This window comes from Amphiura filiformis, chromosome 8, assembly GCF_039555335.1.
Source record: "Amphiura filiformis chromosome 8, Afil_fr2py, whole genome shotgun sequence".
NCBI classification, from domain to species: Eukaryota; Metazoa; Echinodermata; class Ophiuroidea; order Amphilepidida; family Amphiuridae; genus Amphiura; species Amphiura filiformis.
The window spans coordinates 69584298-69728476 of NC_092635.1; the positions used below are offsets into that span (position 1 = coordinate 69584298).

Below are 144179 nucleotides of genomic sequence, written 5' to 3' on the forward strand. Positions count from 1 at the left end.
ACAGCCGAGTCCGCCTATTTTCTCAGAGACTAGGGGTCGCACGTTCCTCAAACTTGGTGGGTGGGTGCAGCTTGGTATGAGGAAGAACGAGTTTATATTTTTTAAGGTCAAAGGTCAAGGCCGGGGTCAAGTTCAATTGAAGTCTAATTTCAAACACTTTAAATGGCAAATCTAGCCATGCCAATGTGTTGACCTTGGACTCGCAAACAAAAGTTTCCACGGTGACCTTTTCCTCAGACCTACGGTTAAGAGGTCAAAGGTCAAGAAAGGTAAAAACTTCAAATTGCCCCTATAGAGCTCAAACTTGGTGGGTGGGTGGACCTTGGACAAACAAATAAAAGTTTCCACGGTGACCTTTGTGGCAGGCGTACAGTTAAGAGGTCATAGGTCAAAAATGTAAAAATTTCAAATTGCTCCTATGAAGCTCAAACTTGGTGGGTGGGTGGACCATGCACTAACAAATAAAAGTTTCCACAGTGACCTTTTCGACAGACCTACGGTTAAGAGGTCATAGGTCAAGATAGGTAAAAACTTCAAATTGCCCCTATGGAGCTCAAACTTGGTGGGTGGGTGGACCTTGGACTAACGAGCAAAAGTTTCCACGGTGACCTTTTCTTTAGACCTACGGTGAAGAGGTCATAGGTCAAAAAGGTAAAAATTTCAAATTGCCCAAAGGTCAAGGCCGGGGTCAAGTTCAATTGAAGTCTAATTTCAAACACTTTAAATGGCAAATCTAGCCATGCCAATGTGTTGACCTTGGACTCGCAAACAAAAGTTTCCACGGTGACCTTTTCCTCAGACCTACGGTTAAGAGGTCAAAGGTCAAGAAAGGTAAAAACTTCAAATTGCCCCTATAGAGCTCAAACTTGGTGGGTGGGTGGACCTTGGACAAACAAATAAAAGTTTCCACGGTGACCTTTTTGTCAGACGTACAGTTAAGAGGTCATAGGTCAAAAAATGTAAAAATTTCAAATTGCTCCTATGAAGCTCAAACTTGGTGGGTGGGTGAACCTTGCACTAACAAATAAAAGTTTCCACAGTGACCTTTTCGACAGACCTACGGTTAAGAGGTCATAGGTCAAGATAGGTAAAAACTTCAAATTGCCCCTATGGAGCTCAAACTTGGTGGGTGGGTGGACCTTGGACTAACAAACAAAAGTTTCCACGGTGACCTTTTCTTTAGACATACGGTGAAGAGGTCATAGGTCAAAAAGGTAAAAATTTCAAATTGCCCCTATGGAGCTCAAATGTGGTGGGTGGGTGGACCTTGGACTAACAAACAAAAGTTTCCACGGTGACCTTTTCGACAGACCTACGGTTAAGAGGTCATAGGTCAAGATAGGTAAAAACTTCAAATTGCCCCTATAGAGCTCAAACTTGGTGGGTGGGTGGACCTTGGACTAACAAACAAAAGTTTCCACGACGACCTTTTTGTCAGTTCAGAGGTCATAGGTCAAAAAACATAAAAATTTCAAATTGCTCATGAAACTTGGTGGGTGGGTGTAACTTTGGCCAAGGAAGCTCAGATTTGAGAGCGAAAGTCGGGTCAAATTGCAAAAAGCTGCAATTGAGCTCATCTGTGAGGACAGTGATCCCAGCCAAAGGACATACCCTAATTTTAAGATCTGCAAAAGCCAATAACCATGACAGCCGTGAACCGCGAAATACGGGTACCGCCTAGTATCTAATATTTTGAACAAATCAAAATGCCATTTTATGGTATTTTATGCGTTATAACGCTGAGAAAATATAAACACTTTTAATTATTGTTATAACCTACCCTTTAAAAAAAAATCGTGACATTTGCGCTGACAAAAACGAAGCGTGACTGCATTGCGTGGGCGTGTGCGTTGCCGTAACTTTTAGTGTATAAAACGCGCATGTGCGCAGAAGTCATTGTAGCATGTATCAGTGTGTTCCAGGGTCATTGTGAGTTATTAATGACCGTGCAATAAGTGCACGGTCAAGCAATCAATTTCCTTTGATACACAGTTTTCACGTATATTCATGAAGGTATGAATGGTATTTTATGACTTTTGATCATATGATTATTTTCATACATAAATCAACTCTTCAGAAAGGGCTTTTAGACAAAATTAAGCTTAAAAGCTTCATGTTGATTTTGAATAAGATTTGATCATGTTTCAGCAAAGATTGTCTTTGAAGACAATTTTAACAAGTTTTAACAAAGCTCTATATCTTTGAAAAAGATCTGAACAAGTTATCCCAGGTCATCTCTGCTAAATTTATCTAAATCAGTAGCATACTGTGGCGCTCCTGCCCGGGGGCTGAAGAAAATTCAATTTTGCCGCCCTGCCTCAACAGCCCGAAAAGGTTGACCCAATTTTTTTTCGTTGGTATGAAAAAGTGAAAAGCAAAAAAAAGGGATTATAGGTGCTAGCGCCCTAAAAGCAACACATTTTGATGTATAGTATTATTTTTCACAATTTTTATTCTTTTACAAATATTTTCCGCCCCTTTTTTCTATACAAATTCTTTTTCCCGCCCCTTCTTCTTCCGCCGCCCCTTTCGTTTTGGCCGTCGCCCTGCTTTTACCGGGGGGCTCACGCCCACAAAGCCCCCCCAAAAAAATATGCGCATGTAAATATATGTGTTTGTAAGAAATCCTTGATTGAACTGTGAAATGATCTTTTCTTTTATACCTCTAAGCTGTGTTTCTGTATTTTGTCTTAAAGCAGCGTTATCCCATTTCCAGTGTACTGTGATATTATTGTTAAGTGCTTTTGGTCATTTTATGATAGCTAATGTGATATGAAATATTTGGCTAATGGGAGCTTAGGCGATTAAAAATAACTTGCTTATAATGATGGATGGACTTGACAAATAGGGTCTGTATGGGGAGAGGCTGGATGACCCTCAGTGGTGTAGCAAGGGGGCAAGGGAGCATGTGACCTGGGCGCCACAATTAGGGGTGGCGACGGTATAAAAAAAAGGGGTTGACGAATGGAAGAACGCAACATGAAAAAATAAAATAGCCCTTTTTACAGTGTGTTTTTGCACATTGCGTGGCTGTTTTCTGATGACAACATATCGGTATCTATGTTTAGATACTTTTTAGATTCTTGAGCTCTGACTAAAAAAAAAAGATCAACAATTAATAATTTCTCCAGTTGGGATGCCTCCATTTTGTATCTTTGCCCTGGATGCTGCAACCCCTAGCTACGTCACTGATGACCCAGAGAAATCGGCACACTTTTTGCAAACATATTTGGAAAAAGTTTTGAATTTTTTCAAACAATATCAGTCAAAATCAATCCACTTTGGCCAAAAATCCAGCTGTTTTTAAAAAAACAAACAACGACAAAATCCAAAAAATGCAAAATCTGGGTCAGTTGGGCCTAGAAAAGGTTTTGTTTTTGTTTTTGTTTTTTCGTCATCTAAAGAATATACTAATGCTTTGTCTCAACACAGTGGCGTGTGCAAAGGGGGTGGCATTCGGGCTTTTGTTGGTCATTCGGGAGAATTTGTAAAAATGTCAACATTTGCCCCCTCAAAATAGGATTCCTTGGCCTTTTAAAACACTAAAACCCCAGAGCTTGAGCTGCCACCTGGACCCCCACCAGGGGGCTTTGCCCCTGGAACCCACCAGGGGCCCTAAGGCCTGTGAGGGGCTTCGCGGCAAGCACCTCGCAGTGCGGGCTATGCTCGCACCTTACACTCCTAATCAGACTCCATTTGGGGTAACTGAACAACCTGGCCCTGCCACTTTCAATGTGCTGCGCACACCACTGTCTCAACACGTCGGCATTAGCAATATATCCATCATTAAACATTTTGAAGTTTATTTTTTCCCTCACAAAAGAAATGCAAGTATTTGTAAAATGGCTGTGCAGTGACTAAAGCATAAAAACACTAGTGATATTTCATATAATAAATAACATTAGTCTTGGCATTTACATGTGTTGAAATGTCTGCAATACAAGTTCAATGGTAAAAAAAGGCATATGTACTGCATCAAATTTTCAACATCAGAAGAGATTTGAGACAAATGATTCATCTTTATGGCGTTGTCTACCTAACACTGACCTTGCCAATCATACAATACAATTCAAAAATTAATAAATTATAATACTGTAATTACCAATGTTTTTCACTCTTTATTTTTTATTAGTAAATAATAAATTATTAGTCAAATTCTACAGTCAGTGTGTCTTAGAGAGGCTTTGGCAATTGAGAATTTTTCAAATATTATATTAAATTATGCAAAAAATATTTGTGACATAAATAATATGGCTTTCAGAAGGTTTATAATGCCTTATAAGGTACTTAAATAAGGCAAAAAAATGTTTGGTTGCCCTCAGCGACCGACCCAAAAAAATCTTGGGTCTGGGTTTTTTTGTTTTTGTTTTTTTTCAAACACTTTTTTAGAAGAAACCTTAAATTTGGACAGTGTCAAGGACATTTTATACTTGTTATTCACTCATTTTATTTATTAAATGCATATTTGATTCAAAACAGGCAGTATTTCCATTTAAATTCACTCCAAAATCGCACAATTTTTTCCCATAAAATGATCAAGCATTTGTCAATGCTTGCCTTTTCAAAATGGAGGAAAAATGAAGGAAGAGCCCATGAAAAAAAAAAAAAAATGATCGACCTACCGACCCTCCAATTTTTTGTCTTGGAAGGGCAACCAAACATTTTTTTTTGGCCTAATAATAATAATAATATAGTAATGATAATAATAATAATATATACTTATAATAATATAGTACTTAAGGGCTGGGGTATGAACGTTTGGACAGTATTTATTTTGGGACATTAGAGCACATCAGACATATCGAATCGCATTCTGAATACGAAGAATGTCATTCTGATATCAAATAATTTTGATTTTTTGAAATTCGCAATTTAATACACATTTTATGGCAAATCATTAACAATTTATATTTTGATATTTAACAGTACTAAAGTAAACTTTATAAATCTGATGATTTATACTTAAAGTGTATGTAGGTGGGATGAAAAGCCGACGATCAATTGAAAATTTTGACCTTTCGTATTGAAGATATGGATTTTTTTCCAAAAACACCAAAAAAATAGGTCTTTTGGGAAAAAATTCCATATCTTCAATATGAAAGGTCAAAATTTTCAATTGATCGTCGGCTTTTTCCTCCCTGCTACATACACTTTAAGAATATATCATTAGATTTATATAATTTACCGAGGACTGTTATATATCAAAATTTGAAAAATATCAAATTTTTATAATTTGTCATAAAATTTGTATTATATTGTGATTTTCAAAAATGAAAATTATTTGATATCAGAAAGACATGCTTCAGTATTCAGAATGCAATTCGATAGGTCTGAGGTGCTGTCATGTTCCATAAAAAATACTGTCGAAACGCAATAAACGCTCATTTTAGATCCCTTAAGGTACTTAAATTTCTAATTGATATGCTTGAGTAATGAAGACTGATAATTCAACGTTAGGACTGTTAAATATTTACACGGGGGGAGTTTTAAGGGTGGAATCCAAATTTTGTGGGTGGGTCTTGAGGGGGAACCTGAATTTTTTACTTGAACCATAGGAAGTTTTAAATGAAGACAAAGAGGTAAACAGGGGGAATCTGAATATTATGAGGGGATGTGGGGGTGCAATTTATTTGTCATAATATCCCACTCTCACCCAGTGTAAATAATGAATGGTCCCTTAAGGATTGCAAATTGATGGTTAATTTTAAGATCTTGAATTCAAGATCCTAATTATGGTAATATGTGACATGATCAAGGGGAATGAGTCACATGTCGGCCCTGGTCGAAAATGAGTTTTACACATGTTTCTAAAGAGGACATTTCAGAAACTGAAAACCCCATGTTGATACGACTTTTCTTTCTGAAGTTACGCCAATTTATCAATCGCTGAAAACAATATAAAACAAAAGAATTTTAACACTTTCTTTGCCAATATCTCAAAATCAATATTAGCGACATCGTGTCACATATGTGTTTTAATAGATGTAATCGACCTTCACACATAAGTAATTTCCATTAACCAAACCGAACTGAAACTCACTAAATCCACTATGAAAAGCACTGTGCATGCATGGATTCCATGTGATGCGATGACGCATTCAGCCCAAGTCATATATACACAGGGAATCGCTGGGTACAGGCCGGTGATCTTGTGCGTGGCATGCGAGGGGTCGGAGGGTTGAATCCCGGGGGTGTCAAACTGCCAAGTGACTTATTTGTTCTTCATACACTCCTAGATAGTGAGAACCAATCAGAGCAAACGTTAGTAAAATACTAGCTGTGCATTAATGTTGTACAATTGCATGGGTTGCCCTCCGCATAATATGCGCAGTGCTTTCGGACGCGTTAATTTTTCTTGCGGGTGGATTCATTTTATATTTGCTTGTATTTTCCATTTTTAGTGACAATTTTGTTATAAAAATAGCCAAAATAATAGGATTTTTTTTGTCGTGTATGAAATAGGTTAATAAATGCATATCACATGTTGCTCAAGAAATTGTACAAAATAATGCACTTGTACTGAGTTGTTGATGTGTCTAATGCACTCTCCCTTCGGAGCTTGTGCATTAGATGCATCAATATCTCAGTATGTGTGCATTATTTTATACAATTTCACTCCCAACAAATGATACTCATTTATTAACCTATAAATCTTCTCTCTTTTTTGTTTGTTCTTTCAAAAAAATCTAAAGATAATAATTTTCTTCTTTCCTGCTTCAGAAATGACTGTCTCTTATGCTGCTTTGTACAAACCAGTGGGTTGGCATAACATTAACAAGGTGGCAAGAATGTAAATCTAGCTAGCCACATACATAATACACGTTAAAGGTGAGTTGTTGTTGATTTAAAAAAAAACATTATGTAATGCTGGTTTCATACTTTCCTGCCGCTTTGCGGCTCTGAAGAGGATTTTGCTTCACTGCGCAGTCTCACCAAAAACGCTAGCGGTGACCAGCGGCAAGCCGATATATTGATCACTCCACCGCTTTGCCCAAGCGGCAGCATCGCTGGGAGTTGAATTCAAGTCAACTCGGAGCGATTTTGCAGCGGTGCTGAGTGGCAACAGTGGCTTTCATAGTCATGCCGCTGCCACTCGGCGGTGTGCCACTCCGCTTGCAGAAAAGTACAAGCGGCAAGATGAAGCGTCACGCCGCTCAGCGGCAAGCGGCAGAAAGTATGAAACCAGCATAAGTTTAAGAACACATGTGACATGATCTGGTTCATGGAGCCAAAGGCGACAAATTTGAAATTGAGATAATGGCATAAATATGGCGTAAACAAACCATAAATTTGATAGGAAAATCGACATCATAAAACTTCAAACTATAGAATCAAGTATACTAGACCTTTGGTCTTTTCAGCATAGGATAGCCTAATGTTTGTATAAGGTAATATATTTAGTAACTCAATTTTCAGAAATGCCTCCTTTGGTCTCCATGGACCAGATCGTGTCACATATCATATAGTCAATCGCAAGGAGCACATTTTTTTTGTGACATAAGTTCTGTCGCTTTTTAGAAAAGCGCAGTGCTGTACGGTGCGACCATTTTAGGCGCATTGGCGACTAGATTTTTTCTGATGGCGACTAAATATTCAATCCCTGGCGCCAATGGCGACCAACTATTGAAGCTTTTAATCGCCAGCAAATGCAAAACATGTATGTAATGTAGCATTCAAGAGTATGAATGTATGCTATGAATATATGCATTTATCATGTCTCAATGGGGACTTCCTGGAAAACATATAGGCCTAATTAATACACACTGTATGCTGTATGGAGTATGTAGCGTTCAATGGGAATATGTAGATTGAGTACAGCAGCTATGAACATTCAACGCACATGGCTGTTCAATTGGCACCTCAGATTTTTTACCTGAGAGCAAAATTTGGGCGCCTAAATTTATAAAGTTAGGAGCCATTGGCTCCTCAATCAGGTTTTGCACCGTACAGCACTGGTCAAAAGCGACTACTGATTTTTGATCAATAAGTCACTTATATAGCTCAATGCCATCAATCGCAAGCAGCTGACTTGCAGGCATCTTTGTCCCTTTGTTGCTAGCCACGCTGGTAGCTATTGTGAAAGCGCTACCAGCACTTGATTACTAGCAATCTTTAAATCGCACTCTGTGACTGATGGTATGAAATGCTGTTTCATGCAAATATTTTGGGGCTTCGGGAGCCCCCCGGGTAAAATCAGGGGGCAGCAAAAAAGCAGGGGCGGCGGAAGAAGAAGGGGCAGCAAAAAGAATTATTAAGGAAAAAGGAGGAAGAATTATGAAAACGGTTTTAAAACTTTGAAAAAATACAGCCTTTTTGGACTGTTGAAGGGGACGGCAAAATTTACCTTTTCTTCAGCCCCTCCCCCGGGAGAAGCGGCCACGGTAGGTACGCCACTGTGTTTAGATGAGGGACAAGCATTGCATCTAGTGCAAAATTCAGTACAGTTGCATACCATCATAGGAGTACCGAGGCATATGTCTCCCCCACCCCACCCATCGATTTGAAAATTTAGAAAATCCTATAGGAAAACTGCTGAAAAACAGGTTGGAGGGAAGCATGGCTAGCAGTGTTTGCCCACAAATATTGAGACAAATAAAAGCTGACACATAAGAGGAATGGTATTGTTCTATAAAGGAGATCCCACTTACAAATGTATGCCCCATGTCCATGATTTTTTTTGTGGGGGCAGCTTTCTTATTGCTCTCAACTCAAAGAACCACAAATTTGTGTGAAATATAACTTATTATAAGATGACTTTTTCCGTAAAATGGAGAAACACAAAATATTTTCATTTAAGAAACTGGAGAAATCAAGGAAATACACAAGTGCCCGCACAAGAGTTGAACAAATAAGGGCAAACAAAATATGTTGAAAATAGAGCTTTTAGATCTCTGTGCACTTTTTGACCTGAATCCTCTTCAGCCTTACCAGTTACCATAGGGTATTAAATAAAAGGCACTAAATTTAATGCCCACATGACCCATGGGCGCCGCCATACCAAGACCACCAAGTGATCAGTAGATGTGCTATAATGCGAAGAGATTTTTTCAGACAAATATCATCAAAATTGCTGAAAATTTAATAGGCAACTTAATTATACATACGGGGATTCTGCTTTTTTTAGTATGTTTTCAAGAACTAAATTTTGAAAGTTTTGGTCAACGGAAAAAAAAAGTTATTGACAGAAACTCTTACAATAATACTACAAAGTTGTAAAAAAATGACAAATTTGCTAGAAAATTTGGACATGCATCCAGCATTTCCAATTGAAATACACAGGAAGACCACATGCTGTCTAGACGCTGTAATGTCAGCGCCCATCTGGTCACGTGGGCATTAAATGAAGTGCCTTTATTTAAATGCCCTAAGACGACTGCTTACTGACTATTCTTACCATATCTGTGATTGGCTCAAAACATGATGTAGGGCTCTTTGTAAACCAATGAAAATGGTTCTTTGTCTCAGTAGGTGGTGCCCATGGAGGCATGAACTGATTAAGATTAAGAGTATTCACTTGGTTGGACATCCAGGAACATTGTCCCCTTTGTCCCCTTTGCACAAGCGCGCGCATAGCAACCAGCTCGAGAAAGAGGAACTGCACATGCGCACAATGGTTTTACAAGGCTATTTCCCCTTTGTGACGTCAGCCCAACCAAGAGAATATGTTTTGGGATAAGGAGTTTATTTTGTACGGTGAAGACATTAGGGCAGAAACCTAGCATAAGTCATTTCAGAGGTACCTGCCATTTGTCTGCAATTTTTAGTGGCTTTTTTCTAAATTTACACAGGAGGAGGGGTACATGACACTATGCTGCTGTGCCACTGGATAAGGGTGAGGGTTAGGGTTATAAATAATATAATAAATAAATTTTGGATTTATATAGCGCCTTTTTCCAGGTAGATCTTGAAGGATTCAAAGTGCTGCAATTTTGCTGCCATGGTGAATCATCACAATCAGATCGCATCATCTAGGCCATTTGCAGCCGAACCTGGCGCAGACCTATCGGCACTTAGATTGTAACATCCACCAATTATCTGTACAGCTCCCCAAATTCCATTGGGTGAAGGAAGTTTTTGATAACCAAACAACTAATCACCGATTTTTTGAAAGCAGGAGGAAACCGGAGATAACCTGCGAGAGCGAGCATGGAATCGGGATAAACCAAATGCACATACAGTCCTTGGGCACAGCCGGGGCTTGAACCCGGGACCTCAGTGGTACAAGGTGAGGGAACTACCACTGCACCAACTCTCCCTCCCTTAGGAGTGACAACCACCTTAGGAGTGACAACCATTATCCAAAAGTTGTTTCATCTTGATTGTTAACAAACCCATATAAAAATATTGCTGTTACATCGCTGCTGACTAGGGTTGTTGGCGACAATATTGTCGACAAAGCAATTTTTCCCATTTTTCCTGATTGTCGACAAGCATGGGCTAATTATTGACAAAGACTAGTCATTAAAAATATTAGAGATAAGCTTAAGATTACAATTATTGACCATGAAATAACTTCTAGGTATATAAAAAGAAAGTACTATAATTGAGTAACATTACAATGATAGGGTGGATCAATAGACTTCATTTTGTAATGGCGAGTTCTGATATGATCATGTGTATTTGACAGTAATATTTTGATGTAAATAACGCATAATGTGATCTCTGAACTTAATATTTGGACTTTATTGATGTATATTGAAAAGAAAATGAGCAAGGTACACCAACTTGATGTGGGGAAACATGTAAAATACAGACTAGACAATATGCAGGGGGGGCAAAACCAGCAAATGTAGGCATAGGAAGTAGGCAAAGTTCGATAGCCTAAAATTACCAGTTCCAAGGCTCACAAAACTGCTAAACCTGCAAAAACAACAAGGATCAATGATGTATATCACTGTGCACACTCGGTAAACCAAACAACCAATGTAGGTACCAAAACAGGCAAAGTTCGATGGCCAAAAATTACCAATTTCAGAGCCCACAGAAGTATCAGTAAAACAGTACAAAATAACCTGGAGCAGACAAACAAAACCAAACAGACAAAAAACAACCGACGTTTCGAGCAGATAAACTGCTCTTCTTCAGGGACAGACAACAAAATATAAAAGCAAACAACGAAAACTACATGCTGTGTGTAGTTTAAAAGCAAATTCAAGTCAAAAAATTAAGGCAAGTTCAAATAGAACTCAGTAGCAAACAAGATAAGCTCAGAGCAAAATAAGCATGTCTTACTTCAATGAAGCACAGTTTACTACCGATGTATATTGCTTTGTTGACAACTTGCCAGTCGGATCTTGAGATTTGATGATTGTCAACCCTACTGCTGACAGTTTATCATACTACTTTGACACAGGTTGACTAAAGCAGTATTCAGACTTTTTATTGTACGTACAATATTGTATGCAACATATCTACGTTGTTTAATCTATTGCCATTCTATTTCCAGTAATGTTTAAGTTCTAACGAATGTTTGATGACGAAAAATCGATAATATATTTCTACTAGATATTACATGTAACATATTATCGATTTTTCGTCATCAAACATTCGTTAGAACTTAAACATTACTGGAAATAGAATGGCAATAGATAAAATAACGTAGATATGTTGCATACAATATTGTACGTACAATACTCGGAGTCTGAAGCTAGCTTTAGTGATGTTTGCGGCTATTAGTGTGTGTCCAATACAGGATGTTTGTAAAGGTTTGAATTGGATTGTAAGGCTTAGGACTCAATTCATCTGTGACCAAAATTCAACTTGAAAAGTGCAAGACCAAATAATGACAATTGACAGGGATTAGGAACTAGGTTGTGTGACGTCAGCGGGAAAAGGTCTGGTCACCCAAGCTGGTGACCATAAAGCGCTCCACAGACTCCGAGTATTAGATGTACAATATTGAATGTAACATATCTACGTTATTTAATCTATTGCCATTCTATTTCCAGTAATGTTTAAGTTCTAATGAATGTTTGATGACGAAAAATCGATAATATGTTACATATAATATCTAGCAGAAAGATATTATCGATTTTACGTCATCAAACATTCGTTAGAACTTAAACATTACTGGAAATAGAATGGCAATAGATTAAACAACATAGATATGTTACATACAATATTTTACGTACAATAAAAAGTCTGAATACTGCTTAAAAGGGACATGTGATTTTGGACACAATTAATTTCGCACTCCCATACACTTATAACCTATATAAACTGTTGGACAGTGTATAACCAAAATGTTTAGCAGGTCTCTTTAATTAGGAGCAAGCTATAGAGTTCTGCTTCCTCTCTATTGGGATGATGCTGAAAACAAAGATCACTTGCCATGCAGAACTTAAGGTATACATATAACCACTGTAACCAGCCCCCCCTCCCCCAAATAAGCTGATCAGAAAAAAGATTCAGATTTTTCTTTTAAAAAATGTTGAAAATTTATAGCCCTTTTTGGAAGAAAAATTCACAAAAGATCTGTTTTTTTCTGTAAACATGTTGAATAAAAATTCCTTTAAAAAAGGAATGGGGCGCCCAATGGAGCTTTGATGTAATGTGCTGCAATGTAACCGTTTGGATACTTTTTTCCCTTTAAAACAATAATGTAATATTAGCATAGAAAACAAAGACAGATTTGGAAATGTAAAGCATATTTATAGCAGTGGGAGAGGTGTAAAATCGTTTGCATGGAATGTAATAGGATTGGTTTCAAATAGAAAGGAATATAAAGCTCAGGTTACCATTTCGGTTACTATTGTTAAGAAATGGTAGATCATGTGTGGGGTGGTTGTTGGAGCAAAATTATTTAATTCAGAATATAGGTCTACATATTTAATTCTTATGGATTGTTGTAAAACAGGTTTTATTTCTTATGATTGACTGCATCAGGTTACCATTTGTTAGGAAATGGTTTATGATGGGGGGGGGGGTAATTGTGGAGCAGAATTATTTTATTCAGAATATAGGTTTGTGTCGACATACAACAGCCATACAAAATGCACATTTCGTCGGGCTGTATTCCATAGTATATAGTGATTTTTGGTCATTTTTTGAAAATTGGCACATATGTTTTTAATGATGTTCTCTTTCATTTTTCTAAGTCTCATCAGTCATAATTAGCTAATTAATTAGTAATTAATTAATTAAATGTGGCGATATAGTTACAAAGTGACATTTTTGTATTCCATAGTGGCGTATCGACCATACGCCACTTTTTATACACATTTTATAATTATGAAATATCGGCAAAAATGAAAAACATCGTATGTCATAGTGGCGTACACGTATCGGACCTATACGCCACTATGGAATACGAATGACGAAAAGTAACGCCATAGGGATTACACGGCAACTGAGGTGGCGTACGGTTAACGTTAGGTTAGGGTATTGCGTTTTGTTTGTTTTCCATAGTGACGTATAGTTTTATTTTCAGTTTGCCAGCAATAGTATGTATTTATTTCTTTTGAAAAATATATAACAATAAAATCTATTTAGTTTACTACAGAAATTTTACATCATTTACAAAATATAATGAATGTCTGATTTACACAACTCGATTTTAAATTGGCATTTCTTCAAACCCGATTTTCTCGAAAAGTTGTTTATTCAAGCGGCGCCCACTATACGCCACTATGGAATACGGACGACGATTTGTCATCTAGATTTGGTAGTCTTCTCCGCAGCCAGTTTAATTCCACTCAATGTGTGGAGTGAGCAGAAGAAAATTGCCGACAGAGGAGACTAGCTTCGATTGGATGCTGTGTAGCCATCAAGCATATGTACATCAACACCAGTGGCGTGGCAGCACCAGACATTTTTTCTGGGGGTAATGGAGGGGCAGTAAAATGGGGGAGGGGGAAAATCGGGAAAATTGAATAATTTTCGCCAAAATTGGGCAATTCCCGTATTTTTTTGATAATTGTTTAAACTATCAGGATTTTTTTTTTGACCCAAGTATTACAACATATGAATAATATCATGTAGGAATGTGCCACTCACTGCCTACTTTAAAGCATTATTATGTTTTGATGGATCCAAGTTGTGATAATATTGGATCCAAAACATAATAATGATAAAATTGGATGCTTTACGCCCAATATTTATTGGTCTCGCTATGAGTTGTAAAATATTGGACTCGACTACGTCTCGTCCAATATTTTAAAACTCATAGCTCGACCAATAAATATGGGCTCAACCGATCCAATACTGACGAGCACAAATTGAATGGACCAACTTTCCCATAATGTATCTCAAGTTTCCAAAGCACTATACATTAGCTGTCAAAAAATGACAGACTAAAAATATCTGAAAACTCTTTCAAACATCAGTTTACATCACCATCTGTGGAATGTGCTCCTGGGTATGTGCTATAAAGCTATTGTTTTACGAAGCATAAGGTCAATGATATGAAATAAAAAAGGCAGACAAGAAAATATGTAAGTGCATGATGTGTCTGGTAGATTGGTAATGTAACGAAGCTGTCACAATGTGATTGGTGGATGAGTCCATCAAGCATGGGTGGTAGGAGCATGCTGCATTAATGTTAACTTAATTGGATATGTTTGCGGTAGAGTAATTTTCATGCTTCTAACGCTCTTCTAAGCATTCCTATATAACACCTTTTCTGAACGAATTACACTGGCTCAAAAATAATTAATTCATCATGTTCAAAATTGCTATACATGGATGTGTACAATGCATTGATAACCATGGCTTATCATTTTCTCTCTGATTTCTTGTCATCTCTTTCACTGACTCTGGGGATGTGCCTAGAAACTTTCAACCCCTGGGGTTTGGAAACATTTGGGTGGGGCTAAGTGGCTTTTACGTGCATTTTAAAAAATGCACCCCAAAGTGGCAGATTTTTCATGTTTTTAGTATAAGCCGTTGGGAGAGGGGGCACTCCCATGGGGACCCACCTGGACTGCCAACATAGGTTAGGATCCTCCTCTACTCTACTTATCACATTTAAGATACAAGGGAAATCAAAACATAAATAAAAACAGGCAAAGTCTTTTTAAAAACATTATTGTATGAACAATAAATTGCATGAAAACTGCCAGTGTTACAGCACCAGTCAGTAAGGGGAAATGAACCGTAAGGAGTTAGCAAACCATGCGTCACACAATCATGTTCACTTACCTGATGATGATTGAGGAAAATGTATTGAAAATTGATTTGGGGGATTCCGCCAAAACGTACAAACAGTTTCTGGAATTTGTTGCTGCTTAAGCTGCAATATAAATATTAATTGGTTAGACTCAAGTGATTTCATTATGATAGTGGGTTTTAGCGCAACTGTATCATTTACAAAATGCAATTTAACAGTCATAGCCACAAATTCAATATGGCCGACATCCTACTCATTTTTGCATGACAGCATCAGAATGGCATTATCCAAATTTAGCATCAGAAAAGACAGCTTAATGTATTTTGTGCAATGCTTGCAACAAATTGAATGTTGATATGTTTGAATGTTCATAATGTTCAAGAACATTCTTAGTCAGTGACTGTGGTTAAGCTTGTGTTAAGTGCTGAATTTCATTGGTTTCTGCATGCCGTCTATATACCAGTCCCAAAATGTTAAATATTTCTAGCCTCTTTTTAATTTAACATCCTTTCATTGTCAAAAGGAATCAATTAGGCGGGCAATTAGGCCTATGTTTCTAACAATCAGAAAAATTGCAGGACTAAAACTAACATGTTTTTCCCTTCAAATTTTAAATGTATGCCAAATTTGATATTTATGTTGTGATCCACAAATTTACCAAATCTTACTAAATGGTCCCCTCCTTTTAGAAACTTATTACCTTACTCTTTCTGGTGTCAAATCTGTCACCAAAAGACCCCCGGAGAAGAGGTTCTTCCTGGTTGAAGGTATTCACCAGCGAAGTGTTACGTTATGTGTAATCCGATTATCACCATGTCAACTGGATCACGCTTTTGAGTTGTGCGCCATGATCGAAATGACCGAAACACAAAGTCTATGGCATGTACTACTAATTCCAAAAGGTGTGTGATCCAGTTACCAAGGAGTTATGTAACCACTTCGCTGGCGAATACATGGATGTGCCATGCTTTAGGGGGTACCTTTTCAGTGATTTGGGTGTTCAGTGAAGACTTTTTGGCTAAAATGCCCTATATGAGATATTTTGGTGCTATTTGGATGTTTTTTGTGAAAAAAATTCATGTATTCTGATGGGTGCAAAAACAACATCCGAAAGCCTGCGTGACACATCCCCGTACAAATATTTCTTGAAGGCCCCCTCCATGGGAAAAGACATCTAATTTGAAATTGCTTGCAGGCTGTATCTATATCCATGTTTACACCGGCAAATGGGTCTTAATAGTCCAACTATGTCCTGGACATAGTCCCACCCCCACAATAGCCAGTGTCCTTATTGAAGGACTAGACCAGGCCTTCTCAACTAGTTTATTTAAAGTGCCAACTGGAAAATTTCAGTGATCGTGAAGAGAGCCATCATGTTAAGGGGGCCTTAGTTCGAGCCTGAGTGCATAGTGGGTACGGTGCAGTGGTGTCGCCTTACCAGGGGTCCAGGGGCAGCGCCCCCGGGAGCTCCTGGATTTTAAGGTTTTTAAAAGGCCCAGATTGAGTATTTCACCCCTTTTGTTTAATTTATGTGAAAAAATTATTAAAATTACCATGCGCCACTTTGTGCGCCACCTCGACTGACTCCAAGTGGTGTGCGCGCCCCAGTTGAGAAGGCCTGGACTAGTCTATAATGACATTATGTCTTGGCTCTTAATCAGATCCCTCATGGTATCATACAAGCCCTGAGACTGTCCCTACTGAGGAGTCATCTGGACTCAGAAGCTGAGATATTATTGTCCAACATGCACTTTTCACGTACCAAACACCCACTATTTCAGGGCTTTAGGGCAAGAAAGCCCTATTTGCTATAGTTGCCGTATGTCATCATTTTAGATTGTGTTCAATATTGAATACAGAAATTCTCAAATGTCTGTAGAGCAGCTATTGGAGATAGAGCCTTTTGGCACTACTAACACCTGGATTTGCTTGATACAGACAAAGAAAAAAAAAGATGAACAAGTAGTTTACATAAACGAGATAAAGCCACTTCTTGTAAAACAAACAGTCCTTTAAAAATCAACACATCATTACAATATAATTCAATTTTAGTAGTACTTGTATTAGTATGGTGAAGGAATATGTATATACACATTTTAAAAATCAATATCCTGTGTTAATCGTCTTGTACATCCCAAAAGAGCACTTGGAACTACTTGGAGAACTGTTTTGGTTTTCAAATTTTGCATTATATAAACACAGCAAAAGAGAAAGCGCCCACTACTCTTGGGTCCAGAAAAATAAAATACAGCACTAAATTTTTTGAATTCAAAATATTATCTTTCTGTCAAATGAAACATAGCTACATCCTAATCCTTTAGTTAACTGGCAATAAAAGTCACTGAATGTGAAAGTGTAAACAAATTAAAATTGTGTATAAATTGTTTAAAAGTGAAGGATACATAATTAAAATTGTCATTAGGTATTTTGGAAATTAAAAATTAGCCAAAAAAACAAGGAAAACAGCAGTATTGACAAAGTTGAAGCCCCATTCAAAATACATATATCTGATTTCTCTACTTAAAGCCATATTGTAACATTTGCTGATTAGAACACCCACAATATGTTTCAAAATTCTGTTTTTCACATAATTGTAATGTACTTTAATAAACTAAGATACCCTACAAAAATCAAGACTTTAGGTGCTGTAGTTTTGTCAAAATCTGAGATTTTGAATAAACCATCTGAACAAGACGGTTTATTATTACTATGGAAATATAGTCAAACCCGTATGCAATGTTCATAATACATACGTACATGGTGTAAGGGGTGTTCATGCACAAGCGTGAAAGGATCGTGCAGTAGCAGCATTGGTACTGTGTAGGTACTCAGTGTGTAAAAGTCAGGTATCTTGGCAACGGTGTACCTGTGTAGACGGCCCCAATAGGAATCTTGTAGTGTACTTATAAAGACCTGCTAACGAGGACCTACAACTTTTTTTTTTAATTGAGGACTTTTCACACCCAAAGCTCCTCAGATGTTGAAAATAGAATGTGGAATGCAGTTTTTATTGGTTCCCCGCTGGTCAGTTGGGACAGATTTTCCCTGTTTTATAGTTTTTATTTAACAATTTATTTTCATATTAGATAATGTTGTAATCATTGTAGACATCACTTCAAAAAAACTCTTTACCAAATGCATTTGCACCGACATTCAATATTTATAAGTGTATGTATATTGTATGCTTTAAGCCACAGTAAATTGAAAATATATATTTTGAATTTTTGAATATTTTGAATGCTGAAATTTTTTGTCTAATTTATGTATGGACTAACAAACGAGACCTGGTTGTATATGCATTTTTACATTGTTTGAAATTTTTACGTTGGTGTGCCGCCTCGTTTGCAGATTAACAGATGTACATCCACCCCCTCCAACACACACACCATGGCAATTACAGTAGTCTATGAGCGTGTTTATAGTGGGAGCAGATGTGCGGTACATTGCGGTACAATTTCTACCCGGTTAGAGATTATCCGGATACTTGCCCACTATAAACACTAGCAGTATATGTATGTACGGTACATCGATATCCTTCTCAACCGAAGGATATTGTGGCGAGATATTCCCACTATAAACACACCAGTATAAAGTGTGTGCGGTATTACCGGAAGTAGGAGCTTCTTCATGATGCGTAGGATGCGCGCAGGACATTCGGAACGATTCGCACCCCAAGAGTTATCAAAACAGAAGCTACATGTTCACCGCCATGATCATATTGTTGAATGGGCTGTTTATATCTCGCGCCACAATATTTACACATTCCCCGTGTGACCTCAGGGTCATTGCAAATGTACGATAATGTTAGTTGGTATATAATTTGTGCGGTAACTGTGTCCCACTATAAACAGCAAGAGTATCGGTACATATACAAGGATTATCGTGTACGGTATACTCAAAATGCGATATATTCACTATAAACACGCTCATTGTCAATTACAAAATCTGCTTACACAATAGGAGCTGCCATGACATTGGGCTGTTCCATTTAAAATCCACACTACCCTTGTGGAAGATTTTGGAAATATCTTCCATAGAGGGAGTATGTTTCTCAAATGTAACTGATCAGGGTTAGTCATTTTGAAACCCATACTCCCCCTGTGTTATGGGATTACTATATGTGATATGATCAAGGGGAATGAGTCACATGTCGATCCTGGTCGAAAATGAGTTTTACATTTGTTTCTAAAGAGGACATTTAAAGCTTTCAGAAACTGAAAACCTCTTTGCGAAGTTACGTCAATTTATCAATCACTGAAAACAATATAAAACAAAAGAATTTTAACACTTTCTTTGCCAATATCTCAAAATCAATATTAGTAACATCCGACTCATTTCCCTTGATCATGTCACATATATCTTCCTATACTGGAGTGAGTGAGTGAGTGAGTATTTCAAACAGAAGTTTATATCTAATTGTCTATTCTATTCAAAACTCATATTCCCTCTGTATATGACTTTAGCTCAATCTTCCACAGGGGTAGTGTGGATTTTAAATAGAATAGCCAATTTGTAACTTAGGAGAAGGAATCTAGCAGTAAACATTTGCTGGTTTTTTGTGTGAATGTGAAATGTTATGTATGAAATTCTAGTAAATGTGTTTTCTTCCAGGGGCTCTATAGCCTCATTAGATATTGTAGCTCATTGTCTCTAGCCTATTTGAATGAAGAATATATGCCAATGATCATGTACAATAAAGATGCTCCAGAATCCATTTAACATGTTTAAGGGTAATCACTTAAGGGCTGGGGTATGAGCGTTTGGACAGTATTTATTTTGGGACATCAGAGCACATCAGACATATCAATTGCATTCAGAATCTGAAGAATGTCATTCTGATATCAAATAATTTTGATTTTTTGAAATTGCAATTTAATACACATTTTATGGCAAATCATTAAAAATTGATATTTTTGATATTTAACAGTACTTGAAGTAAACTTTATAAATCTGATGATTTATACTTAAAGTGTATGTAGGTGGGATGAAAAGCCGACGATCAATTGAAAATTTTGACCTTTCAGTATTGAAGATATGGATTTTTTTCCCAAAACACCAAAAAAAAATAGGTCTTTCTGCGAAAAAAATTCATATCTTCAATATGAAAGGTCCAAATTTTTAATTGACCGTCGGCTTTCCCTCCCTGCTACATACACTTTAAGAATATATCATTAGATTTATATAATTTCTTTCGAGGACTGTTATATATCAAAAATTTGAAAAATATCAAATTTTTATAATTTGTCATAAAATTGGTATTATATTGTGATTTTCAAAAATGAAAATTATTTGATATCAGAAAGACATGCTTCAGATTCAGAATGCAATTCGATAGGTCCGAGGTGCTCTCATGTCCCACAAAAAATACTGTCGAAACGCAATAAACGCTCATTTTAGATCCCTTAATAGCATCATGTCTTTTTTGATGTATTCACTATTCAGCTATATCAAATTGGGTCAGTATACGTGGTATAGAGTAAAAGGAATTTGACTTCCCAGCATGCCCTATTCATTCTAGTGTTTCTATAAACTAACGCCTCATTTTGTTGTTGAAAAAGCAAGACAGTTGCTTTAACTGGGGTTTGAGATCAAGTTTGTTGGACTTATAATTGGTGACACCCCCAATGAAATTGAAACCATACACTATAGGCCTATACAATAAGAAAATTAAATGAACGCTATCGCCAATGAAATTAATTGTTTGTAATTCCTCAGAAAGTTTACCTTTCTTGTCCTTATACAATCATGTGATATCGATGTCTACCCCATCATGTGATAATGATGTCCACCCCATCAATGACAAGAAAGTGCCAAAGTGTGACTTAGTATAGTTCCAGTGATGCATCATGGGAAGGCATGTTAATCTACTGTGCATGCTTGTAATAAATGTGTCTCTAGTTTACTATAGTTTGATCAGCTCATAATCGGTGGGCCTTATAACATTGCGGATTAATATCTATATATTTTATTTCAAGAATTGTCTTGTGACATCACACCAGATTCAGATACAGATTAAATTTATTTCAAATTCGTGGCCCGTAGGCCAAATTACATGAAATATTACATTTGCATTGTTTACATTAAAAGACATAAAAAACAACATATAAATTATACATAAAAACACCATAAAATTACTCAAAGAAATTAATTGCACTTGTTGAGGCAAAATCTCACACTCATACAGCTCACACACCCCTATATATCGACACACACACACCCCACATACACACACCCCAAACTATCAGCCTTCCATATACACACATCCACACACACCCCAGATGCTCTAAAGAATTTAATTTTATAAAGCAGTAATTAATAAATAACATAACAAAATATTGCGCATAAATTGGACCAGCCAAATTATAAGGGACAAATTGAATACATCAAGATAAAAATGCTGTCATAAAATCAGAGTTAAAACACACCAGCTGAATATGAACATGATGAGATGCATTAATTAAGTAGATGAGTGAGATAGGGTATTGAGCTGTTTCCATATCTTTTTGTTTTGATTCTGGGGACCTGATACTTATTGCACTGTGCATATTGTGGGTCCTCATATTGTGAGTACCTATCAGATTCGACACATTTTTGAGCAAACTGTGTACAGAGATGTAGTCTTCTATCATTCAAGGTTTGGAGCATCACAAATTATTCATTGAAACACGCTAATTATGAGCACAGCCAGTGAGTGTTGATCTGTTACACTGTAATGAGCCAATAACAAAAGCCGGTGGGAATCGCCCTGAAGGAAGAAATATCCCGAATGTGTCACTTTTGAAATGCTCTCATTTTCCAATCAAATTGGTATAACTTTAAGGAATAAAGTCACATTGTGTCAAATGAGGTTCAAGGTACACAGAATAGTATTATCCATCTATCGATTACTTAATTTGATAATTTAGGTTAGTGTTTATAAGATATTGCTTTTGTTTTAAGGTTATTAACTATTTCAAACTGTTGCAATTTGGTAGTTCACAGCATCTTGCAAATGGTAGTGAGCTTTGACAAAAACTGCATTGCTCATTTCATAGCGAGCGTATAGAAGAATTCAAATATCACAGATATACTTTTGTAGGTTTCTGTGGTTCTTGAGTTATGTTGTAAAGAGGGCTGAAACAACAACACTTTTGTAAAACGTACACAACTCGATAACAACAATAAATTAAGCAAGTTTGCAAAGAATAGTATTTGTAGAATGAACTTTTGCAAAACATCAAGGTGTTATTTGTCAATAATATATTGATCTAGATATAAATGAAAATTGATTTTTATTTTGGTTGCTTCGATCAACAACACCTCGTCTACCCTTTAAGTGTACTTTTGTGTGTAGTATATAATGTAAACATATATGCTACTACCTAGACAGTGATTCACTGAATGCCATCTGGTGATGCATCAGGTTCATAATGTTGGTATAGTCGACTCTGATTAAATCCATACTAATTTCAGTCAAATTTTAATTTTGTTATTCTTTGCCAAAAATTATGAAATAATGTAAGTGTCAGAAAGGTTTTTTAGTAATTTTAAGCAGAAATAATGAAATAAAAGGAAAAAAAACACCGACTGTGACTATTTTAAATTTTAAATACTACTGTTGAGTTTTATGGGGGATTTAATATATTTTATTTATTTATATTTTAATGTTTAATTGTACTTCTAAGTATGTTAATGTTTAATTGTACTTATTTGTTTTTCATGTCTGCGCCTTGGAATAGTTCTACTAGATTGATGGTGCATTACAAATGCTTATTATTATTATTATTATTATTTTTATTATTTAAGACATTAATTCAAAATTGCTCTGTTGTCCTATAAATGCAACAAATTTGGCTGATTCTAATTAAGGGCTGGGGTATGAACGTTTGGACAGTATTTATTTTGGGACATTAGAGCACATCAGACATATCGAATTGCATTCTGAATACTGAAGAATGTCATTCTGATATCAAATAATTTTGATTTTTGAAATTCGCAATTTAATACACATTTTATGGCAAATCATTAAAATTGATATTTTTGATATTTAACAGTACTTGAAGTAAACTTTATAAATCTGATGATTTATACTTAAAGTGTATGTAGGTGGGATAAAAAGCCGACGATCAATTGAAAATTTTGACCTTTCGTATTGAAGATATGGATTTTTTTTCCCAAAACACCAAAAAAATTAGGTCTTTTTGGGAAAAATCCATATCTTCAATATGAAAGGTCAAAATTTTCAATTGACCGTCGGCTTTTCCTCCCTGCTACATACACTTTAAGAATATATCATTAGATTTATATAATTTACCGAGGACTGTTATATATCAAAATTTTGAAAAATATCAAATTTTTATAATTTGTCATAAAATTTTATTATATTGTGATTTTCAAAAATGAAAATTATTTGATATCAGAAAGACATGCTTCAGATTCAGAATGCAATCTGATAGGTCCGAGGTGCTCTCATGTCCCACAAAAAATACTGTCAAACGCATAATAAACGCTCATTTTAGATCCCTTAAGGATAAGTTGGGACATGTACAAACATTACAAATAATATGCCAAAAAATCAGGTTTGAAAAAAATTAATCAAATTCATTATAAAAAATTGCACCGTAGGCTTGTTCAAAGTAGAAATGTATATCACAGTAGCCAATAGAATAGTAAAGGTTGTATACCCCATGTATGCCTCCATGGGGATGATTATTTACTACATTATCGTAGTTAGTTACTCATTGTCTCAATTAATGGCTACATTATCTTTACCATATGAATTAATGTAGTTATAAGCAGATGAATACAGTGTACATCGTAGGCAATAATGACATGTATTCAATGCTCAGGTTGCAGGCCAAGCTTATTTGGTGACAACTATAATCTATAAGTTTTTCCTTTTCCTAATTGGATATGATTTAACATCTTATTTTAAGAAAGAAATGTGCACTTTTCGGTGTGAAAAGTCCAAATATTAATGATGTTTAGTAAAAATTATCCATTAATATGTATACCACACACTCTTCTTAGTTTTAAGTGGCATATTGTGACTTTTGTCAGGGAGGACATGTTAGGTGGTCCAATTTGGTTCCCAAAGCAAAAGTCTGAGAGATCAGAGAGCGCCACCAAATTTGAATGGGAGCATTATTCTTATATCGAGGGTTGAGAGCCAGAAAGCCTTAATTCACAATCACTTGCTCTCCAAAAATGAGCATAAAGTTGCCAGGACACTATAGATGATACAGTCCATTAATCATGAAAAAAGAAATAAGGACCAAAAGCAAGGAAGCATCCTAACATATTTAGTATGAAGTTAAAGGGTAGAAAATAAGGATTTCAAATCTAGAATATCCAGGGTTCGCAGGTTTTTGCCACAGGTGGAAAAACCGCGGTTTTAACCGCTTGGCAAAAACAGTTTTTGCCGGCAAAAATAAAAAAACTGATTTATAGTTCAATTTTTCAATTCATCTCAACACAAATTATTGAGTGTAACAAGGGCAGATTTTGTAATTATAAGTAACATATTAAGAAATTAAAGGCATGCATGTTCATTGCTCAAGTGCATTTAACTAAAATGTGGCATACATCAGATTCAAAACTTTTTCATTTTAAGGACTTGATGAGACAAAAATTATGTTGAATCATTCATTAAAAGTTGTGTGCTGCTGTTTATGAGCTTTCTGTGTTATTTTTTGATATTTGAGTGACTATATGTGAGTTTTTGCCAGTTTTTGCCATTTTTGCCGGTTTAAACCAGGCAAAAACTGGCAAAAACAGGTTTTTGCCAGTTTTTGCCACTGGCAACGGCAAAAACAAGTTTTTAGAGAAGCTGACAAGACCACCAGATGGTTGAAAGAAGCCATCTGGATTCGCCGAAAAGGAAAAGACACTCTAAACAAGGACGAGGGGGCCTACTCACTCAACAACATCTTTGACCAACTCATCACGCCCTCTATAGCGGTTCCTGTTGCCTATAAAAGGAAGCAGTCAGATGTGATGAGTTGCCAGGCAAAAACCGAACCCTGAGAATATCTCAAAAAGTTATTTTGCCAATTCATTTTGAGAGAGCTGGTGAGTATCGGCTTTCTGGTTCTGAACCCTCGATATGTTGTTGCAAGCTGATTCTGATCTGCAGTCTAAACCATGCAAGCTCAGTAAAAACAAAGAAAAAGTTACAATTAACATGATAATTCCCAGAACATTAGAACATTATAAAAGACCACAATATTATGTGATGTGTCACTTTTTATCTTATTTAAAAAAAAGATATGTATGCAGAAAATTAACAGAAAATTTGTAAAAATAAATATTTTAACTCAAAATCAGTAAATGGTCCTGACTTAGTTGCTCTGCAAGACAGTCATCATGTCATGTATTAGTATACAAATATTGAATGTTTATGAGTTCAATGGTAAGAATATTTTCATGAGTTGAAATATGGACTGTTCCATTCAACAAGGCTTTTTTGTTTTATATAATAAGTTCCCTTGCATCCACTTAATTTTATAAATCATCAGGAAAACAAAATAAATTAAAAGATATCTAAATGCATTAGTATTTTAGAAGCAACACCCGCACCTATTGGCGAGTTGAGGTGGAAACCTTGCGCTATAGGCTCGCGTCAATGTTGCTATAGTAGCTCCACGTCCGTGCAATAGAAAAATGACTATTGTACGGACGCGGAGAGCAATAGTCCTTTTGCAGCTCAGGCCGCTAAAAATAGCAAAAATAATCAATAGTAGTTGGCCAATCAAATTACATGAAACTTTGCAGGAGTTATATAATCATATATATTATATATATATTGATTTTGGATCTGCACAGTTATTTATATTTTTGACCATGGATATAACCTTTAATGACTCCCTCAAACAGTCATGCTTCAGTAATGTTTTTGCAATTAGTGTTTAGTCACCGTAGTATATTGGAATCGAACATTTATTTGAAGTGAAATCAGTCTTGAACTCTAATGACATGTATGGTTCCTTATCATATTTATGTAAGGCCTGCTGTATACCTTTTATTCAATACAGGGTCCATGGAAGGTTTTTGAAAGTTGGGTGGGGGGGGGGGAATTGGCGCATAAGTGGAGCGGGGTGTTTGAGGGGTGTGCCCCCTGAGTAGCTGGAAAATTTTTCAAATGGGATTTGTGCAATTTGGTGCTTGAATGTTTTGAATAACAAATACTTGTTGAACATTTGATTTGAGAAACAGGTTCTCATTGTTGGCACCCAAAGTGGACCAATATGGTTCAGGATCAGATTTGAGAAACAGCTCCTCATTGTTGCCACACAAAGTGGACCAATATACTGTTGACATATTTCTTTTTGTACAAATCCAATAAAAATGAAGATGTTAAACTCACATTTTAGTGACGTTTCACCACTACACTAGTGGTTTCATCAGACTGGCAACTCATCACATCTGACTGCTTCCTTTTATAGGCAACAGGAACCGCTATAGAGGCGTGATGAGTTGGTCAAAGATGTTGTTGAGTGGGTAGGCCCCCTCGTCCTTGTTTAGAGTGTCTTTTCCTTTTCGGCGAATCCAGATGGCTTCTTTCAACCATCTGGTGGTCTTGTCAGCTTCTCTATCGATGACTTTTGAGTCCTCCCAATTGATGGTATGGTTTGTCGAGGCAACGTGATCAGTGATAGCTGACTTGTGAATGTCTGTAATTGATGACTTGCGGCTGGCTCGTGTGTAGGGCTTAGTTTCAAATTTCTCCACCTCTTTTTGGTGTTCTTTGAGGCGAACACCGAAAGGACGGCCGGTTTCTCCGATGTAAGTGCCAGTACAGTCCCCGCAGGGGATTTCATAGATCGCCTCTGCTTTTTGTTGCGGGAGGAGTTTGTCCTTCGGGTGAACAAGCATACTGAGGATGGTACGGTGGGGTTTCATAGCAGTAGAAAACCATGTTTTTGAAAACTCTAGAAACTTCGCTCAGATAGTCCCTCTATGTAGGGAACTACCACCATGCCTTTCGACTTTTCACTGTCATCGTTATTCTTTGAGTTAGACTTTGTTTTTGGAGTGGCTCTATTTTGTTTGACTTTTTTAATTGACCAATCTGGATAACCGCAGCCAGATAACCCTTCTCGGATATTGGACGCCTCTTTCTGTCTGTCCACTTCCTCAGTGACTAACGCCTCACTCCTGTCAAGTAGGGTTCTGACGACACCTAATTTTTGATGGAGGGGGTGGTGGGAGGAGAACTGAAGGTACTGATCAGTGTGTGTTTTCTTCCTGTATATACTGAATTTGACTGACCCGTCAGGTTTTCTTGTGATCAGAGTGTCAAGGAAGGGAATAGAACCATCTTGCTCTTGCTCATAAGTAAATTTGACGCTGCCGGTAGGATCAATGGTGTTTAAATGATCAGTTAGATTGTCAACTTGTCCTTTATGCGTCACGATCTCTAACACGTCATCGACGTATCTCTTCCAGAGCGTGGGCGACAGCTTTCGGGGCTGTAGAGATAGCTTTCTGCTCAAGCCACTCCATGAAGATATTGCAAGCAAGGGGCTGAGGGGGCTACCCATGGCCATGCCGAAACATTGTCGATAAATCTGACCTGAATAGCTGAAATGCATAACCGTGAGCGAGACAAAATTTAGTAAGTTCTATTATGTCATCAGTAGTGAGGAGAGTTCTATTTTTGAGATCTTTGTCCTCGTTAAGTCTTTCTTTGAGTATGTGAAGGGTGAGATCAATGGGGTACTGGTAAAAAGCGCCACCACATCATGTGAATTAAGGATCTCATCATCCTCCAGGGTGACATCTTTCAGGTCTTCCGCAAGACTTTTAGAGTTTAGAACATGGTGTTCAGATTGGCCAACGATAGGGCTTAAAATATCCGCAAGAGATTTGGCCACGTTATAACCTATGGAACCTGTAAAGTCCACTATAGGGCTAAGCGGCGTGCATCGTCCTTATGAATTTTGGGACTCCCATAAATTCGAGGAACATTTTCCGAGGTGGGATATAGAAATTGTTTGTCCGCTTTCTTGATTTTTTTTTTTTTCTCTAGCCTTTGCAAGATTGAAACCAGCTCTCTTTTGTGTTTTGGAGTGGGGTCTCGATCTAATTTCTCATAAGTCTTTGAGTCGCTGAGGAGGGTGGACATTTTTTGTTGGAATTTTGTTTTGTCCATGACAACCGTTGCCCGTCCTTTGTCAGCCCCCAGGACCATGATGGACTCCTCTTTTTGGAGCCGGTTAACCGCTACTCGCTCATCTTTACCGATATTTGAGGGTGGTAATTTCATGGATTTTAAAGTTCCTACAATCTCAGCACGTAACTGTGCTGCTTCAGGTTTGGGAAGTTTCCAACACGCTCTCTCACATGCAACGATATGCTCATCAACAATGGACGAGTGAGTTAGATTATCTGGACTTACCCAGTATCCAAGGCCGCGAGCAAGCACTCTATTTTGAGCATCTGACAGTTTGTATTTGGACAGGTTTTTGACCCATCGCTTAAGTTGAGTGCCACTCAAGTCCGGTTCCGCTTGAGAATTGTTCTTATTTGCATTATTATTAGCTGATTTGTCCTGTTTTTCCGCTAGCTCTTTCAACTTCCGGGTTTGGCGCGACATATTGGAATTCGTTCGCGAGAGTTTTCAACATGGCGCGAGATTTGAATTGACAATTCTTTGTTTACATCGCGGGACTTTAAATCGGTGTTCAGTCGGGTTTTTTCATCTTTGACCAACTCATCACGCCCTCTATAGCGGTTCCTGTTGCCTATAAAAGGAAGCAGTCAGATGTGATGAGTTGCCAGTCTGATGAAACCACTAGTGTAGTGGTGAAACGTCACTAAAATGTGAGTTTAACATCTTCATTTTTATTGGATTTGTACAAAAAGAAATATGTCAACAGTGAAATCTAACAATCCAAATGAACTTGTTCAAAGATTTGGACCAATATAGTTCAGGATCTGATATGAGATATAGGTTCTAATTTGTTGTCTCCCAAGAGGACCAATATGGTTTAGGATTTGAGAAACAGGTTCTCAATGTTGTCACACAAAGTGGGCCAATATGGTTCAGGATCAGATATGAGAAACAGGTTCTCAATGTTGTCACACAAAGTGGACCAATATGGTTCAGGATCAGATTTGAGATACAGGTTCTCAATGTTGTCACACAAAGTGGACCAATATGGTTCAGGATCAGATTTGAGATACAGGTTCTCATTGTTGTCACACAAAGTGGACCAATATGGTTCAGGATCAGATTTGAGAAACAGGTTCTCAATGTTGTCACACAAAGTGGGCCAATATGGTTCAGGATCAGATTTGAGAAACAGGTTCTCAATGTTGTCACACAAAGTGGACCAATATGGTTCAGGATCAGATATGAGATACAGGTTCTCAATGTTGTCACACAAAGTGGACCAATATGGTTCAGGATCAGATATGAGATACAGGTTCTCATTGTTGTCACACAAAGTGGACCAATATGGTTCAGGATCAGATATGAGATACAGGTTCTCAATGTTGTCACACAAAGTGGACCAATATGGTTCAGGATCAGATTTGAGAAACAGGTTCTCATTGTTGTCACACAAAGTGGACCAATATGGTTCAGGATCAGATATGAGATACAGGTTCTCAATGTTGTCACACAAAGTGGACAAAAATATGGTTCAGGATCAGATTTGAGAAACAGGTTCTCAATGTTGTCACACAAAGTGGACCAATATGGTTCAGGATCAGATATGAGATACAGGTTCTCAATGTTGTCACACAAAGTGGACAAAAATATGGTTCAGGATCAGATTTGAGAAACAGGTTCTCATTGTTGTCACACAAAGTGGACCAATATGGTTCAGGATCAGATATGAGAAATGGCTTCTCATTGTTGTTACACAAAGTGGACCAATATGGTTCAGGATCAGATTTGAGAAACAGGTTCTCATTGTTAGCACCCAAAGTGGACAAAAATATGGTTCAGGATCAGATTTGAGAAACAGGTTCTCATTGTTGTTATACAAAGTGGACCAATATGGTTCAGGATCAGATTTGAGAAATAGGTTCTCATTGTTGTTACACAAAGTGGACCAATATGGTTCAGGATCAGATTTGAGATACAGGTTCTCAATGTTGTCACACAAAGTGGACCAATATGGTTCAGGATCAGATTTGAGAAACAGGTTCTCATTGTTGTCACACAAAGTGGACCAATATGGTTCAGGATCAGATATGAGATACAGGTTCTCAATGTTGTCACACAAAGTGGACAAAAATATGGTTCAGGATCAGATTTGAGAAACAGGTTCTCAATGTTGTCACACAAAGTGGACCAATATGGTTCAGGATCAGATTTGAGAAACAGGTTCTCATTGTTGTCACACAAAGTGGACAAAAATATGGTTCAGGATCAGATTTGAGATACAGGTTCTCAATGTTGTCACACAAAGTGGACCAATATGGTTCAGGATCAGATTTGAGAAACAGGTTCTCATTGTTGTCACACAAAGTGGACAAAAATATGGTTCAGGATCAGATTTGAGAAACAGGTTCTCAATGTTGTCACACAAAGTGGACCAATATGGTTCAGGATCAGATTTGAGAAACAGGTTCTCATTGTTGTCACACAAAGTGGACAAAAATATGGTTCAGGATCAGATTTGAGAAACAGGTTCTCAATGTTGTCACACAAAGTGGACCAATATGGTTCAGGATCAGATTTGAGATACAGGTTCTCAATGTTGTCACACAAAGTGGGCCAATATGGTTCAGGATCAGATTTGAGATACAGGTTCTCAATGTTGTCACACAAAGTGGACCAATATGGTTCAGGATCAGATTTGAGATACAGGTTCTCAATGTTGTCACACAAAGTGGACCAATATGGTTCAGGATCAGATATGAGAAACAGGTTCTCAATGTTGTCACACAAAGTGGACCAATATGGTTCAGGATCAGATTTGAGATACAGGTTCTCAATGTTGTCACACAAAGTGGACCAATATGGTTCAGGATCAGATTTGAGAAACAGCTCCTCATTGTTGCCACACAAAGTGGACCAATATGGTTCAGGATCAGATATGAGAAACAGGTTCTCAATGTTGTCACACAAAGTGGACCAATATGGTTCAGGATCAGATTTGAGATACAGGTTCTCAATGTTGTCACACAAAGTGGACCAATATGGTTCAGGATCAGATTTGAGATACAGGTTCTCAATGTTGTCACACAAAGTGGGCCAATATGGTTCAGGATCAGATTTGAGATACAGGTTCTCAATGTTGTCACACAAAGTGGACCAATATGGTTCAGGATCAGATTTGAGATACAGGTTCTCAATGTTGTCACACAAAGTGGACCAATATGGTTCAGGATCAGATATGAGAAACAGGTTCTCAATGTTGTCACACAAAGTGGACCAATATGGTTCAGGATCAGATTTGAGATACAGGTTCTCAATGTTGTCACACAAAGTGGACCAATATGGTTCAGGATCAGATTTGAGAAACAGCTCCTCATTGTTGCCACACAAAGTGGACCAATATGGTTCAGGATCAGATATGAGAAACAGGTTCTCAATGTTGTCACACAAAGTGGACCAATATGGTTCAGGATCAGATTTGAGAAACAGGTTCTCAATGTTGTCACACAAAGTGGACCAATATGGTTCAGGATCAGATTTGAGATACAGGTTCTCAATGTTGTCAGACAAAGTGGACCAATATGGTTCAGGATCAGATTTGAGATACAGGTTCTCAATGTTGTCACACAAAGTGGACCAATATGGTTCAGGATCAGATATGAGAAACAGGTTCTCAATGTTGTCACACAAAGTGGACCAATATGGTTCAGGATCAGATTTGAGATACAGGTTCTCAATGTTGTCACACAAAGTGGGCCAATATGGTTCAGGATCAGATATGAGATACAGGTTCTCAATGTTGTCACACAAAGTGGACCAATATGGTTCAGGATCAGATTTGAGATACAGGTTCTCAATGTTGTCACACAAAGTGGGCCAATATGGTTCAGGATCAGATATGAGATACAGCTCCTCATTGTTGCCACACAAAGTGGACCAATATGGTTCAGGATCAGATTTGAGAAACAGGTTCTCATTGTTGTCACACAAAGTGGACCAATATGGTTCAGGATCAGATTTGAGATACAGGTTCTCAATGTTGTCACACAAAGTGGGCCAATATGGTTCAGGATCAGATTTGAGAAACAGCTCCTCATTGTTGCCACACAAAGTGGACCAATATGGTTCAGGATCAGATATGAGAAACAGGTTCTCAATGTTGTCACACAAAGTGGACCAATATGGTTCAGGATCAGATTTGAGATACAGGTTCTCAATGTTGTCACACAAAGTGGACCAATATGGTTCAGGATCAGATTTGAGAAACAGGTTGGCCGTGTGTCCTGAACTCGCCACCCTTAGCGTTACGTGACAAATATTATGAATTTTTACACCAACCGGGTTTCTAATTAGATTATCTCGACAACCATCAACCCTAAACTAGCAAAAGTATACATTTTTGGAAAGCTGAAGGCATAATGCATTGCTTATTACCAACTTACAGTAATAAACTGGAAGTAAACAACATTCATTTGGTTAGAGGATATGGAGAGCCAACTGACTTGGGAAGAAACCAAAATCACAGCTGTTTGGTAATCTAGGAATATAGGGTGTCCCAACGTATGTTAGATTTTTTTACAATTCAACATATTTTGAACCTAAACATTTTCCCCCTAACCCAAACAGAAAAAATATGTCCATATTTAGATTCCTCGTCAAATTTCCCTTCAGAAAATTTATACTTTGACTATGATAGGATAAGTAATTAAAATTTTACAGCAACTTTTAGATTTTGAAGACATCTGCATTACTTACTACAGTGTTTAATATGACAACGGGTAGTTTTGTATGGAAAAGTTTGTATTTTCTAGACTAAACCAATCATAAACTATTCAAAACAATTAGTAGAATTGTTTAGCTGTAAGGTCATGAGTGTTGTAGATGCTAAATAGAGTCCAAATCCAATTTACAGCCTTTACAGAAGCAGATTACGCACTAAAAATACCAATCCCATAGAGTTTGTGTGTACCACATCCCCCACCACCACATCCCCCACCACCGCCACCCTGCCCATTCTGAATTCTATGAAGCACAGTGTCAGTATTAAAAAGGTTCCACTATTTCTTTTTACAGGGCTGAAAGTGCATTTTATTTAGCAATAAAATGAGACCACAAGCATGACAATACCTTCTTGCTTGACAGAGATATCATCATTTGTTTTGAGTCGACTTGGGCAAAATGTAACGTCGCCACCTTTTTTTGGTGGCGAGCTCAAGACACACGACCGGTTCTCATTGTTGTCACACAAAGTGGACCAATATGGTTCAGGATCAGATATGAGAAACAGGTTCTCATTGTTGTCACACAAAGTGGGCCAATATGGTTCAGGATCAGATTTGAGAAATAGGTTCTCAATGTTGTCACACAAAGTGGACCAATATGGTTCAGGATCAGATATGAGAAACAGGTTCTCAATGTTGTCACACAAAGTGGACCAATATGGTTCAGGATCAGATATGAGAAACAGGTTCTCAATGTTGTCACACAAAGTGGACCAATATGGTTCAGGATCTGATTTGAGAAACAGGTTCTCAATGTTGTCACACAAAATGGACCAATATGGTTCAGGGTCACATTTGAGAAACAGATTCTCACTAATGTCATCCAAAGTGGACCAATATGGTTCAGGATCAGATATGAGATATGGGTCCCGAATTGAGATCAATAGTAGATTATTTACATATGGAAGTACTGGTGGTAGAACTTAATTTGTGGTCATGTGATTCCCTTTTAACCAATAAAGATGGTATATTATGGTTTTGACAGAATCATTTATCACCTAACATGTCAATTCATGTCACAATAAGCTATGCAGACGCTTTAAAATTATATAAATTCTGTCTGTTACGCTTCTTTGATCGTTAACCATTTTGCTATACATAAGTAAGATTCTGTCAGACTTGGTCATGTGCCCACAGTTCAAGTTCACCCTTACTGATTTCAATTGCTATGGCAATAAGTTGTAACATGGCTCAATATGTCATTAATTCAATTGATAGAAATGTTGAACAAATCAGTACTGCCAAGAAGCTTTTGGTACAATTTTGCAGGAACTTGCACCAAGGACAATAGTGCAATTTGTGATTGAATGAGTTCATAGCACTGGGTATTTCAATAGCAGACACAGTACTTTATGGCTTTGTGTGAATTAAACTTGCATTTGTTTGTTGCATTACTCCCAATTCCAGAAAAATACAGTAATGTTTTTGGGTTTAAAAAACATCATCCTGTTTGGCCAAATGAAACATAACTTTATTCTTATCCTTTAGTTAGAGCTAATTGGCAATAAAAGTCAAATATAAGTATTTGACTAAGTTTTGGAGATAAGGGCCCAAAACATGCGTTTTTTGTTTGTTATGACAATTAAGCCTAAAGACTTGTGCAAAGACTAATGTTTAGAAAACACTTTTTCCAAGGGACTGTGCATTAATTCTGAGCCCCTCAAGCAAAATGTCCAAATGGTGTGCCAAAAACTGCTTGCCCCCCACCCCCACTCTCGGCCTGCCAAAAATTTGCCTTCCCTGCATATGCCAAATTTTTGTGATCCCAATTTGCGAACCAGATCTACATTGCTAGCACAGCGAGCAGGAATAACTTAACCCCAACGCCTTAGTTGCTTTTTGGCAAGGGGGAAGGAAAGAAAGGAAGGAAGAAAGAAAGATGCACGTGCCTACCTTGCCACGGGAGTATAGCTTTGCTGGCCAAGCTTTCCATGACCATATGACTGTTCACATGATGATGCAATCGCATCACGTGGGATACCTGCCCGACAGTGCCCGTGCATATGCTTTGTGCATTGAGGTGTTTTGGTGTTTGGAGCAGTTAGGGTTAATTAAAGGATATACTACAGCTTACATGCAAATTAGAAATACCACCCCTCCCCTTCAAAAAAAAACAAGTTAGTTGTGGCTGCGTCGGTTGTGTGTGTATATATATATATATATATATATAGTAGAAAATTAACTGCGTCGACATTTGATGAAGGAAGCGAAGAATAATTAAAATGTCGTAATTGAATATTTTATTACACGAATTTTCGGGCCTCGCCCTTCGTCAGGTGACAAAAATAGTGTTGTGAGGCCTACACAAGAGAAACATTCAAAATATAGAAATGCAAAGAATGCACACAAAATGCATAATAAGGGTCGGTTCATAGTGAATATTCAAGGCTAATATTCGCTTCAATACGTTTTAAGCGCCAAAATATATGCGGCTCGAATATAAAACTATGAACCGGAGAAAGATATATTTCTACAATTCACAGCGTTGCCCTACTGTTAAACATTTGCCCGTTGACCAAGGTAAGCAAAATTTAGAGAATTTCCTTAACTAAGTAAATAAAATCATAATAGGTAAACTCCATTGAACTATTGTCATGATTTAATGTCTATATAAATGGGTCTAAATAGGAGCAGTGGGCGTAATCAGTGGGAGCCGGGGATGCAAGCTGCCCCGGAAAAAAACCCTGGAAGAGTAAAAAATTGGGAAGGGGAAAAGGGGAAAGAGAGAAAAGAGGAAGGGAAGAGAAAGGGAAAGAAGAGAAAAAGGGGAAGGGAGAAAAAAAAAAAGGGAAAGAAAGAGGGAAGAGAAAGGGGAAAGAAGAAAAAAAAAGAGGGGAAAAAGGGGAAGGGAGAAGAGAAAAAGGGAAGGGAGAAGAGAAAAGGGAAAGAAAGAGAAAGAGATCTATAGGAATTTGAAATTTGTACTCTGAAACACTGATATTTTCTAATATGTCTAAAACCAGGAGCTTCATGGCGCTCAGCCCCTTGACCCCGCCTGGGCTTTGCCCCTGGACCCCGTAGTAGACCCCACCGACTCCACCCGTTTAACGCCAGGGCATTTACGACCTGCCTGTAACAGGCGCGGAGGTTGACCCATACCTTCTTGTATGTTTCAACTGCAAAGCAAATCAAGAAATTAATGAGTCAATAGATATAAATAAATAAAAATAAATAAATAAGTCAATAAATACATAAATAATTAAATAAATAAATAATTAAATAAATAAATAAATAAATAAATAAATAAATAAATAAATAAATAAATAAATAAATAAATAAATAAATAAATAAATAAATAAATAAATAAATAAATAAATATAAATAAATAAATAAATATATCAATATCATAAGATATGATTGAAGCGACGACAAATATGACAGCCCTCACAAGTGTTATATATGAGACCACCCACGGTGACCAACCAAATATATATCTGTCGAGTTCAACAAAATTCAACTCCTACAAATATATTTCAGGTGAATACTTTTTTCATTGGCTGATATCCACTTGAGATCGGTATCATCAAAGTAGTATTGCCGCTCATTTCATGATTCATTGAGCAATCAATTTTGGCATTTGACCGAAATACGCGTCAAAAGATAAAAGGTCTCGTTCCGAACTTGTGTAGGCCTACATTGCCAGGGCCTAAATGTGTTTTAATGCCTGATTCACAAATTATAGAAATAAACAAGAATTTATTTTAAAAGAACACGCAATGATATGGTACCAACGCTCGTGGTTTTGGTTGTTCTGCATAGTTTATGAAGATATTCATTGCAAAGCGCTATATATCCATTCCTACATATTACTTATTTTGGCCTCTTAATTATTAATTATAATTATGAATTTGACTGATAACAACGCATTACATCTTTATTCCGCCCAAAATAACATCGTTTATAGGTGCCAAAAACGTCAAGAATTCCGCTAGTGCGGAAAAGATGACAAAAATGGGTGAACCTCCATGGCAAATGCATTTTATATCAATAACCAATGATTTACCACCCCAGACCCTCACACATCCTCTGCCAGGGACAGATGCATATGGGGACCTAGAACTGGGGCCAAACATTATTTATGTAAAACCGGGTGGAGGCATAAATCTGAATTTGGAGTTAGACTTTTTTTTTTTTTTTTTCGATTTAAATGGAGCTACGTTAGTATGGAAACATTCACTTGTACATTTAGGTTATGTTTGTAAGCCTAAATATCATATTATTTGCATAAAACATTACTTACCATCACTACAGCATTGGAATGCTATTGCCTGCCAGGCATTTTCCTTTATTTTCATATCATATAAAAATGGGTATGCTTGTACTGCACTAATAAGGGGCACACCACTAAATCAATGCGCCATGTGTGTAACCCTAATGAGGTCCGGTAAAATACAGAAACTATTTGAGGCTTTAGACTTATTAATCAGAAAGAGTGGCGAATTATAGCTTAAATAAAAGTGGAAAGCCTATACATAAATTTGAGTCACCAAAAAAGTCGCATTTTTATCATTATTGAGAAAATAGGTCCGCAAATTAAAAAATGGCAGAATCGGGTTTGCAGTCTTGAGAGCATGTCAAAACACCAAAAAAAATTACGTCTTTTTGAGAAAAAAATTCCATATCTTCAATATGAAAGGGCAACATTTTCAATTGATCGTCGGCTTTTCCTCCCAGCTACATACACTTTAAGAAAATATCATTAGATTTATAATATTTACTTCGAGGACTGTTATATATCAATATGTGAAAATATCAAATTTTAATAATTTGTCATGAAATTTGTATTATATCGTGAATTTCAAAAAATGAAAATTATTTGATATCAGAAAGACATTCTTCGTATTCATAATGTAATTCGATATGTCTGATGTGCTCTCATGTCCCACAAAAATACTGTCGAAACGCTCAAAACGCTCATTCCAGATGCCTTAATTTTCATTGGGGATTTTTGAAATCATCGTTCGTTGAACGATATTCACGTGACCTCGAGCCTTTCATATAAATCAATAGTATCTCACTATCAGTTGCGCGATATTTAATCCGGTTCAACTCGGCGTGTCATCATATTTTATTCGTTGCCGTATATATTTTGACGTCACAAAAAGTATTCGAAGCCGAATATTCGCCTTCGAATATTCACTTTGAACCAGCCTTAATACTGGAATACTCCTGTTATAATTTGGAATACAACAGGTCAGGTAGTGGCATGATTTTTTTCTGAAAAAGTAATAGAAAGGTTTTGGTTGGGGATTATTTTCTTTAAAAAAAAGTCAACCACAATGAATGGGTTATTTTGATCCATATTGTTGTGATATAACAAAGAAGATGAACCCTCTTGCAATCAATCATAATAATAATACCAGCTGAAATATTTCCTGTAAATGGACCTTTACCCAACTTAATTATTTCTGAAGGTTAATGCCCAAAGTATATAAAGCTACTAGTATACATTTTTTGGAATGGAAATGAGTCGAGGAATCCTATTTGTGAGATTTTAACAAAAATTTTCAGATTTTGACAAAAAAATTGAGGGCACAATGTCCGCTTCACACCCCCCTTGCCTCAGGGCTTCTTTTTAACCGACTGAAATAGTTAATTCTGAGGGTTAGGGTTAGGGTTAGGGTTTGGGTTAGGGTTAGGCTGACAAGAAAATACCGAGGTTACCTGGCATCCCGTAGCCGCTTGTGTGCCCATGGTGTTGAGTCAGGTCAGAAGTATGGAATCGAAGCATTCACTCAGAAAGAGGGAAATAAGAAACAAACAAAGCTATCATAATGGTTGCAGTTGGACTGGCCTGGGAATTCATTGGGCTGTGACGTCCAGGGCCTACGTACCCATGCAACAAGAAAAAAAGAGGGAAGAAAGAAAAAAATAAAGAAATGTTGCTTTTAAAATACTAGTAGGTGTATAGTTTGAAAAAACATGGATCCACCAACTTTGCCGATCAAAGCAAGACAGATTTTTGTTGTTTTTTGATTGGAGGAAAACATGTGTTGCCGGCTGGGGGGGGGTCACTTTTACTGTTTCAGGGCCAGTTTAAGGGTACAGCTTATAGGAATAAACACAAAACAAACATGTTTATGCCATCATATTGTAGTCTTTCAACCCTTTCACATATCAGCTCTGTAACTTACAAAAATTCCTACTAAAAAGTGCAAGTGGTTCTTTTAATTTAAGAAAATGGCTAAAGCATTGCCAAAATATCAACCTCTTTATATAACAATGCGATGTTCTGCAATATTCAATATTGAGAGGGCCTATGCCTACTATGTATTTTTGGTGTAGTTTAACATTTTGACAATGACCCAGCTTTTCTAATGCTATTTTTGGTTTCAGTTAAGTGTAGGGAACTAATGCCCGGTGGGTTCAGTTTGTATTTAAAGGTAGGACGTATGACCGTTCCAGGATTTGAAAATGACCCCTATTTCACGGGGAATCGAGGACATTTGCAGCAATTTTACCCCCTATTTTTGCGCTAAATCAAGGAAAATTTGCCACCCAAAACCTCCCTTATTTTTATCATTTTGAGGACACATTTTCATTTCACCCCCTTATCACGAGGAATCTAGGACATTTTTCCGAAATAAATACCCCTATTTTTACCATTTCAAGGACGCTTTTGAATTTTCCCCCTATTTCATGGGGAAATGAGGACAATTTTTATCCGAAAAAATACCCTATCAATTTTTGTGTGGAACTACTAAAAAACGGACAGAAAAAATACAAAAAATGCAGACGAAAGTCCTAGAAATACACCCTATTTTTCATTTCAAGGACAATTTTGCTCCAAAACACCCCTAATTTGGACAATCGCGAACAATTTTGTCCTCGAAAATTCCGCGGACATTTCTTGAAAAGTACCCCTAATTGGAACCATCATGCGTACACATTGTTAGTGAAGACTGAACCCACCAGCAACTAATGCGTCTAGTTTTATACTGATCAAAATATCGGGATTAATGCAGGTAGCTGCAGGTGACCCTTATGGCAAGTAAAATGTGACCCGTTCTGACAAAACCAAGAACAAGTCGCATTTTTGACATTTCATGATTTGCATACAAATGTAAGCATGAGACAATTAGCTTTAAAATGATACCAACATTATATACACAGCATCAATACTTTTCAAGATATGGATAATTTTGTAAATGATACCTTGATATTTTTCCTAAATTGATATTCCGAGTAATGCGCTAACTAGTTCCCTGCTTTACACAGGATTGAATAGGGATTATCATAGTTCAACTGTCAATTATTGATTAAATAAACCTCTTTTCAATAAGTACTTGTCAGGATTTGAAAGTCCACTTAGTCCCCAAGGTCAAATAGCATGAAATTACAAATTCAAAAATTTGATTTTTTTTTTATGGGAATGTCATCTTTAAAGGCCTATAATTCAAAAACATGCCTGGCGACTTGTTCCGGATTTTGTTGGAGCTGGTCACAAATATGTTGTAAATTGTCAGATGAAAGAGCTTATAAATTAAAATCATGGATAGTAAGATCTACAATAGCCTCTACATTCCAAGCGGAAATGCTTTTCAAAAACATGTCACCTTTTTTTCAGCACTTGCTGAAACCTATCACGTTCCAGGCAATCTGTAAAAAAGATTGTGAGCTTAAATGACTATGAACTTGAGTCACTGAACAAATGTTCACATTGGTGTCAGAACAATATAATTATACGATAATTACCCCCCCACCCCATGATGGCTTTCATTTTAACGTTATTTGTTTAACTGATATTTTTATTTTTTGAGAAATGAACGAATTTATCCAAAAAAAATTTCGCTACTTTAATTCTCCCAGCCCTTAAAAAGCCAGTTTGCGCCTGAATAAGCTGGTTATAAATCAAACAATTGCATGATAAATGAGGGTATCAAATTTGATGCCTTGATATATCAAAACAATGGCCATTCAGATATATTTTTGTCTATTTTTTTAATGGGTTTCTAAAAGAAGCAGCTAAGCATGAAAAGATTTTAGTTATTGGTTCAATGCTCCCATTCAACCAACCAACTTTTATTTCGACTGTATTGTTATTATTTCACAGATTATTATCTGGTATGTGGGATATGGGAAATTTGTTAAGGATGTCCCAGTCCATTGCAGCCTGATAAGTATTGCCTTGTAATGCATAAAAAACATACAATAAGGCTATTTTCAAACCAAGAATGGTGTTGCATGGAGGGCCGCAGATGCTGGTCCCAGATGGGGGCGCACAGGCTGGTCATTGACTAGAGTTATCTAGATCTAGTTCTAGTTCCTCGAGAGGGAGTGTGCATGGCCGTGAAGCAAGTAAATGAGGTGCCGAAGGTCTTGTGGATTTTGTTATGTCAGAGAGGGGTTGTCATAGTCCCATATAGGCACTGAACAAGTGCTAGGTTTATCATGCTGACCAAAGATTCGCGTAAAAGGGTCTTAACTTCACAATCAGGCATTGTATGTGTACGTAGTCGTATTGTGGGAACAAAAACATGGAAATCTGAGAAAAAGGGTATCTTTTACACTAGGTTAGAAGGAATTCTAGGTTTTATGGCTAAAAGTTATGTTTGCACATTTTGACATCCAAGTTCCGAATCGCACACAGTGAATGGGAGTAAATGGAACCATATTTTGTTAAGGTTGTATTTGCCAAGGGGGTATAAAGGTGCCACTGCTTGTTCAGCATAGGGAATTACACTTATACTTTTTTACCCTTTTGCATTTTGTTTCACAAAGTTTTCAGTTGAAAATGCCCCCTTTTTTACTATTTCACAAATTGTTTTTGACTTCAATAAAATGCCTTAACCGCTCGGCCACGCTCCTCTCTTAGGCTCGGCCTCTCTTAGGCTTAGGCTCTGCATAGTGAATCAATTTAAGTTTATGATAAGACAATACAACCTCCCTCAACTTCAACGCAGCAAAACTTTTGCGTCTGAAGCAAAGTTGTAGCTGTGGGATACAACATCACACCCTCAAAAATATGCCAATCTAAAAAAAATATCCACTTTCTTCTGTGTAAAACATAGAAATTCAGCCCTTTTTAAAGCAAAAATGACAAAAGGTCCACTTTTTTGGTAAAAACATTAAAATCTGCCCTTTTTGAATGAAATGTTCTCAAAAGGTCAACTTTTATCCCCCACCCCCACTCCCCCATACATCCTAGCTTCTACAAGCCGGGCCCAAAGTGAACGCGAGTATGAATTGGGCTTAAAAACCATGGTGTTAGCTGCACTGTAGGTGTGAATGATAGTGGCAACACTGGCCTGATATGGGTAGGAATATATAAAGGGAATCAGTCAGCTGTGAGCTACTTGGTACTAAAGGCTGATAGCTGAACAGACTACCATGAATTGTAAGCTTACCCGAGAATCTCTAAATACAGGAGTTAGCTCAGGACATATTCTAACACGAGGTAAACTTTGTTTACGATAAATGTTTGTACAGGTATGTCTCTATCTGATCAATTAATATTTTTGATAAAGTGCATTTTAAGGAAGTAATATTTATGTAATGTTTACTATTTGCTTTTGCATAACAAGTTTAATGGCCTTGCACTGTGAAGTTTTTAATGGTCGAGTTACTTGATGGGATATGGATATTTAATAGTTTTCAATATAAATAACACTATTGACTAACCATTTATTGTTAGGTCGTCTGAAGGACAAGACCTTACAGCATCACGAGTTGTGTGTCAGTGGATGACTGGATGTGCATATGTGTCCGCATGTGTGTGTCTGTCAGTCAGTGTGTCAGTCAAGAATTATGTATGAACAGTTTACAACCAATTGCATATCAAATTTGAACCAAATCTGCATTATGGAAGCTTTAATGTAATAGTGGTGTTCAAAGTCACATACTGAGGTCAAAGGTCATCGAGGTCAACTTGTAAATTGCAACCAACTTGAGCAAAAACTGCATTATAGGAGCTTCCATGTAATGGTGGTGTTCAAGGTCACATGCTGAGGTCAAGTCAAAGGTCTTTTGAGGTCAAAAGGTCATTTGAGGTCAACTTGTCAAAATGGCTGAAAATGAAAAACAAGTTTCACCAAAATGCACAAATGATGTTTTCACATAATATATAAAACTATATCGTCAGCCTGCTATGCTAATTGCCCAAGTCATTTTTTGTAATTTTGAGAACAAAGTACAAAATATGGTTCAAACATTTCTTTTTGACATGGGGGGATAGGGTTTGAAAAAAATTAAGAATTCCAAAATTTGATTTCTTTATGGGAATGTCATCTTTTAAAGGCCTCTAACTCAAAAACATGTCTGGCAGCTTGTTCCGGGGTTTTGTTGGAGCTAGTCACATATCGTCAGCCTGCTACGCTAATTGCCCCAGTCATTTTTTGTAATTTTGAGAACAAAGAACAAAATGTGGTTCAAGCATGCATTAGTTACGTAATCACCCTAATTATTTCGGATTATTCTTTCCATTTGTATCATTATCATTTGTTCTTGTGCTAAGATTGGTGAATAAATATCCTTAAATGCATGTTTGAACCATATTCTGTACTTTCTTCTCAAATTTACAAAAAATGACTTAGGCAATTAGCGTAGCAGGCTGACGATATGTATAATAATGTTTTATGTGATATACTTGCATTTTTAAGGAAGTGATATTTGTAAGTAATTTACTATTTGCTTTTGCATTTATAAAAGTTTGAGTGTATAGTGGCCTTGCACTCAGAAGTATTTAATGGCCTTGCACCGTGAAGTATTTAATGGTGGAGTTACTTGATGTGATGTTAGTTTTCAATATATATATATTACATCATTTAATGACACATGATTATTGTTTTTTAAATTTTATCAATAAAAGTGATCGTGGGTGTTAGTAGCTTTTCGCCAGCCCATAGGGCTGGTACCTAATTCTGAGATGGGGTCTGTGTACACTAAAGATTAGCTAAGCCTTCTTCTATTGGTATGAATTATTTTTTTTACTTCTCGTGGTGGAAATGTTTTTGATGTCTGCTAATTCGATTTGCAAGGAAAAGAAAGTATGTTTTGCCGTTTCAACGAATGATAACGATTGAGTATTGCCAAAGTTATGTTTGAATTAATTATGACTTAAAAAGTTATCATAGGTTAGGCCTACACATATAAACATAAACTTGTTCAGCAATCAGCATATCAAAAAAATGACATGGTCAAAGCATGGACTGTTTCTACAGTCCATGGTCAAAGCGGGGAATGATCACAAGGTCATATCAGTGGACTACTGAGCATAGCATGATGTTTGGTTGCCTGTGAGTGCATAATTGATATGTTGATAACAGATCTAATAATGTTGTAGAATCAAAATCTTCATTATATGGACCACATTGAAGTCAAAGTAATTATCTATCCTATCCTGTATCGTTTTATGGATAAAATTGACTCAAAATGTTATTGATGATATTATTGCTATCTTTAACATCAGTTTTGTCTTTTCAACGGGAAAAATCCGATTGAAAATAAAGTTTTTAGGGGCTAGCTATAATATTGAACAATATATCCCATATTTTGACATGCACTTATGGAAAATAAATAAATTATTGTCTTACTTTATAAATTATAAAATACTGTAAAATGACACATAACTAAAGTGAGGCCAATTTCTATCTTTTTATTTGATTCATAAAATTACATTCAACAAAATGATTGAAGACTGAGAAAACACACAATGCAGACTATTACAGAATGGAGTAGGTAAGATGTCATGTCCATAGCTTTGCAGGAGTTTGGACTAACAATCAACACATTCAAAAATACAGTTTAAAAGTGAAGATTGTAGTGAATGATCAGTCCTTTATCATGTGCTTGCCACTATCTACTTTATAGTAAACTATACATTATGAAATAATATAAAATTATTTTAAAATAAAATGTGCATGTAAGTTGAGTTAACATAGCGAATTAACTAACAACTGCAGTGTATTTCTTGATTTTAATAATAAGCATGGGTAAAAAGCAGTAAAAAAAATTAAAAACAATTTGGAGTAATGAATTAAAGAGTTGACAGGAGTTATAGGAGTTAATGTTTTTTGCTGTTTCAGTGTGCATGTTCTCACCATTGATGGTTTGGTGAACTGTCATGTAACATGGATGTAAGCGTGATCCTAAAAAATGCCTTTCACGGTGACCCAAACTATTTACAAGACCTCTTCTGCATTGAGGCTGGCCTTCCCTTTTAAAGGGAATTTTTATATACACTTAGAGTAAATTGTTCTACGTCTAAGCTTATCTGTTTTTAACAGGCATTATATGAGATTTATATATAGAAGTTTGAATGAAAGGATTTTATTTTACTTTAAATATGTCAAGATACACGCCAATTCTGTCGAAAAGCGGGGCAAAGTTAGTTCAATTAGATCAAGAGCGCATGCATTCCAAGAGATGCAAATCTCTATTATGTAGATTCTGTGGACTCAACACTCTACTATTTAAAGCCATAATGTGTGATTTGCTTCACAGCGACGCCCTCAATTTTACTCGGATTTCTACGTATTTCTCGGATGCCCAGTAGTATACTAAAAAGTAAAATACCACGCAAAAGACTAAGCCTGAAGTGCTTTAATAACAGTAAAATTTAACTTTTTATATTAAAACCGGGTCGACCCAGTTTTATTCAGCGTTCAACGATCGAGTACTTGCTAACATGTACCATGGATGTCAGCTTGTATGCACACACATCGATCGCGATGCTCCGTGCAGTTACATATAATACGATCGGTGAGCGTAGTACACGCATTATAGGCGTAGGAATGAATCGCAATTTTCTTTGTTATACCTCATTTGTTTGGCTCAAAATTAAAAGGGGATAATGTGATCAGTGAAAACAAATATTTAAATAAGAATCTATTCTTTATGCAAATCACACACTATTGCTTTAATTCTTGATCACTTAAATGAACAGATGTGGTAAATTGGAATGATGGACATCAAAGTCTTTTATTCTATTTTGTCCCACAATTTCCAAAACACAAAGTTCTAGTTGAAATACAGTAAGAAAATGTCAGATTGTAAATGTAAACCTGTAATTTCAGACAGAGTATCTCGATCTAGGGGTGGGTCTTTTAAATTCTACAGGCCTGAAATAACCAATGATACTTTTACCAATATCAATACAAATCATGTAGAAAAATGTGAATATGTAAAATCATTTAATGACATTATGTGGCTGGCATCCCTTTAAATTGCATGCAACATGTATCTCACAGATGCCTTGTTATCCTCAACTCTGACATAGAAATGGGAAAATATTTAAGTTATATTTTTGGCATGCAGGGGTAAAGGCTTTGACTTATAATTACATATGAGATAGCTTGAGGTCATGAGTTTGAATCCCTGCTGCCCTGTTGCGTGGATATATGTGATGCGATCAAGGGAAATGAGTCGGATGTCGCTAATATTGATTATGAGATATTGGCAAAGAAAGTGTTAAAATTCCTTTGTTTTATATTGTTTTCAGCGATTGATAAATTGATGTAACTTCACAAAGAAAAGTCATATCCACATGGGGTTTTCAGTTTCTGAAAGCTCTAAGTATCCTCTTTAGAAACATGTGTAAAACTCATTTTCGACCAGGGCCGACATGTGACTCATTCCCGTTGATCATGTCACATATTAGGTACTTGGAGAAATGTAAAGATGTAAAATCATTTAAAGACAAATCATGGCCGGAACTGGTAAGGAGACACAAAAGTATCAGTTGAAATTGAAAATGGCGCTGTTCAGTGGTTCGTATCTCTGAAGTTTGTCTAACTTGTGCCAAGAAATCAAATTGAAATAAAGTTTAATCTTTATTTAAGACATTGGTTCGATCAAAATATTGTTACATGGGGTTGAAAAACAAATTTACTTTCTTGTATTTTCATATTATATATTATGCATTTCAATGGGACGATTATTTAGTTGTGTGTGCCCCAAAGGCTTTGACTCATAACAAAAAAGTTTGAGAAAATGAGTTAGCCACAGTCTGTGGCCCTCACAGACACAGACTTTGCCGAGGTGAACTGCTGATGCAACCTCTCTGGATAGTATACTAAAGCAACAGAACCCAAAAGTGGTACTAACCTTGAGTTTGAATCCCTGCTGCATCAATGTTTTGTACACTTGGGTAATGCACTTTCCCTCACTTGACTCACATTGCCCAGGTGTAAAAGGGAGCTGTTGGGGGATAATTCAATCCAAGTGTTGTTAACAATCATTTGCATCATTGTTGAAGCAAGATCATGCCAATGTGTCATGCTCTCCGGTCTCTCAATGGTGGCAGAATAAATTATTGGAAATATGCTGGTACCATACTGGGAAATGCATGTTATAAACCACCAACATTTATTTGATTATTATAAAACATATTACATTTGACACATTTTTTGCTCAAAGTTCAATCCTTTTAAACTTAGAGCCATAATTTATGATTTCAGTCCCAATTTTAATCTGGCTATTCTTTGCTAAAATGTTTAAAAGTAATAACCGCCATGAAGATTTTCTGATCATTTTAGGCCAAAATAATGAGGGTGAGATCCCGGGGTCACTCCCATTGTGGCCTGTACACCATCCGCGATAATGAAAAGCGTAAAAGGGTCGTTTTTGTGGGTAGGCACGATACGCGTGTATCGCGTTTAGGGTGTCAAAAACATGAAAAATTGGAAAAAGGGTAGCAAAATTGCAATTTCTAAATCGCTGAAATGAAATTTAGGGTATGAAATTTGATGTTAGGAATGAAATCCCTGTTTAGGGTGTCGTTTTAGCCAAGGGTTAAATCCTTGTTTAGGGTGCTTTTCAAAAGTTGATTATCGCTATGGCAAGCCACATCATTCATAAATGCGAGTTTTGCCCGCTATACTGGTCGAGGAGCCCGCTATACTGGTCGAGGAGCACGCTATACTGGTCGAGGAGCACGCTATACTGGTCGAGGAGCCCGCTATACTGGTCGAGGAGCCCGCTATACTGGTCGAGCAGCACGCTATACTGGTCGAGCAGCACGCTATATTGGTCGAGTTTCACAACGCCGAACGGCGAAGTTTTAACCACGCTTGAGCAACGGCGTAGTTTTTCTGACGTCGATCTAAAATATTCACGTAGTATAATAATAATAGGCCTACACGTAGTATAATAATGTTTAAAAACAATTTTGCAATATGAAGGCAATATCGTGTTTTACAACCCACTGTTTTTGGCTCCAAAGTTGGACTCACTAGCTTACTGAAAATTGGTCGCTCTCTGAAAAATGACAGGCCCTACATGTATATATCAGGTGTTGCCCTTTGAAGTTCTGTTTAATGTGTAAAAATGGAAAATAAATTGGAAATATCATAAAGGAAAATTGTGCTGTGTTTTATTTTAAAGGTTCTGATCTCTTTTCTTTTTCGTATTAGGCCTATTTTTTAACGTAAAAATGTTCCCGCCCTTTTCTAGTTACCGGTAGGGGAGAGCGGGGAGTGTTCGCCCTATATTTTTCTGACCAGCCTAGCGATGTCAATTTTAAGGTTAGGGATGACCTGCTTAGCCCATGTGAAAGCCCTATGTCTTAGCTATATACGGCCACAATCCCAGAACTATAGGCCTTACAATAGCAACAGGATAGAGCAAACAAAAAAGTTTTGCAAAGTGGCGAACTTGCCCCATATTGGGGCAGGTTCGCCCATATGGTGGGGTAAGTTCACCCTAATCACAAAAAAGGTTTAAACATTGCATAACAATAACATATTAAATGCAAACATTTAGCAAGAGTATATGGGGCATTCATTCTCTTCTGGGGAGTCACTAAATTTGTTGCAGGGGTCGGGTCAGGGTAAAATGTAGGTGTCCAAAGTGAGCTTAAACATATCATGTTTACAACTTCGGGGAGATTATGGATTAAGACATAAACGGTGGTATGAGTAATACTGATACCACTTAACTTAAAAAAACATGCTTTTCAGTAGTTTTACCTTGTTTAATGGTATAATTATAAATATTTTGCATAATACGCTGATGGGGCAGGTCCGCCCTCCAGTTTGGGGGTAAGTCCGCCCGGGAAGATATAGGGCGAACATGCCCCATCCTCAAAAGGGCGAACGTGCCCCTTGTGCACATTTTTGTATTTTCTTCAGGGTATGCAAAATACAAATCGAATAAGGAGTTTATAATTGCATTAAATCTTTGACAAATCCCATATGTTCCCATACAGATTTCAATTAAAACCATCTGTATTTATGTATCAATGATAATACAACAATATTAATGCAAGAAAAATTTACGTTTTGGTGTAATTTTTTTTGTTTTGGCTGCAGCTCGATGAACACGTCCCTATATGTCGCGTAGCTAATATGAGAAGTTTTTAATGACCTATGTCACCTAATTTTGCCATCACCAAATTCCTCGATAGCCGTAGTGCTGAGAAACAAGGGGTGGGCGAACCTGCCCCTAGGGCGAACACTCCCCGCTCTCCCCTATTCCTCTTATCATTCTTGACCAGATAGCTCGTGATTTTTATTTATGTGGCCCTTTAAGTATTTCTTTATTTTGGTTTTAAGTGTAGGCCTATATAACATCATATAATATAATCATATACATTTCACTTTTTTATGATTTTTCATTATTTTATTTTTAATTCTTAATTGTGGCATCCTCTCTGATATGGTCTAAATGTTTCTTACACAATAAAAAGTGCTTGTCAGGAATGTGCTTTGAATTATTGAAGGAAAACAAATTTTTTGGGAAAACTGGATTTTTCTTTTTTTAATTTTTGGATTAAAAAAAATAGGCGTAATAGGCCTACATATAGGCCTATTATGGGTCGGCCCTGCACATTAGGATCGGTCGGTGGAGTAGGCCCTACAAGTAGCCTACAACCAAACATTTTTGTGGTCTTTGAATGCGGCTTTCCTTGTAATGCTGCTGTACTATCCGGGGTAATAAAGTAGGAAAATATATGAGACTAAAACCCGATGAGAGAGACTAAAACCAGGGGCGGCACATCCCGGTATACGTGTGAGTACCCGAGGGGGTGGGGGTGGGGTGGTGTTTAAAGGACAAAAGAGTGCGCACGAAAAATGAACAAATTTCAGAGAATACCGGTTGACAACCGGTTGGAAACCCGATCTGAATTTGCAACTAACATTGAATTAGGGGTTCATTCATAGGATTTCGGGCATGATCGCTAAACACTCGTGATAAATCAACGATCATGCCCGAAATCCTACTAATGAACCCGTTCATACAACATTCTGAACATTGTTCAAGTAGCAATACAAATAATACGTGCCCCGGCGCCACCCTTAGGGCCTATCATTTTTCCGTTTACGCACCGGTATAGAGCGACCAATTTTTAGTAAGCTAGGGAGTCCAACTTTGGCGCCAAAAACAGTGGGTTGTTACAATATTGCAGACAAGTTTACCAAAATTGTTTTTAAACATTATAATCCTACATGTAGCCTAGTATTTTAGATCGACGTCAGAAAAACTCGCCGTTCAAGCGTTAGGAAAAACTTCGCCGTTCAAGGTGTAGGAAACTTCGCCGTTCGGCGTGGGAAACTTCGCCGTTCGGCGTTGTGAAACTTCGCCGTTCGGGCGTGGTGAAACTCGATCAGTATAGCGTGCTGCTCGACCAGTATAGCGTGCTGCTCGACCAGTATAGCGTGCTCCTCGACCAGTATAGCGTGCTCCTCGACCAGTATAGCGGGCTCTCGACCAGTATAGCGGGCAAAACTCGCATTTATGAATGATGTGGCTTGCCATATATCGCGGATGGTGTACAGGCCACAATGGGAGTGACCCCCCCGGGGGTGAGATGAAGGCCTGTGTTGGCCACTAATTACTGTAGAGCTCTATGATGTGGATTTAATATTATGCTCTGTTGTGCTACAAACACAACAAATTTGGCTAATTCCTAATATTAAATTTATCTCGAGGACATAAACATTAAAATAGAATGACAAGTCTGGTTAACCAAATCCATGTAAAAAGATTGTACATTATTATGGGTTTTGTGTGTACTCATGCATAAGGTGTAATCATAATATCAAAATTAATCATAGACATCGGAAACCTTTGACACTAATGTTGAATCAGACTGATAAAGGTCAATGTTCTTTTCTTTTATGAGGCAACAAAAGGTGATTTTTATGCTCTAATCTGATGAAAATTGAAAATTTAATGTGTTTTTTTAATCCCACAAGTATTATCATAGCAATCAGGGGCAACTTTTCAAATTTTGTGTGTGCAATAATTTAAGTATTACTATTAGCACATCCCTCTCAGTGGTGTGTCCTGGGGGTGCTTTGGGGGCTGAAGCCCCCCTGCACTTTGTTAAAAATCATGTAAAATCATCCGTTTTTGGCAATTTTAGCCCCCCTAATAATTCTGAAAGCCCTCTGAGCCCCCCGCAGGAACAGATCCTGGACACGCAGGTGCCTGTCACCCATTTTCAGTGAGTTGACCCCGATGGGAGTGGTTATCTTTCTAAATTTGTAATCAATGTGAGATAAGTTGATATTGAAGTACATGTGTATGAATATTAAAAGGGGCTATGATGTAGACTGGGGAGACTGAAATGACAACAATGATGTATGAGTAGGCCTAATGTTTGATGCTAATGATCAACACATGACACTTTTTGCACTTTTCTGCGATCAATTTCATCATTTCATTTCATCAATTTCTTCATCACTAAAACGCACTTCAAAAATTAAAGGTAGTTGAAGGCTGAGGCGTAATATGCTCTAGATGACAACAGCACCAGAATGGTTGTCAACCCGGAGGGGTTCTCAACTTTGGCTTGGGTGGGGATGTGCGGCTGTGACTCCAAAAAACTACCTGACTTCAAACCAAATTTGATGAAAAACAGATCTATGAAGCTGTGAAATATTGACATTTTTTCGAGAAAATTTTGAGAAAAAAAAACCTCTCTTAAACCAAGCTTAGTTTATATGAAATTGAGAGCCATCAATAAATCAAAAAGGCTGAAAATGTAGTCTAAATGACTGGAAATATACCCCAAATCTGTCGCACTTCCCCGTATCCTCATTTCCACTAAGAACCTCCCCCGGTTATCAACTTGTTCTGCCAAGTTGTTGCATGTTCAAAGGATTCAAGAAAAGTATCTTGTTGGTCCTTTTTAACCCCATGAGAACTACCTATCGATTGGTCAAAAAGAAGTTTTCATTATCAATTGGCCCAATCAGCAACATTGTTATAGAATAATTTCACCACACAAAAAAATTGGGGTGAATTATTTGCAAAGCTCCATTCTGATTGGTGTTTAAAGTGAAAATATCACGTAATTAACCAATCAGAGGCAATGTTAGATCGGCAGGTAGTGCTCAGGGGGTAAAAGTGATAAATTCAACAATATTGTTGGTACTGTCCTACTTTTCTTGGCCTCCAGCCTTGGCAGTTAACAAACACTTTTTTAATTTAACAAATTTAGTAGGCCTTCAGTAAACTTTGGAATGAAATGAATCATGCATAGAAAAGCCAGGTTGTTATATCATGGTAGGTATTATAGAAGGAGGTTCCACAGAAAAATCCTAATCCACTCAATAGGGTTAAGCCGATTACGCTATTCAACGCGAGTCATCACTTGAATGGATTTGATCAGTGCAGTCCCTCAAACACGGCCTTAGATGTTTATGATCGTTATGCGACAATATCGATCATCTATTTTAAAATTTAATTTAAACAGACCCCCAGGTGACCCGCATCGAAATGGATGGTATTAGTGCCCTTTTGCATCGGTCACATGATCTTCGATTGCGTCATTGTGTTTACGAGTTCAAGTTGATTTACTAGCGAAAACCTGATCGAATTCCCTCATTTCCTTCCAAAGTTACGGTGAATTTATGTATTTTTTCTGATCATGATTAGTAATACTGGCGGGTGTCTGCGGGACTTTTAAACCAGTGGAAATGATTTGGAAAGGTTTTCCAAGACTAGCAATGTTGTTTCTATGATCCGCCAAGCTTGGCCATAATAAATATTGGCGTTATCAGTCGGAGGGCCATCATGCGCGTTTTCCGTTAAAGGTCAAATTATTAACGTACGCGACCTTTGCAAAAATGACGGTCGCACTCTTGGGTATGCTTTTTTACCTTTCCCGCGGAAAATTTCAATTTGAAATGTATCGTATTATGTATAGCCAATCATCTTGGGCTATTTACAAATAAATTGTATTGAAAATATCTTCACAATTCTTTACTTGATTTCCATTTTGTCTACTTTTGTCGTTAGAATTCGTGATTTTTGCGTTTGCATTACTTTCAAATTTATTTTCGTTGCTAAGGACTTCTAACCCGGATATTTTCTGTCTTAACGCTTTAATCATTCTAATTTTTAGCCAGACAGGTAATTTCAACCTTTATCTATCGATTAGTCTTTGTCCCAAATTTTGAACTTAAAATTTTAAGTTGTTATAATTGTTTAAATTTGTTACCCAGATTAGGCCCATCCACGAAAATTAAGTAAACAACTTCATAACAATACCGCGTGACTTGACACCATGAACAAGTACACGCGAGCGAATTTTGTTGCGCCTAAGCGCGCCATTCATCTGCGTTCAGTGAAATACGCAAGCAGTTTAACACTGCTCGCATGAACCTTCTCAATGTTGTTGTCGCATGGCCTACTGAATACTGGTATTTTTCGTCTTGTAAAATACCCTTTTCATCCCGGCAGGTTTTTGTCTTAACCAACCAAAAATCTTGATTTTTTAATATGAGGATAATAAGCCATGTTTCTAATCATATGCAAATTCCTGATATATGAACTCGCACCATTTTTAAAATAACGCAGTTTTTGTTACTCTTTTATCTCAATTCATGACAAAAATTTGTGTTTATGTGCCCATATCATATTCCTTGCAAAGTTAGGGTATTTTTGTGAACATATATGGAATGTTGAAAGCCTTTCTTGTAGTTATATATAAAATGTATAGCTATTAGGAGTTGTAGAGAGAATTTTGGAAGCTTTTAAAACTGCAACCTAAACCAAGCAAATTTAAATTTTCGTTGTGTGCGTATTCATAGCGTACAGTTTAATAATAGCGCGTCAAAGTTGAATGGCCCTCCAACTGTTATAAAATTACCGGAAGTAAATTGTTTTCCTTTGTTTATGGTCACGGCCACAATGCTTTGTGGGTAAACATGACGTCATTCTGCTTAGAAGTCGCGATAACGGTGGTGTTTTCTGCTACTCCTTGGTATAACAGAGAGTGTTTGTGGACTGAAATAATGACTATTCTATTACCAGCTTTGAGTGTCAATTAACATGTTTACTTGCGGCCATTATAGCAGACGCGCTGCGTTTACCTAAAAGCCCCCTTGTAACATAAGGGCGCATAACACTAAATATAATAATACAACATCCTTTCTCCTTTAAAGGAAGCCTTCTGGCAACTGGCTTTTAACTAAAACACAAAGTTCATAATTGTTCATATGTCTCTGAAATTATTGCAATTCACACTTGATTGCAAAGTTCATAATTGTTCATAATGTCTCTGAAATTATTGCAATTCACACTTGATTGCAAACTGAAACTTGGCATTATTTTTATGCCATATAGAGTCATTTTTCTATATCTGACCAAATAACTAAAATTCCAAATTGGTTGCTTTTGCCAAAATGATAAGCTTTTGATACATTCAAAGTTTTTAGTTGAATGCAATTGTAATATAAACAAAAGCTATTTTCAACTGAATGTCTTTTCTTCTCTCTTTTACGGTGAAACCAAAATAAATAATGTGTATGTATGTAAGTGCATATGGTGCTTGCATGTGGTGATGTGAAACACTCTTTTTGCTTTTAAACATCAAACTTGCAAAACTGGAACTTCAACTTTCAAAAGTTAACTGAAAACTTTGACCTATTTTTTTTTTATAGGTTAGTTTCAAGTCCATTTCTTGATTTATTTACAGAGTGTTTGGTATGAGTGTACGACTTTATCTTGGCACATAATCTTGGAGATACTGTGGAGGGCAAACTCTTCTCCCAGCTCTAGTTGTTCTGGTACCTGGCTGACTGCTGTCGCTCACCGCAGCTGGCTGTCTTGGTGGTTGACATGTAGCTTCAGCTGGAGCTGGTTGTCTCATGTTGTTCTGGATGGGCATATCCGGTTCGGTGTCTAGTTCTGGGGGTCTTGGAATGTACTGCTCCATGGTCTTTCGGAGATGCTTTCTGTTTCTACGGAGTGTCTGGCCAGCTTCTGTGATTACTTGATATGATCTTTTGGCAACTTCACAGTCGACTACTGCTCTTTGCCAGGTTTTCTGATATTTACCAGGCTGAATGCGTACAACATCACCTTTCTTGAGCTTTGGAAGGTCCTTTGCATTTTTGTTGTATTGTCGCGCTTGTTCTTGCTGCCTCTCATGGTGCTGCTGTAAGACACGCTTATTGATCTTAGGCTTGAGCAATAGTTTAGTGGTGGGTAACAGTGTTTTGGTTCGGCGTAGCATCAGACGCTGGACTGGACTGGTGTCCATACCTTTGGTGGGGGTATTGCGATAAGCTAACATTGCCAGGTAAGGGTCAGCGTTTGCTTGCTTTGCTTTCCGCATCAAGTTCTTGGCTGCTTTGACGGCTGCTTCTGCTTTGCCGTTGCTCTGTGGGTACAAGGGTGAGCTAGTACAGTGTGAAAATTTCCAGCCCTTGCTGAACTTCTCAAAATCGGCACTAACAAACTGCTTTGCATTATCAGAAATCAGCAAATCTGTATATAACGACTAAACTGTCCTTTCAGCTTGCTCACAACTGTAGCCGAAGTGATATCTGTCAGGTAGTCAACTTCCCAGAAGCCAGAGTAGTAATCCACACAAACTAAATAATCTCTACCGTCGAATGTGAACAAATCCGCTCCCACCTTTGACCAAATGCTGTCTGGAATTTCATGGGACTGCAAAGTCTCCTTTTGCTGCTTTGTCTCTAGTGTTCTGCAAACTTCACAGGTTTCTATGTAAGCTTTTACTTCTGTACTCATGCTAGGCCAATATAAGCATTCCCTGGCTCTTTTCAAACAACCTTCAACACCAATGTGTGATTCATGGACTCTTTCAAGCATGTGTTTGCGGAGACTCTGTGGAATAACTGCTCGCTCTCCTCGGCAAATGATGCCATCATGAATGCTCATTTCATCTCTAAAATGAAAATATGGTGCTGCTTCAGGTGGTACTTTACTTTTCTGTTCAGGCCATCCCTTCTGAATTACTTGTTTCAGTACTTGAAAGTTTTGATCTGTATTTGTGTGTTGTCTTATTTCTTCAAGCCGGGTTCTGTGACTTCTAAGTCTGCTAACAAGTTTACAGCTACAGGTTCTTCTTCTGTACTGTTCTTCAAATTGGTGCTCAAATACGCTCTACTGAGTGTATCTGCCAGATACATTTGGGTTCCTGGTTTGTACACTATGTCCACTTCATACTTCTGTAATCTTAGCAGTAAGGCTTGTAGTCTTTTTGGTGCTTTGTACAGTGCTTTCTTTGTTATGACTTCCAGTGGCTTGTGATCACATTGCGCTGTTACTGCTCTGCCATAAGTATACTGGTGGAATTTCTCTGCTCCCCATACCACAGCCAACAACTCCTTTTCTATCTGTGCGTATCTTGTTTCTGGGTCTGTTAATGCTCTACTTGCATAGGCTACTGGCTGACCATTCTGCATTAACGCCGCTCCAATACCTGTTTCTGAAGCATCTGTTTGCAAGGTAACTTCTGCATCCTTATTGAAGTACTTCAGCACTGGTGACTCTGTGACTGCTTTCTTGATCTTAGCTAGAGCTATGTCATGTGCTTCAAACCAGCACCATTCAGTTCCTTTCATAGTAAGCTGTCTCAGTGGTTCACAAAGATCACTCAGTCCTGCTAAAAATCTTCCCAAGTAATTGACAAATCCAATCAGTCTTCTAACTGCTGTTACATCAGTTGGTTTAGGCATGCTCAACACTGCTTCAATCTTGGCTTTGTCTGGCTTTAATCCATCTCCGGATACAACATGGCCAATAAACTGGACTTCTGTCAGCCCCAGTCGAGCTTTCTCCTTGTTCAGCTTCAGATTCTTCATTTCACATCTCTTCATCAGATTTCTCAAATTAGTATTGTGATTGTCTATGGCTTCTTCAAGGGTATCTCCCTTTCCATAAATCAGAATGTCGTCTGCGACACATCGGATTCCCTCCAGGCCTTCTAGTGATTGATCTTGTCTTCTTTGATACTCTTCAGGACTACTCTTCAGCCCAAAGGGCATTCGCTTCCATCGATAGCGTCCGAAGGGAGTATTAAATGTTGTCAACATTGAGCTGTTTTCTGACAGCTCCACATGCCAAAACCCATTCTTGGCGTCCATAACACTGAATACTGAATACTTTAGTGCCTCCTTTTGATTGCTAAATTCAGGTCACGTGGGTCTAAACAGATTCTAGTCTTGTTAGGTCTTTCCACAACTACAATGCTATTAACCCATGGCGTGGCTGTCTCAGCGCGGGTGATAATATGTTCTTGCTCCAAACGATCTAGTTCTGTTTTCAATTTATCTCTGAGAGCCAGCGGGACCCGTCTTGGTGGGTGTATGACTGGCTTGACCGATGTATCTATTTCTATCTCATACTGTCCTTCTAACTTTCCAGTTCCACTGAAAACTGCAGGAAACTCAGCTTCCAAATCTGCTATGGTAAGCACTTTTCCATTACTATTCTGTTTTGTCTGGATCTCCAGGTTAACTGTCATCACATTTTCATATATGACTTTCAAGAACTTCATCTGTTGAGCTGCACGGCATCCTATGAGCGGTGCACTGACATCATCTGGGACTATTACTACTTCAACTTTATATTTCCTGCCATTCTTGGGATTTATCATCTTCACCTTGGCCTGCCCCAATGGTTTCATCTTGGTTTTGTTATACATTGTCAGCACTTTGTTGCTTCTGTAAACCTTGCAGCCACCTGGTAATGCACTAATGTTCATAATATTGCATGTTGCACCTGAATCTATCTGAAACCGTACTAGTGTCTGTTCCTGCCCTACATGCATGGTAGTAAATATCTTATCACTGGCTGCCTCACCAAATGCATGCACTTCCACTGCATTAACATCTTCAACTATCTCAACATCTTCATATTCATCATCTTTTACTTCACATCTTGCCTGCTCAATTGCATGTTTAACCACCTGTTCAATTGCATCCTCATAAAATGTATCTTGTTCAACCATATAATCCATTGCATCTTCATACTCCTCATCTTCGCTTTCACATTCATCATCTGCCACTACATTAACAACTTTGACATACTCATATTCATTGTCATCTGTTAGTTCATCCTCATCTTCTTCCAGTGCTTTGACTGATCCACTTTGTTTCTGCTTGCAAACTGTGGCAAAATGATTGCGCTTGTTACAAAATTTGCAAAATCTGCCATATGCTGGACACGCCTCTTTCGCTCGTGCATGTGTTTTGCCACAAAACCTACATAATACTGTTCTGACCTCAGTTTCACTGGGTGCGGCATTCTTGTGCCTTACTGTTTGTTGTTTTAGCTTTTGTGTGTCTCTTCTGCTGGTCGTGTAGCTCACATCTTCTCTTGGTTGATGATCAATCTTCTTCAGTTGCCGAGTGGTTAATTCCCTCATTCGCATGTAATCCAGTGACTTTTGCAAGTTGGGCGCTTCCGTTTCCCTGAAGAGGTTTGCCCTGGCTTTGATATCTGTGCTATAAAGTACCAGCCTATCTCTGATCATATTTTCTTTGTTGACGAAATTACACTCCTTCGCTAAGTCTTCTAGTCGTATGTAATAAACATCTATGCTCTCATTGGTTGCTTGACTTGCTTCATAGAATTTATATCGCTCAAATAACAAGTTCGTCTTTGGAACAAAATGCTGTGATAGTTTGTCTAAAATGCCTTTGGCTGTTTGTGCATCTTCCCCAATGTTTAACTGCTTTAAGATCTCTTTGCAATCCTTTCCTAACAACGATTTTAATGTTGCAACTTGTACCTTATCTGACTTCTTGTCCAATTCAACAGCAACGCTATAATCTTCAAAAGATTCACGGAAATATTCCCACTGCTTCCCAATGTTGCTACCAATGCAATTCATTGGTTCTGGAGTCGGAATCAAATTATTTACAGTCGCCATTGTAATATATAGCCTGTCGCCAGAACAGCGCCTCGAAAATATTCACGGCGTGTTGGGTCTAGTTGGAAACGTGATGATAAATTTCTGGTTTAAGCTTATAGTTTTTCGTTGACACACGCATTTGTTTCATGGGTATTTCACACTTTCCTTATTGTTCTTTACCTCGCTCATCTCACGATTCCATCCCTTAGCTGTCACCATGTTTTCTGCTACTCCTTGGTATAACAGAGAGTGTTTGTGGACTGAAATAATGACTATTCTATTACCAGCTTTGAGTGTCAATTAACATGTTAACTTGCGGCCATTATAGCAGACGCTGCGTTTACCTAAAAGCCCCTTGTAACATAAGGGCGCATAACACTAAATATAATAATACAACAGGTGGTTCATAACCGGCCAAGCTCAATACAGGGTGTAACAATAAAATTTGTACAATTTTGAAAATAGGATGAAACAAGTATGCCGCTTATTTTTTGGTTTGATATTTATATTTCTATCAAGATAATTTCTTTAGCCACCAGATAATCTTTGTTCCAATAAAATCGATGGTATAAAAGTGAAGATATGGCCAATTATGTAACCTAGTCTTAAAACCGCTTGGGCCACTTTTGTCTAAGTGTTACAAAAGTGACTGAGTGATAGAGTTGAACCATGGACCAGTTGGACTATGCTCTTATGATAGGTAGTTTTAAACAATGGGGTATTCAAAGTGGTAGAAATGGTTACATAATAGAATATCTCCTTGAGTTTTTGAAAGTCACAACTAAGCACTGACATAACAACCTCATCTATACTAGATATCGTGGCTGCAGCCCGGGGCTGCAGCTCAACAACTCCCGGCAACAACTTCAACCCCATTCACGTTGGAAGAGCGTATTTTTATGGTTGTGACATTCGGTAGCACATGGGGTCAAGCAGAAACCATACGATTGTTTATAGCTCATTTTCCAACTCCAACAAGGCATACAATTACATATAACTATGAGAAGTATCTAGAATATGTTAAATGCTGGCAATAGTGATCGCCCCAGAACAGCTAGAAGACCAGCTGAACTTAATTTCAAAATTTTATTGTTTTGTAGTTATGGATGCAAAAACTATTCTCAGTTTTTTCCAATGACATCTAAGGGATATGAGAAATTACTTTATTTATCAGATAATTTGAAAGAAATTTCATGACTTCATTTATAGATTTTAAAGAAATATATTATTATGTTAATTATATGCAGAAACACAACTTGTAATTCTTTCGTGTCCGTTCTTTGATGTTTAATGCACGATTAGCATATCTACGCGGTCAAACTTGATATGCGCAAACATGGCAAAAGTGGCCCAACACGTTTTCTGGTCGATTTAATTAATCGCATGCGTAACTTTTAAACCCAAGCTAGTAAAGAAACCAACTAAACGTCTTCTTCTAGCCAAGATATTACTGATTGTATTGCATATAACATTTGTGCCATAACTCTTTTAGTTTTTTCCTGAGAAGTCAAAATGCAATTGTATAAATTTTATTGTTACACCCTGTAGATAAGAAGCTTAGCAAATCGATAGTGCACCATTCATACCTGATTGCTCAGTATCGACTGATAACGATCATAGTACAAAGGGAACTGGGTTCGTGAATTCTCCTTCTATAATACCTACCATGGTTATATCAACCTTAATTGGGGGAAAACATAGATTCTTTTTTTGTTTATTGTTTCCTGTGCTGCAGACTCTGACTCGTAATCGTGTCACCAAGTGGAGTTTTCTAGGTATCAATTTGAGTTGAGTCATTTGGATTTTGAGACTCAAAAATCACTTAAGTCCATAAGGGACTGTGCAATAATTATGAGCCCCCCTCCCCTGGGTAAAATTTCCAAATGGCCCACCAAAATTGCTTGCACCCCCCCCTTGGCCTGCCAAAATTGCTTGCCCCTCCTTCTTGGCCCGCCCTCCCACCCTTTGAACATGCCAACTTTTTTAGGTTCCCAATTTGCAAATCTTAAATAGTCTAGATAAATGTTGCAAGCAGGAAAATTTGCATATTAAAGTGTTTCCATACTGTTTTCCAAAGCCTATTAGAGCATTTAATTAAAAAGGCAGCCCATGAATGTGTGCCAACAATCCCTTCCCCCCTCGGCTTGCCCGTTTTCGACTCGCCAAAATTTCTTACCCCCCCCAAATTTACCCTCCCCAGGGCTCATAATTATTGCACAGCCCCTATGTTTGATATTTAAGTCAAGATATGAATCCTAAAATGTCAAGTCAAGTCATTGGGCTATTCCATTTAAATTCCTCACTACCCCTGTGAAAGATTCAGCTAAAGTCTTCCACCAAGGGAGTACAAGTTTTGAATAGAATAGACAATTAGGTAACTTCCATTTGAAATACTCACTCCAAGATATAGGTAAAGCCATAATACAAGGGGAGTATGGGTTTCAAAATTAACCCTGATCAATTACATTAGAAAATCTTCCACAGGGGTAGTGGGGATTTCAAATGGAATAGCCCATTTGAGTCGAGTTGTTTCAAATCTGATACATAAAAATCAAACCTTTCAATGACATATTTGTAATCATTTTCAGTACTAGTGCACCTGCAGCTGTGAGAGCCCTGATGCTGTGAAAGCACTGGCATGATAGCGATACTGTTTGACCCCAGATGACCTTTGACCTCGGTGTAATTTTTTTTCATGCTCCCCTCATACAAAGGATTCCACCTATCAAGTTTAAGCCCAATAGGGCAAAGTTTAAATTTAGCCCCTATATGACCTTTGACCTCGGTTGACCTCAATTTTGTTTTGCGCATATATATTCCCCTCGTATCAAGGATTCCACCCACCAAGTTTGAGCCTGATAGGACAAAGTTTGAAATCCGTGACCTTTGACCTTTGACCTCGGATGACCTCCATATAATGTTTTTCATGCTCCCCTCATACGAAGGTTTCGACCCACCAAGTTTGAGCCCAATCGGGCAAAGTTTGAAATTTGACCCCTCCGTAATGACCTTTGACCTCGGTTGACCTCGATTTTATTTCGCGCATTATATTCCCCTCCTATCAAGGATTCCACCCACCAAGTTTGGGCCCGATCGGACAAAGTTTGAAATTTTGACCTTTGACCTTGACCTGCGATGACCTTCAAAACCACATGGCCAACATGCTTTTCCCAATACCTATCTATATCCCAAATTTCAGCACGATGCGTCAAGTGCGGCTAAACGATAGCCGGACAGACAGACAGACAGATAGATAGATAGACAGATAGACAGATAGAGACCGCTTATTATTTTATTAGTATAGATGGCTTTCAATTTGCACCACACAGCATCTTTTTGCTGTTTTTTAAATATAAATTACATTTTCTATTGCATCATCGTGCTGAACAATTGGTAGCAAACATTAAGGATGTTATAATGGGGTCACAGAATGATAAAATGCTTAAATGCGTGCTATCAGTCATGTATTAAGCCATTACATAGGTCACATGTGCTTTTAACTGCGCAAAGTAATGGATTTTATTTTCTCATTTTCATACCACTTAAGGGAAGGGGTATGAGCGTTTGACAGTATTTATTGTGGGACATTAGAGCACATCAGACATATCGAATTGCATTCTGAATACGAAGAATGTCCTTCTGATATCAAATAATTTTGATTTTTTGAAATTCGCAATGTAATACACATTTTATGGCAAATCATTAAAAATTGATATTTTTGATATTTAACAGTACTCGAAGTAAACTTTATAAATCTGATGATTTATACTTAAAGTGTATGTAGGTGGAATGAAAAGCCGACGATCAATTGAAAATTTTGACCTTTCGTATTGAAGATATGGATTTTTTCCCAGGTCAAAATTTTCAATTGACCGTCGGCTTTTCCTCCCAGCTACATACACTTTAAGAATATATCATTAGATTTATAAAATTTATTTCGAGGACTGTTATATATCAAAAATTTGAAAAATATCAAATTTTAATAATTTGTCATAAAATTTGTATTATATCGTGAATTTCAAAAATGAAAATTATTTGATATCAGAAAGACATGCTTCAGTATTCAGAATGCAATTCGACACGTCTGAGGTGCTCTCGTGTCCAACAAAAAATACTGTCGAAACGCCATAAACGCTCATTCAAGATCCCTTAAGGTTAGCAACTATTTTAAAGTGTTGTGATTTGGTAGTTCACAGCATCTTGCGAATGGTTGTGAGCTTTGGCAAAATTTGCATTGATCATTTCATAGCGAGTGTGTAGAAGAATTCAAATATCACTTTTGTAGGCCCTTTGGTTCTTGAGTTACGTTGTAAAGAGGGCTGAAACAACCATGCTTTTGTAAAACGTATATAACTCATGAACAACAATAAAACAAGCAAGTTTTCAAAGTATATGATTTGTAGAATAAACATTTACAAAGCATCAAAGTGTAATTTTTCAATAATATATTGATTTTGATAATGAAAATCAATTTTTGTTGACAATACATCGGGTACCCTTAAGCTATTACATGGGTCACATGTGCTCTTAACTATGCAATGTAGGCCTAATGGATTTATTTTCTCATTTTCATACCACTTTACCACTTAAAAAGCAGTTGTTGCATTTTTATTTTTTCCCAAATATTGGTAGTTTCAACAATCAGATATGTCCTCTTTTAGTTGCGACCCGAACAAATGAGGTTTTCAGAGAAAATTGCATTTCATTCCGGCGCTCCTATATCGTGCACTATGTGTATCATTGTAAGAGGTCCCAAAATCATGGTCCATATTTATATGATTAGTATAAATATGATATTAATAATTGCATTGCACAAATGGTAAAGATAAACACAACTGATATTTTTTTCTCTGCTCTCTGCCCCATCACTCTCTGTATATTGGCAAGTTGATCTTACCTAATTGACCATACCTAAATGGTGATGGTAATGACATTGGTATCAGTGTCATATCAACTTGTCATAACACTGGTGTTATTGGAGTCTGGTACATAGGTGGTGGTATTGGCTGCCGAGGAGTAGGCCAAAGGGTTTTTATCTGGATGATGAGGAGGACAAAGAGAGACCTGCCTGGGATGACGTAAACACAGATGGTCCCTCATAGGTTTACCTTTGTTCTCCAAGACCACCAGAAGATCCACCAGCCCAGTCTTGCCCACAAGCCTGGTTCTCTGATTGGACAATTGCCGCCACCTGACCGGATTCCCTAAATGCTAGTTTAAGCTTATAAGATGGGAGCAAGAGGAGAGAGTGGTCAGTTGTGGGGATCTTACCATCGAGTTAACATCCAAGTCAACATCATATCTACTTTGTAAATACAACCAAGAAAAGAAGGATGTAGGAGATTGGTACTGAATGCAGCCTTTACGACTCTGTGTGTTTCATTGAGTATATACCTGGGACTGTGATGACCGGAACCCTCTGCATGCTAGCCATGTACTTCAACGGAAAAAGTTCAAGTTTTGAAATATTTTCTCAAAATATCAAGAGCTATCTTAAGAACTACTGAACCAATACTAGGCTTGTTTGTACTCATTTTAATGCATTTTTCATGCTGATTCCAAATATGGTCATGAAAATTTACATTTCTGAAATTTTTGAATTAAAAAAATTTGAAACATGTCGTCTGCAGTCGACACCCGCGTGAAGAGAGTTAAAGAGCTTTTAGTGTTAGCATCATGCCATTATTTTCATCACTTGTAACATACCATGAGAAATTTGTATGAATATAAATGGCATTTACTGAATAATTTAGGTTTGAAAATTTTGTTTGGATGGATGAATGTATTTTTGAACTTGTGGGTGCACATGCATGTATTATCGGATACGAGTATAACTGAGTTTATCTACTACATGACACAGATTGTACCCTAGCATAGGATAAGATAAGGGAGTAGCTCTGCAAGGTTGGAACAGGGGCTGGAACCGTGGCTAGACCCCTGTTAACCATTATACCTCATTTGGGGGGTCGGCGTACATCAATGCGTCAGATGTATAAATAAGACATATAACCTCAGTTGCATATAGTAGGCCTAATGCACGCATAATTTATAGGGCTCAATCGATAATTGTATCGTATATCGTATATTTGCGATATTGGTATTGGATCGGATCAAAACCATAATTTCATTAAGTCCCAGTTTATTTTTGTTGAATGGGGCCGTTTTCTCTGTTTTCAGTCGTGTAGTTCAATAAGAAGCGGAGCCATGTGTTGTCAGTTGTGTGCCATTATTGTAGGCTGACATTTATTTAGCATAAATACCTTTTGTCAAGTCACATGCCATGAGCAGGGGCGTCGCCTGACCAATATGATTCGGGGGGTGTCATGTTTTGCTGACGGAAATATTTTGTGAATTGTAGACCCAAATTTTTTTTAGCCAGGACGGTGCTCAAGAATCTTAAAAGTGCGGGTGGGTAACGGTCAAATTTTTTAAAAATAGTAACTACTATAACATTAACAATGTTACTATTGCGTAACAACAACAAAATATGACTCTTGCAATTTGCCATCACATAGCTTTGACTACATTTGCCGACAATCACATTGTTTTGACGACAACATTCAATTTTGCCGACAAAAATTGTGTATTGGGAGGTGTCACCCCACCCCACTCACCCTAGCGACGGCCCTGGCCATGAGTTAATCACAGGGCGTGGTTATGCTTTGGGCATCTTCTCAAAATTACCGGGGAAAATTATTGCCCGGGAAATTTTTTGATATCATCCGAAGAGGTCATGAAAATTTTAATATCGAGCAAGTTTGAAGACAAGTTTCATGACTATCCAGCAAACAATCAGTTAACCCTAACCCAACTGAGTCTCACTAAAGCTCACTATTAAAACCACTCTGCGTGCATGCATTCCATGTGACTTGATGACGCAATCAGCCCAAGTCATATACCCAGGGAATTGCTGCCCGGGGCAGCCAAACCTCGGTAGCTACATGTCGGTGATCGTGTGCGTGGCATGCGAGGGGTCCGGGTTCGAATACCGGGGGTACCAAGTGACTTCTTTCTTCACCTTCTCTCCTTTTTTGTTTCTTCTTTCCCTTCCAATAGAAAAAAAAACATGGGTAGGGTTAGGGTTAATGGAAACATACACATTAAACATTAACTCCAACATTTTAACTCCCACAGCTGTCATAACTCCAAACTTTTCTGTCTTTTCTGCCTTTTCTGTTGTTTTAATTTGTATTTTACAGTTACTGGTACCCAAATAACACAGGCTCTTTGATGGAAGTTAATCCGTCTGAAAGGTCTGTGTTGTCCTTACTGCCCGGGAGGGTTCACTTGGGATATTATTTTTCCACGAGAGCGTACTAAGCACCACCAGGGTTCGAACCTGCAACCTTATCAATTGAGCTAACTTGACTGCACACAACCATTAGGGTAACCATTAGACATAGAAATAATCAGAAACTATATTAGTAACCATTAGATGCATAGAAATAATCAGAAACTGTATGAGTAACCATTAGAAACATAGAAATAATCAGAAACTGTATGAGTAACCATTAGATGCATAGAAATAATCAGAAACTGTATGAGTAACCATTAGATGCATAGAAATAATTAGAAACTGTATGAGTAACCATTAGAAACATTGAAATAATCAGAAACTGTATGAGTAACCATTAGAAACATAGAAATAATCAGAAACTGTATAAGCAACCATTAGATGCATAGAAATAATCAGAAACTGTATGAGTAACCATTAGATGCATAGAAATAATTAGAAACTGTATGAGTAACCATTAGAGACATTGAAATAATCAGAAACTGTATGAGTAACCATTAGATGCATAGAAATAATCAGAAACTGTATGAGTAACCATTAGATGCATAGAAATAATTAGAAACTGTATGAGTAACCATTAGAAACATTGAAATAATCAGAAACTGTATGAGTAACCATTAGAAACATAGAAATAATCAGAAATTGTATAAGCAACCATTAGATGCATAGAAATAATCAGAAACTGTATGAGTAACCATTAGATGCATAGAAATAATTAGAAACTGTATGAGTAACCATTAGAGACATTGAAATAATCAGAAACTGTATGAGTAACCATTAGAAACATAGAAATAATCAGAAACTGTATAAGCAGCCATTAGATGCATAGAAATAATTAGAAACTGTATGAGTAACCATTAGAAACATTGAAATAATCAGAAACTGTATGAGTAACCATTAGAAACATAGAAATAATCAGAAACTGTATAAGCAACCATTAGATGCATAGAAATAATCAGAAACTGTATGAGTAACCATTAGATGCATAGAAATAATTAGAAACTGTATGAGTAACCATTAGAGACATTGAAATAATCAGAAACTGTATGAGTAACCATTAGAAACATAGAAATAATCAGAAACTGTATAAGCAACCATTAGATGCATAGAAATAATTAGAAACTGTATGAGTAACCATTAGATGCATAGAAATAATCAGAAACTGTATGAGTAACCATTAGAAACATAGAAATAATCAGAAACTGTATGAGTAACCATTAGATGCATAGAAATAATCAGAAACTGTATGAGTAACCATTAGATGCATAGAAATAATTAGAAACTGTATGAGTAACCATTAGAAACATTGAAATAATCAGAAACTGTATGAGTAACCATTAGAAACATAGAAATAATCAGAAACTGTATAAGCAACCATTAGATGCATAGAAATAATCAGAAACTGTATGAGTAACCATTAGATGCATAGAAATAATTAGAAACTGTATGAGTAACCATTAGAGACATTGAAATAATCAGAAACTGTATGAGTAACCATTAGATGCATAGAAATAATTAGAAACTGTATGAGTAACCATTAGAAACATTGAAATAATCAGAAACTGTATGAGTAACCATTAGAAACATAGAAATAATCAGAAACTGTATAAGCAACCATTAGATGCATAGAAATAATCAGAAACTGTACGAGTAACCATTAGATGCATAGAAATAATTAGAAACTGTATGAGTAACCATTAGAGACATTGAAATAATCAGAAACTGTATGAGTAACCATTAGAAACATAGAAATAATCAGAAACTGTATAAGCAACCATTAGATGCATAGAAATAATTAGAAACTGTATGAGTAACCATTAGATGCATAGAAATAATTAGAAACTGTATGAGTAACCATTAGATGCATAGAAATAATTAGAAACTGTATGAGTAACCATTAGAAACATTGAAATAATCAGAAACTGTATGAGTAACCATTAGATGCATAGAAATAATTTAGAAACTGTATGAGTAACCATTAGAAACATTGAAATAATCAGAAACTGTATGAGTAACCATTAGAAACATAGAAATAATCAGAAACTGTTTGAGTAACCATTAGATACAGAAATAATAAGAAACTGTATGAGTAACCATTAGAAACATAGAAATAATCAGAAACTGTATAAGCAACCATTAGAAACAGAAATAATCAGAAACTGTTTGAGTAACCATTAGATGCATAGAAATAATCATAAACTGTACGAGTAACCATTAGAAACATAGAAATAATCAGAAACTGTTTGAGTAACCATTAGAAACAGAAATAATAAGAAACTGTCTGAGTAACCATTAGAAACAGAAATAATCAGAAACTGTATGCGTAACCATTAGATGCATAGAAATAGTCAGAAACTACATTGTATAGACGAATCTTTCAAGCTAAGTGATGGTCAGGATTAAGTCGGCCATAGCTGGGGCCATCCACGCCAAACTAGCTTAGTTCATTTGGATTGCGATCCAACACGCCCACTATCGCGAGCGCATCGGAGCGTGTAGCACTTGCACCGTGTCACGGGAGTGGTAAACGCCTGATACAGGCGTCGCATAAAATGGATGGAAAGCACCCAGCTATGACCGCCAGTGAGGATTTGTGTATATGAGTAACCATTAGACGCATAGAAATAATCAGAAACTGTATGAGTAACCATTATGCATAGAAATAATCAGAAACTGTATGAGTAACCATAAGAAACAGAAATAATCAGAAACCGTATGAGTAACCATTAGAAACATAGAAATAATCAAAAACTGTATGCGTAACCATTAGATGCATAGAAATAATCAGAAACTGTATGAGTAACCATTAGAAACATAGAAATAATCAGAAACTGTATGAGTAACCATTAGATGCATAGAAATAATCAGAAACTGTATGAGTAACCATTAGAAACATAGAAATAATCAGAAACTGCGAGTAACCATTAGAAACATAGAAATAATCAGAAACGGCGAGTAACCATTAGAAACATAGAAATAATCAGAAACTGTATGACTAACCATTAAAAACAAATAATCAGAAACTGCATGAGTAATCATTAGAAACATGGAAATAATAAGAAACTGTATGAGTAACCATTAAAAACATAGAAATAATCAGAAACTGCGAGTAACTATTAGAAACATAGAAATAATCAGAAACTGTATGACTAACCATTAAAAACAGAAATAATCAGAAACTATGAGTAATCATTAGAAACATGGAAATAATAAGAAACTGTATGAATAACCATTAGAAACAGAAATAATCAGAAACTGCTTGAGTAACCATTAGAAACAGAAATAATCAAAAACTGTATGAGTAACCATTAGAAACATAGAAATAATCAGAAACTGCGAGTAACTATTAGAAACATAGAAATAATCAGAAACTGTATGACTAACCATTAAAAACAGAAATAATCAGAAACTGTATGAGTAATCATTAGAAACATGGAAATAATAAGAAACTGTATGAGTAACCATTAGAAACATGGAAATAATCAGAAAACCATGGAAATAATGTGGGTCTTTCATTGTACAAGCCCCTTTAAAATGTGTGTATAGTATATTACCACAAATGAAACCATTTGTACCATTTGTGCATTTAATATGTACAAAACACATTTGAAGCACGTGTTGCTGCAATTCCATTTAATGTTCATGTCATTTAGAGTGTTTTTCTTTCCTTTATCTATATGCCATATGTTCAAATTACATATTGCTAGCATTTGGTGTTTTATTGTGGAGTCTGCACTCTTTGTAGTTTTGTGGTTACCGACCTTGTTGTGGTAGTTATCATGGTTACATGTACAAAATAAAAAGTTTTTCAAAATTGTATCCTAATGAGATAGTTATATTAATGGAATTTTAATTCCATTAATATAACTATCTCATTAGAAGTGCTTTAATTTCTTCCTGTCTCTAAAAGTGTATACACATGTTGAAGCTGTTAATGGCTTTTTGCATGTCTCTTCATCTTACCATATTTCTGAACATGTCACTAATGCGTGCAAGTTTGGTGGTGTCATGCATTTTTCTTTGATTGATTGATCAGTCATCCTTGATAATCATTGGCCACTTTATGCACTGCTGATGAATATTTATTTCTTCTGATGAATAATCATTACGGTACCTCAGTATAGAAAGGATGATCTCTACCCACATTATAAACCAAATACAGAGATAAGATGGTGAGAAATAACCCTACATTGCATTTGTTACATAATTGGAAGTGCATATTTTCAGCCTATTCCGCAGTTTAAACTTGAATGCAGAGGTTGTTATGGTTTATTGTTTAGGCGCGTGAAAGTCGATTCCGAGTTTATCGTCCCCCGCCCGCGTCACTTTTTGGAAACCAAAAACACCCGCGTCAAATTTTCAAAAATGCCAAAATAATTCATTATTTTCAAAGTATCGGTGTTTTCACCAGTTTTAGCAATATTGGAAACATATATTTTTGTTTGTAAAACATATTAATTCATAACTTGGAAGCAAAACCAGGCTCTTTTCTAACTTTTCTAGTCCCTACCCATATAAAAACCTAATTATAAATAACATGTATGAGTGTGGCTTTAAATCAACACGCATTTTAGGTCAATAATGAAATCTGATGAAATAATGAAAAATGAAAAATGAAAAAGTCACCTCACCAACCCGGGAAAAAAAGGGACGATAAACTCGGAATTGACTTTCATGGGCCTTATTCTATCAACTCATCTGTCAAATCGTGGTGTGGCCGAATTCAATCTCTGTTTGTCTTTCTGTCCATAGGCCTATCAAAAATACCATTCATGTGTTAATGTATTGGCTTGTGTGAACATAAGATCATTTACCACGGTTTCATATGACTATTTACCTTTAGATTTTGGTTTTAGATATTGTTTGAAGGTATGTTTTCTTTACAAGTTGATGGAGACAGAGCAGGGTATTTTAATTATGCATTTTTGTAGCCCAACCCAAAAAAAAAAGTGGAGTGATTTATAGTGTGCTACGAAAACAAATGGAATATCCCAATGCTGCTTTTTACTTGAAAGCACAGATATATATGCATGACAACAATCCTTGGATTAACAAGAGTGTCCATGCACTATGACCTCACAAGAAAACCTCATTTGTACCCATCATGCTCACTCAGTGTTGCTGATGCCTTATAAGCAGTGAAAGAAGCACAAAGGTGTAGCGAATCAACAACTGACCTCCCAGTCTGTGCCAAATGTCTTTGAATTAAAAAAAAAATGTGTTTAGCCAACGGAGGATCACTTAATGGATGACCCATCCAATACCTATTGATGTATGTTGCTGGTATATTTCACACATGCCTAACACAAGTCACCCAATTTTGAAAGCTGGGCGTTGATTGTATGACCTTGTGAATATTGATTGGCAACATTTCTCCAATATGGCGGCACTCAAAATGGACACAAGAGATGAATTAAAGCTTCAGTCCTTTGGAGCCGATTAACATCATTAACCATCGACGGACACATATTAATGATATAGGCGCTGGAATGAATTAGTGATTTTCTTAACTCAGTTGTTTGGCTCAAAATTAAAGGGCCAAATATCTGAGAGTGAAAACTAATAAGTTGTGGAAAATATTTACAAATCTATTAATGGAAATGTTACAATGTTCCTTTTAATGCCACGTGGGAATTACATGAAGAGTACAAAATGTTCATTTCCAATACAAATAATTATATTATGGCATGCATTTAGTACCAGTATAATCGCATCTCACAGATGTTCACAATTAGTTTGCCGTCTGATATATTGATAAATTAATGAAAACAAATTAACATACACATTGGTAGGCAGGGTTGTAAAACAGTGAAATTTAAAGTTCATGTACCCGGAGTGCATTCATGTACTTTGTTCCATATGTGACATGTTCAAGGGGAATGAGTCCCATGTCGACCATGGTCAAAAATTAGTTTTACATGTTTTTAAAGATGACTTTTAGAGCTTCCAGAAACTGAAAACCAGTGGCGTAGCCAGTGGAGGGGCCAGGGGGGCCGGTGCCCCCCCGCTCGTCATGGGCGTCGGTTCATGTAAGGCCGTCGGTAGGCGGAAGGCGTTGTTGAAAAAAAAAAAAAATTGGGTTAATAATATACTATTTTCCATCCAGGGGACAGAAAAAATTAGGAGAATTGTAACGAAAATGATGAAAAATTGACAATTGCACATAAAAAGTATGTGTTTTTATGTTAGTAGCGCCTATTATCCTTTTTTTTTTTTTTCTTTTTTTTTTTTTTTTGCTCTTCACTTTTTCAAACCATGCTAAAAATTTTTGGGTCAACAAATCACAACTTCCGTCGGTAAAAAATATTTCCCTTAATTGTGTCACATATGGTTTTTAACATAATCAACACACTATTTGTAATGCTATCTTCAGTAGATAACATTGTAATTATATCTACAGTTGATAAAATATAATGTAGATACCAATTATAATAGTTTATTCAGTAGATAACATTGTGTTCATTTCAATCGATAGCAATATAATGTGTTCTTCAGTAGAAAGGAATTTAATAATATCTTAAGTAGAGCGCAATACAATGTTATCTTCAGTAGATAACAATATACTATCTGCAGTTGATAGCAATATGTTTAATGTTAGTGGATACTAACTAGCTATGTATTATCTTTAATAGATAGCATTGTCATTTTTAGTCAAGTAGATATGAAAATAATGTTATCTTCAGAGATAGCAATATAATGTTATCATCAGAAGATAGCAAATATGTCATCTTCAGTAGATAGCAATGTAATGATATTCAGTAGACAGAAAGTAGATAAAAAAAAGTGCAGTGATTTATAGTGCACTATGCACAGGCACAACGCCTAGACGTTGATCCACAAGCCTCAGCACACTTTACAGGTTGTCGCTGACCACTACGGCCCCACATCATTCCATTAACCATTTTTAAATGGTTTATGATTTGTTGATAAAACAACAAATCAGGGACTTTGCTGCTACAAGAGCGCACACCCTAGACATTCCACAAATAACCTTTGCAACCAGGATCAGCTCCCCGAGTTTCGTACAGGTTACAACGAGACAATTAGCAGTAAGTTCCTTGTCCAGGGGAATTTCAAGCTAACTCAATAGCAGTATAATGTTATCTTCAGAAGATAGCAATATATTATCTGCAGTAGATAGCATGTAATATGTAATATTTAATTTCAGTGGATTGCAATCAATAGATATCAATATGATGTTATCTTCGAAAGATAGTATTCAAATATAGACTGCTCATGAGGGAGATGGAGAGAAATGTTTCCCCGAGGTCTACTATTTCCCAAGACCGCCAGATCAGAGGGAAAGAGTAGACCCATGCTTTTTATATACCTCATACATAATTTTTTTGGCATCTGATTGGTTAAAGCATTTTTGTGTTCAGCCTAACAAGATTTAGAAGTATTGGCCTATGCCAATTAAACCCACAATGACATAGGCCAAGAGACATAGGCCTAACTAGGCATCAGTAATCAGTAGGCTAGGCCTAGTCTAGGCTAAGTTAGGCCGGCCTTGCTTGCAGTGTTTTTTTGATAGAACGCCCACACACGCATGCACAGCACACATGGCGTGGTTGAATGGCTAAAGCTTAATGTGAAGAGTTGAAACCTCATGTTTGCTTGTTGCTCTTAGATGGTTTTACAAATTTAATTTTCTTTTTGATGTTAACACTATCTGCTACCTAATTCCGAACTAATCCTTGTCCGTTACCAAGCTAATTAAAACAACTTAACAATATTTACTGGCCGAGTGCTGCAGTGGATTTCATTCAGCGAGTCGGCAATGATTCATTTTCTAGTTCGAGATGTGCAATAACCATCTCTTCCACAGACTGTCCTCTGGCACATTATATTTATATTACATTACACATCGCAATTGTTAAACTGTATAAGAGTATACCAACAAAATATTTCAAAACATTTTTGTGTTTGCTAGGTTGGTAAACAATTTCTTTACTATCAAGAATAACTTTGAAGTGCCATTTAAGCCGCAAATATTGCATTATTCTGAATGTCATATAACATTTTGTGTTTTTTGGTTTTTTTATTCACAGATTGTTGCCATGAAGTCTGACCTCCTGATTGTGTGTTTTGGACAGTACTACATAACCCTTCACAGTGAATTTTACACAGACCTATGATAAAGTGTGGAAGCAACTCAACCACCTATGGATCACCCTGCATTTGACCTCATGACACACAAGCTAGGTAGATCACAAGCCAATGCACAGTATTATGATCCAAAGAGATATTCTGCTGCTGAAAAACATACATCTCCAGGTGTCCATGCAGATGCCAAGTCAAGGGAAGCAATGTTATATAGAGGGTCCCAGTCTAATGAAAGCTCCTTTCCATATCAGTACTCCAGTCACCCACAAGGAGTAAGAAGTTACCAAGAAGAGGTCAAACAGAGACTCTCTAATGCGCAGCAAAGTTATGCTGCTCAGAATCCAAGACATGGAGGAGTACAAGATTATTCTCAAGTTACAGCTATGCAGCAGCAAAGACAGGAATACATGCAAAGAATCGCACAGCAGCAACACCAACATATTTTGCAACAAAGAGAATATGCCGAAAGGTTAGCAGAACAGAACAACAAAATGGCTGCCACTGGAAGGCCGAGACCTCCTGAGACCATCCGATCACCAAGAAATATCCATGGCTATGGAGAGCATTATGATTCTGGTGCACGACAAAGCGCATTCACATACACCGGTGCAGCAGCTCCTACACAACATCACGCTGGTGCCCAAATGGAAAGAAGACCCACCTCCATTGAGGCAATCGTTGGTGCTGGATTCTCATCACACCAGCCTAATCCCAACCAGGCTATGATGGCTGCTAGAGGCATAGATCCAAGACAATATCATCAGCAACAAGAGCAGTATGCTGCCCGGGGACAAATCTCAAGCCATCCAAAAGAGGCGGTTGCCCACAAAGCCCGTGAGCAGCAAGTGTTAAGGGAGTGGGAAGCACAAGCCGACCAAATGTATGCCAAATATGCTGCAGCAGGTGCCAGAGAAAGTCCCCCAAAAGTTGCCAACTATCCACCTTTGTCCCCTCAGCAGCAAGGCGGTCAGGACAACTCACCAGATCAATTAGATGCTGAACTGTCACGCTTGAAAAACATGGTCCGACAAATGGAACTTATGAAAGAACAAAGAAATAATAAGTATAAAAGTAGTGCATTCCAGTATCTTGAGAGGCTTGGATCGCAAGAAATAAACTCATCCATGATAGCTGCAGCTCAGACACCAGCTTCAACTGCTTCGTCAAAAAAACCTCATCCTTATCATACTATGCCACCACCTCATCATAGCAACCCACCTAAATACAATGAACTATTAAGTCCACAGAAGGCTCCTCCAAACAAGTACTTGAATCCATTGGAACACCAGCAGCAGGTAGCTTACTATCAGCAACACATGCAAGCTCAAGCATCACAACAAAGACATCATCAACAAGCTAACCAATTACGTCAACACCATACACCAAGTGCTGCTGCCCATAAGAAGGATGTCAACCCTATGCATGCGATGGTAGTGCAAGGCTTACCCAGGATTGTGGATGTTCGTAGTCTTGCTAACGGAGCCGCTGCAACCGTTAGTGAGAACTCGGTGGCTTCTCTGAATAGGAGACGACGAAGCAGTGAGCCTTTGGTTGTAGGAGACAATAGGCTAGTGAGAGTACAGACTAGTAGTTCTCCTGAAGGCTACACGTATGAGATCAGCGATACTCGTAGTGCAGATTCTTGCGACAGTGGGGTGGAATCATTAGCATCACCAGATGCCCAAATTAGTGGTCATATGTATAACCGCAATGCTATGGTTCTAGCGCAGCAGCAACAACAACTTGAAGCAGCGAAAGCCCAACACGCCGCGTCAATTGAAGCCATGAAACGCCAGCAACATAGTATTAACCGTCAACTAAATCGTAACACTGCCGTTGCGCCAAATGTTAGGCTAGAAAGAGCGGGAAGCCCACAGAAACTCTCAGAAATCATGGAGAAAGATAAAGTATGTCCGAGTATGTTTAAGGGAATTGACTCATTAACATGTAAATGCCAAGCTTGTGTAAAGATTCAGGAAAAGACGGAGATCGAGATCCGTGAAATTTACAGAGAACGGAAAATTAAGAAATTAGGGGCAGGTCAAACTACATCAAAGCCACCACCCTTCACAACTAGTGCATTGCAGAATTCTTCTCAACAAAATGATGTTATCATTATAGAGCCTAATGAAGAGAAAGATGGTAAAGAGGAATCGAAGAAGAGGATGGCATCGGCTTCAAGTGAATCAACACCAGATGTAAAGAAGCTTAGACTCTCAGCGACAACTGGACTGAATGATGACATAGTTGCGCTTGATCTAAGCAAGAAAACAGTAACTTCCAAACCAGGACATGAATCTGCCGGCAAAACTCCACTAGGTACAAAAGTCCAATCGAACAATGATAATATCAGCAAGACTGGCAATTTTTTAAGAAATAGGCATGGAAGTTTAACTGTGGAGCAAGTTATAGCATCGTGCATGCGTCAGGCGGAAGAAAGAATTAGTAATTGCGAGAAAGCGCTCTTGCATCATCATGATCATGGGAAAACTACTTCTTTTGAACAAATCATTACAGAATGTATTGATCAAGAAGAACAACAGGGGTTGAATATGAAGAGGGATAGGCAGACTACACAGAATGAACAGGACATTCCAGCTCACCCACAAAGTGGTCAAGAGCTTGCCAATGTGCACTTGCAAACTGTAGACCTGACCAAAGAACAATCTAAAGCAACTGAACACGTTGAAAACCTGAATCATGATAAAAACTTTGAGAAAGAAGGTGTGGTGAAAGGTTGTAGAGGTAGCATTGATGAGCAAAAGAAAAGTAAGCCAAGCTTGGAACGGTCAAATGATGATGTATCAATGTTAAAGCAAAACCAAGTTTTTACGAGTCTCAAGGTCATGGTGGAAAAATTGAAAGTAAACAGCGATATGATTGTACCAGCCGGAGATGAGTGTGTACTACCAGACGAGCAGACGACATTACACAGGGCGTCGTCTGCTCCTACTTTGCAGCAGAGCTTCAAAGGTGGTGATGAAATCGCAACAAGACAGAGAGCAAGAAGCGTTGGATTGTCCACTACAGTGTCAAAAACAAATGAAGCATCAGCAAAGTACCCGATTCCTCGAAAGGGAAATCTTATGGCACCCCAGAATCTGGAGATTATCAGGAAAGGCCATTGTCTGCTCCTGCCTGTGAGACAATATCAGAATCATCAAGTTATAAAGATTCATCACTTGCTGCTAAACAAGAGCATAAAAGCGAGCCTCTGTATAAACCAAAGCCGAAAAGGTCACCATTTATACCCAAAAGTCTTCGAGACTGTTGGGACGAGGAGAAAGAAACCATTGAGAACAAAAGACGGCAACCAGAAATGCAAGCTACAGTTACAAATACTGGGTATATTCCAAAGAATCTTAAAGACTGTTGGAGCAGTGGCGATGATTTTTCAAGCGAAAGCAAGAAAGCTAAAGAATTGGGATCACCTAAGATGCAATGGAAAGCTCAGTGGGCTAAAGAAAAGAAATCAACCAAGAAATCAGAAGAATCTCTTTGCGAGAGGTGCGGTGTTGCAAACCCACAAGCTCTTGGTCATGTGTGTCGGCATGAATCACGCCCATCTGCTTTATCAGCTGGTACAACTAACTCTGCACAGAATCTTGTAAAAGCAGACGATGTCAACAAAACCAACAAGACCATCAGTTTGGAGACTTTGTTCCAACCCAAGCAATTCCAGCACATGGTCAATGCATCTGTGAAGCCGCTACCAGAAAGTGACAATAAGCCAGATCAACAGAACACAACTTCCAACCCAGTGGAGCCTATTCATTATTTTCCAGGCCAGACTTCGTCTTTATGTCTGATCAAAGGAAAGCAGCATGGTAAAGCCACAATTTTTCACAAGCAGCCTCAGGCATTGGAGAAAAAGTCAGCAGATCCAAGTCTGAAACCTGTGACTTCAAAACAGAGTGCTAATAAGCGTGCAAATGTTATCGCAGAGCACGATAAGCCGGAAACAAAGCAGTTTCCACGGTTAGCACCGAGTCCAACTGCAGCCATAGAGAGTAGTAATTATGAGAGTTCAGAACAGATTGTAACTAGTCATAGTGACTCGTGTATGATGATGCAACCCGCCATTCAAGCACCTAAAAATGTGCTCCGAGTAATGCCTAATGTGTTAATACCAATATCATTACCTACCATGCCATCTATAGATACGTCTGGTGGAGGAGACATGGTAGTATCGAAACCACAAGCTGTGCTAACGTCTATTGTGAAATCACCTACAAAGTCATCACTGTTAGAGCCAGTGGTAAAGAAACTGAAATTAGCAGTGGTTGGTGGTGAGCAAGAGCAAGTTGTATGCAAAGAAGCACAAACACAGCGTGTTACTTCTGTGGCAAACACAACGGTTGTACAATCAGATGAGAACCCGTTCAAAATTAAGTCAGCAGTCGTCTCACCATCGTCTAGCTCATCAACAGTGTTTTTATCTACGGCGGATGAGTCACTAGAATCCACAATGATGCAAAGGGAGCAGCAACCAATATCAGCAGCGAACCAAAGTAAATCAGTTTTGAGTGAGAAGAAATCTACTGATTTGCTTGTTACTCCAACATCGGTGGTCCAACCTATGGTGCAGACATCTACCACTGTATCAGTGGCACAGACCATTGCAATCCAACCAAAGACACAGACTTTTACATCAGAAACAGAACCAGTAATGTCCAAGTCAGCTAGTCGTCCTGTGATGGTCACCATGATTGATCAATGTGGAAGAGCTTCTCCTATATCCGAGCCTGGTATTTCTAAGGAACCATCAGCAGGGACCTGTACAGAACGGTCCACAACACAGATAGTATCACAAACGCCATCTATACCACCATTAACATCTGCTCTGGAAGAATCCATTGTGAAGCCCCCACCTGAACCCCCTGTGCTTCAGGCAACTATTGAGAGTTGTGAAAAAGGTATGGTAAAAACAACATCATGTGAACAATCTATAGTCCAGATACCATCATGTGAACAGCCTGTAGTCCCGATATCATCAGTACAAAGTGTTGCTAGGACGTCTACTGTGCCGATATCTCAGACGTCTAAAGGACAGACAACACTGGCTTGGACATCGCAAGAATCCAATATTGCACATTCTTCACCAAAGAAAACTAAAGTACATGAAAGCGCACCTGAAGCAGTTGTTTTTGTAAAACCACCAAGTACTCAACTCCAATCAGAACAGTGTTTGAATGCATCACTAGAGGTCTTAAATTCTAAGCAGTCTGAGGGAAATGTTTGTGTGGAGAAAGATCAACCACCTGGACCTGTTCAACCAGTGGTTGATCAACCTTTTCACTGGTATCCAAGTCATGCAGTGAACAATCACTAACCAAAAGAACTTTAGAGAGTGCACAATTACCTCAATCACTACCAACACTGTTACCAAAGATGCCTTCACCAGTACAAACATCACCAAGGAAACCTCCTCCTCCTCTGGTATTGATATCAAGTAATCAACCTATCATCAAGAGCACAGCAACTCAACATCCTCTCTTACCAGCTCCGATGAAGATGCAAATTACACCACCCGTTATGCAGCTTTCAACAGTTCATGTTGTAACTCCAACATCAAATATGCAACCTGTTTTAACAATGAAGCCTGTCGATCTCTCCTCTTCTAAAGATCCACTGCCTCCCGCGCTGCCTCGGCTCCAGCTGATAACAGACACTGGCAGGAAGCAGCAGCAACAAGATCTTCCATCATCAGAAGCTGAGGCTGGGAAACCTGAAGCTGGTCTGGATGTTGTTCTTCCAATGCCCCTCGAGAATGTCAATAGAAGAGCGAAGAGCAACACGCCGCACATTCACGTTCCCACTGCTACTGGGTATAGTCGCTACCAGAAGGATAATAACAACATGAGGGAAATTTATCGCGTAGAAATGTTTGACGATTCACAGCCTTTGGATCTGAAGGTTGTACCCAAGAAGAAACAGACTGTTAATGCGTGTAAAGTCGTCTATCTGCAGCATAGTTTTCCGTGTGTTATTAGATCAGAGGTGCCATTTGTACCACCGCAGATGCTTCAAGAAGCATTCTTTGCCGCGGTAGATTACGGCGATTTTACCTACGCTCTTCAGAATGTGGGATTATGCATCGTTATATGACAATGCAAGAACAAGGTGCCATGTCAAGAGCTTGTGTAACAAGGACATGGAATGGAAGCTGTAAGCTTGTACCGCTGGATGAATTTGACGCTAAATATGAACAAATTACAGCCCTCTTAGAACATCATGGAGAGGAGGAACCAACAACTATTGAATTGTAAAATTTTGGTTTCTTGCTCTTCTGTGCGAGCAATCACAGGCTAGAGATAAAGTGCTTTACTTCAAATCTTTGTCATTTTTGCATCTGTGAATGCACCAGGCAGGATGAGACCCAAAGTTTAAGCTTCAATCTTGACTAATTGTGAGTAATCTGACTTACAGGACTTTTCCATTTGAAATCCATACACCTCCTATGGAAAATATGACCTTAATTAATCTCCTACACAGGGGGTGTAGATTTCAAATGGAGTCACCCATTCAAATTCACAGTTGCTTGCTGTGTGGGCGATAAAAGATCATGTCTTCCATAAGGCATGTATGGATTTCAACAGGAATAACCTAATCCACCATGCAAGCTGACACCAAAAGTTAACTTTCCATTTGACTAATGTTGTGAGTAATCCAGCTTATTGTCTGAGCACCTTACCAGCAACAAAAGCAAGTCGGGACAAAAAGTGTGCAGTTGACATGGTAAATGAGCATCCACAAACGAAGTTTGATTAATGAAATCGGAATTGAACTGTGCGATGAACTAGAAACACATTTTTAACATGGAGATACCAAAGTCTACTGCAACAAACAAACTGAGCTGACAGAACAAATGGCTTACTGCAAAGGAAAGAAACATTGGGCTATTTCAGTTGAAATCCATATACCCTCTATGGAAGACATTTCAAATGGGGTTACCTGAATGGGTGAGTCCATTTGGAATCTACAACCCTTGTGTGGGAGATTAAGTTTATGTGTGTATGGATTTTGACTGGGATAGTTCATTGGGCCAATTGAGTCCATGTGCAAAAAATGATAATCCATTTTCTCAATTTGAGATGTTGGTAACTATAATTGGTTAAATAAGCTACTTTTGATCATATTTTCAAAAATTTACCTTGACATTTTTAAAGTAGGGTGTCAATTTCAAACCAACATTATGCTTAGGGCATGTCTTAGTGGCCTTATCTCAACATGTTTGAAAATGCTGTTTATCTTGTTTTGTATCTGAATTCTTTAAATGTACATTACGTTTTGTTTCCTGGAGAGATTTGATCATGTCTCACCTCCTTCGTCAACCAAATCAATGGTAAAATTGAGGCAAAACCCAATTCCTGGGAACTGAATACCACACAATGTCATTTTTATGTAACTCATTGACCCATTTGTGTTATATACTGCCTCTAGGTATAATGACATCCTTGTGATCTGGTCAACTCATTGACAGATACCAACCTCAGGAAGGAATTCAATATTTGATCAATTCTCTCCAGGTAGTGAAATGTAGTTAAAGCCATAGTGTACAATTTCTGTCAAATTCTAATTTTGTAATTCTTTCAATAATAACTATTAAGAAGGGGTTCTGCCCATTTTAAGCCAAAATAACAAGGCAAAGTTAAAGAAACCCTTCAGCTATTTTGGCCGTTTAAAATTAAGTCAAATGGTGGACCTAATGTTATAGTATGACTTTACGACAAAATTTCTGTGTTGACATAATACAAACACAACATTTATATAGGTGTCAGTTGGGACATGTGTAAACATTACAAGTATGCCAAAATAATCAAGTTTGAAAAAAAATTACCAATTTCATATTATAAGACACATTATGGCTTTAGCGAGTGTTTGGTGCCTACATTTAAATGTGATGTGGTATATCGAAAGGAGACACTTTTGGGCAGTATCGTAAATGGAGAAATAGCAAAAAATATGCCTGGGGTGATTTTTTTCACAATTTGGGTTTATTGCAAATTTGTGATGTTAATAATGTTTAAAACATTGTCTGATAGTTTCAGAACGGAGCATTTTGTATTTTTTCAGACATTTTTCAATGTACATATGTATGTACATAATTGTCAATAATATTTTTAAAGGCTGTTATCTCAATTTCCAATTTTATAATACCATAATTTGTGAAACTCAATATCTTTGCTTAGGAATGACCTCTTTCATTGGGGAAAACGGCATTGTGGAGCAAAGTATCTTTATATTTAAGATATGTAAAACACTCAAAATTGATAACCTGCTCAAAAGTGTCTCTTTTTGATATACCATGATTCCATGAATGATTCTTTAACTAATGTTAGTGTTACAATTGACTTTGACTGAATTTAATGTTTTGTTAATCTAAAGAAAGTGACATGGTTCTTATATATCAAAAGGTACATACGTGAATATGCTGTGCAAATTGTGTGTATGTATATATTAAATGAACTGTGGACATTTTACTTTATATGTGACACGATCATGGAGGCCAAAGACAGCAAATTTGAAATTGAGATAAAGGCAAAATATGAAGTAAAAATAAAATACATAGAGAAAATAGACATCACAAAACTGCATAACTTTAGAACATGCTTAACCTTTGGTGTTTTCGGTATATGACAGCCTAATGTTTGTATAAAGTAATAATTATAGTAACTCAGTTGTCAAAAATGCCTCTTTTAGCCTCCATGGACCAGACTGTGTCACATTATATACTATATATTATATATATTGTATACATAGAGACAGAGAGAGAGCTATTATAAGAACAACCTCATTATATAACTATGACAATGTGTGGTGTTGGAGTTGTCTTCGTCACACTGCAGCTTTGTGTTTTAGTGAACAAGTACCTCAAATTTTCATGTGTCACAAAAATATTCTTGTCATTTTGAAGAAAGTTGCATGTTATTCATTATGATTCATTTTGGGGTGTTCCTCGGGGGTCTAAAGTAGGCCCACTTATGATTACCGTGGTGAGAAGCATAACAGCTAATCTCATTTACATTGTATTTTTCATAGTTGCCTGAAGTTAATTTTCATAATGACCGAGTGGCCTTTGTTCTCAAGTAAAACAGTCCGTTGTAAGTAAATATTTCATAATTATTATGTTATTTTTGATCCAGACATATCAAGGCAATTGATGGTTTTTGCATTTGTTTTAAGGAAATATCAAAATGACAAAGAATATTGTTCTGTATACTGTATTTGGTGACAAGGTTTAAAGGACTATGCCTGCCTGCAGTTCTGTGTGCATTGTTAAGTGACAAAATGAAGAATATTGGACATGCCTCTGTGTGACTGTACAAGCAATTATACCAGAATGTCACATAATAATGCTCTCGGAGCAACATGGTTAGACATCAATATGCATGTTATAATCTCAGTGTGTCACTTTTTAGAAACCACTGGCACAAACTTGGTATATATGTAAGATATATATTTTGTATAAATGTTTAAAAATATGGTCTTTTTGATCAAATGTATAATGTATGAACAAGTTAACTTGCTGCACAGATATGTGAATGTAAATTTATGATAAATCTTAGTTTTACTAGACCAAATTTTAACACCCTATACAAGTGGCAATAATTGCCCAAGGCTTTGGTGCAAGAAGGCCCTTTCTACAATAGCTGCCAGGTGTCATATTTTGTAAGGTGTGTACAATATAGAATGCAGAAATTGTCAAATGTTTATAAGGCAGCTATTGCAAATTGGGCTTTCTTTAACTCATCATTCAAAGAGCTCTTTTCAGGGGTACCAGATATGCATAGACTCCTGGATCCTGTTTTGTTTTATGTAGTCATTTATCATTTTACCAATGCCATACAATTACAATACATTTTCTTTACTGTTCTGCCTTAAAGACCCATGCTGAAAAATCTCATTTCCCATGGAAATAAAGTGACCTTACTAAAATGCAACTCTAACTCTAACTTGCAACTCTAACTCTAAATCGAACTCTAATTTGTAACTCAAACTCCAACTCCAACTCACTAAGGGCTGGTGCATAGAATTACAATGGCTATAGTTTGACCTTCACGTTTTACATCTGTATTTTTTCTGCATGGGACTTAAATCATTTGGAATCCACCAACAAAGTAGCACCAGTAGACTTATCCTTAAATAATTATATTTTGATGTCCACCAAAATTTATTTAAAAAGTGACCTGCATGAAAATAACCCATTTTGTATTTAAAGGTGCTTGACAGGATTGACAGCCCAATATGCTGACACCCCCCTACTTTACCCCCATCAAAATGCAAATTTTGGTATCGGTGAAAACTCATATTTTTCTCAAAACTCTAGTGAGATTGTAGGCCTGGAATACGTTTCCTTTAGGTGGTGTTACCACCTCGAAAATGTTGTGCTATGTTATGGGTCATTTGGATACACATTTTTTGGCTGATAGAATCTGAATTGTTTGTGCAATTTTGGACTAATAATGTGTGGGTGATGGGTCTCAATGTGAGTTAGGAAACAACTCATCTTTAAATGTTTAATACCATTTTTTCTGTGTAGACTATTTCAATAATCATTATGAGATATTACAAACATATCAAGCTACATTAAGCGCTTTGTGCCCGTGACCTGATTACCCAGTTTCAGCTTGACTAACTAATTGAGCTCATTTGCTAATGGTTTTGTTATATGTGACCAGCTCCAGCAAAACCCGCAACAAGTCGCCAGACATCACAGTGTTATCACTTAACATTGACTATGTATACGCATGATCATTCCCAATTTTGAGAAAAAAGGGGTTACTTTTTAAACTATGTTAACTACATTAAATGTTCGCGATATTTAAAAAATAGGGTTGTTTTTGACGACGGTGTACTCGAAATTAAAAAAATCAGGTATATTTTTGTGAATCTGAGAATGTTGAAATCTCAAGAAATCTTAACATTTCTTGCTCAATTTACTCCCGGATTTCAAGTTTTGTGAAACTTTTGTGCCTTCCTAATATTCAGCAACTCACTCAGTTTGTTTCTGGGGTTTGTTTACACCGATTACATCACTAGGGATTTCCCAGTTTGGCCGCTGTGTTCTTTGGTGTGTGTTCTTGAAATGTTAAAAAAGGGGTGCTTTTGTAAATGTGTACTTGAAATGCTAAAAATAGGGGTAATTTTCAAGGCTAATTTGTACGCGTTTTTTTTGTAAAATAGGGGTAACAAATGCTGAAAATGTTCTTGAAACCGCGCAAAATAGGGGGGTATTTTTGACTTTGGGAACGATCATGCATTATGCCTTTGCATAGACAGTGACAACACCGGGCCAGACATGTTTTTGAGTTATAGGCCTTTAATGACATTCCCATAAATATAATCAAATTTTGGAATTCTTAATTTCATGGTATTTGACTGTGGGACTAAGTGGCCTAATCCTTGAAAGTACTTATTAAAAAGAGGTTTATTTAATCAATAATTGAAAGTTGAACTATGATAATCCCTATTCAATCCTGTGTAAAGCAGGAAAATAATTAGCCCATTTCTCAGAATAGCAGTTCAGCAAGGCATCATTTACACTTACCTTGTTATCTTGAAAAGTATTGATGCTATGTATATAATTGTGGTATCATTTTGAAGCTTATTGTCCAGTGCTTACATTTTTATTCAAATCATAAAATATCAAAAATGCGACTTGTTCCTTGTTTTGTAAGAACGGGTCACATATGGTGAAATTCAATTGTCACTGCATGCGTAATTGTAATTTGGTATAATTTTGTTGCTTAGTTTATATTTTAGACACTACGTTTTGAGTCTTAAACTGATTGAGACTAATATTCTTCTTAAAGTTTATTACAGTCCAATCACATAAGTGCAAAATCCAGATAAGTGAATTGGGTGTACCGTGTTTGTTCCATTAACCACCCATGCCCCTATAAGCACCAACACCCGGTGACTTTACAACAAGCAAACTGTGATGTTAGTTTGTTAGCTGCCCAAGCATATCTGAATCATGGTCTGAATCATGATGTTTGATGAATATTTTGGGCTTTTTACGTATTGTTGGCTTAAACAATGCAAAAAAATAAGCGCCCACCCAAAATGACTTTGTTAAGCGCCCTGGGCGGTAATGGAACAAATACAGTAATTGCATTGAATGTAAAAAGTACTAAATTTAGGACAATAAAAGATTACTCAATCAGTATGCGGCAATAACACTGAAAGATGGTATTTGCTGTATGGTGATATACCAATATAGGAAAAAGTCTCAGGTCAACATGTGTTGAGTTTTGATCATTTGGCATCTAAATTATCTATAGTTTCACCTGATATTGGTGGCGTTTTACTCTGAGAGTTCTGAATTAGCTTTGCTCCAAAGCCAACCTATTTTCCATCCAATTGAATGAAAAAATGAAAAACCATGCCATATGCCCTCTGACACTAATAGTAAAGACCAGCTGTAGAGCCTCGCCGCGCGGCTCGGTGAGTGAACTTTCGCGGTTGGTGGGTTTTGTAGACCAATATCTTAGGTAGACAGTGATCTTTACTGCATAGTGGTCCTACTTACTTGTTGGTGACTTATGTAGCTTGTCTATAGTGAAGCTTGCCTTCGGCAAGCTCTGTACATGTACATGTACTGCTGGGAGTGGTATTAATTTTTTACAGAATGGTCTAAACCAGGCAGGGATTGGGCTATATACATTTTCTTTACTAATACTAGTCACTTGCTTGGGTTTATTTTACTTGGGGATCACTGGATCTTCTAAGGTACTGCGAGGGCTCTGATCAAGAGCTAGTTCTGAATATGAGAAAATTCCGCCTGAATTTAGCAATTTTCCCATTAAAAACTGTAATAGATAATTAGTGGTTTTTAACCGTATGTAACTTAGACATGCCCTTCTAAATTCTTCAGAGCATGAAGATATGAGTTGTTGAAGTTTAAGAAATATGTTTTCCTATGAAAATCATACAGCCAGATAACAGAGAGATCCATACATGTATAGAAGAGGTCCAAATAAGGGGGTTGGACTGTATTTAAAAAAAAGTTCATTAGCCTTTTCAAAATATGGTGTACACAATAGGAGGGTAGTATTCAATCTGGGTAAAACCCGACAAATTCAAAAGACTTTACCCATTTCATACAACGCCACCCTATTGGGCTGTTCTAGTTGAAATCCACACTACCCCTGTGGAATATTTTGGAAATATCTTCCATAGGGGGAGTATGTTTTTCAAATGTAACTGATCAGGCTTAATCATTTTGAAATGCATACTCCCCCTGTATTATGGCTTTACCTTAATCTTCCACAACTGGAGTGAGTATTTTAAATGGAAGTTACCCAATTGTCTATTCTATTCAAAACTCATACTCCCTCTGTGGAAGACTTTAGCTGAATAGCCCATTGTGTCTGCCATATCTCCACAAGGCGAATGAACTAACTGCCAAAAGAGGCATAATCATGTGACAAAAAAAAAACTTAATGATTTATAGAAATTAGAAGTGGTTGTTTTTTTAGTCTCTACGTTGATTTGATGTGACAAGACGTGACAAATGTTATTTAATTGAATCTGAAAAGTTCATCGATCTGTCTGTCAGATTGAAGTGTTAGCATTCATTATCAAAGGGCTAAAGGGTTTGGCATTTATAAAGATCTGTCAATCCAAAACTACGCTATTTTCCACACATCAATTTTATGTAGACATTTTTAGAATATTTATCAATAGTAATAACTGCGATGAAAAAGCTAGACACTGCTTTTTTTATGTCAATTGTCATGAGAGGCAAATGCCCGGGCATAAGGAATTCCATGAATCCAGCGTGAGACTCACATTATTCGGGCACTTGCTCAAGAGATGTGTCCACATTTCTTGGCAAATTGTTGATGCATCCACTTTCAAATTGAATACCTGAGTGGAAGAAGGGCCCACCTCCATCAAAACTGTTTTGAGATATTAAGAAAAACTTAAATGTTTGGAAAAATTTTATAGACAGAATGTTTTCATCTTCAAGGGACCTTTAATACATGAACATACAATATTATATATATTCGAAATTATATATATACTAGATTTTTTACGACTGGCCCTCGAAGTCTACGATGTCTGGGAATTACCTAATTTACCTGCAAAATCATGCCAGTGTTTCTATATAGAAAAGACTGCTTAAAATCATCAAAACATACTTGATCTCTCCCATCTGTGGTACACTTGCAGGATTTGATATTACTAATCATGACCAATCCAAATTTAGCTGAAGTTATGCAGATTTCTGCTCATTTTAATGCTTACTTTAAGCCATCTATGTTTTTTTCTGAGAAATGCATTCAGGGCGCACAACCGTATAATACTATGGTTTGAAATCTTAAGTTCATGTCTTCCATAGGGGGTTCATAGATTTAAACTGGAAGAGCCCATTGCCAGTTTATTACGGTGGTGTACGTGCAACTCTCAATGTGCAGAATGGCAGTATCATGAGTTGTGTATGGATATGGATGCATATGGTACCTAAACTGAGCTCAAAAAGAAACTTATAATTTTTCACAAGGTCATATCTTGAAATCCTGTCCATCAAATTGAACCAAAATTACACACAGATTTACTTCAATACTCTACTCTTAACACATGTCAGTAACCAAGCAGTTATCCAACTGACACAACAGCAAAATGCACTGACATGGGACAGCTTACTGGACCACATTCACAGCATAGCCCTGTTTCATGAAAAAAGTGTATGAAAAGCAGAAAGCAGCACCGTTTTATCATCTGTGCAAGGATCTTGTGTGCATTCTCACAGATTTTTTGTCCTGGGTGCCAAATGTTGGGTTGTGAAAGTGAAGGAAATCCAGGAAGCTGTCCCATGACAGTGCATTTTGCTGTTGTGTCAGTTGGACAACTGCTTGGTTACTGACATGTGTTTTGAGTAGAGTATTAAGGTAATCCTGTGTGTAATTTTGGTTCATTTTGATTGACAGTATTTTAAGATAACCTTGTGATTCACAAGTTGTGAAAAATTATAAATTTCTTTTTGAGCTCAGTTTATAAATAAATAGCTCTATAGATTCAGTGCATTAAAATGCTACTTTTCAAACGTCAACTTGCATGACTTTGATTGACATTTTCAAAAGTAGCATTTTCTTGAAGTTCCATTAAGCAAAGTACAGCAAGGTTTTATGTGTGATTGTACTGCAGTTTCACCTAATGCACAGGGTTTCCATAGTCCTTGAAACTCCTTGAATATGAAAACACCTTGTCAAGGCCTTGAAAGTCCTGGAAATTTGCACAAGTTCCTTGAATATCCTTGAAAATTGGAATTTTACCTACATTTGTAAAGTGTAATTTTGACAACATTTGGGGAGTGGAGAGGAGCTATCACTTTAGTTAATACGCAGCTTTTTGTATTGTGGTAAGTCCTTGGAAAATCATGCTTTTGGACATTGAAAATCCTTGAAAAGTCCTGAATTTTTATGGTTTGAATGTGTGGGAACCCTGAATGCATTATGGGAAAGGATTATTTTGTACCGTGTGTTATATTTTCATATTACTAGATATCTATCAGGACTTTACTCACTAAGTTGCATTTAACTACACCGTAAATTTGTTTATCCACTCAATATATTGAGGTTTGAGAACCAGAAGGCCGTAAATCACAAAGAAATCCATTGTGAGTAAGGCCTTCTGACTTTCAACCCTCGATAATGCTGAAAAGTGAAATCCTGTAATATTTCAATTAAGTCTGAAGCTTTTCAATTTACTCACGCTTTATAAATCTGAGATGATATGTCAGTCCGTATCGGTTATATGCGATGATAATCTTCACCAACTGCTTGACACTTACAGGTTAGTTTTGTTAGAAATTGACTTTTGTGAATTGTTTTGCAATTCCTCATATATTAGATTTGATATTTTCAACTTGACACCACAGCAGCTAAAGGGAGTGTCCCATCATGCATTGCAGTCTATCTGCTTGCTCCATAGCAAATGTATACAAAATATAAACAAAGAGCCGCTTAGATATTGAGAGCTATGGGTAGTTCCACAATACTTTAGAGATCATATTTTTTCAAACAAGTCTTAAGCTCCCCTGATATAAGTGAGTAATTGAAAGTTGAAGTGAAGGATTTTGTGTACACACTTTCTATGGCATGTGCAGTTCTACTATGGTACTGCAGAGCATGATGGGATACACCTATCAGCTGCTGTGACTTGACACCGGGCTTGACACATTCATTTTCACCAGGCTATGGGGTCACAGAAATACCAAAATTCAGTAAGCAATGTATACTCTGCTGATTTTGTATTGTGCAAGAAAGTGCAGGGAATCCACTGATTGTAACACATTTAGGAACAAAAAGTGAGACCACTCCTTTTTTTGAAGTTCTTATAGCTCTAATGAATATCAATAACTCATTTCAGAAAATTCCAAAAACTTTTTTCCATTGAACCCTAAATGTCAAACCTAACAAGTGTACCTCCGTAATTTGCAAAAGGAAATCTGCAAAATAACAACAATAGACAAACATACCGCTTCCTGTTTGCTATAGGATTATACATATATATTTGGCTGTTCCATTTGAAAACTACCCCCCTCCCCAGAAGATTTTGGAATTCCAACCAAATTCGGCAGTTTTAGTCATTCCAGGTCCAACTATTTTCATCAGTTCCTAGCAAAATTTCTCAAATTGGGTTTTTAACATTTTTAATATAAGGATGCACTAAGCCATTTTTTAGGCAGGGGATCGATACTCCCTAGCCCCGGACCAGGTCCCATAAATGCTTAATACTGCGCACAAGGGCTCAGCTGTCTGGCCGACCAGTTTGATCTTAAGGAAATTGAGCAATTACTCACTTGCATCCTTGCTAACAGTTTTTAGCTTGATTTTGAAAGAATATACCAGTAGTTAAACTGTAATTTTGATAGCAAAACTGGTTGTCTCTTCAACAGTGGGGAAGGGTGGATTCGAATGTAATAGCCCATTTGCTGTTGGCAAGTACCTAGTATTTCCAGGAAATAACCATTTTTAACCATTTTCTTAATCAAGTCAAAAGCACACTCGATCACTTTCTATGTTTGTTGCTTTCATTGACTACTGCTAGCTAATCAAATAGACTCTGTGATAATCATCTTTTGATATAATATGCGACCAGATCTGATCCAATCAGCCTAAAGGCGGCAATAATGAAACTGAGATATCGGCAAAAAGAGAGGAGAAAAAAATATATAAAAACATAAGAAAATGGCCCTATAAAAGGTCATAACTTTGCAACCAAGTACCCAAGAGACCATGCCATTAAATATCAGTCAGTGTAGATGCTGAGCAATTAAGTTAGTAATGGTAGTAACTCATTTGTCAACATTCCCGACTTTGGATTGAGTGGATCAGATCGGGTCACATATAGTTCAATTGTTAGCATTTGCCTGCAGATAAGCAATGGGCTATTCTAGTTGAAATCTATACACCCCCTATGGAAAACAACCTTAATCACTCACACAGGGAGTGTGAATTTCAAATGGGATTGCCTGAATGGTCAACTCCATTAGAAATCTACACCCCCTGTGTGGAAGATTAAGGTCATGTCTTCCATAGGGGGTGTATGGATTTCAACTGGAATAACCCAATGCAGTGTTGCAATAGAGGTTGATGTCCATCAGGTCATGTATTATCAGACAAAAAATACAAACCTATCTGATATTTTTCTTGCCATATATGGTCAAAATGTGAAATTGCAAATTATGCTCAATCTTAGTGAAAGGAATATTCCAAGATTTGTGATCGTGGTTTTATACCAGAGTGTCTTGAAAACGGGGACTCGCAAACTCTGACCCAAAAAAACCGGAACACCAAATAACCATGTAATTACGTATTAAGAGATGGTTGTTCAGGGACCATTTCTGTTTTAAGGGTCGCAGTAAAATCTTGAAAACAGGGAGCCCTAAAACGGGAACCCCAAAGCAACCATCTCCAGTATGTATGAAATAGCATGCATGACATCAGGTTCAACTGAATTGATATAAAGGGCATTGCCTCTTATTCAAGTTGTTCCTTGTTATGCAAACGAGACAGTTTACGCTACGTAGCTATTACACTGAGATTTTGGGGCTTGCTCTTTGTTATGATAAAACCTTTCCCTATTTTGCATACTCAAGGACGTTTCTACACAGGTGAATGAGCATGAAAAGAGTTTACCGCATGACTATTTGGTGTGGACTAAATATCACATTAGTGTACTCAGGGAATGAAATGGGTATTTTGGGGTCCTGTTTCGAGACACTCATTACGCCCTATACCTATTTGTAGTTCAAGGTCTTATGCTTCTGTTTAATGATATTATAGTGGGTTATCAAGTTTAAGAATGTATTAGAAAATCAGCAGGCATACTTTTATGAATATTCCAGAATGTTGTATACCCAACTAGAGGTCACTTCTACTAGGGGTAACCCTGTATGATATGTCCAGTTTAATGTACTCTGTTTAGTAAACAGTGGCGTAGCGTGAGTCATCACATTGTGGGGGGCATCCCCATGATTGGGGGGCACCGGGTCTGATTGGGATTGGCACAAGCCATTTTTCGGCCATTTTCCTATGGGATTTTTAACAATTTCAGATCGATTGGGGGGGGCATGTGCCCCCCCGTACCCCTATGACGCCTACGCCACTGTTAGTATACCCACAAATATACGGCCCCAAATTTTCAACATTTCAGGATTACGTTTCTAGCAGGGAGGGAAAGGGTCAGCCGACAAACTAGTTTCGTTTATAAGACATCATCGTTCTTTTGGTTTGTTCCCTTATGTTCACATGTATGACCCGATATGGCCTCAAGTACAGCAAGAAGTGGATAAATGGTTACTTTACACCTTTTGTGGGCAGAGAAGCAATTATAACAAAAATAGCACTATTTGCAGGCAATTTATTTATTTGGTATTAAACAAAAGTTGGAGGTTATCTTATTCTTTGCTCATCTTCAAGCAGACGATATTTTTAGCATGTGTGCTTGTCTGGCATAGTCTCATGTTAATGTATAGTACTGGTTAAGGTCATCCTCTCTATGATTATTATACCTATTTGAATTTGCAATATCATCGTTTGTTCATACAAACTTGCCTTTGTAATATATTTTCAGGTTTTGTCACAAGTATTATATGACAGATCTCTTAAAGGCATATTTTGTGATTTTAGCATCCTCTTTTTATGATATTTTTCAGTAGATAATCATGAAAAAGCTTGTTTCCAAAATTTCAGTTGATTCCGGTTTTCCGTTAGCGAGTTGTGCAACATTATGTAGCCAGAGCTTTCCTGTGGTATAAAAATCTCAACTTTTTTTGAGAAAAGTGAGGGATGAGGCTGTGGATCACGAAATGCCCCTTTAAACTCAAGTCCAGTAATAATTTGAAATTTTGAAGCTATGAGACTAACAATCCACAATTTGCACAAAAGTATGGATTTAGAGAAAGTAGATATTTTAACTTGTTTTACAGTGCCTATGATTGGTTGTTTACATGAAACACTCATTTGAGTAACCAATCAAACTAGAGCTCTTAGATCTCGTCAAGCTCTTAACCTTAATCCCTTACAGTCCTACTGACCATTCTTACCATATTTCTGATTGGCTCAATTGATGATATAGCCCTCTTTGTAACCAATCAAAATAGCTCTTAGAGGCTGATACATTGTCAGGTAGTACCAATCCCAGACAAACAAGTACCTAGACCTATAACTTTGGTTTGCGTAGTGAAGTCAACACTGCTTAGCAACGATTTTGACAAGGACGCAACCCGGACGCAAACAAGCAGACATGTTCGCGTCTACAGAACATGTTGCATTTGACGCAGGCGATAACGGCGCAGCAATCACGCAAACGATCGCGTTTTTCGTTCCAGACATGAACGCTTATTTCTCCGCGTCCGACCACCCGACCAAAATCACCTTGGATACGTGGCTTCACCTACTGCCATGGTTAGGGATGGGCAGTTATAGGTCTAGGTGGTATGTCTATGGTACCAATGGGGTTAAACACTATTTCTGTGTAGTAACTGGTCAATAGTAATCTGTTAGTTTGTGCAAAAAAGCCATATCTGCAATAGCTGCCTTATAGACATTTGACAATTTCTGCATTCTATATTGTACACAACTAGAAAAATATGACACCTGGCAGCTATTGAAGACAGTGCCGTAGCAAGGTTGAAAAATGTGGGGCGGCCATCACAAATGGTTAAGGGCCAGAAGGTCCTACCTGCAATAGCTGCCTTATAGACATTTGACAATTTCTGCATTCTATATTGTACACAACTAGAAAAATATGACACCTGGCAGCTATTGCAGATGGGGGCTTCTAGCCCTTACCCCCTCCCTTCCCCTATAGGGAAAGTATGTGTCAAGAATCATAGCTTTACTGTATAGTTATTATATTAGGCATCAAATGGGCTATTCTAATTAAAATCCACACTCCCCCTGTGGAAGATTGGGGAGATATCTACCACAGGGGGGAGTATGAATTTCAAATGGAATAAACACATTAGACAGCTCCATTTAAAACTCACCCTCACTCTGTAGAAGATTCAGGTTTGAATCTTTCTCAGAGGGTGTATGAAATTCAAATGGAGCTGTCTAATGTTCATTTCATTTGAAATCCATGCTCCCCCTGTGGAAGATATTTCCTAAATCTTCCACAGGGGTAGTGTGGATTTTAAATAGAATAGCCCAACTCATCTAATGAAAGATACCTTGATGGAGAAAAGACAGTAGATTGCATTCAAGAGTGCCTTAGCAATTTACTACTCCACATTTTTGCAAACATCCTCACTGGATTTATAACCTTTTTATTCTCACATTCCAGTCATTATGCCTTGAACAAAATCATTTTCATATTGTGCATATAATATATATATGATTATATTTGATATATTTGGTCTTTGAACAAGAAGTGTTGGAAAAAAGAGCGTTTTTATAATGTGAATGTTTTATCTATTATATTAAGCTATGTTTCACCTGCTTGTAATTATGAAATGCTTTTGTTAATTTTGTGTATATTTTTGAAACCATGGACATGATATTAAGTCCATATTGGAGACATTTTTAGGTGATATATCTGAAATAGCAGTTTACTATACATTTACGATTTGGGATCATTGAATTCAAATCAGTCATAGTCAATTTCATTTCTGGAAACAAATATTAGAGGTTAGCAAATAAGCTATGCTCTGGGAGCACTACATGTTGACAATATCTCAAATATTTGGTTTACCGTGTGATTAAACACCATAATATAATCCTTTTTTTTTATAGATAATATATGTATTAAATATTTTAAAACAATATTTTACATATCGCATTATATACAAATATATAATATATTATATATTTTAATTGATTACGCATTTTTAACACTTATAATTACGTAAAATCTTAGAAATTCATAAAATGATCTTTTCTACACATAAATGGAAAAATCCATGTTTATCAGACATTTTCACCTTGTAATGAGAAGAACCAAATCACATTATGTTGGAAGTGTGAGACAAAGTATAAAATGTATAATTTTTTTTGTATTATGACTGAAAATGATTACATTCAAGCAGCTGTAATGGACATTTATGAGTCAAGATGACAATATCATTGACTTAATGATAGATGCATTAAAAACATATTTCTTAACATTTTAATTTCTTTCATACAGTATTTTTGGATTATTGTTAGAATATAGAGAGAGCATTTTGTTTATTATCTCTTCTATAATGAGATGTAAAATATGATAAATTGTTATCATGTGATTGTGTGTCAATATGTACACGTGCATTTGTCTTTGCAGCTGGCCAATGTATGACTTTTTAACAGCTCTAAAATTTTGATCACATTTTGTATATAGCATTTATATTTGAAGATATTTTTGCACTGAAATAAAAATTTACTCACTGCTTGAGGTGGTGGTTGCGGGCAACTGTGTATAATTAATATTCAATTAATATATAAACTAATTAATGTATAGAATAGACAGCACACGAGACAGTAATGATGTATTGTTATTTTTGAGTAGAGAATAGCTTGGTGTTGCTGTGGCATAGCCAGGAAAAGGGGGGTGGGGGGGGGTAAAGTGACTTTCAAGGGTGAAAGCTGTGTCCCTTTGCCCCTCCCCTCTCCTTGACTATGCCACTGCATTATATATGTGTAGCCATTACATAGCCTGTAGATGAATAGTTTAAAGATTATACGTGATGATAACATTAAGTAGTAGTATCAGGCCCATACGCAGGATTTTTTTGGGGGGTGCTGATTTTGAAAAAGTGGAGTTTTTTCCAAGGGGGAGGGCGATTTTGTGAAAAGTGGACTTTCTTCCCCAAATTTGGACCTTTTTTGACCAAAAAAGCGTAAAAAACCTGATTTGTTTGCTCGCTACGCTCACAAATTCTGCAATTTTGGGACTTTTTGTATACTTTTTGTATATTTGGGGAGGTGCGGCCCACCCCACACCCCCCCCCCCTGCGTACGGGCCTGAGTAGTATAGTAGTAATTATATTAATGTATTAGATTTGTACAGCAAGCATCTCTGGGTTATTAATGATATGTAAATGTTCAAAATAAAAGTATTTCTAGTGCACTGCACATAATTTGCATATGAAAATGATATGTTCATGTATCCAGTATGTGTATCCTATCCTTTATTGCAGGAGCTAAATATTTGGTTGGTCTAATTTAATGGACACAGCCAAAATTCCCAAGACTCCATGTGGATCACATTTTTTTTGGCATTTATACAATGATAGAAATGGGATTTCTGGATTTGTCCTGGGGGGGTACTCAGTACAAATGGGTAGCATTTTTGGCCTTTTGGTATATCAATGACCCCATTTTCTAGTCCAATTTTGCCTCACTGTAGCAAAAAAAATTGAAATTTCCCACAAATTTGTTGGGGAATGTTGTAAAATTTAAGACAATTTGTGTTAAATTTTGCTGAAAATTTTTGTATATCAATGGCTCCTTATTTGAAAAATTGGTATATTGATGAGTCCACTTTCAATTCTCAATGGCACACCCCTACCCAAACCATATTTGAGAACCCCACCCCTGGGATTTGTACAGTTTCCCCATAAGATAACCATATGCTGTGTACACCAAAAGTCAAAGGTCTTACTTCCATACATGGCATTGGTCTTGGGGCTGATAATGATCAGTTTCAGTAGTATGTGAGTCTACAAACCCTGTCTTTTTACCATTCTGTGAGGAGTACACTTTTTGACCTCCTTGTCTGTTTACAAACAGAGAGGTAGAGCTCCTTATTGTTTACAAACAGAGAAGAGGGGTGGATGGTCCACAGCAGAATGATTCATTCTGCACAAATAGGGGATTTAGCTGTCAAGTGTTTTCATGTGCTTCTTTTCTCCAGGTTTCCCCATGATCAGCTTTTAGAAGCTAAACAGTTTTTATCCCAGAACACGGATCATGTCAGCAAGTGAATGTCACAAGATCAAGGGAATGAGTCACATGTTGGCAATTTTCAATTGGAAGTTTTTACATTATTTTATGGTAGTTTACAAATGCTACATTTTGGTGCAAATCCCATCAAAATTGGACATCTGGTCACAGAGTTATGAGCAACTTATCAATGGCTGAAAACAATATAAAATAAAAGAATTTGAACACTACTGTTTTTGCCAATACGATTACCTCAAAAATTATTAGGGACATCCGACTCAATCCCCATGATCAGGTCACATATTTTGTTCCGGGACTGAATTAAGTTCCTTATACAGGGCACACAACTTATAAGTTCCCCCTAAATACTTTTTAAAATAAATCGCAACATATTTGACGAAATGCAAACTTGTAAACTGACATGGGTTGCCTTATTTGTTTTACATCTATGGAACAAATTATAGCATCACACGTCATTGCGTTCAGTCACAATGGTTCATTGTGTAAAAAAAGAGACCGTTCAAAGTTGCATCTGAGTCCATAGGAGTCAACTCTCAAACAATACAGCAGGCCAGGCCAGGCCTATTCATGCGTTTGTTAAAGAAAACCTGACTGCCATGGGCTTAGGTGCAACTTTTAAAACGGCCTCTTTTCTTACATAATTAGCCATTGTGACTAAACGCAATGATGTGTGACACTAAAAATTAGTCCACAGGGGTAAAAGAAATAGAGCTATACAAATCTTTTTATATTTTTACATTTCGTAAAATATTTTTCAACTTATTTTAAAAGGTATTAGGGGGAACTTAGCAAGTTGTGCACAGTGTATACTCAAATATTCAACATAGAATATTTATTCGACAACTTTGTTATTCAATTTATTTCAATTCATTTTTTATTTTTATCTTCAAATGAATGTTTGATTGATGTTGAATATCTGATAGAAATATACATCATCAAACACTTGGGAATAGATTAAATAACAAAGATATGTGTTGCATCAAATATTCTGCGTTGAATTAAGGGTGGGGTATGAACGTTTGGACAGTATTTATTTTGGGACATTGAGCACATCAGACATATCGAATTGCATTCTGAATCTGAAGAATGTCATTCTGATATCAAATAATTTTGATTTTTGAAATTCGCAATTTAATACACATTTTATGGCAAATCATTAAAAATTGATATTTTTGATATTTAACAGTACTTGAAGTAAACTTTATAAATCTGATGATTTATACTTAAAGTGTATGTAGGTGGGATGAAAAGCCGACGATCAATTGAAAATTTTGACCTTTCAGTATTGAAGATATGGAGTTTTTTACCAAAACACCAAAAAAAATTAGGTCTTTTTGGGAAAAAATCCATATCTTCAATATGAAAGGTCAAAATTTTCAATTGATCGTCGGCTTTTCCTCACAGCTACATACACTTTCAGAATATATCATTATATTTATAAAATTTACTTCGAGGACTGATATATATCAAAAATCTGAAAAATATCAGATTTTAATAATTTGTCATAAAATTTGTATTATATCGTGAATTTCAAAAATAAAAATTATTTGATATCAGAAAGACATTCTGCGTATTCAGAATGCAATTCGATATGTCTGATGTGCTCTCATGTCTCACAAAAAATACTGTCGAAACGCTTAAAACGCTCATTCTAGATCCCTTAAAAGGAAACTGGGCATTATTCTGGCTACTGTTTAGCTACAACTGTTTCAGCTACAACATCCGCTCTATTATTTTCATTGAGGTATTAAAGTTTTTTGAGACAGGTACCCTGTTCGATTCTTTGTAAACTGGAGCATCTGTATTGATTTTGGTTGTATTATCTCCATTGCAGTCATATAAACCATCTCTCTGCCAGTGATTGGAAGCTGTCCTGCATAACAAAGGCTGCTACAGACTCGATTTTATGTCGTCAAACATTCGTTAGAACTTAAAAACATTACTGGAAATAGAATGGGAATAGATCAAATAACGTAGCTACGTTACATTGAATATTCTACATCCAATAAAAAGTCTGTAGGGTCCTTAAGGTAAACGCCCAGCTAAAACCTCCTATACATGTAGGTATAATGGGTCTTTGTACTTTGCCGATACATTAATTTTGCTGGTAGGTAGATAGATATACAGCTGTACTATTTATTATGCATACAATTCAAATTATATTTGAATATTTGAAAATGTGATCATCTGACATCATAAATCTAGCCAAAAGTCACATTTGTAGACAACCAAAAACTTAGACGGACAACCAGAAATTGTAATCTGGTTGTCCGTGGGACAACCATTTATTTTTCCTAAATTCGAACACTGGATATCATTAACCCTAACTCTCCAAGTGCTGTTTGGCAAATGGAAGGGAAAGAAGGAATGAATAAAGAGAGAAGATGAGAGAAGAGAAGTTGTTTGTTTGGGGTGGGATTTGAATCCAAAATCCCTTGCATGCCAAGCACTAGGTCAGCCACCAGCTATTAGTGTTTCGCTGGCCTGGCCATTGAATGGGCGATTCCATTTGAAATCCACACACCCCCTGTGGAAGACTTTGGAAATATGTTCTACAGAGGAAGTATGAATTTTGAATGGAATTAGCACATTAGGTAGCTCCATTTAAATTTCATACACCCTCTGAGCAAGATTCAACCTGAATCAGTCCACAGAGGAGCGTGAGTTTCAAATGAAGCTGTCTCATGTGCTAATCCATTTAAAATTCATACTCCCTCTGTGGAACATATTTCCAAAATCTTCCACAGGGGGTGTATGGATTTCAAATGGAATAGCCCAATCTGTGGGTATATATGACTTAGGGTGATTGTGTCATCTCATCACGTCAGATGCATGCATGCACGCACAGTGGCTTTCAGCTGTTGTTTTTTGTAGTACGCAGTGTAGCTAGGATTTAAAAAAAGTCTATTCATATTACTGGATCTGGCATCATGTTTTCTAGCAACAGAATTCTAAATTTCAATAAATTAATTCAATTTTGGCCATTTTTCAAATTAAGCTCCATAATGTTGGGCAGCAGTTGCTGTGGTTTTTATGTAGCCAAGTCCCATTGTCAAACTATAATTGGGTAAAATTGAATAGAACTGATGCCGTTGTAAATGTTAAACATGTTAGGTCGTAAGATGTAGAAACATTCTTTCATCGCATTTTTGAAGAACAATACATTTTTTCAATAAAAAATTATAACCTTATATCTAAGCTAATTGAACTTATACAGGCGGTATCAAGATGATTGTTCTCCGACTGTTTTCAGTTTTTGTGAATTTTTCTAAAAAGTTATTGGCAATTTTCAAGAAATTGAGAGCTTTTTAAGAAAGGTCTTCTTTCAAGATTTTATCCGAAAACTAGCTTGTGCCGGATCCGCATTAGTAAATATATAAAAAATTAAAAAGAAAAAAAAAATCAAAAATTTAATTAAAAGAAAACAAAAGTACAATTATTACAGTTTTATTTGGCACAGTGGAAGCACTTGTATAATTAATTTTGCAAACAGTGAAGAAATTATTTTGTACAATGTCTCCAAAATAAAAAGTTAAAATTCCAATAAAATGTCACACCTACATACTTTTTCAATCGGTATAACTTACATTCCAAATGAAATTAATTTTATATTTTCTCATGTCTCAATATCAATTATTATTTTGATCAGCCTGTAATAGCTTCTGGTAAAAATTATATAATTGTTTTTGTGAAAAAATGAAGTTATTGGACAGAATATAAGTGCCTAAATAGAGTAGGTGCAGTTAAATAATAAATTTATATCGATAGTTTTTAAAAGCAGTTGATGTTATTGTGAGATATTCTATTGATTTAAGCACTAATGATTTAAAAGCTAATGTCATCATATTTACTTTTGATATAAAGCTATAAATAAAAGTAAAAGCAGAAGCCTACACATGTACTACTTAAAGAGCATCAACAACATACAGAAGCTGTATTAAAATGCTTTCTACGGATGAGATGATGCGAAAATTTTAAAAAATGTCATTTTATCCAAGTAGTGCTATTGTTCTCTCAACTTTTATGACAATATGCATGAAGTAAAGGTGGATAAGTAAAAAGCAACAGCCTGTTGTCATGGTAACTGCTGACTGAGTCACAGTGCCTTAATGGATGTATATATAATGTTGCTTATGGTTCATGTGTTCAGGTGCGAATAAATTTGTGGATTAAGTGCATCTGGTAGTAAGTACTTGGGAATGCTAGCTTTTAGTTACTTTACCAGTACTGATACACGCGAATAGTAAAAGCTTTTTATTGATCTTGACCGACTTTTTAAAAAAAAGCACCAGCTAAAATTTACAACATAATAATATATCGGGTTTATTTCCAAATTTCAGATAGTTTGGATGTATAAAATAAATTTTTTGGTTTTCGTTCAGAGGATTTTCCTCAATTGATGGGGGTCGGATGCACAATGGGTATTATTACTAGCAGTTGTTTTGCGACGCATTCTTGGGAAATGGTGGGTGAGGTACTTTTTATTTTAAGGTTCTGGGCGTAGAATACTACAAAAAATTCATTGAAGTGATTCAAGTTGCTTAACTCTAGAAAACAGTGCGGCGCCGTAAACTAACAAAAAATTCAGCCTTAGGCCAAGAAAAAAAAAAGGTTTGTCTCACAAACCTGCGCGCATAAGTATTTGATGACGATTCAGCGCATTTGCCTACGTGTCGATGCTCTTTTTAAATGATTTTTTTGTTTTTGTTTTGGATTTAATGTAGTTTGTTTACGAAAATTTTAAAGAGACTCATGGAACACCAAAAAATTTACAAAGCCCTTCGACATGCCTAGTCATTTACACTGCTTTGTATATCCTCATCATACTTACAGTATAGTACATATACAGCACAAACTATGTTGTGCGATTTCCTTTTTTACAAAAAATAGCATTCACCGGCTGGAAGAAAAAAATGCATTAGCTCTATTCACTAAAAAAACTTACATTGCACTTAGCTTTTTGGCAAATGTTCGTGAGACAAACCTTTTTTTTTCTTGGCCTTATGTATAATGGTTATGTACAATGGTTAAATACACTCATCTACTCTAGGTTCCAGAGTAAAAAAAAATAAGTACAGCTTGTCTGTACGCAGTGCGATAATACTCATTGTACATATGAGGGAGGCACTAATATAGTAATAAGGAAGAAGTGAATTTTGACATATCTTAATCCTCTTCACACACAGATGACAAGTTTCAAATTTGCTTTGCTCAGAAATGTGCATTTCAATGACCATATTTGGAAACAGCATTAAAAATGAATTAAAATGAGTACAAACAAGACTAGTATTGGTTCATTCGATTTTGAGATAGCTCTTGATATTTTGAAACATACATTCTTGGTTCATGCATTTAAGAAAAAAATAAAGAAGACTTGTTGTTGCACACTACAAGTGTGTTTGTGTACCCTGATTAAAGCACAGTAATTTTTTAAATAAGTGATTTCATCATCTCAACAGATAAAACTTGTACTTCACAAGATAAACAGCTCTAAGATCTAGTTTTGAAAATGGTAATTTGAGAAATTATCTAATTCTATGGTTGTCTTTTGTGCACTGATGGTCCCATTGATAATCTCATGTTTTTCTTGTTGCATTCACATAATTTCTATTCTTTTCTTGTGTAGTTCCCTCTCATTTGTTTGCTTCTGTTCCTACCATTCACATTCTCTCTCCTTTTTTTTATCTCTCCCTCTGTCTATCTGCTATCAGTGGCGTACCGTGGCCGCTCCTACCCCGGAGGGCTGAAGAAAATTCAATTTTGCCGCCTTCCTCAACAGCCCGAAAAGGTTGACCTAATTTTTTTTTTTGGGTGGTTTGAAAAAGTGAAGAGCAAAAAAAAAAAAAGGATTATAGATGCTAGCGCCCTAAAAGCATCACATTTTGCTGTATAGTACCATTTTTTCAAAAAAAATTATACTTTTTCAAATTTTTTCCACCCTTTTTTCTTTACTAATTCTTTTTGCTGCCCCTTCTTCTTCCGCCGCCCCTCTTTTTGCCACCCCTTCGTTTTGGCCGCCCCTGCTTTTACCCCGGGGGCTCGCACCCCAAAGCCCCCCAAAATACGTGCATGCCTATATATCTCTCGTTTATCTTTTTGTGTCTTTCTCTCCATGTGCCTTTCTTTCCCCCACACTCTGTGTCTCTGTCTGTCTTGCACTTTCGCTCCCCACTCTGTCTTTCATCATCTCTGGTAGTGTCTCTGTCTGTCTTTCTGTCAGTCTGTCTGGCCTCTCCCTACAGTAAAAATTTCATTTGAATGAACACAGTTGTCGGCAGCTGTACTTGATCGGACCGTATATTTCAAAATACAACTGGAACACATGACCTAGGATACGATAATCAAAATATTAACCAATTACGAGTGGGTTGGCATAGTTGTATTCACTTCTGTGTTACGTACACGCAGGTGTATATCACATAGTGTATGCAGACAATCGTCACGCTGTTTGCAGCGGTGTTCATTCAAATGCAATTTCTACTAGGTCTTTGGCTGTCGCTTTCCACCTGTTGCAGTCTGTCTGTCTGTCTGTTCTCACGAGGCTATGCTTGTGTGCATCTTATTTGAGTACAAAACTAGCTTGTGTGTCGATTTTTTTCTAGGCACAGAAGCAAGATCTTGCAGGGGGGTATAGAGGGGGTGTAGAGGTAATTTTTAAAGGTATTGAAAAAGGCACATAAGCAACAACCAGTCTGAGCAACAAAAAAGACACACAAGATGGGAAAAAAGACACAAGAGGTCCGTCGGGCATCCGTCATGTGTCCGTCGAGTCAAAAAGACACAAGAAAAGTCACACAAGACTCACAGACACACAAGTATACTGCGTGAGTATGTATGTCTGTCTGTCGCTTACACTTTCTCTGCTTCCACTTTCATTCACTCCATCTCAGACTCTTGCACTTGCTCTTCCTCTTCTTCCCATCTCTCCTTCACTCATGATGCAGTCATGTCTACAGTAGAATTCACCACAACCTTTGCAGGACTTAAACCCCATTAAAAGCTATTAAACCAAGATAACACTCATTGAAAACAGCTCAACTGATTAAATCATATCTTCTCTGGTTAAATACACACAACATATGTTTCTGCTTTACACGTACAATAGTTTCAGTTGGGTGAACGATTATAAAGAGAGCTCTAGAGAACAATTCTGTGTGGGCTTTTGTTTACGAAATGAGACAATACGTGCTTATTGTTAACCAGCGTTCTTGAAAATGAGAAGCATGGTGGTTTGCAGACTTAACACGGTTTGGAAATAATTTCTTCATATTTTTTGGTGTTATCTGTCGTTTACATATCCTCCTAAAACACCAAAGTACGAATATTTCCAAACATCTAAATTAGCTAAAAATTTAGGACATGTTACAAAACTATATTTTCTAGAACTTTAGAAGAGTACTTTTAATATTGGCCGGTTATTTTTCACACAGCGACGTTAACTAGGCAAATCCCAATACTTCTAACGTACGCTATTTGTAGAGGTCACGCGTCAATGGTAAGTGCACTGTGTATTGTGTATAGGAAAACGGACAGTAACTCCAAGTATGTATCTCTCTTCCCCTCTCAATTTCTCTGTTTCTTAATTATTCCCCATTGTCGATTTCAAAGTGCACCTTTGTCTGATAAGATTAAGACTCCATGATGGCCTTTCATCTCTAAAAATGAGTATTTGTTAGATCTGAGATGAGATATGTTTGATATCCCTATAGCAACACATACAAAACCACTCCATAATAGTGCAAGTATCAAGTTAGTACCAAAAATACACTAATTTGAAGATTCACATCTTGTGTGCATATTTGTGAAGATATAAAGAAATGTATTAGTGAATTTAACAAAAAAATGGTTATCAGAAGTAAAATATCTGTAAAATTGCTTTATGCATTGATACCCAGCTCAGGCATGCATATATACAATGCCCTCAAGGCTATGCATGCTTTGCAGTCTCTACATATAGAATTCTTTTCACAATGTTGTATGTTCCTGAATAAAGATCAAAGTTGTTGCATCACAATTTATCAAACAGCCTCATCCATCAGGGCACAGTTCTTCAATCATCATATGTTTGTACATTCATAGAATGACCTTTTGAATATTTGGGTACAAAAACTCATACTCTACAATGTGAGGTCAACTTTTATTGTTGAATGGAGGTCACCAAACTGTGTCACTGGGGATGAGGTCATTCTGGATTATAGGCGGGGAAACTTATATGGAATTCTAACTGAAGTTAAAAGCTGCAATTATTTATAAAACATGAAAAAATAATGTTTTTACCCCTGGATTATTGTAAAAAATGAGAATAGTACTTTGTTATTATCCATTCATTTGACCTTGGCAGACCAAGGTAGAGTTTCCAGTACTGTGGCTTCAGCCAGGCCCATACGCAGGGGGTGCGATGATTTTTTATGCTTTTTTTGACAAAAAAGGTCCAAATTTTGTCCACTTTACACAAAATCCCCTGGAAAAAAGTCCACTTTTTCAAAATCAGCACCCCAAATGAAATCCTGCATACGGGCCTGGCTACGCCTATAAACAATTAGATTGAACAAGATGATGTGATTGATTTTCTGATGTTGAAAAATAAGGTCAATTCAGGATGAAAAAAAAAGAACCGGCCAATTCAGGAAAAAAAATATGTTTATCTTATAGTGCGTTCACACTGACATTTTGTTGGACGCTAATAGCTATTTTTGTTTCATTTACATATAGGCCTATGGATTTGTTTTAATTATGCAGGGTTATATAAAATAACTGAAATATAAAATGTTATAAATGCCTATAGAGGTATATCCGTGTTCTATAAGCTGCATATCCTATCAGCGACTGTGATACCTTGTTTAGGACTTTCAACAGAATTACCTGCATGTGCAACCATGACTGTTTCAAAATAGACCACCAAAGTCATGCAGGTAACTCTGAGGTCATGCATTGAATTGGTTTGAATGAGGAATACTACGGGAACCAGCGCCTTTTGTTAGAAGTCACACATGAGTAAAGTGGATAACCTCACCTCTATAGTATACACACCATACTTGAGAATGATTATGTGAATGTGAAAACATTGTATGTGCACTTCAATAATACCCACTTTCATCTCGCTCAATAAATTTTGGACCATTTCATATGTTTTTTGTATCAATGCCTTGAATTTGCCTTCTCGTACCATGCATAATGAAAACATAGAAAGATCTGAAGGTCGACAACTTGAGACTGCATGAATATTAATGGAACAAAATGGAATCCCATGCATTTTAATCCAAAGCTATATCCCATTTTAGAATACTGGTTGGCTTTAACCACAATTTCAAATGTAGTATGCAGTATGTTGCTGGTACAATATAATCAGTAAATTTTAATGACTTAGAATAATATAAAAGATACAGTTGATTAGTATTTGATGCAAACTAGACATAACTGTAATTTGTAGTAGGCCTATTCCCAGAAGCAAATTGAAATTTACTTGTTTGCATCTCATTCGAGCTCACTTCATCAACTGTTAACATAACTGCTGGTATATTTTGGTTGTGGGTACTTTGGCCAAAATGCAAAAGAAATCCTGTGAAACAGCGATGTTGTAAAACTATGGTATATTTGGCACAACACAAGGTATATGAAGATTGTAGTGTCAATGGTGTATGGATGTTGTCATCATACCAGGGTTTTACACTCTATTGTCACTGTTAATGATGATGATGTTGTTGTTGTTGTATTTTTATTTGTTAAGGTATAAAGGTGAAACGCTTTGATTAAAAAGTCATCTCCTGGTCCAGAAGTGACTATAAAGTTGATTTAAATGTGTAATTGGTTTTATTCGTTTATATGCTCATAGTTTTAAAATATCTCTGTGATATTGGGTTGCGAATATGTGAATTGAGGAGTTTGTGCAAGAATGCCCATAGCCCCTCCCCACCCCACCCCAACCCACACACAAATGACCATTTGGGTATGCTCCCCGGAAAGACCCTTGTATTTGGGAAGTGCAGCTCCCAAAGACCCCTGAATTATACCAAAACGGAGCACTGAAAGACCTGTGATGTTGATCATTTCAGCTCCCATTTAGTGATCCCAGCGAAAGTATAATTAAAATTGTGTATAAATCCCTTGAAAGTGAAGAATAAGTTGTTAAAATTGTCATTAGGTATTTCTGAAATGAAAAAGTTGGCAAGAAAGCAAGGAAACTGCAATATGGACACAAGTTGAAGCGCCATTGAAATACATGTAGCTAATTTATATATACTCTCGGTATATAAATTACAAATGTCTTGCTTTGTCTTTCATACATGGCTTTCGACTGAGCCACCAGCAGGCTATGTTAGCACGTCTATGACAATGACAAAGGTACCAAAATCTGAATTTTTATGATTGTCCAGATGAGCAAATCACTGAATGGCAGGCCGGTATGCAGGATTTCATTGGGGGTGCTGATTTTGAAAAGGTGGACATTTTTCCAAGGGGGGGCAATTTTGTGAAAAGTGGACAAAATTTGGACCTTTTTTGTCTAAAAAAGCATTAAAAAAATGATTTTTTTGCTCGCTACATTCGCAAATTCTGAAATTTTTGTATACTTTTCCAAATTTGGGGGTACATCGCCCTGCTGAATGAATGGGCCTTTAAAAGACTCCTGAATTGTTCATCCTTCACATTTCTGTTGAATTAGAGGATGGGATCAGATGCTAGATAGAGGGCAGCAGATCAGTTATTTTAAGGGGTCCAACATTACATTTTGTACTTACTGTGTGGAAATTCTCATGCTTCTACTATGAAGTGCACAATGTTTTAGAAATAAAACGAAATTGACCGGGCAGACTTTACAGCTCATTCGTGGTGTATGGTCCCATATATAAATCTTGGAAATCCCATTTCCTGGATCAGACAAAATAGTGAAGACTTACAATTATTTTATTCAACATAAGTCACAATCCATAGGGAAATATCAAATGCACTTAGACATGTTAGAGTTAATGTTTTTATCCCCAAGGGACATGTGTGCAGAGATATTCCAGTTGAAAGCCATACACCCCTTATTGAAGACATGACCTAAAATTTCCACACAGGGAGTGTGACATTTCCATTGGGGTTACCTGAATGGGTGACTCCAGTCAGTGGCGTAGATTTCTTTTTTCCAACCCCACCATGGTATGCATGGTGGGGTTGGAAAAAATTTCTTGAAGTATAGGGAATCCAGCACCTTTTGGCGACAGAATAAGTTTATAATACAAATGCGCATGAAGTTTGCGAAAAATTTTGCCGTATTGAAGCTAAACTGGTGAAATATGGTGCAAAAGTGGAATAAATTTGCACTTTTGACAAGATTTAAAAAAATGACACTTTTGGAGCTAAAATGACCAAATTTGGTCAGAAACCCACATACAGGCGTCAACATGGGGGGATGATTGTATGGACCATTCCCCTGGCAATTGGGTGGCTTTATCCCCCCATCCCCCGGATCTACACCTATGACTCCAGTTGAAATATACACCCCCTATGTGGAAGATTAAGGTCATGTCTTCCATAGGGGGTGTATGGATTTCAACTAGAAGAGCCCATTGTCTAGTTACATCCTGTGCGGAAGTTCTGAATTTGTAAATAAATAATAGGAAATAGAAAGTTATGCGCTTCCATTTATATAAATTCAGTTCGTACAGGCTGATACACTTCCTGGATTTTTTAACCCTTACATCAGGGCTCCCCAACCTTTTTCCTGTGATCAAAATTTTGTTGAAAAAATATGGTGCGACCCACAGCATAACACAAAATACTGTTACTTTGCAAAACTTATCAGCATAATACCGGGCAAAATTTCCAAAGGGAGTACAATTTCCAAGTCGTCCAGCTGACTGGCTCCAGAATGACTTTACCGGGACAAATGCATAGCGATTTTTTTTTTTTTTTTTTTTAATTTCCAAAGGAGTACAATTTCCAAGTCGTCCAGCTGACTGGCTCCAGAATGACTTTACCGGGACAAATGCATAGCGATTTATTTTTGTTAATTCCAGCAAGTCTCGCAACCCCTTTTGGAAGAGGCAGTGGCGTAGCGTCATAGGGGCACAGGGGGGGGGGGATTTGGACGTGCCCCACAATCAATCTGAAATTTTCCCCAATTAAATCCCATAGGAAAAGTGCCGAAAAACGGCTTGTGCCCCCAATCAGACCCGGTGCCCTCCCCCCCCCCAATCATGGTCGGTGCCCCCCCCCCCAATGTGATGACCCACGCTACGCCACTGGCCGTGACCCCCAAAAGAGTCGTGACCCACAGTTTGGGAACCGCTGCCTTATAAGGTGAGACGGAACATGATTGGGTATTGATTGGGATACTCCATTTGAAACCCATACACCATAATTATGAAAGACATCAATTTAATCTTCCACACACATGACACAGGGAGTGTGAATTTCAAATGGGGTTTTTACCTGAAAGGGTGACTCCATTTGAAATCTACACCATGTAGGGTGATTAATTAAGGTCATGTTTTACATAGGGTGTATGAATTTCAACTAAGAGTAGCCCATTGTGGATTTGTTACTGACTAGCTCCATTTATGCTATCTACTGAAGGTAACACTGATCATATATCAGGCATATGGTTAATAACTTAATAACATTTATACTATCTACTGAAGATAGCACTGATCCTATCAGGCAAAATAACATTTATGTTATCCATTTATGCTATATCTACTGAAGATAGCATTGATATCCTACCAGGCAATGGTTGATGATATGCTATCTACTGAGGATAGCAATGATCATATCAGGCATGTGATCATTTGATGCTATCTAGTACTAGTAGTGGTATCCTATCTTGCAGAGTATGGTAACATTTATGCTATCTACTGAAGATAACACTGATCATATCAGGCATGTGGTTAATAACATTTGATGCTATCTACTACTACTAAAGACTGATCATATCAGGCATGTGGTTAATAATCAGGCAAAATAACATATAAGGCAATGCTTAATGGCAACATGCTATCTACTGAAGATAGCACTGTTTCCTATCAGGCAATGATAAATAACATTAATGCTATCTTCTGTAGATAGCATTGCTCCTATACAGTTAATTATGCGACATTTGATGCTATCTACTGCTCCCATCAGGCAAAATAACATTTATGTTTTCTACTGAAGATAACATTGCTCCTATCAGATAACATTTAATTATATAACATTTATGCTATCTACTGAAGATAGCACTGATCATATCAGGCATGTGGTTAATAACATTTGATGCCATCTACTGAATGAGGTATGTGGTTAATAACATTTATGCTATCTACTGAAGATAGCACTGATCATATCATATTATATTCATTTTTAAAAACTAGATATGAATATCTAAGGACCCTGTTGTTTTTTTTGTTTTGTTTTTTTAATTTTGATCAACTTCACCTAAAATATTTCAAATTTTGGCGAAAATCTGGCTTTTTTATGATTTTTTTTTAACTTAGCATTTTCAACCACTTTTGGTGCAAATTTCTCACACAAAAATAAAAAACGGATCCTGCATATTTTATCAAGTTTTTAAGAATTAATACAATTTTATTTTTTTACTAAAGAATGTAAAAAATTTGGGCCAAAAAAACAACAACAAAAAACAAAACAAAAAACAAGTAAACCAGGAACAGGAATACCGTAAGTCACCAGACAGGTTTTTGAGTTAATATATAGGGTAGCTGCAGGTAATATGGGACAGCAGGTAATATGGGACACCTGTTTTCATTTTAACAAAAAGTAGCTTAGAGAAGGTAAACACTTTAAGTTGATTTGTTAAGTTTTGGAGTCTGTGTATCAAACTCTTGGAAATCAATGCCAAAAAGAGTGAAATTGCCCAAAAAATTATGTCGTTTTTTTGGCCTGATATAAAATCAATGACGTCATATTTTATGATTGTGTATCCAAAAACTCAGGTACTGAGGGGGCATTTGTCATTTTTTATGATCTTTAGGTGATGGGTTAAGCTTATCAGCAGGTAAAATTCCACTGACAAGTGGCACTTTCCTTTATAAATGATTATTTTCTCTGATTTTCAACTGAATGGGTGCAGGTAATATGGGACACATAGGAAATTGTGTGCATTGTCAATGCGAAAAGCAAAACTATTTAGAAAATTGAATTTTCTTGTAGAAATTTGCATTTAACATTCAAAATCATGTAACAAAAGTGTTTTTAGAACAAAGGAGTGATTTTCTGAACTTTTTGATTTTCACCATAGAGATAACACAGTGTCCCAGGTAATATGGGACACTTGACGATGACGTCATTTTGACGTCATAGCGTCCAAACAAACATAAAAACAAGGTAACATTGCCTGTTTTATTAATCTTAAAGGACAGGTTGTTCATCATAACAATCTCTTGTGGGCATATCTTCTTTAGTTTTTATGCAAATAAGCTAAATGTCCTTAATGGTCCCATATTCCCTGCAGGTGCCCTTGACTGTGCGACTAAGTGGACCTTCAAATCCTTGAAAATACTTATTAAAGAGGTTTATTTAGTCAATAATGAACAGTTAATCTTAGCCTATGAAATATTGTGTAAAGCAGAAAACTAATTGGCCCATTTCTCAGAATATAAATAGGTCTAGGCCCCCTATGCTCATTTATTTTGTTAAATTCATATTATTTTAAACTAAACTTCAAAACACGTTATATACGCTGCATAATACAAACTTTGAGACTGATCAGCTGATTGACCGATTCACAATGGATCGAATGACAGGTGTACCGGTGATGCACCTGTGCAAGGGGGTGACACTAACTTCACGGTTGTTCTATTATCAACGCAAACCTATGACAAATCCCGCTGGTTTGCTATTTAGAAAATGAGGCCAGTTATCGATCGGTTATGAATAATTAATTTCGATCCCTTTTAGGGTTGGCAAATAACGACGCCGTTAGTTTTGCGAACTCTGCCTGTTCAATGCGAGTACCAAGCTTGAAAGTGCGCCAGCTAGCAGAGCAGGGAGCAATCCGGTGATGGCGCACTAGTATTTCCCATCAGGCACCAGTGATTTGTTTTTTACAGAAAGTCTACTAATTTGATAATGGAATAACCTTTCGCAATAGTAATGTCGAAATTAGGAATTGGTGTCAATAATACGACGGTAGTGTATCACTTGAATTTGATACGATATTCAGCCAGCGATTTAGCGATAAAAAACCTTTGACCACTGACCTGACCTGAAGCACGTGAGGCGCCATATTCGTTTGTTTTATTTCCTCGTGTGATAATAAATATCATTCAAACTATAGTTGTCGGCCGTGAACGTAGTTTATAACTGGCCTAAGAAGTTTGTTTTTAAAAATAAGTAAATAATCATCACTCACCGTTCTATTTGATCTTGTGGATTTCCCAACACGTAATAAATTGAAACGCCACTACCGGATTGCTCTCAGGTAGTAAAGCGGGCGCACTTTCAACCTTCGAAGCTTGCTATTCACTACCGGTAGTAATATTAATTAAGTGATGTCACTGATGTGCAGCGTTTCTGGAATAGCACTTGCATCGTGCATGTATAATTTGAATGTAGCTTGCTGTATTCAATATGTGCATGCATATTACAGGAGCTTAGGTCCATCGAAAAAACAATAATGAATAATTTAGGAGATTATCAGGGCTGTGAATAATTATGAGTCCTGGGGAGGGTAAAATTGGGGTGAGGGGTGCGATTTTGGCCTTAAAACGCTTTAAAAGGCTTAGGATAACCAGGGGGGCGGGTACTTGGATTATTTTTCGACGGAGATGTGCGGCCCGAGCTTCCGAACCCATAACCATTTCTAAGGGTCACGATTTTACCGAAAATAGGTAGGCCCCTACCCATATCTAAGGATTGTCAGGAAAGTAAGGACCCATATCTAAGGATTTGAGCTTGAAAATAGTAAAAGCAACATGTTTTCCGGCATGTTTTTCACACATAGCACCGACAATCTAAAAGGGAGACCCATGTCTATGGATTTTTCGTGGAAAACCTTATACGTGAGTACCCCCCCCCCCTGGGGGGAGGGGGGAGGATAATAGTAAAGGTCCGGAAACGCTTATGATATGGAAATTTTATTTTGAACAAAAATTCTTTAATCACTATTGACGGTTTCGCCTACCATGGTCAATAATGAGTAAAATATCGGTTTAGTTTTTAAAAAAAAGTTTTTTTTTACTGTAGGCCTACATCTACAAATCTGATGTATTTAATCATTATTTGGGATCCCAATAATTTGAATGTGCAACAGGGGTGGTCACAATATTTTTGCAGGCTGAGAGGGGAAAGCGATTTATTTATTTATTTATTTATTTATTTATTTATTTATTTATTTATTTATTTATTTATTAATTATAATTATTAAGGCTTGTTCAAGTAACTCACCTCTAACATTTCACGCACTCACTTGCACCGGCTCAACAAATCAATCAATCAGTTAATTAATCAATCAATTCACAAACAATGAATATGAATAAATTATATGATATTCAATTTCAATCAATAGACATATCATATCAAACCATCAAACAATGAATAAATGAACTGATCGACCAAGAGCCCTTTTTTCTAAAGAGTGTGAGTGAGTGATTAAACAAAATCAATACAAGCATAATTATTTACATAAATAAACAAATAAATAAATAAATAAATAAAAAAAGAAATAAATAAATAAGAAAAATTTGAACAAATGGTATCGTAGCATTGCATTCACAAAAACAAACATTGCTGACAGGAGGACTCGAACCAACAACCTTTGCATCACCAGTCTGATGCTCTACCACTGTGCTACGACGTCGTCTAGTGGTGAGGACCTAGTTTTTAGCCTATACAGTGTTCGTCTGTGACAATGCCGCCTCGTGAAATGAATTTAAAGTTATTTTGATATCAATCTTTTTTTTTTTTTCAATAGGGCCGTAACATTTTGTTTTGAAGATCTCAATTTTTATTTTCTTTAGAGCAGAGACAAATATTTCCCTTTTCTACAATTTGAGCCCAAAATAAGAATCTACGTCTTTTATTACTGATTTAATGTTACACGTCTCACAACAGATATTTAGCTGGCTTAGCGGTCTTGCACTGTGCTTTTTAACCGAGGTACCGAGATCTATTCCCACCTCTGCCTGTAATTTTTTTTCAAGCCTGGGAAATAATAAGTTTATTTGGCTTCACAACGCTAAATTATTCATGACTTGCCCAACCTGGTGGTGTAAAGTGCTCCCCATAACATATGAATATTAAGCAATAACACAATGGCTAATTTAAATAAGAAAGCGTCACATGCAAATGAGGGATTGCCCTCTCCAGGAATTGCTTCATGACCTGTGTATTGCGTCATAGCTGCATTCCACATTCAGGAGCAGGCGCGGTGATGTGATTTTGTGTTAGTTCGCATGAAAATAAAGTAGGGCCTACATTAATAAGTAGAAATTAAACTTGGGATCAATAGAAGACACTGCATAAGGTCGCTATTAAAATAATAAATAGCACAGTACACATATTTTGTTTATTTTACTAAGGTTTTTTTAAACTTTTAAACTTTTATTACTTTCAAGGCGCGGCGCGATACATTCTACTGAATCAGTGATTGGGTCAACTTGCGTAATATTTTTCACAAATAAAAGTTTTGTCATTTGTTTCGTCTGCTCAGCTGTTTTGTCGTCATCCTAAATCGGCTGCTTTGAAGTAGGCTATATCGTAGCTATTTATATTATCCTGGTCGCAGTTTTAACGTTTTGAAGCAGTTTTATGGACTCAACCGCGGGGATTCATGACCGAAAAAAAATACTGGTTGAAGAATGCAGAAGATTTTAATGTAAGTAGGTCTTTTGAACTCCTTTTATCACTGGTATTCTGTCTAGTTCTCATAGAATCGGGTTCAAATCAAATCCAGGGGTTTGCAAATAAAGTATTGAATATTTTCGTAGGCCTATATAAAAATGTACATAACAACATGTAAATGAGCCACTGATTATGTTGTGGGCCTAACACTTTTGGCTTAGGCCTAAAACGGTAGCTCGACACTCGAGTCAAGTCACTTGAGTCACTGTACAAATTCATTTAGTGTGGTCAAGTCATCAGGTCATTGAATAAAAGTGACATATTTACTCGACAAATGACTAAAAATGGGACAAAAAAATTGACAAATAGGGATGAAAATTTGCCTTTGCCCCCTCGCATTAAAATCCTGCTCAAATAATCGGACCATGTACGTGTTTGCTCTTATGCATACGTATGACCCACTGCTGTTTTTGTCATTGGTCCCAAACAACTCAAGATTCTATGTTGATTCTATATAGCTATTCGATTCATCTCATATTTAGACTAGACCCCGGGGACTAGACAATCCAAGAGAGAAATAACAAAATTGAGGATTTGTTTTTGCCTGAGATGCAACTCTCCTAATATCTTAGTTTTGGTGTCGGTGACAAGTTAGATTAGATTGAAATTACAATGAACAGTCTATATTCAATATTTCAATCTTATTTTTGAATTGTCATTGAGATCAAGCTTACCATTTATGAAAGAAGTTTGTTTATGCCTTCCCAAACATTATGTAGGCCTATCAAATTCAATGCTGTAATATTCATCGACATAATAATAACAGATTTTTAAAAAAAAATTACGGTACCGGTATTTTCCCTAATCATGTCTCGCAGTGGATCGTCACTGATATTGAGCATTGGGCATTGATATTAGCTGTTTTAATAAATCTGCTCTCGACCACTATAGGCCTATAACGCGGCGATTCGGATTCACACGCATGATGAATGAATGGCCAATTCAATTCGAATCCAGTCCAAGGCCGCAGAAACTGTTGTCAGAACATGATGGCGTCTCGCATGATGCACGAGATTTGAAGTTGGAGAAACGTCTCGTGGTAAGTTATTTTATTAATTTAATAATATGCATTTATCACAACTACAACTGTTAAACAGTAGGCCTACAAGTTATTTAGACTTAACTCATTAAACTCTGTTTTTCTTACGATATAGGCCTAGTATAGTAGGCCTAAGATATGCACTTATCACAACTACGACAACTGTTAAACAGGCCAACAAGTTATTTAGACTTAACTCATTAAACTATGTTTTCTTACGATATAGGCCTAGTATCGTAGGCCTACGATATGCATTTATCACAACTACGACAACTGTTAAAAGTAGGCCTACAAGTTATTTAGACTTAACTCATTAAACTCTGTTTTTCTAACGTTATAAGCCTAGTATATTAGGCCTAAGATATGCATGTATCACAACTACAACTGTTAAACAGTAGGCCTACAAGTTATTTAGACTTAATTCATTAAACTCTGTTTTTCTTTCGATATAGGCCTAGTATAGTAGGCCTAAGATATGCATTTATCACAACTACGACAACTGTTAAATAGTAGGCCTACAAGTTATTCAGACTTAACTCATTAAACTCTGTTTTTCTTACGATATAGGCCTAGTATAGTAGGCCTATGATATACATGTATCACAACTACGACTACTGTTAAACAGTAGACCTACAAGTTATTCAAACTTAACTCATTAAACTCTGTTTTTCTTACGATATAGGCCTAGTATAGTAGGCCTATGATATACATGTATCACAACTTCGACTACTGTTAAACAGTAGACCTACAAGTTATTCAGACTTAACTCATTAAACTCTGTTTTTCTTACGATATAGGCCTAGTATAGTAAGCCTATGATATGCATTTATCACAACTACGACTACTGTTAAACAGTAGGCCTAAAAGTTATTTAGACTTTATTCATTAAACTCTGTTTTTCTTTCGATAGGCCTATAGGCCTAGTATAAGTAGGCCTAAGATATGCATGTATCACAACTACAACTGTTAAACAGTAGGCCTACAAGTTATTTAGACTTAATTCATTAAACTCTGTTTTTCTTACGATATATGCCTAGTATAGTAGGCCTAAGATATGCATTTATCACAACTACGACAACTGTTAAATAGTAGGCCTACAAGTTATTTAGACTTAACTCATTAAACTCTGTTTTTCTTACGATATAGGCCTAGTATAGTAGGCCAAAGATATGCATTTATCACAACTACGACAACTGTTAAACAGTAGGCCTACAAGTTATTTAGACTTAACTCATTAAACTCTGTTTTTCTTACGATATAGGCCTAGTATAGTAGGCCTAAGATATGCATTTATCACAACTACGACAACTGTTAAACAGTAGGCCTACAAGTTATTTAGACTTAACTCATTAAATTCTGCTTTTCTTACGATATAGGCCTAGTATAGTAGGCCTATGATATGCATGTATCACAACTACGACTACTATTAAACAGTAGACCTACAAGTTATTTAGACTTAACTCATTAAACTGTTTTTCTTACGATATAGGCCTAGTATAGTAGGCCTATGATATGCATTTATCACAACTACGACTACTGTTAAATAGTAGGCCTACAAGTTATTTAGACTTAATTCATTAAACTCTGTTTTCCTTACGATATAGGCCTATTATAGTAGGCCTAAGATATGCATTTATCACAACTACGACAACTGTTAAACAGTAGGCCTACAAGTTATTTAGACTTGACTCATTAAATTCTGCTTTTCTTACGATATAGGCCTAGTATAGTAGGCCTATGATATGCATGTATCACAACTACGACTACTGTTAAACAGTAGACCTACAAGTTATTTAGACTTAACTCATTAAACTCTGCTTTTCTTACGATATAGGCCTAGTATAGTAGGCCTATGATATACATGTATCACAACTACGACAACTGTTAAACAGTAGACCTACAAGTTATTCAGACTTATCGTAAGAAAAACAGAGTATAGTAGGCCTAAAATATGCATTTATCACAACTACGACAACTGTTACACAGTAGGCCTACAATTCAATTCGAATCCAGTCCAAGGCGGCAGAAACTGTTGTCAGAACATGATGGCGTCTCGCATGATGCACGTGATTTGAAGTTTGGAGAAATGTCTCGTGGTAAGTTATTTTATTAATTTAACTAGCGGGACACCCGCGCTACGCGCGGGTCCCCGCTAGGTGAGTATATGGGAGCGTTCACTAAAACGGGAGGAATTACTGAACAGGTAGAATCATTGAAAAGGTAAATTTCATTTATCTGAGTCTGACCCTCGTTAAGCCTAAGTTTCCATTTTAGCTTCTTTCTTTCTTTTTAGTTTCTTCTACATGGGCCAATTTTGCCATTTTTTAAAAACATTTTGCTGCTAAGCTTGCAAATTTCCGTTACCATGTTTTTTATTTACTCAATCCCGTTCCCATTATTTTCTAAATCTGTCCTTTCTTACATTTCCCTGTTGACTTCATTTTTTATTTGCTGCTTAGCTTGTGATTTCCCGTTTTCATGTTATTTATTTAGTTCTGTCCTCAGTTTAATAGCTTTTTTATTTAAATCATCTAATTTTATTAGATTTTATTATTCTTTCCTTCTTTAGCCTATTTTATTCCCGTTTTCATTTTCTTACTGTGACTAACAGGCCTACCTGTTTGTTCTCATTTTGTTTTCTTTTTTAATTACAGTAGGCCTACCTCTTCATGTTGTTTGTACTTTTTAACACACATCTTTTCCCCGTATTTATTACGCCTACGATCGGTCGTTCACCCGTATTATCATTCATTGCGCGACTCTGCGTCGTTTACGCGCGACATGGCGTAGTGCTGCGTTACCCGCTCGCTATCGCTGCGCTACGCGACCGGCTTGGCATTAGATACGCCCGTACGACGCGCACGGGCTAGCTTGACAACTGACTCCCTTTTTTGTTTACCCAGCATAGCAACGTACCACATTTTCACTGATTTTGAGGCCAATTCTTGACCGTTTTCAACCAAATAAAGTTTAAACACGTTCCCGTATATTCATCGATCTCCCGTATGAATTTGGCGACATTTGGATCGAAACTGACGGAGCCTTTATAGCATACATAGATAGATAGATACATAGATAGATAGATAGATACATACAACATTTCCTTATTTATAGTAAGACTAGCGGGACACCCGCGCTACGCGCGGGTCCCCGCTAGGTATGAATGGCCAAGTGGACCAAAAAACGTGTAAGATTATACGTGTAACCTTACACGTGTAAGATGGCATCTTATGCGTGTAAGATTGCATCTTATGCGTGTAAGATCGCATCTTATACGTCTTAGAATCTAGCGGGATGCTTAAATTGACGAATCATATATAAAGAACACATATTTAAACCCCAAACAACCTATCATCTTACGCGTATTCATCTTTGACCAATGAAATCTCACCATAGCATTTCTTATACGCGTAAGAATTGCCTATTAGGGATGGACGGTATTCCGATTTGACTGGTATGACGAGTGTCGAATAATCTCAGCCTCGATCGATCAGCACCGCGGTAGTTTACGCAAACGTAATTATTTTACCATCACCTCTTGAAATTTAATTGATATGAGTATTAATTGACTCCAGATAACTGAAAAAGTAGCCAAAAAGTGAGATAAATCAGGATGTGACCATGACGGACCAACAGTCGGAACAATTCCTGACAGAGATTCGTCATAAAATACAGGACATTGTAGCACTCATACAAATTAATAAAATGCCCCTTTACGATTTTGGTGACGAGCTCTCCTTATCCTCGATATGCCGCCAATAATATCACGTATTGTCCATCACTAAAGTCCAAATCTTACACGTATAAGAAGTCGAGGGTGTTACAAATCACAAAACGTCTTTACATGATTGGTTGAAGTTTGTATGGCGTGAGATGATTGGCTGTTTGTGATTTCTTACTCAATTTAAAAATCCCGCTTCATTCTTACACGTATAAGATGCACTCTTACGCGTATAAGATGCAACCTTACACGTGTAAGATGCAATCTTACACGTGTAACCTTACACGTTTATCTTACGCGTTTTTTGGACCACTTGGCCATTCATAGCTAGGTGAGTAAATGGGAGCGTTCACTAAAACGGGAGGAACTACTGAACAGGTAGAATCATTGAAAAGGTAAATTTCATTTATCTGAGTCTGACCCTCGTTAAGCCTAAGTTTCCATTTTAGCTTCTTTCTTTCTTTTTAGTTTCTTCTACATGGGACAATTTTGTTCCATTTTTTAAAAACATTTTGCTGCTAAGCTTGCAAATTTCCGTTAGCATGTTTTTTATTTACTCAATCCCGTTCCCATTATTTTCTAAATCTGTCCTTTCTTACATTTCCCTGTTGACTTCATTTTTTATTTGCTGCTTAGCTTGTGATTTCCCGTTTTCATGTTATTTATTTAGTTCTGTCCTCAGTTTAATAGCTTTATTTAAATCATCTAATTTTATTAGATTTTATTATTCTTTCCTTCTGTAGCCTATTTTATTCCCGTTTTCATTTTCTTACTGTGACTATAACTATAGGCTAACCCACATACTCGTAGGCCTACCTGTTTGTCCTCATCTTGTCTTCTGTATTAAATACAGTAGGCCTACCTCTTCATGTTGTTTGTACTTTTTAACACACATCTTTTCCCGTATTTATTACGCCTACGGTCGGTCGTTCACCCGTATTATCATTCATTGCGCGACTCTGCGTCGTTTACGCGCGACATGGCGTAGTGCTGCGTTACCCGCGCGCTATCGCTGCGCTACGCGAGCGGCTTGGCATTAGATACGCCCGTACGACGCGCATGGGCTAGCTTGACAACTGACTCCCTTTTTTGTTTACCCAGCATAGCAACGTACCACATTTTCACTGATTTTGAGGCCAATTCGTGACCGTTTTCAACCAAATAAAGTTTAAACACGTTCCCGTATATTCATCGATCTCCCGTATGTATTTGGCGACATTTGGATCGAAACTGACGGAGCCTTTATAGCATACATAGATAGATAGATACATAGATACATAGATACATACATAGATACAACATTCCCCTATTTATAGTAAGACTAGCGGGTCCCCGCTAGGTGAGTAAATGGGAGCGTTCACTAAAACGGGAGGAATTACTGAACAGGTAGAATCATTGAAAAGGTAAATTTCATTTATCTGAGTCTGACCCTCGTTAAGCCTAAGTTTCCATTTTAGCTTCTTTCTTTCTTTTTAGTTTCTTCTACATGGGCCAATTTTGTTCCATTTTTTAAAAACATTTTGCTGCTAAGCTTGCAAATTTCCGTTACCATGTTTTTTATTTACTCAATCCCGTTCCCATTATTTTCTAAATCTGTCCTTTCTTACATTTCCTGTTGACTTCATTTTTTATTTGCTGCTTAGCTTGTGATTTCCCGTTTTCATGTTATTTATTTAGTTCTGTCCTCAGTTTAATAGCTTTTTTTATTTAAATCATCTAATTTTATTAGATTTTATTATTCTTTCCTTCTTTAGCCTATTTTATTCCCGTTTTCATTTTCTTACTGTGACTAACAGGCCTACCTGTTTGTTCTCATTTTGTTTTCTTTTTAATTACAGTAGGCCTACCTCTTCATGTTGTTTGTACTTTTTAACACACATCTTTTCCCCGTATTTATTACGCCTACGATCGGTCGTTCACCCGTATTATCATTCATTGCGCGACTCTGCGTCGTTTACGCGCGACATGGCGTAGTGCTGCGTTACCCGCTCGCTATCGCTGCGCTACGCGACCGGCTTGGCATTAGATACGCCCGTACGACGCGCACGGGCTAGCTTGACAACTGACTCCCTTTTTTGTTTACCCAGCATAGCAACGTACCACATTTTCACTGATTTTGAGGCCAATTCTTGACCGTTTTCAACCAAATAAAGTTTAAACACGTTCCCGTATATTCATCGATCTCCCGTATGAATTTGGCGACATTTGGATCGAAACTGACGGAGCCTTTATAGCATACATAGATAGATAGATACATAGATAGATAGATAGATACATACAACATTTCCTTATTTATAGTAAGACTAGCGGGACACCCGCGCTACGCGCGGGTCCCCGCTAGGTATGAATGGCCAAGTGGACCAAAAAACGTGTAAGATTATACGTGTAACCTTACACGTGTAAGATGGCATCTTATGCGTGTAAGATTGCATCTTATGCGTGTAAGATCGCATCTTATACGTCTTAGAATCTAGCGGGATGCTTAAATTGACGAATCATATATAAAGAACACATATTTAAACCCCAAACAACCTATCATCTTACGCGTATTCATCTTTGACCAATGAAATCTCACCATAGCATTTCTTATACGCGTAAGAATTGCCTATTAGGGATGGACGGTATTCCGATTTGACTGGTATGACGAGTGTCGAATAATCTCAGCCTCGATCGATCAGCACCGCGGTAGTTTACGCAAACGTAATTATTTTACCATCACCTCTTGAAATTTAATTGATATGAGTATTAATTGACTCCAGATAACTGAAAAGCCAAAAAGTGAGATAAATCAGGATGTGACCATGACGGACCAACAGTCGGAACAATTCCTGACAGAGATTCGTCATAAAATACAGGACATTGTAGCACTCATACAAATTAATAAAATGCCCTTTACGATTTTGGTGACGAGCTCTCCTTATCCTCGATATGCCGCCAATAATATCACGTATTGTCCATCACTAAAGTCCAAATCTTACACGTATAAGAAGTCGAGGGTGTTACAAATCACAAAACGTCTTTACATGATTGGTTGAAGTTTGTATGGCGTGAGATGATTGGCTGTTTGTGATTTCTTACTCAATTTAAAAATCCCGCTTCATTCTTACACGTATAAGATGCACTCTTACGCGTATAAGAGATGCAACCTTACACGTGTAAGATGCAATCTTACACGTGTAACCCACGTTTATCTTACGCGTTTTTGGACCACTTGGCCATTCATAGCTAGGTGAGTAAATGGGAGCGTTCACTAAAACGGGAGGAACTACTGAACAGGTAGAATCATTGAAAAGGTAAATTTCATTTATCTGAGTCTGACCCTCGTTAAGCCTAAGTTTCCATTTTAGCTTCTTTCTTTCTTTTTAGTTTCTTCTACATGGGCCAATTTTGTTCCATTTTTTAAAAACATTTTGCTGCTAAGCTTGCAAATTTCCGTTAGCATGTTTTTTATTTACTCAATCCCGTTCCCATTATTTTCTAAATCTGTCCTTTCTTACATTTCCTGTTGACTTCATTTTTTATTTGCTGCTTAGCTTGTGATTTCCCGTTTTCATGTTATTTATTTAGTTCTGTCCTCAGTTTAATAGCTTTATTTAAATCATCTAATTTTATTAGATTTTATTATTCTTTCCTTCTGTAGCCTATTTTATTCCCGTTTTCATTTTCTTACTGTGACTATAACTATAGGCTAACCCACATACTCGTAGGCCTACCTGTTTGTCCTCATTTTGTTTTCTTTTTTAATTACAGTAGGCCTACCTCTTCATGTTGTTTGTACTTTTTAACACACATCTTTTCCCGTATTTATTACGCCTACGGTCGGTCGTTCACCCGTATTATCATTCATTGCGCGACTCTGCGTCGTTTACGCGCGACATGGCGTAGTGCTGCGTTACCTGCGCGCTATCGCTGCGCTACGCGAGCGGCTTGGCATTAGATACGCCCGTACGACGCGCATGGGCTAGCTTGACAACTGACTCCCTTTTTTGTTTACCCAGCATAGCAACGTACCACATTTTCACTGATTTTGAGGCCAATTCGTGACCGTTTTCAACCAAATAAAGTTTAAACACGTTCCCGTATATTCATCGATCTCCCGTATGTATTTGGCGACATTTGGATCGAAACTGACGGAGCCTTTATAGCATACATAGATAGATAGATACATAGATACATAGATACATACATAGACATACCACCTAGACCTATTACTGCCCATCCTTTACCACAGCGGGAGGTGAAGCCCCGTATCCAAGGTGATATTGACGGATTGACGGGGTTACTAGGCGCGAAGAAATATCGCATATATGTTTGACGCGCTCGTTTGCGTGATTACTGCGCCGTTATCGCCGCGTCAAATGCAACATGTTCCATAGACGCGAACATGTCTGCTTGTTTGCGTCCGGGTATGCGTCCTTGTCAAATTCGTTGCTAAGCAGTGTCGGCTTCACTACGCGAGTCAAAGTCATTGGTCTAGGTTCTCGTTTGTCTGGGGATACATACATAGATACAACATTCCCCTATTTATAGTAAGACTAGCGGGTCCCCGCTAGGTGAGTAAATGGGAGCGTTCACTAAAACGGGAGGAATTACTGAACAGGTAGAATCATTGAAAAGGTAAATTTCATTTATCTGAGTCTGACCCTCGTTAAGCCTAAGTTTCCATTTTAGCTTCTTTCTTTCTTTTTAGTTTCTTCTACATGGGCCAATTTTGTTCCATTTTTTAAAAACATTTTGCTGCTAAGCTTGCAAATTTCCGTTACCATGTTTTTTATTTACTCAATCCCGTTCCCATTATTTTCTAAATCTGTCCTTTCTTACATTTCCCTGCTGACTTCATTTTTTTATTTGCTGCTTAGCTTGTGATTTCCCGTTTTCATGTTATTTATTTAGTTCTGTCCTCAGTTTAATAGCTTTTTTTATTTAAATCATCTAATTTTATTAGATTTTATTATTCTTTCCTTCTTTAGCCTATTTTATTCCCGTTTTCATTTTCTTACTGTGACTAACAGGCCTACCTGTTTGTTCTCATTTTGTTTTCTTTTTTAATTACAGTAGGCCTACCTCTTCATGTTGTTTGTACTTTTTAACACACATCTTTTCCCCGTATTTATTACGCCTACGATCGGTCGTTCACCCGTATTATCATTCATTGCGCGACTCTGCGTCGTTTACGCGCGACATGGCGTAGTGCGGCGTTACCCGCTCGCTATCGCTGCGCTACGCGACCGGCTTGGCATTAGATACGCCCGTACGACGCGCACGGGCTAGCTTGACAACTGACTCCCTTTTTGTTTACCCAGCATAGCAACGTACCACATTTTCACTGATTTTGAGGCCAATTCTTGACCGTTTTCAACCAAATAAAGTTTAAACACGTTCCCGTATATTCATCGATCTCCCGTATGAATTTGGCGACATTTGGATCGAAACTGACGGAGCCTTTATAGCATACATAGATAGATAGATACATAGATAGATAGATAGATACATACAACATTTCCTTATTTATAGTAAGACTAGCGGGACACCCGCGCTACGCGCGGGTCCCCGCTAGGTGAGTAAATGGGAGCGTTCACTAAAACGGGAGGAACTACTGAACAGGTAGAATCATTGAAAAGGTAAATTTCACTTATCTGAGTCTGACCCTCGTTAAGCCTAAGTTTCCATTTTAGCTTCTTTCTTTCTTTTTAGTTTCTTCTACATGGGCCAATTTTGTTCCATTTTTAAAAACATTTTGCTGCTAAGCTTGCAAATTTCCGTTAGCATGTTTTTTATTTACTCAATCCCGTTCCCATTATTTTCTAAATCTGTCCTTTCTTACATTTCCTGTTGACTTCATTTTTTATTTGCTGCTTAGCTTGTGATTTCCCGTTTTCATGTTATTTATTTAGTTCTGTCCTCAGTTTAATAGCTTTATTTAAATCATCTAATTTTATTAGATTTTATTATTCTTTCCTTCTGTAGCCTATTTTATTCCCGTTTTCATTTTCTTACTGTGACTATAACTATAGGCTAACCCACATACTCGTAGGCCTACCTGTTTGTCCTCATTTTGTTTTCTTTTTTAATTACAGTAGGCCTACCTCTTCATGTTGTTTGTACTTTTTAACACACATCTTTTCCCGTATTTATTACGCCTACGGTCGGTCGTTCACCCGTATTATCATTCATTGCGCGACTCTGCGTCGTTTACGCGCGACATGGCGTAGTGCTGCGTTACCTGCGCGCTATCGCTGCGCTACGCGAGCGGCTTGGCATTAGATACGCCCGTACGACTCGCATGGGCTAGCTTGACAACTGACTCCCTTTTTTGTTTACCCAGCATAGCAACGTACCACATTTTCACTGATTTTGAGGCCAATTCGTGACCGTTTTCAACCAAATAAAGTTTAAACACGTTCCCGTATATTCATCGATCTCCCGTATGTATTTGGCGACATTTGGATCGAAACTGACGGAGCCTTTATAGCATACATAGATAGATAGATACATAGATACATAGATACATACATAGATACAACATTCCCTATTTATAGTAAGACTAGCGGGTCCCCGCTAGGTGAGTAAATGGGAGCGTTCACTAAAACGGAGGAATTACTGAACAGGTAGAATCATTGAAAAGGTAAATTTCATTTATCTGAGTCTGACCCTCGTTAAGCCTAAGTTTCCATTTTAGCTTCTTTCTTTCTTTTTAGTTTCTTCTACATGGGCCAATTTTGTTCCATTTTTTAAAAACATTTTGCTGCTAAGCTTGCAAATTTCCGTTACCATGTTTTTTATTTACTCAATCCCGTTCCCATTATTTTCTAAATCTGTCCTTTCTTACATTTCCCCGTTGACTTCATTTTTTATTTGCTGCTTAGCTTGTGATTTCCCGTTTTCATGTTATTTATTTAGTTTAATAGCTTTTTTTATTTAAATCATCTAATTTTATTAGATTTTATTATTCTTTCCTTCTTTAGCCTATTTTATTCCCGTTTTCATTTTCTTACTGTGACTAACTTAACTATAGGCTAACCCACATACTCGTAGGCCTACCTGTTTGTCCTCATTTTGTTTTCTTTTTTAATTACAGTAGGCCTACCTCTTCATGTTGTTTATACTTTTTAACACACATCTTTTCCCCGTATTTATTACGCCTACGGTCGGTCGTTCACCCGTATTATCATTCATTGCGCGACTCTGCGTCGTTTACGCGCGGCATGGCGTAGTGCTGCGTTACCCGCGCGCTATCGCTGCGCTACGCGAGCGGCTTGGCATTAGATACGCCCGTACGACGCGCACGGGCTAGCTTGACAACTGACTCCCTTTTTGTTTACCCAGCATAGCAACGTACCACATTTTCACTGATTTTGAGGCCAATTCTTGACCGTTTTCAACCAAATAAAGTTTAAACACGTTCCCGTATATTCATCGATCTCCCGTATGAATTTGGCGACATTTGGATCGAAACTGACGGAGCCTTTATAGGCCTACATACATAGATAGATACAACATTCCCCTATTTATAGTAAGACTAGCGGGATACCCGCGCTTCGCGCGGGTCCCCGCTAGATGGGAGCGTCCACCATAACAGGAATAATTACTGAACAGGTAGAATCATTGAAAAGGTACATTTTATTTTTCTAAACCTGTCTCTTCTTACACTTTCTTTTTTAGTTTCTTTTGCTTTAGCTTGTGAATTTCCGTTTCCATGTTATTTATTTAACCTCGTTCCCATTATTTTCTAAATATGTTCTTTCTTACATTTCCCTTTAGCTTCTTTGTTTATTTGCTGCTTGTGATTTCCCGTTTCCATGTTTTTTTATTTAATTCTGTTCTCATTATTTTAGCTTCTTTTTTCTTACATTTCCTGATTAGTTTCTTTCCTTCTTTGTTTCGTTCCCGTTTCATTTAGTTACTTTAACCCGTTGGCCTATTACTCGTACTTTTTTGTCCTCATTTTAATTTTCTTTTTCTTTATAGTACCGCTTCATGTTGTTTGTGCAACAAACATCTTTTTCCCGTATTTATTACGTCCTCTCATAGCGTGTCTGCGGACGTGTTCACCCGTTATCATAATCCCGTGACCCGTCCATGTACCTTTTTGTCCTTTATTTTTCCTTATTTCCGTATTATCATGTCCACTGGTCTCTGGCTCGCAGTCGCGTGGCTCTGCGCCGTTTACGCGCCCATTGGCGTAGTGCGCGTTACGCACGAGGCGCCGACGCGCTGCCGGCCAGCTGCAGTGACGCGTAGGCTGACAACCGATTTTCATAACAAAAAACCCGTTTTTACCCATATTTTCACTGTTTTTGCAGCCAATTCTTGACCGTTTTCAACCAAATAAAGTTTAAACACGTTCCCGTATATTCATCGATCTCCCGTATGAATTTGGCGACATTTGGATCAAAACTGACGGAGCCTTTATAGTGATACACGGCATACATAGATACATAGATACATACAACATTCCCCTATTTATAGTAAGACTAGCGGGATATACCCGCGCTTCTCGCGGGTCCCCGCTAGATGAGTAAATGGAAGCGTTCACTCAAACAGGAGGAATTATTGAACAGGTAGACTCATTAAAAAGGTAATTTTTATTCTTTCTAGACATGTCCCTTCTTGCATTTTCTTTTTAGCTTCTTTCTTTCTTTCTTTTTCAGTTTCATCTACGTGGGCCTACCCCACTTTAAAAATATTTCCTGCTTAGCTTGTAATTTTCCGTTTTCATGTTATTTATTTATTTTTGAAATTCATTTAATTATTTTTTAAATCTGCCTTTTCTTACATTTCCCCGTTTGCATGAAATAGGCCTATTTAATTCTGTTCTTATTATATTAGCTTCCTTTTTTCACATTTAATTATTTATTTATTTATTTATTTATTTTATTCATTTGTTCTTTCATAATTGTATAGTTTCCTTCCGTATTCTTACGATTTTTGCATTACTACTGCTTCCTTCCTCCTTCCGATTTTTATCACCTTGATAATCTCTTATCCCCATCCCGTACCCTAAACCGCAACCCCGTACCCGTAATCCATCTAAAGTAGGCCTACCTTTTATTTATAGTATTCGTAGGCCTAATCCCGTTATCCCATCCCGTACCCTAAACCATAAACACCGTACGCAAGTTGGCTATGCGAACTCGTGTACGCCCTGCGTGCAAGTCAAGTGGCGCGCGTCGTGTACGCCGACGACGCTAACGACGGCGCGGTTTATGCTTGACATGTGGACGCGTTGGTTGTCATAGGCCGTAAACAAACAATCACTTTATTATTGCCCGGAAAACTCACTTTTTACTGATTTTGAGGCCAATTCTTGACCGTTTTCAACCAAATGAAGTTTAAACACATTCCCGTATATTCCTTAGTCTCCCGTATGAATTTGGCGACATTTGGATCGAAACTGACGGAGCTTTTGCGTGGACACACATACAACATTCCCCTATTTATAGTAAGACTAGCGGGATACCCGCTAGATGAGTAAAAGGGAGCGTTCACTATAACAGGAAGAATTACTGGACAGGTAGAATCATCGAAAAGATACATTTTGATTTTTCGTTTCCATGTTATTTATTTATTTAAACCCGTTCCCATTTTTTTCCCATCTGTTATTTGTTACATTTCCCTTTTAGCTTCATTTTTTTATTTGCTGCTTGTGATTTCCCGTTTCCATGTTTTTTATTTAATTCTGTTATCATTATTATAGCTTCTTTTTTTTCTTACATTTCCCGATTAGTTTCTTTCCTTCTTTGTTTCGTTCCCGTTTCATTTAGTTAATTTAACCCGTTGGCCTAATTACTCGTACCTCTTTTGTCATTTTAATTTCATTTTTCTTTATGTATAGGTCTACCGCTTCATTTTGTTTATACAACACACATATTTTCCCGTATACGTCCTCTCAGAGCGTGTATGCGGACGTGTTCATCTTTATCATAATCCCGTGACCCGTCCATGTACCTTTTTGTCCGTTAATTTTTATTTATTTTTCCTTCTTTCTGTATTATCATGTCCACTGGTCTCTGGCTCGCAAGTCGCGTGGCTCTGCGCCGTTTACTCGCGCATTGGCGTAGTGCGCCGACGCGCTGCCTGCCAGCTGCAGAGACGCGCAGGCTGGTAACTGATTTTCATAACAAAAACCCCGTTTTTACCCATATTTTCACTGTTTTTGCAGCCAATTCTTGACCGATTTCAACTAAATAAAGTCGAGGCAATTTCCCGTATATTCCTCGATCTCCCGTATGAATTTGGCGACATGTGGATCGAAACTGACGGAGCCTTTTACATAAACCACATACATACACACACACATACAACATTAGCCTATTTATAGTAAGACTAGCGGGATACCCGCGCTTCGCGCGGGTCCCCGCTAGATGAGTAAATGGGAGCGTTCACTATAACAGGAAGAATTACTGGACAGGTAGAATCATCGAAAAGATACATTTTGATTTTCCGTTTCTATGTTATTTATTTATTTAAACCCGTTTTTATTTTTTTTTCTAAATCTGTTATTTGTTACATTTCCCTTTTAGCTTCATTTTTTATTTGCTGCTTGTGATTTCCCGTTTCCATGTTTTTTATTTAATTCTGTTATCATTATTATAGCTTCTTTTTTTTCTTACATTTCCTGATTAGTTTCTTTCCTTCTTTGTTTCGTTCCCGTTTCATTTAGTTAATTTAACCCGTTGGCCTAATTACTCGTACCGGTACCTCTTTTGTCATTTTAATTTCATTTTTCTTTATAGTATAAGTCTACCGCTTCATTTTGTTTATACAACACATATTTTTTCCCGTATACGTCCTCTCAGAGCGTGTATGCGGACGTGTTCATCTTTATCATAATCCCGTGACCCGTCCATGTACCTTTTTGTCCTTTAATTTTTATTTATTTTTCCTTCTTTCTGTATTATCATGTCCACTGGTCTCTGGCTCGCAAGTCGCGTGGCTCTGCGCCGTTTACGCGCGCATTGGCGTAGTGCTCATTACGCTCGCGCGCCGACGCGCTGCCTGACAGCTGCAGTGACGCGCAGGCTGGTAACTGATTTTCATAACAAAAACCCCGTTTTTACCCATATTTTCACTGTTTTTGCAGCCAATTCTTGACCGATTTCAACCAAATAAAGTCGAGGCAATTTCCCGTATATTCCTCGATCTCCCGTATGAATTTGGCGACATGTGGATCGAAACTGACGGAGCCTTTTACATATGCCACATACATACATAGATACATACACACAACATTCCCCTATTTATAGTAAGATAATATGCATTTATCACAACTACAATTGTTAAACAGTAGGCCTACAAGTTATTTAGACTTAACTCATTAAACTCTGTTTTTCTTACGATATAGGCCTAGTATAGTAGGCCTAAGATATGCATTTATCACAACTACGACAACTGTTAAACAGTAGGCCTACAAGATATTTAGACTTAACTCATTAAACTCTGCTTTTCTTACGATACGGGTCTAGTATAGTAGAGCCCGGTTCGAATCCAGCTACCTTTTGCTAATAAAATTGGTGCTGCTGTGGCTATCTGCTGGAGCCTTTCTTCATTCCTTCTTCATGAGCGTAGGCCTATTTGTTTGGGGCGGAGGGGCGCGAGCCCCCGGGGTAAAAGCAGGGGGCGGCAAAAAATAAGGAGCGGCGGAAGGAGCGGCAAGAATAATTATTAATGAAACAAGGCGAGGCAGAAGGGGCGGCAATAAGAATTATTACAGAAAAAGGGTCTAAAAATTATGGGAAAAGGTTTAACAAATTAGCTTTTGGTCGCTAGCAGGATCGCTGCTAGATAGGGGGGGTATTGGGGTGAGAGTGACCGTGAGACATCCCCCTTCTTGATTTTGTTAGCCAAAAGGTGACTTTTCTGAAGTTTCTTTAACATGACACAACGTTAATAGGCCTACAAATAATGAACAAAAAAAAACAAGTAAAAAAAAATGAAGGAATGTGATTCAAGAAATAAACAATGATAACAGGTCTAATAGAAAACGAGGTAGACCTATCCATCAAGAGTAGGCCTGTTAGGCCTACAATCGTTAGGTAGGCCTAGGCCTATAACGTAAACCATCATTAACAAATGTAAAGCAACTGTAGGCCTACTAACCGTCAAATAAATAAATAAAATCAAATGATAATACGAACGAACTCAACGTCATAACGAGACCTAAAAATTAACAAGTGGTCTAAACACAAAATGTCTATAACTATATATACACGGGATTATGAACAACCTACAAATTTACCAATCTCGGAGGTTTCGTCTTCGATGGTGGCCTTGAAATATCCCTCTTCGGAAACGGCGTCAGATGCTGCTCTTCAAAACATCTGCCGAGGTGAGATCTCATCCGGGCCTGATCGAAAAAGACACCGGTTGGATCTCTTCCAAGGGCGAGTTCGATGGAGTTAGCGATCGCGAACAATCCACAATCGCTGGCACCTCGCTGTCGTTGAACATAAGGCCACGAAATATCTGGTAGACCAGGACAAAGACACTGGATCTGATCCTGAAGGGACGATGTCATGCCGATATCCAGATTGTCCCACAGACTCGCACACCCATCTATATAGGAAACTGTCACCCAATGACCACTCCCGTTGTGGACGATTTGCACGCCTGGTCCCTTGGTGTCGCTGAAAGCTCGAAACTGATTCCAAAGCCCAAGACACGGCATTTGAAAATCATCCATCTCAGGAAATTGTCGCTCCAGAAGAGTTTGAGCAGCTACAATATGCTCGTCCTCCAACCAGTCTCCGGTCTCCAAGCCATGTCGCTCTCGGTTGGTGAGACCAAGAGCAGACACCCATGGCTTTGACGACGCCGCTCAACTTCTGAAACCATAGACCTTCGACTTCGTGACGAACAGGGAGGCACGATCGCAACTGTAGCGGCTCTTACCTTCTTCGGTGACGGCACGGCAGACTGATCAAAGGATGACAGTGGGCGTTTTCTCGATGTCTCCTTTACCCCTGTAAGGACATTCGCTGTCGTCACCTTCGTAGATCGGATCCGTCGCAACACCATCCGCAACTCGCCCTTGAAAATCACCTCGTATAATATGTCTGCTGCCGGCGATATCGAATCGAACGAACTCTCTGTATATGCCATGACGTAAACTCAGTCGAATCTGAAAGGATAAAATGCTAAAGTAGATCAAAATCGGTGATAAATCACGTAAAAATCAGAGAAACTCGAAAAGCGTACCTGCAACAGTTGGCTTCTTTCCTCGAGTCACGTTGCCATGCAGGTTGTCAAGTAAACAATACACGCGTAATTGTCAGTACGCATGCGCACCAAAAGCCCGCGAAATACGTCACAAAGCTTGCGTGCGCGCGCGATACGCACGCAAACCCGCGATAAACGTTGTTACGTTACTCGCGCTGGTGCACTGTTCAGTTTGTGACCCATATTACGCTCATAATAATTGCACTTTGTCATGAATAGGCCTAGACCCTACAAAGCTGCAGTAAGTTTGAAAGTTTTGATCACTTCGTTTGCCCCTGACAGTATTTTTATTCAACAAAATGCTTAAAAAAGTGCCCAAAACTGCTATTTCACAGCCACCGGTCACCGCTTAGTCCACGAGTTAAACCTGCCCTCTCAGTGGACTAAATTTGGTGCCGTTTTTGCATCATTTTAGTCCACTTTTGTGAATACCAAATAACTTTAGTCCTGGACTAAACCTCCGATTTAGTCCAGGACTAAAGTAAAGCTGGTTTCATACTTTCTGCCGCTTGCCGCTGAGCGGCATGACGCTTCATCATGCCGCTTGTACTTTTCTGCAAGCGGGCGGCACACCGCTCACCGGCAGCGGCATGACTCTGAAAGCTACTCTTGCCGCTCAGCACCGCTCCAAAATCGTATTTTGTTCTCATACGTCAGAGCGGCACCGCTCTGAGTTGACTTGAATTCAACTCCCAGCGGTGCTGCCGCCGCGGCAAAGCGGTGGAGTAATCGATATATCGGCTTGCCGCTGGTCACCGCTAGCGTTTTTAGTGAGATTGCGCAGTGAAGTAAAATCATCTTCAGAGCGGCAAAGCGGCAAGCGGCAGGAAAGTATGAAACCAGCATTAGTCTCCTTTTGTGAATACCGGCCTATGGAGTTTTTATTATATCACTCATACATAAATTCTAGACAGTTCATTGGTTGATTACCATTACCATCACCCTCTCCGTGTGATAGTATACAATTCATAACCTCATTAATAAACGCGATGCGTGCGATCCAATCATCTTACTATAAATAGGGGAATGTTGTATCTGAGTCCATCAAAGGCTCCGTCAGTTTCGATTCAAATGTCGCCAAATTCATACAGGAATTCGAGGAATATACCGAGACGGTAATGCGAAAATTTGGTTGGAAACGGTCAAGAATTGGCTGCAAAAAGAGTGAAAATATGGGTAAAAACAGGGTTTTTGTTATGAAAATCTGTTGCCAGCCTACCCGTCACTGCAGCTGGCCGGTAGCGCGTCGGCGCCGCGTGCGTAATGCGCACTACGCCAATGCGCGCGTAAACGACGCAGAGCCACACGACTTGCGAGCCAGAGACCAGTGGACATGACAATACGGAATGAAGGAAAAATAAAGGACATAAAGATACATGGACGGGTCACGGGATTATGATAACGAAACAAAGAAGGAAAGAAACTAATCAGGAAATGTAAGAAAAAAAGAAGCTAAAATAATGAGAATAGAATTAAATAAATAACATGGAAACGGGAAATCACAAGCAGCAAAAAAAAAAAAAGGAAATGTAAGAAAGAACAGATTTAGAAAATAATGAGAACGGGGTTAAATAAATAAATAACATGGAAATGGAAAATCACAAGCTAAGCAGAAGAAACTAAAAAAGAAAATGTAAGAAAAGCCAGATTTTATTTAGATAAATAAAATGTCCCTTTTCAATGATTCTACCTGTTCAGTAATTCTTCCTGTTATAGTGAACGCTCCCATTTACCAGGGCTGTCAACTTTATGGAATTGCTTGGCGTGAGACACAGGCGTACCGGGATTTGCCGACTCCAATGTTCATTTTGTACCATGATTATTTGAGCAACGCCGTTCGGGTATGTGAAATGCGGGGGGGTAGGAGCAACAAATTATTCATGACGATGCGTGAGATTTTACTCATTTTCCACCTTTTTGCGTGAGATTTACTACCTAGGCGTGAGATTGTACTACTTAGGCGTGAGACCGTGAGAAAGTGACCCAATGCGTGAGACTCACGGTCAATGCGTGAGAGTTGACAGCCCTGCATTTACTCATCTAGCGGGGACCCGTGCGAAGCGCGGGTGTCCCGCTAGTATCTTATTATTTGCGAAAACGCGAACGCAAATCGAGGTCATTAATATCTCACAATTGACCGCAAAATGCGTAATTGTTCCAATGTCGCACACAATTGACTTCTGCGTGCGCAGTATTGTGCGTCCAACAAACTGCGCGAGCGCTGGCTGCCGTATTTGGATTGCGCGCTACCATATTTGCACAGATTCTGATACGCACTTTTGTTATTGGTCGTCTTGTTTTAGCCTGATCGATTTTGGGAAAGGGAAGATGTAAAAATAGTTTATTTTTACAAACTTTTGAGGAACATTTTGTGTTATTTTGTAAAGTTAAGAGATCAAAGTGACGGTTATGAATGAGGTTAATAACTTTGCATCGGTAATATGTCGGGCATTGTGAAAAATCTAAACATTTTGCTTTGGACCTCGGAATATCCCTCGGGGCTACGCCCCACGGGATATTCCTCGGTTCCAAAGGCAAAATGTTTAGATTTTTCACAATGCCCTCCAAATAACCGATGCGCAGTTATTAACCTCTAAATATTAACTGTCTATGAGTGTGATGGTCGAAATATAATCACGAGGTGAAAGATGGATTGTTCCATTCCACGAGCCGGAACGGCGAGTGGAATGGAACAATACATCTTTCACCGAGTGATTATATTTCGACATTATCATTTCCGTGATTAAGACATTAATATTTGTTTTATATCACTCATGCATAAATTCTATTACTAAAATACTATTTAAGGTGATATAATACTTTTTTATCATCATACATAAATTCAGACAGTTCATTGGTTGATTATATTTATCATTTTTACTATCACCCTCCGTGTGATAGTCTTTACCATCATGTGCTCTGCCGTAGTGCGCCTGCGCCAAGCTGTGCTCGCCGATTTAGTTATGGATAAAAAAAAAAATGTGAAGTATATCACGGCAAAACATGGTGTTATGTTGATGAAAAATGTATTTCCTACCTTAAATAATATTTTAGTAATAGAATTTATGCATGAGTGATATAAAACAAATATTAACTGTCTTAAATTTCCGGCTCGTGGAATGGAACAATCCATCTTTCACCTCGTGATTATATTTCGACCATCACACTCATAGACAGTTAATATTTGTATATTATATCACTCATACATATAAATTCTAGACAGTTCATTGGTTGATTAACATTTATCATTTTTACTATCACCCTCTCCGTGTGATAGTCTTTACCATCATGTGCTCAGCCGTAGTGCGCCTGCGCCAAGCCGTGCGCTGACTCTTGGACTCGCCGATTTAGTTATGGGGTGGACCCCAAAATGTGAAGTAGGCCTATACATCACGGCAAAACATGGTGTTATGTTGATGAAAAAATGTATTTGCTACCTTAAATAGTATTTTAGTAATAGAATTTATGCATGAGTGATATAAAACAAATATTAACTGTCTTAAATTCGTGTATGGTCGAAATATAATCACTCGGTGAAAGATGTATTGTTCCATTCCACTCGCCGTTCCGGCTCGTGAAATGGAACAATCCATCTTTCACCTCGTGATTATATTTCAACCATCACACTCATAGACAGTTAATATTTGTATACTAGCTGATGAAAGGGCAAACCGAGTAAAAATTAGTAGCTAAAGTTCTATAAAACCTCAATGTACAAAGTACTCATATGTTGGAGACTTGTCGTTTCGAAACCTACAGAATACGCCATAAAACAGAAAATGGTTGCGGTAATAGGCTAGGTCTAAAACTATTTTTTTTTCTATTTTAGTTTTTCTTAGTGGTGATGATGCAATGTCAAAAAGCAAGATCTAGTTCTGCGCCGGATTCTGCGTTTTCAAACCGATATATAGGGCCTACATTTTGATTCAGTGTGACGAAAATGGTCAAAAATGATGGTCAGGCCGCATCCCACAGGAAGAGGTGGGTGCAAGGCAAGGGGAAGATGTTCCAGCTCCCCCCTCCCCGGATACGCTACTGGATATCAGTATTTTATGTCTCATAGCTAGGTGGCGTATATAGATAGCACCAGACTAGATCCTCCATTCCTTGAATACTCGCGCACGACTGTGTTCTGTATCGAATAAGGCATCGTGAAGGATATTGACATGTGCTATCTTCAGTAGATAGCGCACCTGTCTCATAATGTAGCATAATGTTATCTGCAGTAGATAGCATGCACCTGTCTCGTAGAGCTCTATATGTGACATGTGCTATTATCAGTAGACAATTATGCCCGTCTCAAGTGGCGTGTGCTATCTTCAATAAATAGCATACCTGTCTCATAGTTATAATGGGCTGTTAAAAAAATAAATAAAAAATACACCCATCATAGAGGAAATATCTTTGTTGACGACAAGCTCGGGAATCCAAAGCAGAATGTTGAGAATAAGATAAGAGTTTGTAAGCCGACAAGTTTGAATTCTCTATGGGGTGAGGGTATTTTGTTTCTGGAATACCCCAATGTGGTGTGTGCTGTACCGCAGATCATTACTGATCTGATGAATATCACTGGTATCACTACTATACTGATTTGATGAAGAAGCTATTTAGCACTATAAGTACTGACAGTGACATCTAAGCCTAATGAAGTAGCTATCTGCTGTACAGTTGATATCGCTAAAATGAGGAAATAGCAGTTATAGCTACTTCTGATATCACTAATACAAAGAAGCTATGCTAATGTCTAAGCCTACTGATGAAGCAGCTGTCTATGGTTAAAGACGCTGTGACTGACGCAGTAGCTAATATCTACTGTAGATATCATTACTGATGATGAAGAAAATATCTGCTGCTGATATCACCGTACTGATGAAGCATAAACCTTTGCCTGATAGGAGCAGTGTTATCTTCAGTAGATATCATAAATATTATTAACCTTTGCCTGATAGAAGCAGTGCTATCTTCAGTAGATATCATAAATGTTATTACCTTTGCCTGATATGAGCAATGTTATCTTCAGTAGATTTTACTAGATATCATAAATATTATTAACCTTTGCCTGATAGAAGCAATGTTATCTTCAGTAGATATCATAAATATTATTAACTTTTGCCTGATATGAGCAATGTTATCTTCAGTAGATATCATAAATATGATTAACCTTTGCCTGATAGGAGCAATGTTATCTTCAGTAGATATCATAAATATTATTAACCTTTGCCTGATAGGAGCAGTGTTATCTTCAGTAGATATCATAAATATTATTAACCTTCGCCTGATAGGAGCAGTGCTATCTACAGTAGATATCAAATGTTATTACCTTTGCCTGAGATGAGCAGTACTATCTTCAGTAGATATATATTATTAACCTTTGCCTGATAGAAGCAGTGCTATCTTCAGTAGATATCATAAATGTTATTACCTTTGCCTGATATGAGCAGTGATATCTTCAGTAGATAGCATTAATGTTATTAACGATTAACTGATAGCAGTGCTATATCTTCAGTAGATATCATTAACCTTTGCCTGATAGGAGCAGTGCTATCTTTAGTAGATATCATAAATATTATTAACCTTTGCCTGGTATAAGCAGTGCTATCTTCAGTAGATATCATAAATGTTATTACCTTTGCCTGATATAAGCAGTGCTATCTTCAGTAGATAGCAGTAATGTTATTAACGATTGACTGATAGAAGCAGTGCTATCTTCAGTAGATATCATAGATATTATTAACCATTGCCTGATAGGAGCAGTGTTAATATGTCGAACTTTGCTCTGTTGTACTACAAAGACAACAAATTTGGCCGATTCCATTTAGGTGCAAGTTGGGACATGTGTAAACACTACAAATATGCAAAAAAATCGGGTTTGAAAAAAAATTAACCAATTGCATATTATAAGATCGTACATTATGGCTTTAAGATATGTGATTAACTTGTGCAAGACAAAAGAACTTCATTGCTCCAGTAGTTTGCATTTCACAATTATAAAAATAATGGTCATGTCAAAAAATCATCTCCATTGACTTTATACATGTTGCTGCACCGTGGTTCTTGCACCGCGGCTCTTCCGCAATTGACTTCGTTTAGCATTTTGTTTAATTAAAACCGCATCAGTACTAGTAGTACATTAGTAATACATAATGAAAAGAGGAATGAACAGGCTTTCAAATACGTCCAAATATAAGACAATTGTACTAGGATTTGTTTTGTAGCAGCTTGCTAAACCCAGAAAGGTTTGTTCAGATGTAACGTTTTCTCAAAATCAGAGATCCCACTATAAGACATGACCTGATATGAAGTTGCCCGAGCTCTCCACTATTAATTTTTGTATTATCATGCTAACAAAATAAACAAACAAACAAAAACATTTTCGGCAATCTAATTTATATTAATATTTCTGATCAAATGTGTGTATATTTTAGGAACTTACACTTTAAGTAGGCCAGGCGACACACCTAGCGTAAGCGGATCACATTGAAAGACGTGCCCAACAACTCTTATGTCACCACGCGTTAACGTTTACAAAAAACACAATGCATTATATTCAGACGTCTTAGCCACTGCTCTTGTGCGGCCAGTACAACCCAATCCATCTCTACGCAGACTACGCCCCTGGCATTGCATTGGGATGCGATGGTATGAGGCTGGTGTCTGACATAAGAATATGCGGCTGAGAGAATACCTACAAACATTGCAATCATAAAACTGGTTTGATGTCCGAAGTCGTCATCAAACAATTAGGGTTAACATGAGAGGGTCCAGTCGCAAACAAGCTGCATGAGCTACTTAAATCTCATTTCTGCTGTTTCGTGACTGTGTTTCGTTGGCAAAATCAGCGGACGTACCCTATACCATTAGATGCAACATAAACTTATTATGACCAACAAAGCATGTCGTTAAATGTGATTCATAATTGGGCCTGAATACAATCCGACAATAAAACTATAATGTAAACGACCCCAAATATGGTGATATAATGTGGTCATGTGGTCCGACACCGACATAAGCCACTCCATCAAAAAAAAAAAAAAAAATTCTCAATGCTTTTATGAATCAATAATTTCAATATCGATATCAACAGTATAATAGATGGCTATACTTCATCGACACAGATATCAGCAGTAGAAACTACTTCACCGGCATCTTATAAGATGTTGTTGTTGTTTACTTCCACCCATTCTGTTGGGCTTTTTTTACAACTACAACTCAGTTAATCGTTAATAACATTAATGCTATCTACTGAAGATAGCACTGCTCATATCAGGCAAAGGTAATAACATTTATGATATCTATTGAAGATAGCACTGCTTCTATCAGGCAAAGCTTAATAATATAGATCTACTGAAGATATCACTGCTCCTATCAGGCAAATGTTAATAATATTTATGATATCTACTGAAGATAGCACTGCTTCTATCAGTCAATCGTTAATAACACTAATGCCATCTACTGAAGATACCACTGCTCATATCAGGCAAAGGTAATAACATTTGATATCTACTGTAGATAGCACTGAGCAGGCAAAGGTTAATAATATCTATGATATCTACTGAAGATAACACTGCTCATATCAGACAAAGGTAATAACATTTATGATATCTATTACTGTAGATAGCACTGCTCCTGTCAGGCAAAGGTTAATAATATCTATGATATCTACTGAAGATAACACTGCTCCTATCAGGCAAAGGATAATAATATTTATGATATCTACTGAAGATAACACTGCTCATATCAGGTAAAGATTAATACTATTTATGATATCTACTGAAGATAGCACTGCTCCTATCAGGCAAAGGTTAATAATATTTATGATAACTACTGAAGATAACACTGCTCATCAGGAAAAGGGTTATAATATTTATGATATCTACTGAAGATAGCACAGCTCCTATCAGGCAGAGGTTAATAATATTTATGATATCTACTGAAGATAACATTGCTCCTATCAGGTAAAGATTAATACTATTTATGATATCTACTGAAGATAGCACTGTTCCTATCAGGTGAAGGTTAATAATATTTATGATATCTACTGAAGATAGCACTGCTCCTATCAGGCAGAGGTTAATAATGTTTATGATATCTACTGAAGATATCACTGTTCCTATCAGGTAAAGATTAATACTATTTATGATATCTACTGAAGATAGCACTGTTCCTATCAGGCAAAGGTTAATAATATTTATGATATCTACGGAAGATAGCACAGCTCCTATCAGGCAAAGGTTAATGATATCTACCTCCAAATTTTAGCCTGGCCCAGGGCCCCCAAAAGGCAAATTCGGCCCTGGCCACACCCAAATTACAGGGGATACATGTGTAAAAGTTATGAGCCTGCATGTGCATGTACGTGTGAATACCTTGACAAGAAGACCCTTGGATTTTACATTTCTCCAGAAAATAACCGTTTGAGCTCGAAACCAGGATTCTTTTGAAACATGGTGATGGTGTCAATGTAGGCCTTGGGGAAATAGAAAAAAGGCGTTGGCGATTTCTAGTGCACTATGTTATACCCACAGGCTTTCTACACACCCACCTTTAGGTCAATCTAAAAAAACAAAACACCTTAACAAGGGGTACCACAGTGGTGGCGACACATGGGGCCTTTCCCCCACACTTGGGTATTTCTCCCAACAGAAAAAAAATCGCTAAAATCTTACAATCTTTAGCAAAAATATTTGTAGGCACATCTTTCAGATTGTGATAAAAACTACACTAATGCATCTATTTAAGGATTCAGGAAAAGTATAGTTTTACCCATCTTTGATCAACTGTTTTTGAGTTATTAAGCAAAAGGTCGAGTTTTGACCTCTAGAAGGGTCATTTTAATAACATTTATCTGATTTTTTTTAAATGGTCTCAAATTACTCAAATAAAGAAAGTTTCACATAATATGAGGATATTTGTTTCCCAAGGTTACACGGGAAATTAGGTCAAAGATCATTAAGGGGCTGTGCAATGATAATGAGCCGGGGCTAAATTTCCGAACAGCCCACCAAAAATCGCTTGCCCCCCCCCCCCACTCTTGGCCTGCCAAATTTGTGGAAATTTGCATATTAAAGCGTTTCCGTGCTGTTTTCCCAAAGCCCTTTTAGAGCGTTTTATTTAAAAGGCCCCATGAATGTGTGCCAAAAATCGCTTACCCTCCCCCTCTCGGCTGGCCAAAATTGCTTGCCCCCCCTTTTCGGCTTGCCACAAATTTCTTCCCCCCCCCCCATTTTACCCTACCCCAGGGCTCACAGCCCCTAACTCCTAGACCTATTGATGCTTATTGACCTTGATGTATTTTGCAAAATTACTGTTTTAGACCTCTGTGGAATGGCGTATAATCCCTTGTTTACACCACACACATAAAATACCTGCGTACACCGATATGGGCTTACTCACAAGCAATATAAAGTTGTGTAAGTATACGACATAAGATGACGTATATACATTTGACGTATATCAAACCTTCTCAACACAGTAGTAATTTTCTGGCCTACAAAAATTTGCAAAAATTTCAGAGACATGTTCTTGAAGCGCCTTGCTCTTTGATGATTTACACGTCAAGGCTTATTTAGTGGCGTATATCCCTTGTTTACACCACACACATAAAGGCCTGCGTACACCGATATGGGCTTACTCACATGCAATATAAAGTTGTGTAAGTATACGACATAAGATGACGTATATACATTTGACGTACCGGTATATCAAACCTTCTCAACACAGTTAGTAATTTTCTGGCCTACAAAAATTTCAGAGACATGTTGAAGCTCCTTGCTCTTTGATGATTTATACGTCAAGGCTTATTTAGTGTCGTACAGACCTTGTTCTAACAGGGGAAGCTAGAGTGTCCACATACTCGCTACTAGATTTACATAGGACTGGATTAGGCCTACTACTACAGCACTTTTCAGAGGGGGAGGAGGAATCTACTGAAGATAGCACTGCTCCTATCAGGCAAATGTTAATAATATCTATGATATCTACTGAAGATATCACTACTTCTATCTATCAGTCAATTGTTAATATAACATTAATGCTATCTACTGAAGAAAACACTGCTCATATCAGGCAAAGGTAATAACATTTATGATATCTACTGTGGATAGCACTGCGCCTATCAGGCAAAGGTTAATAATATATATCTACTGAAGATATCACTGCTCCTATCAGGCAAATGTTAATAATATTTATGATATCTACTGAATATAGCACTGCTCATATCAGGCAAAGGTTAATAATATCTATGATATCTACTGAAGATAGCACTGCTTCTATCAGTCAACCGTTAATAACATTAATGCTATCTACTGAAGAAAACACTGCTCATATCAGGCAAAGGTAATAACATTTATGATATCTACTGTAGATAGCACTGCGCCTATCAGGCAAAGGTTAATAATATCTATATCTACTGAAGATAGCACTGCTTCTATCCATCAGCCGTTAATAACATTAATGATATCTACTGAAGAAAACATTGCTCATATCAGGCAAAGGTAATAACATTATGATATCTACTGTAGATAGCACTGCACCTATCAGGCAGAGGTTA

The 144179-nt window shown here is 37.4% G+C and overlaps 1 protein-coding gene across 1 annotated transcript; it reads left to right on the forward strand.

The window, feature by feature from the left end:
* The first annotated feature begins 6723 nt into the window (after positions 1-6723).
* LOC140159398 (uncharacterized) lies at positions 6724-78119 on the forward strand. The gene is made up of 2 exons (XM_072182859.1): positions 6724-6828; positions 74382-78119. Exon 2 carries the CDS (start codon positions 74496-74498, stop codon positions 78045-78047), a length of 3552 nt encoding a protein of 1183 aa, XP_072038960.1. The 5' UTR covers positions 6724-6828; positions 74382-74495; the 3' UTR covers positions 78048-78119.
* Positions 78120-144179: the final 66060 nt, after the last annotated feature.

Bases quoted from the DNA above. Each gene is read 5' to 3' on its own strand.
- LOC140159398 (XM_072182859.1), top strand. From the start codon at position 74,496: ATGGATCACCCTGCATTTGACCTCATGACACACAAGCTAGGTAGATCA.